At 36.8% G+C, this 122,435-nt stretch overlaps 5 protein-coding genes across 13 annotated transcripts in view; 2 read left to right on the top strand and 3 right to left on the bottom strand.

The window, feature by feature from the left end:
- Positions 1–33,172: 33,172 nt before the first annotated feature.
- On the top strand, positions 33,173–34,874 carry LOC128855534 (cysteine and histidine-rich domain-containing protein morgana). Its single transcript, XM_054090509.1, has 5 exons — positions 33,173–33,395; positions 33,480–33,825; positions 33,889–34,105; positions 34,189–34,383; positions 34,439–34,874. The coding sequence occupies exons 1-5, from the start codon at positions 33,335–33,337 to the stop codon at positions 34,706–34,708; spliced, it is 1,089 nt and encodes a 362-aa protein (XP_053946484.1). The 5' UTR covers positions 33,173–33,334; the 3' UTR covers positions 34,709–34,874.
- On the bottom strand, positions 34,845–35,858 carry LOC128855535 (RWD domain-containing protein 1). The gene is made up of 2 exons (XM_054090510.1): positions 35,665–35,858; positions 34,845–35,599 (listed from the first exon to the last, which is right to left on the bottom strand). The coding sequence occupies exons 1-2, from the start codon at positions 35,738–35,740 to the stop codon at positions 34,938–34,940; spliced, it is 738 nt and encodes a 245-aa protein (XP_053946485.1). The 5' UTR covers positions 35,741–35,858; the 3' UTR covers positions 34,845–34,937.
- A 2,264-nt stretch (positions 35,859–38,122) lies between these two features.
- Positions 38,123–39,662, bottom strand: LOC128859894 (cytochrome c oxidase assembly protein COX20, mitochondrial). The gene is made up of 3 exons (XM_054097035.1): positions 39,525–39,662; positions 39,276–39,463; positions 38,123–39,206 (listed from the first exon to the last, which is right to left on the bottom strand). The coding sequence occupies exons 1-3, from the start codon at positions 39,567–39,569 to the stop codon at positions 39,095–39,097; spliced, it is 345 nt and encodes a 114-aa protein (XP_053953010.1). The 5' UTR covers positions 39,570–39,662; the 3' UTR covers positions 38,123–39,094.
- A 6,336-nt stretch (positions 39,663–45,998) lies between these two features.
- LOC128855533 (uncharacterized) lies at positions 45,999–102,394 on the bottom strand. Of its 9 annotated transcripts, none has more exons than XR_008453743.1 (8): positions 102,118–102,394; positions 87,103–88,366; positions 73,430–73,582; positions 69,644–69,784; positions 69,459–69,573; positions 63,501–63,697; positions 53,725–54,130; positions 48,342–48,428 (listed from the first exon to the last, which is right to left on the bottom strand). XR_008453743.1 is itself a non-coding variant. In XM_054090507.1 (7 exons), exons 2-7 carry the CDS (start codon positions 88,259–88,261, stop codon positions 48,178–48,180), a joined length of 2,007 nt encoding a protein of 668 aa, XP_053946482.1. In that variant the 5' UTR covers positions 88,262–88,366; positions 102,118–102,391; the 3' UTR covers positions 45,999–48,177. The 9 variants fall into 9 exon arrangements, 3 of the variants coding, with proteins under 3 accessions (XP_053946482.1, XP_053946481.1, XP_053946483.1); XR_008453747.1 differs by having other exon boundaries at positions 53,725–54,127; XR_008453748.1 differs by having other exon boundaries at positions 63,510–63,697.
- A 13,992-nt stretch (positions 102,395–116,386) lies between these two features.
- LOC128859883 (putative defense protein 3) overlaps positions 116,387–122,435 on the top strand; it is a 20,755-nt gene continuing 14,706 nt past the window's right edge. Inside the window, exon 1 of the mRNA XM_054097024.1 lies at positions 116,387–116,763. Coding sequence (XP_053952999.1) covers positions 116,556–116,763 — 208 coding nt within the window. The 5' untranslated portion in view covers positions 116,387–116,555. The remainder of the gene's footprint in view (positions 116,764–122,435) is intronic.

Below are 122,435 nucleotides of genomic sequence, written 5' to 3'. Positions count from 1 at the left end.
ACCCCGGAGTAGCCGTTCTGAGGACCTATCGCCGGAAGTTTTGGCTAAAGTGATGGAAAATGCCATAAAAAGGCCTCAAATGGCAATCAACTGTGGTGGCGGCTGTTTACATGGCATATTCTTGACTTGATGTAAAAAAAAATTAAAAGACCAAATAAAAATAATCCACAAGAAGAATCAAAGTTTTTCATTTTTTTTTAAATTACAGCCAAAAAACATCGCAAGGCTACTTTTGCGCCACCTTGTATATACGTATATATAATTGCACGTAAAGCATAACTACGTGTTCACCATTTTTTGTTCACTAACACTGTTCAACCTTACGGGCAAAATGATAAAACTTTAACACTCCGCGAAAAAAAGAAAATCCGACCCTCTGTACTAGTACTGTCTTCGGCAAAGTTGGTCTAGCAGGCATCTTTTTCGTATTTAGCGTTTCGTCGAGCTTAATGAAATTTTTGTAAAGTGACTTTGCAGTTACACAGGAAATACTCCTTCAAAGAAATTTGGGCTCCACTTGTTTTAAGGTAAGGTAAATGGACATTTTTCTTTTTAAGGAATAGGCGTTGGGTGCAGGACCATAGAAGGTATTTACTTTATTACTATAGAGTCTCTATCTTCGATTTTATAATTCTTAAAAATAAATGTAGATCCCTCCATTTATGGAAAAACATCAAGAGAATTATATAAATATTACATTAGATATAATTTTCGACCTATTTCTATGTTGTCTGTTATGTCGAAACTCTTTGAGTGTATCATTAATGATAAAGCGTTACTTGGAGTCTTTGAGCGAAAGATTCTGTGAAACATTTTTGGATCTTTGCCACCAGCTGTTGGTAGCAGGAAAAGAAGAAGGCCTCCTCTATGTTGGAAAGATCAGGTGGAGAAGGACTTGGCTTCACTTAGTGTGTCCAATTGGCACCGGTTAGCACGAGAAAAAAACGACTGGCGCGCTTTGTTAAACCCCTCAAAAATCGCGTAAGCGGTGAACGAGGCAATAAAAAAGAAGAAGAAATGTAAAATTAATAAAACTTATTATATAAAAAAAATTTATTTTATAGGATACAGTTATATTATTCTTTTTCTGTTGATTTTTTTTAATATTTGGCTGAAATTACATACACAGGTGGTGCAAAATTAATTCCCCCATCGGCAGATTTATAACTCTTGCAAATGGAAGGTTTATAATTTCTACGTCAATCTTCTGAACCTGTGAACTAAACAGCTGCAACTAGCACAAACAGACAAGCAATAGAGCGCGTGAAGGTAAAAATATAAGACTTCCGTCACTCAAAATCTTTTTTTATTTAACAACAAAGTAATTCGTATTAAAATTTGATGGAAAATATTGCGCCACATTTGCACCACCAAATTTCAATGATCCAATCAATCCAATGAATTTTATGCTCATACTTTTCAGCGTTTGGTCCCACAGTGCGCTGATTTTTGAAAATTCTACAGTGGTGTTGCCCCTTAATAGATATATACACACTCAAACCGCCAGTTGTTATCAAATTGATTAACTTAACTTGATTATTCGACATTTCCCCTTTTACTCGCCATCCCTCGGCAATCATTTATTCCTACCATCAAACCAAATGCGAAAATGTAAATAAATAAGTGCAACTTCCATAAATGGCCAGCAAATTGCACTGCGGATAGTAGGAGCAACAGCAGAAGTACTCGCACGTTTATAAATATCGTCGAATGGCGGTAAAGAAAATTGCCGGCCATAAACATACAAATAAAGAAAAAATTGCTATTGACCAGAAAATGGCATGAAATTGCACACTTTTACCATATTTTGGCAAGACCAATGAAGCAAAAGTGGCTGCAGTTAGTTAGTAGCGTGCACACTTACATTCATACTTATATTATATTTAACAGCTGCTGATGACGCGGCTATAATGAACGCACGATGATCATGCGCGCGCGCACACAGCTTCGACAGTGAGCGGAGTGAGGGTGTCTCCCCCGCATCACGTGAACGCCGCGGCCGGCTGAGCTGAAGGTAAGCCACTGGAGTAGCCGGTAGCGGTGTGAATAAGTTAGATGTAGCGCTTAAACAAGCCATACTGTGACTATGCGAAAAATGTTGCGCGACGCAAAAGCGCATATGCAACAACTGTCACGCACACATGCCTACAAGTTGAACGCTATGCATGCGAAGCGCCAGTGCGCGCAGCGAGTGCTGTCATGTCGATATCACATTGCATTACGAGGCATGGAAATGAAGAGCAAACAAAGGCAGGAAAACAAGTAAGGAAGGCTAAATTCGGTCCAGACCGAACTTTGTATACCAGCGCACATTTTAGGAAAATTTAATTTAGGCTGGCTGTTAGTTTTTGGAAACAAAATGAGAGTTATAACTTATAACATCAGAGAGATAAACACAAATTTGGTCTTAGCATATAAAGAGTGGATATGGCATTAATGTACATTTTGGATCTAAATGTGGTGGAGATCAATACTTGTACGTATCTCGAGCCGTTTTCGAGATACACGCATTTTTCAAAAATTTAATTATATTTTTCGGACTTAACATTTGTACCAATGTGAGTAATTTTGTTTCGTTTGTAACAGAATTTTTTAATTACGATGCCGTTAACGTAGAGATCATAGCACCTGCACACAACGCAATAAAAAGAAACCCTAATTGGATTATACATCCAAGCAAGTAAATTAAAAAAACAACAAATCTGCTGGCCCGGACGATCTACCAGCCGAACTGTTTAAGTAATTGGCGCGATATCACAGCACTTCCTACAGTACAAAAAGTTTTAGCGTTCATCATATTGAAAAGAATATTGCCCATCCTCAACGCATAATCGCGTGAAGAACAAAATAGTTTCAAGCCAAGTCGTTCCTGCGTATATCAAAAATTTTTTTTTTCTTTTTGGTACAGTAACCGTCGTTACTACGTGTGAAGGGAAATATTTAATATAATGTATATTGCATTGAAAAAAAAGGTTTAAGGTGTGGCGATCTCGCACCCTGTCACTAAAAAGAAAACTTGAAATCTTCAATATCAGCATAAAATCAGCCCTCCTGGTCTCAGGCTTATGTTTGATCACATAAGTCGATGTCTTCAAACGTTTATCAACAAATGCCTCAGAATTATATGCCGTATCTTTTTGCACAGAACAATCTCCAATATGGACCTTCCTCTGCTTACTAAAAGCTGCCCAATTAGTTCTGAAATAAAAGACAAAAATGTATTTGGACTGGACATACTGCTATGCTGCCAAAATGGCTTTTAAATGGAATCTGCAAGTTTCATGGTAATATATTGGTTTTACTCCAGTTATCATGCGCACGGACAAACACAGGCTAAAGCCACTGATCTCCTAATTCTGAGAATTTTGGTTTATATGCCTACATCTATCTCGATTCCTTTCTACTGCGAACAAAATTATAATACCTTTGCGTACAAATGCGCGGGTATAAAAAACAAGACAACAGAAAAGATGTATTGGCAGAAGAAAAAAATAAAAAAAATAGATTCTGTGAAATTTTTCCATTTTCCGACAACTAAACATGGCTCTGTGCGAGATAGGGTACGTGTGAATTTTTTAAGTAAATGCAAAGAAAAAAAATCACACAAACAATAGTGTAGAATGTCAAGCTGTGGTAAGCAGATTGGTTAAGAGCGTTGGCACTACAGGGAATGCACAATTAGTTGAAAAATAGTACAAAAAAAATGAAAAGTTTGAAGTTGTTTGAAAGTGAAAAAAATGGCTCAAAACGCTTAAGTATTATTCACGCCGAATCTGTAGCCTTGCTATTTACTTTTATAATTAAAAATAATTTTGATAATAAAGCTTTGAATTTCCATTGCATTTTTAATAAGCGCAGCGGCAGTTTTTACCTTCACCCTTATTTCTGCAAAGTACCAGAAAGATTAAGTTCAAGTAGAAAATTAGTAGCAAAATTTAGTACAGATCAACTATTAGAGCAACTTTGCATGCCTGAAGCTTACGAATTTGGGCTTTCAAATCAATTCAACAGTGAAAACTTCAATAGGCGAACACTGACGGTCGTCTATTTCTTGTTCGTATTTGAGAGACTTCAGCGTATGGGAATGATATAAAAAATAATATTAAAATTCATATTAGAAACTGGGCATTTGAGTAAGTGAAATGTCGTATAACCCATTTTTCAAACCACCCAAAACAAGTGTAGAATTATCTTTGTTCGAACAGAGTGAAACTTTATATGTCCAGTTCCCGTTTAGGGGGCCATAAAGAGTTCACATGGGGTTGTCAGAATAACTCATGATCTATCTTTATATTAAAATATTGAAATGGTAACCTGTCTTATAGTAAAAGCGAAACGTCCCTAGAGACCCAAAAAGTAGGCAAATACCTAGATATTGCAATTGACTGCGCGATTACTTTCTGGGCCCAGATACGGCATACGGAACTAAGCAGCAAAGGTCACGGAAATGTTAAGCAGATTTATGGCAAACATCGGTGGGCCAACACAGAGGTAAAGAAGGCTAATAATAGCGGTCACAAACTCAATTCTCCTATACGGCAGTAAAATATAGAGAGATGCGCTAAACTGCAAAGCCAAGAACGAAGCACTGGAGGCTGTGCAACGAACAACGGCACTCAGAGTTGCCTCAGCCTACCGCACTGTAACTGGCGCTGCAGTCTTTGCGATCAGTGGGGAGATACCCGTCGACCTCGTGGCCCCGGATTAAATGGATGTGTGGCACTCTAAAAAGAAACACCTCATCATTAGCATCGCGGAAAGAAGATGTCAAACCATGATGCAGTGGCAAAGGCAATGGGACACTGAACAGACTGACAATTGGACAGCGAAACTCATTTCATCAACGTGCAAATGGGTCCAAAGGAAATTCGAGGAAGTAAATTACTCCTTAATTCAGTTCCTTTCGGGCTACGGCTACTTCCGGAAATACCTATACGGCATGGACAAGGTAAGCGATCCCAAGTACATATACTGCGAAACGCCAAGCGTTAACGCTGAACACATGTTTTTCAGTTGTGACATATGGCTCGCGGAAAGAGATTCTCTGAGGAAGCAGATTGGCGACATCATGCCGAGGACAGCTGGAACCCGATAAAGAGATTTATGGAGGACGTACTACGAAAAAAAAGGATAGACCTCGACACAGTGAAACAAAGCGAAGCCTCACAGATAGAGACACAAGAAGACGAGCTTATAGCATGAAAGCTGGCTGGACCCAGAGACGTGGATGAATAGAATTGGTCCTTCGTACATGTCATTCTGGGCTCTCCCGAAGTAGAGAAAGGAAAATTTTAGTGGCCAAACCACATGACGCAGCAGGCGATGGTCGCTGCAAGTACGAAAGCATTTTGAACCCCACCTCACCCACCAAAAAAAACAATAGTAAGAGCGACAACAAACGAATACACTGCTTCCCATTGAGGGCTTAAAATTTGTATTCAACTTACTGCTTTCTCTTAGAAACCGACATAACTTCATGAATTTCTCTGCCTATTTTGATATGCAATTAAGAGCCCTTATAAAGTACATAAATTTAAGCCTAATCCAACTCGACTCCGTACTTTCAAAGACACGTTGTGCCAATAGAGTTAAGGGGACAGATACCTGTAAACGACCCTATTTTCCCTGATTTTCATTAAAATTATTTAAAATGAATAAGTCAATATATTTTTTTCGAAATTGGCATACAGTTAATGTATACATTAAAATAATATAATTTTTTTTTTTTTTGAAGTGAAAACTTCTTTAGAATCGTTGGGAGTGATTTGAGACTCGATGAAACGAAAAAGCGACACTAAAAAGAGACATACATATAGATCTTAGAGTATATAGCCTGCGAGAGAATGAAATAGAACACAGTTATACAGCGTTCCCTATTCTCCGTCTCCTCTTTGTGCGGTGCTTCGTAGCCACCCCACTCTTGGCTACGAAGCGTTATATGTTGATATACGTATATGTGTGTGGCTGCGTACTGCTGAGCCATGCTAGTATAGTGAGTATTGTAGTATGTATACTACACTGCCTATTACTTGCTTTGGTGTTTAGTTCAAGCGTCATACGTATGCATGTTTGTATGTATGCTAGTGAGCGAGAAGGCATTATGTATACCTATACTACGCTACCTAATACTTGCTTAGACCAAGCGTCCTACGAATGTTTGTGTGTATGTTAGTACGTCTGTGTAATATACGCGTTACGACGCTTATAATAGCAACCGCGTGTGCTGTATTGCGTCCGTATTTTTATATTCGTAAATATTTTCATTTTTAAATATTTACCGCAATTATGCCGAAAAATAATGCAGAAAAGTGTCGTGAATATCGACAGAAAAAAAAAACAAAAAGAAAATAAAGCTAAAATAAAGTATACACCAGAAGTATCGCGGATACTTAGAAAAGATTACGATAAAGTTCCAATGATTTTAAGTGGCGATTTTAACGTAAATTTTGCATTGGACACAGCGGTTCCTTTAATCGAATTTCTCAATACAACATTCAATTTAAAAATGTGTAACAATCGCACTGAATCGACAACACGATCAAAAACCACAATTGACGCGGTATTTCAAAGATATGTTGACAACATGGAAGCCAAAGCATTTGTATCATATTTTAGCTATCATAAGCCACTCGTATCATTTGTTGAAATTGAAAACATTGAGGATGAATAATAATAAAATGAAGAAAACAAAATATGAACTTTATAGCAATATTATAATGAACCTATAATTATCCCGCTCCTAATGCTGCTTCTGTCTCATTCTTTCTCAGTTTGTTTTACGGAAGGTTTCACTTCTATCGCGTCTAACCGTTTGACTGGTATTTTTATTTTAATAATTTAAAATGGCGTATGTACACTCACTTCTTCCAGGAAGGTCGCAGCGGGGCTTCTCAATTGACAGGCATTGTAGCATCGGCGTCAGTAGTGACCTGAATACAAAACAGCAAACTTATTTTTGTTTATTAATGTCATAATTCCTATATGAATTAAAAAAATGGGAAAAAAAATTCAAGGAATAAAAACCTTAAAAAAATGAATTTTGGGGAGAATTTGCCTCCTATTTTTGCTTCGAAAAAATTATTTTCGGAAACTTGTATTCACATAGAAAGTAATACATATTATAAACAAGATGTGTGCAAAATTTCAGGGAGATCGGTCAATAACTTTTCGAGTTATGGTGTACGCCAATTCGGAAAATATAGTTTGGAGAAAAACGCGTCTAAAGTCGGCAACGTAACTATACCTCTCCCAGCGCTCGAACGCAAAGAATAGAGTCGTCGCGGTTAACGATCTATAATATAAGAAATACTTAAATTTACATTTGTAAAATTTTTTTTTCGATATTTTACAGGTATCTGTCCCCTTACATGCCTTGGATTATGAAAATAAATTCATCAATAAGCATTCCTTTCCTTTATCTCACAGTCATGCCTGTCATTAATTGAGAGTTCGCGTTCACATGTAATTGTCAATGGTCATTGATTCAGCGGCCATTTGGCTTGGTCGATACAATTAGCCAGCCAGCCAGTCAGCTAGCGGACCTCACAACAAATTACTCACACAATCAAAATTCTAATTGTTGCATATGAATCAATACCGCACTGAAATTTACAAACACCAAAAACAAGAACAACAGATTAGAATTAAAGTAGCGCCATTAGGTTATAAAAAAAAACGAACTCAATCGCCGCACCATTCAAAAATGTGATTTACGACACTTTGGGTGTCCGAGTCAGTCAATAAGCAATCCCTACAGTTAACTAGGAGTAACAGCCGAAAAAGTGAGGGGTGCACTTTTAATGGCTGCAATGCGCTTCTGGGTAATGCAACGAGTTGCTGGCGTTAGACACAATAAAGAGAAAAAAACATTTTGTAGCAATAATAGTAATTTGTGGTAGCAACAACAAACACCGCAACAATTGTTAAATCGACAGTTTAGAACAGTTTAATGCGAGAGGGCGGCCATGACGGCGCTGTGTTGGTTGAGTGATTACTGAGTTTTTTTTTTGTTGCTGGCAGTGGCAATAATATATTACCAAAATAATTTGAAATGAAGTGATTTGTGCTTGTGCTTATGCTTGATGTTAGGCTTTGTTTTTGTTTCGCTTCCGTGTACATTTTAATAATAAAAGAATAAGACTAAAGAAAATGCTAAATAATTTTAGTTGAGAATGCTTGGAGGACATGGATGAAAAGAGATTTTAAAAAATTCACATGTGCCTATTTATTTGTACACTAAACAAAGATAAATGCTGGATTAATATTATATTATAAAAACTCAATAATTTTTTTTAATGTATTTAATCGGAATTTTCGATTTTTTTTCATCTAATACTTTGAATAAATATAAATAATATCTGATAAATAATAAAAAAAATTCGATCTTTATTCGACACGCATTATATGTTATAGTACAATATGAATTTATGCTTAAAAAATTCCACCAAGTAGCCTCACCTTACTTTTACTTTTAGACAACAGACATAAACTTTGGTAAACATTTTTAATCTCAACAATTCTAGTCGGTATACACCAGATATTGACAATATGGAAAGTCTTAGAAAAAACCAATGAAGGGAGAATCGACACACGCCATTTTTTCGTCGACACGCACGATCTTAAAACCGCATTCAGCACTCAGCCCGAAAAGCAGTTGCCTATAAGCCGCGAGATCTGAGTTTCATATATACGCAAAACTAATACGGCTATGCAAGATGACTTTGATCAATACCAGTAACGCTATCAGTATTAGGAAAAACCTCTCCGAGCCCTTTGATACAAAACAAGATGTCAGTCAAAGTGATTCGCTATCGTGGGACTTCTTTAACCTGATACTGAAAAAGATCGTGCGAGCCGCAGAACTTAATTGCTCAGGCAGAAGAATTGCTGACGTATGCCGACGATATTGACTTCATTCGTCTTAACAGCCATGCTGCTAGTTCTGCCTTTTTTAAGTTGGATAAAGAAGCAAAACGAATGGACCTGATAGTGAACGAGGCAAGACGAAGTACTCTTACCATCAAACAGACAGTCGATGTACTCGCGTATCGCCACCCGCGTCGCTGTTGATAGTTATGATTTCGAGGTTGTAAAAGACTTTATTTATCTGAGAACCAGCATTAACACCAACAATAATATCAGTCTAGTAGTCCAACTGAGAATCTCTCTTGCCAACAAGCGCTACTTTGAAGTAGTAAGGTCCTCGACGAGCAAACGGCTCTCATCATGCCCGTCCTAACGTATAGCTCAAAAGCTTAGACGATGACAACATCCGTTGAGGCGCCCTTTGGAGTATTTGAGAGAAAGATTTAGAACTTTGCGTCATAGACATAGTGCATCGAATAAATACGTATCTATCGGCTCCACTGACTCGGCCATATCATTCAAATGTATATAAACGGTCCGGTTCTGAAAGAATTCAATTAGTTACCATGAAGTGGCAGCAGAGAAAGAGAAAGTCCTCCTCTGCGTTGGAAAGACCAGGTGGAGAAGAACTTGACTTGGTGTGTTGAGCTAATACCAGTTGGGATGAAAAAGAAATGGCTGGCACACTTTGTTGAGCTCGGCGAAAATCGCTTAATCGGTTAGCGCGCCATTCAAAAAAAGAAGAAAACTTTGGGAGTTATGTATCTGACAGGTCAAAATTGGTTCTGAGTTTTTTCAACTAAAGCCGCTGCTATCTATAAAGCATTGCACTATTACCTTTTTTAGATTATTTATCAATGGCAATTTTGTTCTTTATGTTTAAGTTGAAAATATACAGCTTGTTTTTCCAGACTTTATCAAACAAGGGAAATGTTTTTTGTCAACGACTTAACACCAGGTTGTCGTCGCACTGTTCATATCTCAGACTGCGGCATATGGTCCACTGGCTCCAGTCGTTTTTGTGACCAATCCCAGGAGCACATTGTCCTTGAATACAGCGCTATAACATGAATAATGTTGAGACATCTCGGCCATTTCCAGCTAGAAGAAAGGCATATACGCTCGGTCCAACCCAACTCTATCTTAAGTTTAATAAGAGAACTGGGTCCGAACGAGATACTGTGATGAGTAGAGGACACGAAAGGCCTTGAAGTCGAAGTGCAAACCACCAATAAATTTAAACCACATAGCGCTGCATGCCATGAATGCGACAAAACGCTTGAAGTTGTGAAGGAAAATATTTACGTTTGGGTCGAATCATGTCGGGAGTTAATCAATTGGCTATTATACACAAAATATGATATCTTTAGATCGACGTGAAAACCTCCCATTGTCCTATTCTATCATGTTTGATTATTTTCTCTGGTCCTACATCAATTCTGTACTCTACGCTAGCAAGACAACCACTAAAATGAGCTTCAGGGCAACATTTACGACGCTATTGCCGGAATAATGGTGGATTTATTAGGCCAAGACATCAAAAATTAGATCGGCAGTTCGAAGTCATACCAACGAAACCGGGTGATATGTTTTTCCATACTTTATGATACGAGGTAAAGTATAATCTCAATAGATCAGTGTTGTTGGAGTCGTGTTAAACCTAGTTCGCGATATATGTCTTGGCGAGCTATAATAAACAGTTTAAACTTTTGTCAGCAATATATCTTTCTTCTTTGCATAAGATACACGCGGCGTTCTGAAACAATTCAATTTTAGCGAGTGAGAAAATTACCCATCAGTACTCCAACCAATATTTTACATTCCTTCTTGTAAGTAATAAAATAGTCAGTTGTTTTCGTGTTGCAAGTTCACAGCATTATTTTGGCAATCCTGTGGGAAGTCGGGTCTTCCCATATAAACTGTACTTCCAGACTTAGTTCCTTGTCTAGCTGCGCCATCAAAACTACCTTGGCTAGCTCTTAAACTCTCTCATTTCACTCTATTCCCTTGTGCCTTGGCACCCAATAAATTGTGGCCTGTCTATTCTCGCAGAGCTCATCCATTTTGGATTTACGGTGTTGCACGCGTTCCGAGCTAGGCATTAAAGCTATTACTGCTTTCAGGGGTTAGGGGTAGTCAGAATTTTCAAAAAATCGATTTTTTTTTTTGCATTTTCTTAAAGTATAATGTTTTAAAAATATTGTGTAAAAATTTGAAGTGAATCCGACAAATACTTTTCAAGTTATTCAACAATTAACAAAGGGCGCTCGGCCGCTCCGGAGCCGATAGCAAAACTTTAAATGCGTTTTTCTCAAAACTATGTTTTTCAAACTGGTGAAGACTGTAACTTAAAAACCCCTACGTAGATTTCAATAAAATTTATACAGCTTTTGAAAAACATAAAAAACTTGTGCCTGATCGAAGGATTTTTTTTTTTTTCAAAAATTTCGATTTTTTTTTAACAATTAACTGTTGGTTTTTCCCCGAAAATCTGAAAAATATTTCCTGAGGCCGCCATTTTGTTCATTTTGAAAAAAAAAAAACAAGCTTCGATCCGGCTCGAGATTATCTATCAATAAAAATAATTTTTCTCATCCGATTGGTTTTAGATGAATCTGCAAGGACTTGTGATGTTCACCGCAAGGGACTTCTGGAGAAACGGGCTTCACACAAACAGCGATAACTTTTGCAATTATTAATTTTTTTTTTTGAAATTTTGGTGAAGTCAAGTTAAAACATGATGTTTTTATGCTATGTTTTTATTTTTGTTAAATAAATTAATTAAGTAGCAAAAAAAAATTCGTGAAAATCATCATTTTTTCGGGCCTCTGACTACCCCTAACCCCTTAATAGCAGCTTGACTATCGATGAAGACCGCTTGCCAAAGTTTACTTGTGGGATAACGTAATCTGACCTTCCGTGTATGTGTATGATATGAAGGTAGTTTCAGAATGATTTCAAACTCAATTTCATATCTTGTTTGCTTGCTGTTTCATTTAAATTTACTTTCAAGATATGCATAACCTACATCCTTTATTGGTTGTTTGCCCGAGTTCGTCCACCAATTCTTAATGTGCGTTTTGGTGTTGCTGTACAAAAAGAGTGCCCCTATAATTTTTTTCCAGAAATACACTCGGAGATTTGAAAGTGAAAAAATAACGGAATTTTTTAAAAAATTATATATATATATTTCTTTTTTGTCGGAACAACTAGCAAATGCAGCACTCAGACCACATTAAGTCCATTGTACTGCACTCAGGTGCCCTTTTTAATTTTCTTTAAATCCACCCGAGCTCCGAAGAACTCTGAGTTGATCTTGTGGTGCCAAGGAGCCAAGGTGGTCATTTCTTAATATATCAGTGTCAAAGACCTCAAGCCTGAATCGGGCGAAGGCCGGGAAGACGCACAGATAGTGATGTTGGGCAGAGTCCACTGTCTGTGATGCCTACCGGTTCCATGTGCTTCGTCTATAGAAGGTGGCCCGTCATTACTCAAACCAGCTGTCTACAGCTCTCTGCTTAATGACAAGAGGATCTACGACAGTCGGTCGGACATGACAGGTAATATCAGTTTTGTCCAACTGGAGCCACTCTCAGCTTTCCAAGCTCGCTTGTGGGTTGAAGCAAGCCGTTTGCCAACCGTGGCTTTGATGGCTGCAGAAGAAAGTGGTAGAACGGGCTCCGGGGCAAAGAAGTCACCCTCAGAGCCCATCCTAGCTAAAGAGTTAGAGGTCTCGTTACCCGCGATACCCACGTGTCCCAAGATCCATGTTATCATCAGGATATTATGTCTACCGACAGATGTATGCAGCTTAGCCTGGATTTGAAGGACTCAACTATCCTTGAAGTGGTTGGAGGACTGTCTAAGGCCATGAGCGCAACTTTGCTGTCGCTGCAAACACATACAGATATGCCTCTCCACCTGTTTTTCACAACAAAATTCAACAACAACACCCCCTCTTGAAACACAGGTGCGTACATTACAAGAGCAAAGTGTAGCTTTGTCCCGCTGGTTTCCACGTAGCCACCAGAGCCGGAACCGTGCTCGGTCTTGGAGCCATCCGTGAAAAAGCGTAAGGAGTGTTTGCCGGAATCATTTTCAGCGCATGACCACAATTGAGCCTCTGGCAGCACCACACTGTATCTCTTTTCAAGTACGACTCCTGATGGCATGAAGTCAAGGAGCATGGAGAGAATTGTTGGATCGAAGTCCATCCTTTCAATATTGTCCAATGCCGGACAGGAGCCGTACCAATAAGCATTCTGTCAGCGTGCAAATAGCCTTCAAGGCCTCTCCTTGGATGAAAACAACAAGTGGTGGTAAACTAACCGGAGCATCTAGTGCCGGGCCTGAAGTAATCGGAAAAAGTCCGGTGCAACATAGTACGTTGTGGTCTCGATAAGGTCCTCCTGACTCCTACAAGAGAGAATCTACTCCACTAATGCATAGGTGATAGTAGGTCTTATCATAGATCCATGGGATCTTGCTAGGAGAAAGACCCAACGTTTCCCCAAAAGACACCCTTGCACATCCAGAAGGCTGTCAGTGCTTTGGATGTCTTTGTTTCAACGTGTGACTTCCAAAGGAGTTTACTTTCGAGGATTACTCCAATATATTTGATTTCTTTGGCTAGCTGGATTGTGACTCCTTTAAGCTTAGGCAGAACGAGTCCTCCAAGCTGCTTCTTCTGTCAAAGAGGTCTTGGTAGGTTTTGCCGATAGCCCATTAGAATAGCACCAAGTGTCAATCATATTCAAAGCTTTCTGCACTTTTCTACAAATGTTCATAAGCGAAGAGCCTCTTAACGGACAGGCAACGTACTCCACATATACTTGTGCGTAGACTGCAGCATCATTTAAGGTGGTAAGTATGTAGAGGATCGATCACCATGTACCAGAGCAATGGAGAGAGCAGACCACCTTGAGGGCAGCCTCTATTAACCCCAGATGACACCAGCAGATCTTCTTCTGCTCGCACCGTGGCGATTCTTTGGACTTGCATCGAACAGATCCAATTCACTAGTAATACAAAAAAGTAGGTATATGCTTTTATCTGGTTTACTTTTTCTATTTCAAATCTAAAGTCTTACAGATGTAAATTCGAACGCAAAAATCAACTTTGATTTTGGCGCAACAAAGGACTTTAGCTTTCGCACTTTTATCTTGCTACCATTTAATCTGCACCAAATATGCCACCGCTCGCAAGTTCTGATTCTAACTCACTTCACATTTCTCAGCCCCAATGTGGTTTTTTGTGATCAGTTTGCGGTCAACGAGGTTATCTTTGCAATACAGATTGCAAATACTTTTCGAAATTGTGTAATAAGCAATTGTTTACCGCTTAATGTCACTTTTATTCACTCATTATTCTTTTTATTTGTGGTGGTTGTTGCTTAATTTGCCTCGCAGTCATTTTGACAATTTCGCATTGTCATTACTGTTTTTACGTTTTGCCTCCTTTACCTGCTATACAAATTCAAATTTAAACAAATTATGACATGATCTACAAGTACAACAGAAAACCGTTCAATTTGTTGCGATTGTGGGTTTGTCAGTGTCAGCAAGTTGCTACTGTAGGTGTATTAGTGCTGTTATAAGGTTTTTTGAGCTACTTTTTTTTTGCGATTTTGCAATGTGGGCTTTAGCAGCGTGCGCTCCTGGTAGTTTTTGGCAGTAATGCATTTTTATTATTATAAAATTTTACAAATATTCATTTGGAGCCAAATGCAAGTGAGTGATTCATCTTCTTTTTTTACTCACGCGTATTGTATGACCCATTCTATGCACTACAGCCAGCCAACGCTGCCTGTTGCCCACTTGATTACTTCTAAAACATTCAATTTCAGCCATGACCTTTAAACGGGATTAGCTTCACACTTTTTAATTCGAAGCTTATAATCGAAAATCTTATTTTAGGTTGCTGTTTGCATTGAAAGAGGAAACAGCTACTTCACCATTTCCCCCCGCTACTCTACTTTTCTTTGTCTTACTTTTGTACTTTTTTGCCATTTGGATTGTCTTTTCTATTACCGGCTAGCATTGCCCTTGAAATAAACTATTTTATGGTAAGTGCTTTTGTGCGAACGAAAGAAAGAAATAATAATAAAAAAACAAATTGAGCCAATAAAAAACTAAAATGAAATCAAAAGTTCACACAGTGATTCCGGTTTGTTTCGTTTGGCGATTATTCACTGATCTTAAACCTTCTGTGTGTGCAGGTGAGTGTTTGTGTTTAAATGAATTTGCGTTTGCTCGCACGAATTCCCGCTCAAAGTTCAGAGACCTGAGTGATTGTACAAAAGGAAATACTTAAATTTGTGTAAAAAAAACAGCAACAAAACAAGTAAAACCGAAATGAAATAAAAAAATTGAACCATTCAATTCGTTGAACCATCAAAAAAGCGGAAGGTGGCAAATATGTAAAAGAGATTAAATATATTTAGCCCATGCGTGCGTGTGTACACAGTAATAATAATTACCGTTTAAAATACAAAATTAAACAGCTGGGGGCAAGCCCTTAATATTCAAAAATCAATTATTGCGTACATACGATAACTGGCCCACAAATTTTAGAGAATGTAAAGTCTTATGGGAAAAATTAGAAACAATTAAGTAGCAAAGAAGAATGTATGTACATTTCATTTGTATTTATGTATTGCATGATATAAACCTAATTATTTGAAGCATATCTAATTTTCCAATCTTTATAGGTTAATACATTATATTATCTTTATACCACCTTGAACAAAATGTTCCCGGAGCAATTGCCAGGTGACGCTCAAATTCAACTGATTTGAGTTCTGTTTTTTATGTTAAGTTGCCCACCAAAATTGTATCGCTATTACAATAGATTCGATTCGATTTGTGAGCGTTGGACAAGACCAAGCGCCCAATCCGGAAGACCATTGTAGACAAAGTATGGCTGGTAAGACGGATTTGGTTTGATTCATTGATGAATCTTACGAGATTCGCAAGAGATTCAACAGCCTAAGCCTGGTTGAAGAAAACACCGGACAGTTATGCAGAAAATGATCTGTAGTGTCTTCATTCTCAAGACAGAATAGACATATTGGGTCGCCAATGATTCCCATGGTAGCCATATGCTGACCACAGGCATTATGCCCTGCGATTACACCCGCCAATACTCTCAGGTCCTTCCTACGAGGTTTTAGGAGAAAGGTCGCTAATTTACTGCTTGGTTCTTTCACAAAGCTCTTGGCTACTGTGCAGGAGTACCTCACGAAGTAGGCCTCACGAAGTCATCAATCCATAGTTGAATCGATGTAGAATTGACACCTTGAAAGGGTTCAGGGCCTAGTGGTGCGCTTGCAGAGCCTTCCTTAGCGATTTATCGCCATTGCTTGATATTTGCAAAAGTTACGCCGTCTTGAGAACATCTAGCTCTGCACGTATTATTGATTTTTTACAGTTTAAAAATGGATTTGAATTTGCAACAACGAGTTTGTATTAAATTTCGCGTTAAAAATGATTCGATAGGGCAAAAACCTTAAAAATATTGGAAAGCTATTTCGGTAATAATATTCTAAAGAAAATAACCATTTAAGAGTGGCTTGAATGCTTCAGAAGAGATAGTAAGTCCATTGAGGATGACGAACGCGGTGGCAGACTGTCGACATTGAAAACAAATGAAAACTTCAACAAAGTGCAAGAAAAGTTGATCAATAACCACAAATTAACCATCAGAAAACTGACAGAGGACTTGAACATTGCTTATGGAGCCGTTCAGGACATTGTAGCTGATAATGTGGGCTTACGTCGTTTTTCTGCAAAGTTGGTTTCAAAGCACCTGAATGTCATGCAAAAAAGGGGCTGCGTTGATATCGCCAAAGACATGATTTGCAAGGCTGAATCCGACCCCCAACATTCATCAAACGCATCATTACTGGAGACAAGACGTAAGTTTATGAGTACGACAAGCAATCCAGACATCAGGTGAGTGAGCTTCCCACATCCGAATGACGCAAGACCAAAAAAAAAACCAAGTCGGTTTTTGTTAACAGAGCAAGTGTCGTCCTCAATTTCAAGGTATTGTATACCATAGATTTTCGCCAAAAGGTCAGACAGTTCATAAGGACTTTTATTTGAGTGCGCTTAGACGTGAATTTGTACCCAAGAACGAAACGAGTACCCTCGAATAGCCATCGAATTCACCCGATATGTTTTCCTGAGAATTTTTAATGTTTGTTCGAGTCAAAAAGCCACTACGAGGAACGCGTTTTAACAGCCGAAAGGAAGTAATGGAACAATCGAAGACGGCTCTGATGACTATATTAAAAATTGACTTCCAGAAATATTTCGTGAGCTGGATCAAACGCCGGCATAAGTTCGTTGCTGCTGATGGGGAGCACTTTGAAGATGATAATAACACTTTTGAGGAATAAACTTATACATATATTGAGTTTTCTGAATATACTCGTACTCCCGAACATATATGGTACACCCACGTCACTGTTGACAGTTATGATTTCGAGGTTGTAAGAGACTTCCTTTATTTAGAACCTGCATTAACACCGATAACAATGCCAGCCTGGAAATCCAATGGAGCATCTCTCTTGTCAATAAGCGCTACTCTGGATTAAGTAAACAATTGAGTAGTACAATTTTCTCTCGGCGAACAAAATTATCACTTTATTATCATGATTGGTGCGATTACCGCTTAAGCGACTTTTTCCGAGTTTAACAAAGCGCACCAGTCCTTTCTTTCTCGTGCTAACCGGTATCAGTTGGAAAAACCAAGTGACACCAAGTCCTCCTCCGCTGGATCTTTATTTACTGCACTATGTCTATGTCGCCGTAAAGCTCATATGGCTCATTGTTCCATCGCCTGCGATACTCGCCGTCGCCAAGGTGTAGAGTTCCAAAAATCTTACGCAGAATCTTTCTCTCAAACACTCTTAGATACACCTCATCGCATATTTGTCATCCTCTAAGCGTCTGCGGCATACCATAGTACGGGTATGATGAGGGATTTATAAAGTGTTAGTTTTGTTCGTCGAGGGAGAACTTTACTACGCAATCGCCTGCTTTGTCCAAAGTAACACTTGTTATTGAGGGGGGTTCCATATGTAGAAGTCCACGCAAATTGAGAAAATACCTGATTGCCATTCACAACTTCGCCCAATATCTTCTGGGTAGCTCCCAAACACCCGTTTGAGAGCAGACTAATGGGAGAAGGCGAATCCACTCAGAATATCTGGTTGCGTGCTGGGTTTGGGACCCGCCACATAAAAATCCTTCCCCAATGAAAAAACACACAGAGCCTCTGATGAGAGCATCAAATATTATTCTAGGGAAAGGCCCAAGTCTTTAAGTTCTTCAACGCACTGCAGGGGAGAGCCAGCAATACAATAAAAAGAATGCAAATGAAGGGAATAATAGTATTATGCCGTCTCCGAACAGCAGATGTTTTTTTATGAAACGTTTTTTTATAGCAGATATTCACTCGAAGGTTTGCCATTTCCTTCCGAGGGGCGACCGTCCGACTTTTTCTATTATTTTCGGCTACGGCGGCTATTCATATAAGATCTCCGAAATATCAGCCCCTCAGCAGCTTTGCCCACAAATTTATGAGGAACGTTGTATTCACAATGTTGCAACAACAAAAACAGAATGCAACGTGAGTTTAAAATTGTATGACACTGGTCGCCTTGAGACCTACTCTGATTAATTCGTAGTAGTGTACATTTTATAAGAACGATTTTCTACTAACCGGCAAGAATGCAATTTAATTATAGCATACTTTTATTGCTGAAAATAATATACTATTAAAACCATGGTCCATTATAGATTCCATTGCCAAAAGGCTGTCTCATCACATTGACCAACGTAATTGTCGATCAAAGTATACATTTTCGTGCATATATTAATAGCATATTATTTAAAACAATTAATACCGTTATGAGACTATTATTAAGTTATTAAGCAGCTTCAGAAGCTACTAAGCAATATTTTCGAACACAAAAAGATATCCAGAAAAGCTGCCAAATGTATAGATAAATGAAAAATTAGTTATTAGTTTTTATGCGCATAAATTTTTATGTCGATTTTTTTATGAAACTAAATTTATATAATATTTCTCTTAAAAGGCAGCTATTAAATATCAGCGCATTCTTCAATACAAATTGCAATCCGGCAGCATTTAAAAGACATACTATACAAATATAGCCCCTATGATTAGCAACTCGGCTAAATCCAACTCATATTCATTCTACTCGTACCGGTATTTATGGCCGCTTCGAAGGCAGCAAAACAGAAAACTGTAAAGAAAAAAGATATAATGATTGTCTTAAAAATGAGCCGTAGATATCACTCAAATACACTTTACAATTCTACCCCCAACACAAAGCCACATGCGCCTCATAAGTACGCGTCCGCTGACCAAAGTGCCTTCGCTGTAGAGATGCGCTAGCCACTGCCTTCGTTGTTATTTTATTTTCATTGACTTTGTCTACTGAAATTATATGCAAATACAGTATCCACTCAGTTATAAGAACACTGGCTGGATTATGGAAAAAAAATCACTTGATGTTTTAAAGAGTGAAAAGGCAGAATTGTATTGAATTTTCTGAATTTGTTCTTACCCGGAATAAGTAGAGCAAATTCTGTTGCATATCAGTTAGTCCGCCCTGGAAATAGTAAATGTTGCTCAACGGCTAACGCCAGGGATTTCCAAATTTTGTGTGCTGTTACTTCCTTACGGAATTCATAACGAAATAAACTATCACCTCAGTTTTGGGCTCATTTCACAAGAAAGTTCTAACATTGCTTTTTCTCGATTATTGAGAGTTCAGAAGGGGATGGATTTGACAAACACAATAGAGTTTTTGAAAAAACTTAGATATATAAATGAAGCTTAAACAAAATTATCATTTTCATAAAGTATAATATCTTAAAAATATTGTGTGAAAATTTGAAGTGAATTTAAAAAAATACTTTTCGAGTTATTCAACAATTAACTAAGGGCGCTCGGACGTTCCGGTAATCGATAGCAAAACTTTAAATGAGTTTTTCTCAAAACTATGTTTTTTGAACTGGTGATCACTTTAACTTAAAAACCGCTTGGTAGATTTCAATTAAATGTATACTGCTTTTCAAAAACTTAAAAAACTCGTGCCTGATCGAAGGATTTTTTTTAAGAATTAATTATCGGTTTTTTTCTCGAAAATCTGAAAAATATTTCCTGAGACCGCCATATTGTTAATTTCGAAAAAAAGCTTAGATCAGGCACAAGATTATCTATTAATAAAACTAATTTCTCTTTCCCGATTGATTTTGGATGAATCTCCAAAGTCTTGTGATGATCACCGCAAGGGACTTCTGGAGAAACGTGCTCCACACAATCAGCGACAACTTTTACAATTATTAATTTTATTTTTTATTTTTGTTTTTGAAATTTTGCTAAAGTCAAGTCGAAACATGATGTATTAATGCTATGTTTTTTTTTGTAAAATAAAGCAATTGGCTAGGAAAGAAAAATTATTGAAAATCATAATTTTTTCGGTCTCTGACTACCCCTAACCCCTTAAAGCCCAACTGTACGTATAATTAAAATGCTGCCCGTTAAAGGTGAACTTATTAAAGATCAATCAGTAAGTCCTTCCATTTCTAGAGAGGTTTGCAGGTTTTAGAGGAAAAACATTTCCTTTCTCAATAATTATAAAAACTTAGCCTTCTCTTTATAAAAAGTTGCAGGGTTCAGTCCGAACACTTTTTTGTGAAAAATAATGAAAGTTGTCGAATAATCGGTTGTATGGAACTTGTAAACAAAAATCGAAAGTAGTAAAACTAAATACAGTAAATATTCAACTTTACTTAACACTTCTAATTTCTACATGGAAACAAACAATTTAAGCTTACATTTTTTTTTTTAACTACTAATTAAAAACAAATTATTCCGTTACTTATACTTATACTTATACTTATACTTATACTTATACTTATACTTATACTTATACTTATACTTATACTTATACTTATACTTATACTTATACTTATACTTATACTTATACTTATACTTATACTTATACTTATACTTATACTTATACTTATACTTATACTTATACTTATACTTATACTTATACTTATACTTATACTTATACTTATACTTATACTTATACTTATACTTATACTTATACTTATACTTATACTTATACTTATACTTATACTTATACTTATACTTATACTTATTCATTATTTGCTAATTTTTTCTGGTAAATTTCTGATTTAACAAAAAAAAATTTAACGATTCATCAAGTTGATAATATTCTCAAGAATATCTTACCGAAATTCGTTAACACACCAGCTGATTTGTGCTATACATTTCAAGTCCTTATTGACCTTTAGGCCACTAGCAAATGTCTACTTGATATACACTCAGCTGCATTGATTATCAAATATTTTTAGATTTTGGAATTCTATATTTTTTCAATATATTCATTAATAAATGAAACACCAAAGAGACGCAATTATTCCTTTTGCGAATTAGTCGATGTACAATAATAATTTTCATTTTAACGAGAATGAGGATTGCAAAAGGGCGCTTACACTTAGAAAAGTTTACGGATTTTCCGAATAACGAATACACGTTTAACGAATTCTGTTTGAAATCCCCTTATATTTTTTTAGAAAGAATAATTTTACGACTATTTCATGACTCCAATAAATGTACTTCCCGTTACCTTACTGTTAAGGTTGTTCTCTTATTATTCTCGTTGGACAAAATCAGTTTGTCATTTGAGAGGTCTAAAAGAAAGATATACAAGGGAGCAGACAGACTTATTGGAGACTTTAATAAAAAATTCTTCAGATTCCGAAAACTCCTTTTTTACATCTAGTGACAAGCTGTATTTGGATGTCGAACTGTTTGAGCTACTCAGAAACCGCCTTTCCGGTTAAAGCAATAGATGGCACCTACCGCATTCGCTTCTTCAGAGGCAAATCGTTTTATCAAAGCCCAATGGATTAGATCGATTGGCAAGTACTGAGCATGCCGATAGAGCGAAATGCTAGGAAAGCTCTTATTTTACACCGATTGGAGGAAGAAAAAGAGGGCGCCCACGAAAGAGATGGTTAGATAACGTCGAATCAGATTAAGGAAATGAACGTACACAACTGGAGAGATGAAGCCAAGGGTAGAGGAAAGTGGTAAAATATTGAAATGAAGCTATGGTCCACCACGGATTGTGAAGCTAAGAAGAAGAAGAAACCTACTTTAACCAGAACTAAATTATAATACAGAAGAGCCTGTTATGTTCTTTTTTGTTTTTTGTTAACTGATTCGCAACAAAACGAAGCATTCAGTCAAAAAAGCCGAAAGGGCATAACTCACTTTGCTGACGTATAAAAATGCTTTGGACAAAGGGAAATAAAAATCCTGGTATTAGGGAAAGTAAACATTTCTATCTGCAATAAGCAATTTTTTCACATGATTATGACTTTTTTAAAGCCTTTAAATACAAAGTTACAATAATTTATGGAAAATTATTTTTCCCCCTATGTTCGTTGAAAAACTATTAAACAACAAAGGTTGCATAAATATTGAACTGTAAATGTGTGGTCCGTTTGGGCCATAAAATATTGGGCCCAAAAAGGTTTTCCGACAAAAACGCTCGAATTATTTACACCTCGAAGAATATGCAAATGAATCAGATGTCTTTAGTTTACATAAGCGAGTGGATACAGTAACTAAAATGTGCTTGTGTATATAGTAGATATATTTTAATATTTATCTAATTGTATTCGCTATTGTGCGAGTCCGTGGCGGTGAGTTCGCTCAAGATCTCTCACGGCTTCAAGGCGGTCACGTAGACCAACTAACCAACCAAGCGACCATCGCAACACAGCGTCACTGCACACATGACTGACCGCTTGACCGTTTGGTTGGTGGTCGGGAGACGTTAGAAGCGGTTGACGGGTAACCGTCCAATTGCCACTGCATTGCGGTAGCAACGGTCCATTAGCCAACTCAATAAGACTAATACTGCGTGCTGGTAATTGTTAGCCATGCGCGTGGTTACAAGAATTCGAAATTGTACGTATGTATGTGTGTATGTGTATTTGTGTGTAAATGCATACATATTTATGTATATGCAGTCTGTGAAATGTAAATTTTATTATAGGAATTAATTGTTGATAATTGCATTTTAAGTCGTAAGGTTAACAATGGGTCGTTGGAATTATTATAGTTTACATATGGATATTAAAATAAAATAAACGAATCAGTATGCACACACACACATAGCCATAATATACATAACTTGTTATAAACTCATGCGGTGCTTCTTGGCGTTATTAACTTTTCCGTTTAACCCGGGAAATATCGGGGAGATCCACAAGTATCAGCGTACCAGGGAGAAATTAAGTTGCGGTTACTTAAACCAAAATTGCATTGGAGTTGTCGACCTCTCATTCATTTGCGTCTACTTTTCCTTAGAATAGTAGGATGACTCAAACAGATATCGCCTTAGAATATGCAGAAGCGCGCTTGTACCCCTACGATGCCCATATCGGATTCTGCGTGAAGTAAGACGAAAAATCGTTGTTTTCTTTTCTAGCCATCTGTAATTTCAGCCGAATCATATGCTATGAGAATTGGATGAATCGATAAAATTATAGCTGTTTCAAACACCTCAGATATATTCTAGTATAAGGTAGTTAATGATGCAAAAACTTCACATTCAATTGAACTCAAAGGGATCGAGCCAAGCGTCGTATTAACAAAATCGGCACAGTTCTCTGCACATCAAATTATCAAAAAAACACCAACTCGTACACTTTTAACATCTGGAGTAACATACCTCACTTTTTTGTCACACAGTAGAAGGAATAATTGGTTTACAACGGGTCATGCATTGCGATTGGGAAAAGGTGAGGGTAAACGGTAAGTCAAAAGACAATCAGATTTAGGTACTACCAGAAAACTCGACAGCATCCAGATGAGTTCAAGACATGAATAAATTCTCCTAAAAACACTTGAGGATTTCGCGAATTTTGTTTAGAGCGCACCTAAGCTTTGTACGTGCATATCATTTCCCGAATCCGACGCTACATTTCCGGATAAAAGAGTATTCTTTATTTTACTTATGAAATAAAAACAACAAACGCATAAAATCCATCGGACTACTCGGTCTCACCAAGCAATGGCTAAACGTCGAGAACATTCCTTCCATGAAAAAGTTTCCCAAAAAAACACTCTCTGCCGTTCGGAGTCGCCCTGAAAAAATGGGTCTGGTGAAAACTCAGCGCAAACTAAGTTAGTGCAAAAACATGCATACGTTCTGCCAAAAAAATATCGGAAATTGTTCATTTAAAAAGCGCGCGTTACGCAAATGTCTAATTTTTTTTTGTTGGAATGTGGGTACAATTTTCCCCTATAGTGTCGCAGAGTTTGAGCGTGATGTGTCAATTAGTTTGTTTTTGGCATTTAATTATATCAGTCGACCGCAGGTGTGCTCTGCAATTTTCATTATGGATAAAAATATCGAACAAAGAATTTGTCTTTAATTTTTGTGTTTGAACGTGATTTCGTGTGCCGCATCATTGAAAATGTTGCAGAAAGCCTATGGCGAGTGTACTTTATCTAAAACACGGGTCTACGAGTGGTAAAAGGCTTTTGCAGAGGGCCGAGAAGTCGTAAAAGATTTGTCCCGATCTTGTCGCCCATCAACATCTTCAACGGATGAAAACGTTGTCAAAGTCAAGGAAATGGTGCTGGAGTGCTGGAAAACGATCATTTAAGTTTGAGAGAGATAGCATGTGACCTTAGCGTGTCTCACGAATCCATTCGCAACATTTTACACCATCAATTGGGCCTGAGACGCGGGGCTGCTCGACTCGTTCCAAGAGAGTTGAATTTCTTTCAAAAAATTCATCAGAAGAAGGTGGTTGAAGGCATGCTTGAGCAAATGGATTCGGACCCAACGTTTATCCAGCGCATCATAACAGGTGATGAGACGTGGGTATATGAGTTTGACATCCAACCAGTCAACAGGCGGCTGAATGGCGCTATCCCCATTGGCCGAAGCCCAAAGAACCATGTCAAAGTTGGGCAAAAGTGAAAGTCATACTACTCGTTTTATTTGATTATCATGGATTAGTGCACTCGGAATTCGATCCAAATGGTTCTACGGTAAATATTATTTGTAAGTTATGCGGCATTTGAGAGAGAATATGTGTAGCAAACTGCCCAATTTGTGGAAATAAAACTCATGGATCTTGCTCCATGATAACGCACCGTCTCACAAAGCTCATATTGTTAACACTTTTTTGACCGAAAACTCGACAAATATCATCGAACAACTACCGTATTCACCGGACTTAGCCCCCCGTGACTTTTTCTTTTTCCCAGAACTTAAATTGTAACTCCGCGGACGCCGCTTTGAGTCGATAGAGGCCATTAAGGAGAATTTGCTCATCCGCCGGAATAGCGTTCAATTCGGCTGTTACAGTTTCTTGTATCGCCTCGATGGAGTCGAAACGCCTCCCCTTCAGCTCTTTTTTCAGGCGCGGGAACAAGAAGAAGTCCGGAGGGGACAGGTCTGGGCTGTAGGGAGGGTGAGGAAGCACCGGAACCTCCATCTTGGCCAATGCAGAGGTGCAGAGGTCCAATTGTCCTCCCGGCCTTCCTTGAACGACTTGTGCCACCGTTTTACCTGGGCACTGGACAGAGATTGGTCCTAGTAAGTCTCCTGGAGTAGCCCAAAGGTTTCGGTACTCGTTTTGTTTTGCTTTACGCAAAATTTGATCGAGCAACGTTGCTCCAACGATCGCTGCATTTTCGCCACTGCAAAATCCTAACACACTTTTAAAACAGTTTTCACGCTCGGAACGATGTTGACTGCACCGCTATTGCGAGCGAACTGGGACCGGTTTCTAATGGAAGGAGAAGGTCCAACGATAATTTTCTCCCACCAGCCGATTCGGTTGATCGCTTGGCAGACGATCCGCACGGGAAGGCTCATAACTTTTTAATCAAACCCTGTATACAACCTTTACATTTAAAGTTCAATGAAAACAAAAGAGTTTATGCATACTTTTTACATTTCAAAGCCGGTTCCGACAGGGTGCGAGGAGATCATTAATTTATAAACTTCGACAGATGGGATTATCCAACAAAATAACAAATCTGATTGAAATTATCATATACTATACATATATTCGAATACGACAACAGCAGTTTGGACAGGAAAGGAAGTATCAGATTACTTTGAAACCGGTACAGGGGTGAAACAAGGTTGTCCGTTATCACCTTTGCTATTCACATTATAGCTGAATGATCTACATGACTGTTTGGTGGTCTACTGATTGATGGAATAACGCCGTCTTCTATATGCTGATGATATTGTTTTCTTGGCGGATAAACCTAATGTCATGCAATCTACGATTAAACAACTAGAAATATGTATATTGCGCTGAGTGGAACATGGAAGTAAGTTTAATGAAATCTGAGATGATGGTCTTTAGAAAAGGTGGTCAAGTAGCCAAGGCAGAAAAATGGCGGTACAAAGGCGAAGAAATAAAAGTGGTAGCAGAATATAAATATCTTGGTGTCATTCTGACATCCAAAACCTGTGCAAGCCAGAAATAATTCAGCAAAAGCTGGCACTAATTGTACATGAAGTAATTTCTTAGCTAAGCCATACATCTCATACAAAGCTAAATGGAAGCTGTTTCAAGCTGTTTGCAGAGCCCTACAAGCATACGCCACTCAAACCTGGGTTGTACGCTGTTCGAAGAAGTAAATTACCTGACTTCACCCCGAACTATGCAATAACGCTAGAAACTAACGTAGAAGATAGCTACTTATATTCGCTAGAACTGCACATGAAATACATTTGGAAAACTATCTATGAATACAACAGCATTAGACTTCCACACAACCTTTCATAGTGCATATTATGGTGACTTAGGTACGGAGTTCGGCCTAAAGCTTGGAGAAAATAAGGAGAATCCTACTTTAGAGAAGATATGCGGCTAGCGGACATAACAACAATATTTAAAGCAAGATGTGGTTTGTTAAAACTGAATGCAATAGCCTATGGAAAAGTGGTAAAAACTTACACACTATGCAACTCTTACGAAGAAGGAGATATGTATAATTTCTTAGGAAGGTGCCCTGTACTGAAGGAAATCAGACTGAGATACTTAAATGCAGAGAAGCTACACGACACTAAATGGCCAAAATTGGAAAACACTAACTGGTCTCATTGGTTAGGGAGAATGATATAAACATTTATACAGATGGCTCAAAACTAGATAACAGAGTCGGTGGAGGGGTTGACTCCGATAAACTCGGATTCAGCCAATCATTTCGCCTACCTGATCATTGCAGTGTATTTCAGGTAGAAGTCACTGCCATAAAATAGGGACTTACTTATAAAAACGAGAGTACAGGGTTTGATTGAAAAGTAATGAGCCTTCCCGTGCGGAGCGTCTGCCAAGCGATCAACCGAATCGGCTGGTGGGGGAACATGATCGTTGGACCTTCCCCTTCCACTAGAAACCGGTCCTAGTTCGCTGGCAACAGCGGTGCAGTCAACATTGCTCCGCACGTGAAAGCTGTTTTAAAAGTGTGTTAGGATTTTGCAGTGGCGAAAATGCAGCGACACGACAATACGCCGGCGCATACCGCCTTCCTCTGCACCTTTGTATTGGTCAAGATGGGGGTTCCGGTGCTTCCCCACCCTCTCTACAGCCCTGACCTGTCCCCTCCGGACTTCTTCTTGTTCTCGCGCCTGAAAAGAAAGCTGAAGGGGAGGCGTTTCGACTCCATCGAGGCGATACAAGAAACTGTGACAGCCGAATTGAACGCTATTCCGGCGGATGAGTTTAAAAAATGTTTCCTGCAGTAGAAGGACCGCTACCAGCGGTGTATTGACGCTCAAGGGTCCTATTTTGAAGAATATTAGTTGTATGAGCCAAAAGGTTTAATAAAACTGTTTAAAAAAATAAGGCTCATTACTTTTCAATCAAGCCCTGTATTTTATCCACCGTTGAGTAGTTTCTTCTAAAGCCAGCATTAAATTCAAGGAGCATGCTGATGTTTTCTATCCAGTTTGTCAGTCTTGCATTAATCAATCCCTTTTGCGATACAGTTCATAAAGGATATTCCCCAATAATTACTTGCTATATTTGCATTTCTTTTTTTAAAGATTGGGAAAACTGTTTTTTTAAATAGTGCAGCACACTATTAGAAATTAAAAACGAGGCGAAATGCTTAAATTTTACTTACCTAATTTGATTGTTTATACACACTTTTCAGTCTTCAACACATAATTTTAAATAATAATTTTTTCCGCTAATAATAATGCTTCGTTTATTACTTGACGCGTGCCGTTAGAAGTACCGCTAGAAGAGTGCATTGTATGCCTGTTCTTACTTGCCAAAAACTTATGATGGAATATAGTTGGCTTGGGCACTCCTATTATTTTGAACACGACTGTATGTATGTATGTACATATTTCTATATTTTATTTTACCAGAAATGTCTCGTTACGTGTCGTACGTACGTGTCCTAATATTTAAATGATTATTTTTACATTTTCATTTTATGCTTTATTAACAGAAAATCATTGCCAAGGTAAATCAAGGCGAAGTCATGCTTGGTTGCTGCAAATCAATGGCGAGCAATTTGCCTGCAACGAAAGCTTATAATGGTGCATTAACTAAATGGTGTTGAAATATGATTAGTTGCGCGTACTTTAAAAAATGTGCACCAAATGTGTGTATATACATACAGACATACACATATGTATGTATCGGCAAGCATTTATTCAAAAGTGGGTCATATTCGTGAATGCCATGAATTCTGTGTTACATAAAAGTCTGATATCTTTGTAAGCTGTTCGTAAATAATTATTTTAAGCGTTGCGCACTGTTATGAGTAAATGTTGCAACAGCATGTTGAGTGCAATTTGTGAACTTCAAACTATGACAAATTTTAGGGGCAAATTATATAAAGGGTTTTTTAATAGCAGATGTTATTTTGATATTCAAAGGAAAATACTATTTTTTAATATAAATGATCGGATGTTTATTTCATTATAAAGAGGAAGGCAAATGACAACGACGACCATGCTTACAGGACAGTACCCTTTTCATGAAATTTTCCATAATCAAATTGCAAAGTGGCTGCCCTATGTCCGCGATAGCCTCACGAATTCCATCTTTGAGGTCTTGAATTAACTCTGGGCTGTTGGCGTAGACCTTCTCTTTCACGTGGCCCCAAAAAAACAGTCACAAGGTGTTAAATCTCAAGATCTCGGCGGCTAATAGTGAAATTTTTGAAAATAAGCGTTGTCCAGATCAATACTATCCAATTCCGGCCATAAAAAATCGTTAAGCAACTCTCGATAGCGCAATCCATTCACCTGTAACACCTGTTATTGGAAAACCCATAGTAAAATTCCGAAGTGGATAGAAGTGAGAAACTTTCAATTGATTTGACAGGTTCTTTTAGTAAAGTCAAAGGGTACGAGGGTTGCCTTTTGTATTTTGGGCCTTTGTAACACTACGTGTAGTGAGCTTTAATCCAATATTTTAATCGGATATTATATTTTTAACTCTTAGTATAAACTTACAAAAATTATTTTTTTCAGTGAGCTGAAAGATGGAATTTACCCGCAAAAATACGAGCGTCGTTTTAACAGATCTTGAAAAAATAAAAACTACTCGAGGGGTTAGGAGTAGTCAGTATTTTCAAAAAAAATTTTTTTTTTCTTAAAGTATATCTTAAAAATATTGCGTGCAAATTAGAAGGGAATCCGACTCTTCGATGCTTTTCGAGTTATTCAACAATTAACAAATGGCCGGCGCGTAGAGGTAGAATGCTACGTAGACAACAGCAAATCGATATTTTGAAAGCTACTATGACGGCTGAAGAACTATAATATGGCCCAGGAGTAAATGACACAGTGTAAGTAATTAAATAATTCGTATTATTCTACATAAATCGATAGCAAAACTTTAAATGCGTTTTTCTCAAAACTATGTTTTTTAAATGGTGATCACTGTAAGTGATGGTAGATTTCAAAAAAGTGTATACTGCTTTTGAAAAACATAATAAACTCGTGCCTGATCGAGAGATTTTTTTTCAAAAATTTCGATTTTTTTAAACAATTTATTGTCGGTTTTTTTCTCGAAAATCTGGAAAATATGTCCTGAGGCCGCCATATTGTTAATTTTGGAAAAAAAGTTCAATCAGGCTCAAGATTATCTATTAATAAAACTAATTTCTCTTGTCCGATTGATTTTGGATGAATTTCCAAGGACTTGTGATGGTCACCACAAGGGACTTCTGATCAGATAAACAGCGACAACTTTTATAATTATAATTTTTTTTGAAATTTTGCTAAAGTCAAGTCGAAACATGATGTATTAATTGAATGTTTTTATTTTTTTTAAATAAAGCAATTGAATAGCAAAGAAAAATTATTGAAAATCAGTATCTGACTACCCCTAACTCCTTAATTGTTTGGGTAAAACTTTTTTATTATTTTTCGACATACTCTCCTTTTAGCCTTGAACACTTCGTCCAACTCTGTTCTTATTTGCTGATCCACGCCGCATAACAGGATTTGACCAAGTCTGAAAAAGATCCATTCATTTCTGCAATCACCTCCTCGTTTGAATAAAATAATTTTTTCGCCAACCATTTCTTCATTTCATTGTTCAATTGGGGAACAAATAGTAGTCCGAGGTATCCGAGGGAGCCAAGTTTGTAAAATAGAGAGGATGTGAAATGACTTCGAACCCTATTTCCAATAGTTTTGCCACCACACCTGCTGAGGCGTAAGCTGATGCGTTGTCGTAATGGAGAAGGAAAATTACTCGACTTCCTCGATTCAAACAAATGCCAAACACACAGAAATATCCCGATCTTCCCGAGACTTGGTGTGTCTTCTTCCAAGATATGCTTCTAACTAAACATAATCTCGATACGCGCTAGTAGTGCTATCTATCTGACTTTGCACGGGCTTTTCAAACGACCCTCGAATTCATGCGATGACTTATTACGATTTTCGACGTGGATTATCGATACAGGGCTGCCATTGATCAACTTACATCGACTTTGGGCATTAAAGCAGGACACTTGCCACTCAGGATTTTGAGACCACAATGCATTCAATATTGCATGAACATTTGGTTGTCAAGAATATTTCTTCTCGTTAGTTACCGCATAATTTGACGATTGCCCAAAAGAGGGCTCATGTTGATTGGTGTAAAGAAATGTGGCTCAAAGCACTTCTATGACATCGTAACAGATGACGAATCTTGGATCTATGCATATGAGGCGGAAAAAAAAAGCAATCGACAGAGTGGGTGTTCCGAGGCGAGCTTAATCCAACAAAAGTTGCACGCGGAAAAAACACCTCAAAGCAAATGGTCCCCTGTGTTTTCGGAAAATCTGGTCATGGAGAGAATTTTAGATCAGTCAATTCTGACTGGTGCATTACCTTTTGTTTGACAGAAGTTTTCGAAAAATTTCTTTTTCTCCCGAACAGCAAAAATAAAATGCGAGAAGCTGTTGAAGCCTTTAAACAGCTCGTTTATACCTCCAAAACTTCTGAGTGACAAAAGTGCTTTAAAAATTGGTTCAGAGGATTGTAAGAGTGTATTGACTGCCAAAGAGAATATTTTGAAAAATCATAAAACCAATTTCATTATTATTTTACAATTTTTTCTACATTGAGCGCTAAATATGTATAAAAGGCAACCCTCGAATTGAAGGTAATCATTGTACCGCGCATAAACTTTTGTATAACTTTTGGGTAAAGGTTTGTGCAACAGAACACAGAAATAAAATGCCTAGTTTACGTAGATTCAGTAGGAAATGGCATTGCATCCCGCTAATTTTCAATGAAAATTTACACCGTTGCCAGTGAAAGGCCAATAATAAAATAGAATACAATTTTGCAACAGTGCAACAAAGCGAAGCCGCACAGATAGAGGCACAAGAAGACGAGCCTATAGTATGAAAGCTGGCTACAAATATGGTGGAGCCAGACGTGGGTGAATAGAATTGGTCCTTTATGGATGCCGATCTGAGCCCTCCCGAAGTAATATAGAAAGTAGTAGTTTTTATTGTAAACAAAAATTCCTGATATTTCCGAGCTCTAGACCACCGGTACCCCTTAAGCCAATTTAGCGAAATAAATCATGCCTTCTTGGTTTCAAAAGCAGACTCATATATTTTGCACTCTCGAAATTGTAGAAGTCAAAAGCAGGTTAGCTGAACTATGCAATAAGCTTGAAATGTCTACTTTTAATGAGAACGAAATTGAATATTTGGAAAAATATGTACGATTAATGCAACCTAACCTAAGAGAAAAATATGTTCTTTGGTAATTTTAATCTGCTTTGGTGTCCATAAAAATAAAAATGCGACTTTTAGCTTCTGGAAACGTAAATTTTATATATATATAAATTATATAATTGGCGCTTAGCCCCTTTTTGGGTGTTTGGTCGAGCTCCTCCTCCTATTTGTGGCATACGTCTTGATATTGTTTCATTACAATTTTAAGCCGACTCCGAAGGGCAGGTATTTTTTATGAGGAGCTTTTTCATGGCAGAAATGCACTCGGAGGTTTGCCATTGCCTGCCGAGGGGCGACCACTATTAGAAAAAACGTTGTCTTCATTTTGATGTTTTACGGAAATTCGAACCTATGTTCTACGAATTCCAAATGGTAACCATCCACCAATCCATTCGGCTACGGCGGTAGCCGTAAAAGTATTCAGTAAATATTAATTCCAAATAAAAAAATGTATTTAACTTTGTGCAAATATTATTAAAGAAACATTCAAATACACAACTATTCGTTCACTTTTTATACAATATTTAATTTGACAAAGATGCCAACCTCTATGAATGTGATTAAATAGAAGCAGCTATCTTGTTGTTGTTGTACCAGCATAAGCATTCCCTATAAATACAAGTATTTATATATGGGGAATGCTGCTGAAGTGGCAGTCCTTGGCCGAATATAAATCCGGGTCGTTCCTTTAACGTAGAACCGACTGTCATGAGAACGAAGCCGCTGTCTTCTTAAGTGTTAGTTAACATAAGTTTGTGAATAGCGAAATCGTTAGTGAAAACGGCAAGTACTGTAGACAAAAACAACACTTGTCGAATCGTTAAAAATTAGAGAATCGCACTACCGATGTCTGAATTTATAAATATCGACTTAATATAAGATACTATCGAAAGCTGTCGTTGATTATCGATAACTTCAATCAACAGTAAAAGGCACAGTTGTTAATGTGGCAACGCCACAGTTGAACCAATTGACCAAATCAAGATTCGCCTTGATATATCCAACTGACATTTCGGAACTTCAAAATTGTGCATTTTAGCTTTTGGAATAGTGGCCATACAAAAACGTGCATAAAAACGTTTTTTATTTATAAAATCGCTGCACAAATCAATAAAAATTTATTCAGAGAACAGAGAAAATGGAACAGTGTTACAACCGCGGCTGTGGGCAAACCTTTGACCCAGAAAAAAATACTGACGGTAAATATTTAGCAAGAACATTCTGGAATACTATATGAAGCATAAGGTTTTTAAGTATATGTGCACATATTTATATACTCATAGAATCCTGCTGTCATCATCCTGGAGCGCCTTACTTTCATGACGCCTACAAAGGTTGGTCGTGTTGCAAAAAGAAATCTGTAGATTTTACCGAATTTTTGAGCATGAAAGGTTGCACGCTGTCAAAACATTCAAACATCAAACCACCCGAGCCAGAAAAGCCTCAAAAGAGCGATAAAAACGAGGTGATAGAAGTACGACCACCTATTAGGGAATCAATGCAACGCCCGCCAATTGAAACGCCAATGATTCCTGTGCAACCAACTGTCGCGCAGGCGGTGTTAGATGCAATAGATTCAATTCAAATACAACGCGATCGTTCTAGTGAAGACATTGCCTTAGCCAGTGGGTATGACATTACAACCACAAATTGTATGTTTCATGTTCATGTTGGTATGTTATATTTATTTAGCGCCATCCCAGTGGGCACTGCCTGTAAGAATAAAGGCTGCACGTACTCATATGACGGTACAACTGCCGACAATGGAGAGTGCGTTTACCATCCGGGTGTGCCAATCTTCCACGAAGGCATGAAGTACTGGTCCTGCTGCCAACGAAAAACTTCCGACTTTTCTGCATTTATGGCACAAAAGGGCTGTGCATGCGGTGAGCACAAATGGTTCAAAGAGGTAAACAGCTGCTAATAATATATAATAAATACACATAGGTATATACAAAACTTGGTTAAACTTTTTTGGTTTCAATTTTTCAGGAGGACGACAAGCAAGCAGTAAATTGTCGTTACGACTGGCATCAAACAGCCACCACCGTCAATGTGTCTATATATGCCAAAAAGTACCATTATAAATTAAGCAAGATTGAAGTGAGTCCAATACGCCTGCATGTGAATCTGGTATTTCCGGAACAGCAGGATGCACAATTCGATTTGGAATTAGAGTTACGTGGCGTAAGTTTATCATCACATATTTTGTGTGCCCTAACTCACAAACGCTAACTTGCAGATAATTGATGTGAGTAAAACTACGGCTCATATGTTTGGCACAAAAGTGGAGATAATTATGCCAAAGGCTGAACCTGGGTCATGGCCGAAACTAGATTTCCCACGCGAAAAGTTGCCACCCGTGCGCAAGCCAAATGAATCTAAAATTATTACTTCAAACCAGCGAAAAACATCCGATTCCGATGACGGTTTTAATCTGGATGACATTGAAACAGTAAACATGGGCGTTAGACTCGCCGAAATTAGTGACAATAAAAACAATTTGGACTAAAAGTCTTGCATGACTACAGGAATAGTTATAAAGTTTCTGAAAATCATGTTTATCAGACCAAGCTTTTGCTCTACTCATGTTGATCAACACGTTTTCCCAAAGTACTTTTTGCCACCCATTCAGACACCATTAACCATTTAATAAATGTATAAGCCAATGTATTTAACTCAACTGTTTAACTAAAATTATACAGAAAACACGACCATAAGGCATATCTCTCAGTTCTAAACTAATCATCATCGCCATCAGGCACCCAGTCTTCATCGTTGGAGTCGTCGTCATCATCTATCTCTAAATCGCCAATATCTTGAAATAGGGTCTCATCGATTTTGACATTCTCAATTGAATCGCCAGCTTCGAGCAAGAATTTGATATCGGACTCGTTCAGTGTAGTGTCACGAATGAACAATTCTTTGCCGGTTAATTTTTTGCAGTCATTATTTTTCTCGCGCTTCGCCGCTATGCCTGTGCTCTCCTCGAATTCTGACCGCCATTTTAGGAAGGACTCGACCGTTACACGTGTGCCCTCGAATTTTTTTCGCTCCATCTCTTCTGCTTCCAAAATTTTGCGAGCACGTTCTTCTTGCTCATGCAACTTATAATCATCCCAACGTTCATTCAACCATTCTTGTGTGCTGCTTACTAATGAGAATATCATTTCCATGCCAATATTTTCTTCAATACTTTTTTTGAGGTGCTCCAATAGTTTTTCTTCGTAAAGTTTTTCCACATTCTCAGTCTCTTCTATTGACACTTCAGGCGCTTCATCGGGATAAGTAGGTGTGTATGCAAATACCAGTTTGCACGCCATACCACTCGATTCCTCTTCGGCATTATATTCTTCTGTAGCAATGGTTATGCTGAATTTGTGAAAAGGTTCTGTCTCTAGCACTACAAAATAAAGCAATTTTCATGGTTAGCAATTACACCGCTCATCAGTACATGCAGCTACGAACCTTCCATTTCACTGTAGTATATAGATTCCAGCGCCTCGATTTCGTTCATTTGATCTTCTTTATAATTTCTGCTCATTTTGATGCTTTAAAGTATTTTTCGATAAAGGTATTAAATCTTAAATTAAATGCTTCACAAACAAAATTAAAAATATCTATACTGACGTTGCAACCATGGATAGCGCTATAGCTGTCAGCTGAGTATTTTGAGGTTAGATTCAAGGCGAATTTGTAGAAGGTGACTTTAGAAGAGCAACAAAGAGCATTTTTTAAGTCTTTGAAAAGTCAATGCGCTCTTTTGATATCTTTACGGTGTCAGTTAACTCCCACAACTTCACTTTTCAGCCATTCAAAACGATTTTGTGGATTTTTTGAGGTTTTCTGGTGCTACCGCCTCATTTGGACGACCACTGGGATGTGCATCATTGGTGACTCTACGACCACGCTTGAAGTCAACACACGCTTGAACACTTTTTTTCATCAAGAAAGAGTATAAAATTAAAACACGAAATTCTATTCGAATATCATGAAATTATAACAGCTGCCTTTTTAAGGTTAGTACCTACTTGAAAAGAGGTAAATGCAATAAAACTAGTGACATGTATCCGTTAGGCCCGGAACTTTTCGGCCGAAGTGTCATTTATTTGGTAAAATTGTCAAACTTAGTTAATAGGGGCCATAAGCAATTAAGTGCATTGCTCTTGTTGTTATTGCTCTACTGCTGCTACCTGTTCAATGAGCTTTGTATATATATATTATAAATATCACAACAGAAATCTATTTTTTAATTTGTTTTTTAAGTGAAGCAATGCATTTAAAAAAGTAAGGAAATGAAATTAATTTAACTTTTAAAAATGTTCACTGTGCTGAAATCGGGCGCAACTTCTGAATTTGATATAAAAAAACGCATCAAAAAGGTTACTAAGAATTTTCGCCTGTTTAACTTAAGGTGGACTCATTCAAACCTACCAGACTAGAATAATGATGCCAGATTATGATAAGCTCCCCTTGAGAATGATGGAATAAGAATAAAGAAGTACGAATTCATCGTGTCGTAAGCGACAATCCACAGCTTCAGCATAAAAACGCAAACACTCATTTCCTTCTATTCCTTTATGTCCTGGTATTCAATAAATAGTGACCGCTAGTTCATCCATTTTGAATCTGTACTGTTGAAAACATTCTGAGTAGAGACATAATTGCTTCAATAGCCGCTTGGCTCTCCATGGAAATGTTTGTCCGAGTATTAAGAGGAGTTAATTCAGCTGCTTTTGTTGTGGCATAGATTTCAGCTTGAAATATACTACAGTAATTAGGGAGCCTGAAAGACTATTTGAGATCAAATTGCGGACAAAAAACAGCCGCCATTTTGGGCACATCTGTAAGGAAAATGTTGGAACTCGTTGCACTAGCGTTTCATAGTGGCGAAGTGTTAGTCAATACACCCCTGTCTCGATAGTCTACGTCGAAACTCGGAATGAATAATCACACGAAAATATTTGTGAGTTTATTTCCTTTTTTGAGAGAGATACAATTTTTCAACTCACTGAAAAAAGATTAAATTAAGACTGTAAGTAAAAAAAATGTATACCTAATTCTCTTTTTACGCAATAGATACGTTCCCAAAAAATTCGTGTTAAAAGAGAATTAGGTGAAAACAATATGAAAAAATTCTTTTTAGAATGCACTTAAGAATTTATTTCGTGCTTACACATTTTGATTTATTGAATAAATTCTAAGAAATATTAAAAAATTATTAAACGGTGAGAGGAACAGCTACCGACTCTATGAGACTTTTCCTGGGACTAATTTAAACGCTTAGTGCATGCGCCGAAAAACCACACTCCATTTGCTCTATGAAATTCAAGAAAAATTCATAAAATATTGAACATCGTGTTAAAACAAAATAATTCGTGTAGAAAAAAATTATTTCGTATTGTTGTTGTTGTAGCAGCATAAACATTCCCCATACATGAACGAGGAATGCTGCTGGAGTGCCAGTCCTTGGCCAGATATAAATCCGGGTCGTTCCGGTAACGTAGAAATTAAAATAACCAAACCTTTCCCATATCACATTGTCATGTTGTAAAAGCGCAAAATATAAAAGACAACCCTCGTACTTGAACCAAAATGTTAAATAAGAGCTCCCAACCTCAGATACTTTTACTTAATGGAGAAAAAGTATGTTTATATATGATTTTACAAGATTTTATTATTCTCCGTAATTTTCCACTTGATAAATCTAATCCTGTATTAATAGTATCCGTAAAAAATGTAAATTAAAAATTAGAATTTTAAAATTTAATTTATATCTTAAGCAACAAGATTCTTTTATAAACGGATAATATTTATAATTTAATACATTAAAAAATAATAAATCATTATCGAGATTAATAAACAAACATTAATTATTATTATAACTTTTTTTTTTTTTTTGGTTTTTTGTTATTATATTATAAACCCTGATACGCAACGTGCAACAAATGAAATTTTCTTATAAATATAAATAACATTTTTTTAAGATGTTTCACAAATCTTTCACAATACATAATCAACTATTATTGAATTTATTAATTATAATAAAAACTACTAAAAAGCATTAAATCTACATGCATTATAAATTTGCATACCAAAGGCATCGCCCGGTAAATCGACATTAAGACAATCCTCTCTACCCGAGCGGTATGAACGATGCATTGTCTTCCAGAAACGAAAATACATGAAAAAAGCTAGCTAACCCTGAACCCTGATAATTGTCATCATAAACTGCGGCGCCAACTTTTTTATTTACTCATCAGCACTTTCTTGGGCTCCTAATCATATTGATGAACCCAGGTTGCATCAAAGGTCTCAGTGCAGTTACAAATTTCATACAAATTACTCTAGCACAACTCCAAAAAATTTTTATGCAAATGTTTTTGTAAAATCTTTCCAATTCGCTTTAGTGGATTTCATTTATTATTATAATATTAATAATTTGTTATTTTATTATTCTATATTCATATTATTTTATTTAGTAATCTATAGTTCTGCCAGCTATAACAATTTGATTCTTCAGCCGGTACTGATTTTTCGGTTTTTTTATACATTAAATTTAACTAGTTTCCTCTAAATATTCCAAAAATTAATTTTGGTCTCAATAGGCACCCTTCGCAAAGTAGATTTACATACGAAGAATTTTGTGTGTCGCCGTTGCATGTTTCAATGCCAAAAATCATCGTTTCTAAAAATTTGTAACCGAACTTTTTCATGTGCCTAATATTAATAGAGGAAATAAAGCAAGGCTCTCTTTTTTTATAACTAAAACTTTAGTTTGGCTTAATCACCTATTTAAAAAACTTGTCACAATTAATAAGCAACAATTTGTTTGTAAATATTATATACATATTCGTTCATAGTCAACTATATTGTAAAAATTAAGTAACACGTTAAGTTAGGCCTCTTCCAGAATTTTACGCTCAAGATCAGTGCCCTCGTGTAGGCCTTGGAGCAGCATGGCTTCCTTTAATTGTTGATATTCAAAGCGCCTCTTAGACCATTGATATCTTGAAGATAAATAAAAGTTAGGGAACTCATGTTGAAATATAATTACAAAATGTATATTAAATGCATACCTGCAAACCAACCAATAGCCAAGTGTGCCAATAAAGAAGCTGCTAAAACCAACATGTGTCGATAGTCGAGTTCGAGATGTACCTAGGAAAGTGCCTAGACCTACCGCTATTCCGCCGCTAATCCCGTACAGAAAGCTGTTACGAAAGCATGGAATCTGTGAAACGTCGCGTCCAAACACGTTCAGTTGCTGTAAATGATCATGGGAACTGAGTGAAGTCAATGTTTACGTACTACCTAGACATGCTTACTCTGCGCGGAACTTCCTCCTCTGCATCGAACTTTGATTCGTCCATATTTTCTGTTAAACTTGAACTGAAAATGTATATTTATAACTTCACAAATAAACGTAATTTACCACAAACAGCTGTTTTGCAACACCGGCCCAAAACAGCTGTGCAGACTCTACAGAACGCATTCCACTCATTTGTGTTGGAGAGTTTAGTGCTACTTAAGTGCTGCCACCTGATAGGTACTTATTCAAGTGCAATGCAATGTGTTATTGTTTTATCGTCTTGCACGAGATATAAAGCATGTGAACACTACATGAGAGAATAATATTTTGAGTATTATTTTTTGTTTAAATTGAATAAGAATATTATTTTGTAGTGGTATTTTACTACTGCACTTTTAGAGACGGATTCGAAAGCCACAATCCGCGTATAATATTATACGTTCATATGGTAGCACTTACACCACATTTCTAGTGGACAATTCAGAAGTATGAAAATTGTCGTTGAAATTTACTTCCGGATATATTAAAATATTGAATTTAACATAATATGTGAGTGAAGCACTCTTGAATATAAAGCCAGTTGTTTCCATGGCCGTTTTGTCTACAGCCTATTGTTGTTGGTGTTATATTAGCAGCATACATATTCCTCATACATAAGCGGGGCATACTCCAGTCCTTGGCCGGATACAAATTCAAGTCTTTCCGGTAACGTATAAAACCGCCAGGCGTGGGAATGGGGTCAAGCCCGTCAATCCATCAGCATTCCCCAAACATTAAGGGGGAACGTTTATGCTCTTAGTTTTTTGTTTTGTTTTTGAAGTTTTGTCAAATATAGGCGTAACAACAAAAGCAGCATTAAAGCAATACCGAAAATGCTTTGGCCATAGAATGCGAGTTTGAAAATTTTGTGGACCACTTCGTGACTTTGGCAATAAAGATCCGTAAATTATACGCAATAACGAGTAAATAAACCATATGTCAAGCTGTTAAAGCGTCTTCGTCAAGTTCCAATTTAGAATTATTACAGAGCTCCGATTTTCAAAATTTGAATGTACATTTATTTCCGTACTTAGCTTTTTAGGGTTAACGGCATAAGACAATTTGCACAGAACAATATATTCTGAGAAATGCTGGTTCTAATATATCTGTGTGTTAATTAATATGTTAAATTGCGGCAAGAGTTAGGTTATATTGTGCTTACAGGAAATTAGCAAAAGTAACGGGATAAAATTCTTCTCCACCCGAAAATATTGAATATCGAAGTGAAAAGTAAAGAAAAGGTGCATGAGAGAAATCGTTAAACACGTTTCGCAAAAAGAGAGACTTCCAAGTAAGACAGTATTTGTTTAATACATACAAGCATTAATGACACAACAATAAAACTTAACCGTCTACGATGGGCTGGTGACAATACTATATAAGAGCAAACGAAGCATACCCACCGATAAAAATCCTACTTGATACATGCAGAGAAATAGAGTAAAAGGAAGGTCAAAACTCAGATGTTGGATGGCTTAAATCGGTACTCTGAGTTATTTAGTATACGTTGTTGGAGAACTCAAGCGAGGGATAAATCGAACTGGAAACAAATGTTACAGCAAGCCCAGACCCGGACCGGGTTGTTGAGCTAACAATAATGATGACAGTTGTTAAAATTTCATGATATTCTATTCATTAGTTCGTAAGTTATTGTATAAAAGTGACGCTAGTTTTAATATTTTCAAAACAATTGATTCAAAATACATCAAACTTTACGCTGTTTCTTGATGGGAAAAAATACCGTTCAAGCGAAGCAATGACTTGAAAAGTGTTGTTAGATTTCGCTGCATCAGAAACAACAATAAAACAATGTTTGCTAATTTAAAACGTGGTCGCTCTTGGCTTTATATTGCATTTGCATGTGACTATGAGAAAGCTCTGTTCAAAGAAAGTGCCGCGTTTGCGCACCGTTGACCAAAAACAATAACGTGTTGATGATGGCAAAAGTAAAAGAATTGAACTTCGAATTGCTCCCACATCCACCGATTTGCCTCCTGTTGTTGTTGTAACTTTGGCTCCTAGCGACTATTAACTGTTCCCAGACCTAAAAAAATTATAGCCGGTTAGAAATCTCGCTCGAATGAAGAGGTTATTGCTAAAGCTGAGGCCTATTTTGAGGCAAAAGGTAAAATTTTCTACAAAAGTGGTATTGAAATGTTAGCGCGGCGCTAGGACATTTACGTTGTTTTTGTAGGAAATAACGTTGATAAATTTTTTGTTAGGCCCGGGACTGTCCAGCCCATGTATTATGCACTATATATACAAAATAAACAAGACTGGCGTCATAAAAATGTTTTTGATGGCGCCATCTTTTTAATGAGTTAGTGCGTTGGAATTTGCATCCCTAGTTTTCAGTGAAAGCTTGGTGGCATTCGGTTCAGTGGAAGCGAGGTTATTGCCTCTAAAGTGTCAGAATGTTTGTGTCATCGGTACAAAAATGAGTTTCAAACAAAGAGCTAATATCAAATTTTGTTTTAAAATCGGTAAAACGTTTACCAAAACATTTGAATTGAAAAGTTTATGGCGATGATTGTCTATCACCCGATTTACACACGGAGACATCTGGAAGGGAGACACTAGAAATTCTCTTTTCATGTCTCATTCGCGGCCACACGGGCAAAATTGTTTTCGGCAACATTTTGACATTTAATGCTTTAGCATCGTCTGGTTCGGATGTATTCTCGCACGCGCTTACATGTAAAGCGGAAAACGTTCGTCAACAATTTTTTAAATATATGAATGAAAAATGCAAACTGGTTAAATAATAAATAATTTGTTGTTTTTTTATTTAAATATATTTATAAATTGTTGTACTTGAATAAAAAAAATTAAATTAAAAATACTTCATACATAAATAATTAACTTAAAATTAACTTGAGTATGTAGAAATACGGGGAAAATTAGAATTAAACATAAACATGCTCCATAATATATTTTAAATTATACCTGCTTTACTAGCAAAAATAATCGTGCATTTCCCAAGCAGTGTTCGGATGTTTGTCATCTTTGTTATCTTCCGTTTGCTTGAAAACCAACACATAACTCAGAACCTTCTCCCACAAAAGAAGAAAACAAATGAAGCAACTGTAAAAAATTGCTTTAAGATTGGAAAGACGAATAAGAAGAGCAAAGCGTGTCGCCAGTACAGGAGACAAATTCCGCTCTCTTCTGCGGCCGTCCTTCACCCCCGAACAAAATGTTTCCCTTCCAGATGTCTCCTCGTGTAAATGGGCACAATCTCGTCTCATAGTTCATGTGTGGTTTACACGTTTGAGAGATGGTTGTGAGGACATAAATGACAATGAACATACGGGCCGCTCAAAATCAGTAATCACCGAAAACTCCATCGAAATGGTTCGTAAATTTATCAAAAATGAACCGAAATAATCGTTGAAATTCATGGAATCAGAGTTGAATATCTCAAAAACACTGATTTATCGCATTTTAACTGATCATTTGGGCTTACGAAAGATCTGTGCACGTTTTGTTCCGCACAAGTTAGCTGAGGACCAAAAATTGCTCAGAATTCAACATTTGAAAGACTCCATTAAAGAGGCGAGAACTTCCTTTACAACATGCTAACCTGTGATGAAACGTGGTGTTTCCAACACGAACCGTCAAAGTACCGAATGGAAGGTCCCAGATGAGCCACCACCCAAAAAATCGCGTTTGGAGAAGTCAAAAATCAAGTCGATGCTCATTTGTTTTTACGATTCCAAGGGAATTGTCCACAAGGAGTTCGTGCCGATTGGCCAAACCGTCAATGCAATTCTCTATCTTGGCATTTTGAGGCGTTTGTTGCATTGCATTCGTCGAATTCGCCCTGAATACCGCGAAGGAGGAAGATGGCGCTTATTGCATGATAAAGCACCATCTCATCGATCCACTCTTGTGACTGATTTTTTTACTAGAAATCGCATTTTAACCATCAATCTCTCACTGAATTCGTCTGATATGGCTCCCTGTGACTTCTACCTATTCGGAAAATTGCATTTGGCCATGAAAGGAAAACGTTTTGCGCCCATAGAGGACATCCAAAAGGCTTGAACCGACATACTGAAGGACATTCCGGGTTCCGGTCAATGACCTGAAACACTCTTTCGAAAAGCTTTTAGATCGTGCAAAACAGTGTATAAACTCGAAGTTATCAGAACAAAACTCCTGCCGTTTCTAGTTTAGCTCAGTCTTGTTTACTTTGGACTTCACCTTGTATACTTATTACTAAATTTTACTTACATTTCCATCCGCGCTAAGGTAAACACAATATTCTTTTCCTCAGTAATGGCAATATATTTTAATAAAATTGCTTAAATATAAAGTGTTTAAGGTTCCAACTATTTATTTTGTGTGTTTCTTGCTTTTTTCTTCTGTTGATGCTATTATATGCTTTTTCAGAAAGTGACCGATTTCCAATTTGTTGTTCTCACGCAAATACAAATATGTATCACAAGGGAAATTGCTCATAATGAGAATATGTATGTATGTAGTGGGGCTGTAGAGCATACGAAGTGTCTGTATATAGGAATTTTAAATGAAAAATCAATTCAATAAATGTAAATGTATTTGAGAAACTAATTAAAAAAAAAAAAACACAAATTATTGCAGTGGTTTGCATTCTCGTGCTTAGACGATTTATTTTCCAACTTTGCATGAGTTCATAAACAAATGAAAATCAGAGAAATTGTGCAGTTGTAGAAATTATTTCAATGTGTTATATTTTTTTATATTAATATATATGTATTACATAATTATTTATAATGTGTGTATGTTTGTAGTTATGTGATATAGTATGTACTAGAAATACATTTATAAGCATGTAAGTTTATATTTTTTTGTTTTCGTGTAAGTTTATGTTCAACAGAACAACAATAAAGTGTTTAAGTATTTTAAAATTAAATTGATTGTAATACATTGTTAGAGATTGTGATGCGGTATCGGTTGTCATAAATAAGTATTAATATTTTTGCATAGCTGCATTTTGTTTTTAATTCAAGTAAGTAAATGTACACACATACATTTGTATTGTATCGTACGCGTGTTAACATACTTTAAGTATGTTTGTATTAGGCGTTAAGTATGCGATGTATGAGACATACATATTTATGCTATCTATAATTTGATTATGTATGCGTGTAGCACTTTGTGTGTGAACATATGTACATGTACACATGTATGCAAGTATGTACATATATAACATATGTATATATATGGGTGTGTGTGTGTAAGTAGTTATGAAAATATGTTCGTTCACTTTCTGCAAGGCGCCACAAGAGTGGAGGGAACTTATATATGTTGCGTACATAAATTTGTATGTATGCTGGTGTAAGGATCATAAATAAATTCTTTGTAAACGATACTAATGTTAGCTACTGATTTGTTCTTTTTGCATTGTTAATATTGGAAAACTTTTTTTGTATCAATCATTAGTTTCTAGACGCTTTCGTATAAAGATTAAAAATGGATAGATTTTAATTTTTTCATTTTTCCTTTTGGTGTTTTTTTTAAAGTTTTTTTTTTGTTTTTTGTTATACAAAGTGTAGAGTGTGCTTACAATAATGTCAAATATGTTGTATATAGTTAATTACTATATATGAATATATGTATGTATGTAGTAATTAGTAATGTACATCGTACATTAGTGTACATATGTACACCGTTAGGTACATGCTTAAAGTAAATAAAGCATTTTGTCACGAGTAATATCTGTTAAGTGTACGAAATTAATATATATGTGTGTGTATAGGTAATGTATGTATGTGTTGTTTCTTTTTTTATCACTTTTCTGTAAACGCTTTTTTCTAGGTGTATAAGTTTTGTCTGCTTAGATAAAGAGATCATGTTTTATGTTATAACAGAACAAACTTTTCGTTCGATATTTGCGTTAAAAGCTATCGATTTTTGAACTACTTTAAAAACGTCTAGGCAATCGCAAATATTAGTGTTTTTATAGTTTTTTTATATAATAATTTTTTTTTTTGTTTGTTTTTTTATATTATTTTATTTAATTTTTTTTTCATTTTATACAGTAATGTCTTGTACATCATTGTAGTGTTTTGTGCGTTTCTACTAAAAACAAAGCAATTTTGAAATTCTTCCCCAAATTTCAAAACCAGAATTGTTTTTATTCACGCTTTACGCATACTAATCGCGAGAATGAAATTTTCATTGAGATTTCGTTGCGTATTTACAATTTTTTTTAGTGTTTTTTTAGTTTTTTTTTTGTGTTATTGATAATATTTATAGAAAAAAAAGTTGCATATCTTAACATTTAAGAGACGTATTCGAGTTCGATAAGTGATTATATGTAAAGGCATCGTAAATATGCATGCTGACATGTATGGCTACATGCACATGTTTGTATGTATGTATATATATTTATACTCACATAAGTATATGTAAGTTACGCAGTTGTGATGTTTTGAAATTAAAAAAACTATAAATTTAAGTGAGGTAAAAGCATTAAGCGGTTTTTTTTTTTGTTTTTGAAATGTTGCAATTTGGAGGTTAGGATTTTAAATTTTTATATAAATTACATTAAATTGAGCAAGAATTTAGTTAGAAAAGGTGTTTGAGACATGATTGGAATTACTCGAATTGGAAAAATCCACTTTAACGTTCAAGTAAAAAATCTTCCCCAATTTTTCACTGGAAAGTTAAAGAATATTTTAGAAATTTCACAAGAATGCCTCCAAAAGTATATCTAATCGATGAATATTTCTATAATAATTTGTAATAAATACAAATGGCGGCAATATTAAAATAATGATCATTTTTTAAGCTATTCAAATAAAAGGATTTGTGTTTGAATGATTGTGAAATGTTTTTCTGTTAGCAGATCTAGCAACCACAAGTCACAATTTGCATAATTTAATCGAAACGCTTTGTTTTTATGCTATTGCAAACTACTTGAAAATATGACAATATTTCTTAAGAGTCCATGTTTTTTTAAATTAGTTGAATTATTGAATTTAATTTGAATTATTGCATTAAAAAAAAAACGCATGCCATTTGAAACCAAAGATTCAAAGAGATCAGTGGAATTTTAAATATTTTCTTATACGTAGTCCCTAAATGTTGAAAAAGTGTGTATGTTGCACGCGATTATTTATTAATAAAGTTTTGGAAAGTGCACAATCGGCGCTTGCATAGTTTTTTTCGTTTTTTTTTTTGTTTTTATTTTAAAATTTTTTTTTATATATATAGGTATACATATATGTAACATTTATATAATCTTAAATCAAACCTGTTTGCGGAAAAGACGTGTAAGAAAAAATAGCATATTTGTAAATTGTTTTTGTTTTTGTTCTCCTTTCTTTTTTTTGGTATTTTATCTTTGTTTTGTAAAATATTGTTCCGAAGAGTTGACTATTTTTTGCTACGAGTACATTTTTAATTTGAAACTGTTTGTCTATGCTGTTTAATTTGAGGGTGTACTAAGAGTTTTATGGTTTGTTTTTGTTAATATTGTTACGTCTATTTGATAATCTATCGATCACTATGCATTGTATTTTGTTTTTTATTTATTGATTTATTTATTTTTTTGTTCAATTACTACCGCGTGTTTTTTTTTTTGTATTGCATTTCGCGTCGGCTGTTAAGGTACATATATGCATTAGTATATGTTTTAAAATTTGTATAGTTTTAAGTTTTTTTATTTATAGAAAATTTGGCGTGAACGATAGCTCTGCAAGAGTGCGCGTGTGTTGTTGTGTTTGCTTACATTGTAATATCACTAGGATAGGAAGATGAATGTCAGCGAAAGATTCATAATTTTTAACGCGATTGTACGAATTTTTGTTTATTCGCAGAAATTTCTACTAGATTTAATATATAAATACGTTTTTTTTTGTTTTGCTATAAATGTAATATTTGTTTGTGTTTGTTTTTGCTGTTCGACATTAAAGCTAAACACTTCGTTATATTTAAGTTGACTGCGCACTAAAATTGCTTTCGTTTTGTTTTTGTTTTTTATGTAATTTTTTTAAATTGCAGTTTTAATTGTTTTTTTTTCTTTCTTTACGGTGCTTTTTTACTACTACCTGTGCATATACATATGTATGTGCGTACATATGTTTATATATTTACGATTCTTACATATTACCATACAAATATTTGCTAAATAGTTCACTATTACTAGACTTATTCTTTTGTGATAAAAGCTGTACTAATAATTTGCGTTTTTTTTTTGAAGAAGAAGAAATAAAAAGATGAATTTGTTATGCAAGTTTTTTTCGTTTCTAACCAAGCATTGTTTTGTGTGTTATTGCGTTAATTTATTTGAAGTATGCCGTTATTTGCTGCTAAAATATAGTATAATTAATTATCTTTAATACATATTAAATTTTTCACTTTTATTTTTTTATGAGATTTTTTTTTAACTATTTTTCTTTAGCTTCTGTTGTGCATAGTTATTTGTATATGATTTTATGTTTTATTTATTTTTTTTTTTCATTTTTACATTATTCTCATTTCTTGTTTACATTAAATGTTCTTGCAGCTTCGACTTACATAATTTGATTTGTCTTCTTTTACTTTTTCGTACATACCTACATATGTAGGTACCTACACATGTATGTGTATATTTTTTTTATTTCGTTTTCGCATTCATACATTTTTGTGTTTGCAATTATTCATTTTTCCGGCACTATAATCTCGACCGCAACACTTTCAGCTGCTGGATTAGCAGTGATATTGGTGATAAGCGGCATTTGCTGTTGTTGGTGTTGGTGTTGTTGTTGTTGATGCTGATTGTGATGTTGTGAGCCCTTCCTTTCCAATTGACTGCTATTAGCTACATGACCTGGTGCCACCGAATTACTACGCGTCGAACGTATAGACGTGGCTGACGCGTTGCTCGCGCTCGCGCTGCCCGAATGTGACCCTGCTCGTATGTAGATAAAGAATTTTGGTTGAATAAATCGCATGGTTACAAGTTAGTTTTAATTAAATAAGGAAATTAGCATACGATTTGTGTGGTTACACTTTCTACTACATACATATAATACAAACATTCACACATTTATAATTTACAATATTAAATGTTGGAGATTAGTTATTTTACAAGACAAATACATACATATGTAGATATGTCAAATAATCTATTGGTACGTTACATAAAATATTTACAGTTTAATCTGTTATTAAAATTATACTCAAAATCGGCAAATTTCACTTATCCACGTCATTGGTGAATTTCTCCATGCTTTGCTTGAATTTGAGTATAACTTTATACATCGAAGCACATCTAAAGCTTTAAATAAATTAGAGAAAAATGCTGTTGTGAATGCAACTCAACTCCAATAAAAACAAAAAAACAATGCAAGAGTTCATAAGCTTTGAATGAACGCAATAAAAGGATTACCAGCCCTTTTGGCATCGAAATAAAACTCCTTTCATCACACATCACTAATTGGTATTGTAGTCGGGTTGAACACTTATAAATAGCTACATTACATGTTTGTATGTATGTATGTCGTATACATAAAAGGGTTCATAATACATTCTTTATTAGTATATTTCATGCAATTACTAGCGCACTTACGCAAGAACATACATACATAAGTACCATTCAATACATACTTGAAAACCTTCAATGGCTGTGGTTCATTGTTCTATTTGTATTTGTATGATACGTCGTTTGTTTGTTAGAAGAGCGACATAACCCAAAATGGTAACTAAGTATGTGGAAATGACAACCAGCTTTTCTTTAATGCTGTGTGAGAATTCATGGTGATGTGTATGTATGTATGTATTAATGGTATCTCATTATATGAAAATATTCCTTTACTTTTACTTAGGAAGGCATAAGACGTCTTCGATTCGCCACTTCTCTGCTTGAAAGTGAAAGCAGCAACAAAGTTATCGAGCAAGATTCGCCGCTAGCGAGCACGGTTTTAAATCATAAAACTGCTAGAACTCACTATTTTCACAAACAAAGCAATTTTTGGCAGCCCTTGTCCAGCACTACTAAGACTTGTTTATTTATACCAATCGCTTCATCTATTCGCCACTTGCTAACGGTTGGCGTAAAATGGACAACTTTGAAACTGTTTTTCTCGTATTTCTAATTTTTTGAGCTATGACATTCTTCCAACAAATGCGCGATATGTATGTCTACATGTATTTAAGTTTTTTGGTATTCAAAAATGTGTTTCTAAATAAACGAAAATTTTTCATGACGGCGTGTAAGTGTTTTCAGCCAAGCTTGTTTGTGATTGTGTTATACTGGGAAACCAAAATGCAGGTTCGAGGCTTATGAGGCTACAAATTTGGCGTTTCGAATTTTACTCTGTACGAGATTCGGTCAATAAGTTCTTGAAAACTTAAATAAAGAACTCCCCCATTCGATGAAAAAAAAAGAAATCAATTTTTAATATAGTCTTCTTTTAGCTCGTCACACTTTATCCAACGCTGGCCCACCAATAATAATATAATATCTTTGGGTTTCCAAAAAACGACGTTAGCTTCATTCAAGGCCTCTTTCCTAGATGTAATTTCTAGAAGTATACTAAGCTCAAGCAGTTTTGCGAATTTGTTTGCTGTTTTACGTGAAAACGAATTTTTTTCCTCGTTTTTAGGTTAAAAAGGCTTTTAGGTGGAATCGATGTCGAGGTCATCCAACAGCTCTGCATACTATGTGCCGGTGATTGTTTTACCCCTTGCAAGGTAATCGATGTGAATAATGTCGCGTACATTAACCTTGGTATTCTTGAGTTTCAACTTGCTACGGAAAATCCACTGCCTTCATTGTTCGTTTGTGTCTGGTGCATTGTGACGAATCCATGTTTCGTTAACTCTTACGAAAGGGCGAAAAACCTGTTTGGGTTGTGAGTAAACCTCTACAAATACTTCTTTAAAGCTATCAGCCGATTGATTTCTTATCAAATGTGAGCAAAGACGACGTTCATTTCGCCCATGAGAGATTGATTGTTTTGGAACTCCATTTGGAGATCTCATTGATTATGATGTAGTTAGAGGAGCGCGGCCACCATAGCCGAATGGGTTGGTACGTGCCGATAGTGCCCGGGTTCGAGTGTTCGGGCATTAAACACTAAATTATGAAAAAAAAGTTTTTTCTATTAGCGGTCGCTCCTCGGCCGGACACCGAATAAGGGGCGTAGGCGCTAATTATATACAGTGAGGGACTTAAGTATACAATTAGGTATACAATAATTAAAAAAACTGTTAATATAGTTTACAAAAATTAAATTGTTTCACTTGTTTTATAACAAAAAAATTAACAACAAAAAAGCGGTATGAGAAAACTCCGTATACATCCACCTACTTTGTAAAAATAGCTGTAAAGTACCGTTTTTCAAAAATGACATTTTAAAGGAAATCGACCAAAATCTGAGAAATAATGCTCGGAAATTGGTCAAACATATCGTCGAGACATCCAGAAAAAGTGTTCATTCAAAGACTATTAAGAGAAAGTATCTTAATAATAACGGATATTTAAGAAGGACACCATATATTTGGTCTAAACTTTGGTCTTTTATTTACTAACAAATGGAAGTTCAATATATTTGTAACTGATACCCGGGCTAAAATATGAAAGAGAAGAAATGCAGATATGGAAATGAAAAATTGATTACCTACTGTCAACTCTTATTGAAGGTGCTATGGACCAATATAAATACAAAAACATTTTGAAATAACATTTGAAGCCATCAGTAGAATGCAAGATTGGGAAAGGTTGAGTTTTCTAACAAGATAACCCTAAGCATACTGCACTAACTGTCAAAGAATGGCTCTTACATTACTCACCCAGACAACTAAATACACCGCCGCAGAGTCTGAGTTTAAATCCGATAGAGCATATTTGGGAGCTTTTAGAGAAAAAAATTCGACGAAGTATAGTAACTGAAGCAAAGAGTTGATAGAGGCATGGAACCAAATAACGCAGGAAAAGCTTACCCAACTAGTTGAATTAATGCCACGACGTCTTCAAGCAGTGATTGGTAACGGTAGTGGATCTACTAAATACTAAAAGTATTCAAAAAAGCTAGTTTTGAAAGAAATAAAACTTTTTTTAAGCTAATTGAACTGAACATTTTTCCCCCACCGCTTTTTTGTTGCTTTGTTAATTTTTTTGCTGTGAAGTGAAAATACTTCAATTTTTGTATTGTAAATTTATGAAGTGCTAATCAGTTTGTCTACAATAAATCTCCTAGGGAAAAACGTGGCCTCGGCGTTTAGACTCAAAAGTATGGCGCTATGGAAAGAACGGTGGTTTGGTCACGCCTGTATTTTGCACGCTCTGAACAGTCACAAACAAGAAATAGACTATTCTATTCCTAAACTTACCTTCGACAAGCTCTTCAAGACAAGTATACCGTAAAAAAGGCAGTGGCAGACACCAAGGCCATGGAGAAGAGGGGAATTCAATTTGTATACAGATGGTTCTAAGCTAGACGATAAAGTTGGCTATGGAGTATTTTCGAAAGAATTAGGACTGGAACTATCCGTTCGACTACCAGACTACTGCAGCGTTTATCAGGCAGAGGCCATAAAAGAAGTGAGTACATACCTAAATACGCATGCCTTAACAAAAACGACTATAAATATATTCTTGGATAGCCAGGCGGCCATCAAATCAATTAATGCGGCTATATTAAGATCGAAGGTTGCACATGAATGCCGGGCAGCCCTAAATGATATTAGTGCCGTATTCAAGGTCAGCTTTATTTGGGTTCCGGGACACAGAGATATTGAGGGAAACTGTAGAACTGATGAGCTAGCCAGTACCATTGGAATACCTTTGGATACGAGTAAACTAATAATAAATAACAACATTACCCAAGAGGCCAATAGGTCACAGAAAGATGAAGATACATGCGTAACGGCTAGGCTACTATGGCCGCAAATGGACGAGAAAAGGACAAAGGAATTGCTTAGCCTCTCAAGAGAAGATATCTCGTGGCTTGTGTCACCGCTCACTGGCTATTTGGCAGGTAGTCCTCAAGACTAGGAGTATTTTTCCATGAATATTGTAGAAGTTGTAGGTATGAGGAAGAGGAAGAAACAGTTGAGCACTTCCTTTGCAATTGTCCAGACTTAGGTAAAATCAGAGCGGTTTGTCTTTTTCAATTCTCTTACAGAGCTATCTGGCGCGGGGATTAGACCAATCTTGCGCTTTATAAGAGCTTCAAACTGGTTTCATGAAAATAAATAAAGAAGGTTTCCGGGTCGTACAGTCGTAAAACAACGGACCTGTAATGTCTAAGTGAGCTGGTCATACGGACCGATTACCACCATAAGCTAACCTAACTTAGATTTATGAATAAACATGAATTCCGAAAAAAACTACGTCAACAGTTTTTTTTTTTTAATTATTGTATACCTTCTGGGAAATAGCTTGTGTATGTAGACTTAAGTCCTTCACTGTATGTACTAGAAATATCGACTGATAGAAATAGTTCTTCTTAATAACGGTAGCCTCCAAGTATTGGCAAACTTCCAAGACGACATGAAACTGTAGGTGCCTCCATCGGCTTATTACACGTCAAGCTAATGAATCCTCTATTAAAATTTTAGATCCTTGTATAGTTATGAATTACAATACATAAAAGAGAATATCTCTAATCATCATCTATTAATCGGCAGAGGATTTAAAGTTCAGGCTGAAAATTTTATAAAAAAATTTTCGTGAATGCTGCTGTAATTGGTTGCGATTTTCATTAGCTCCAGCAGCGCAGGCCTGCCTAATGAAGGAACCTTTTTGCTTTTAATATTCGACATTGCAAAATGCGTTTTTGTTTTAATTTTTCCCAAGCATATTTAAATATCCTCGTACATAAATCAGTAGGTGTAGGTAAATTTACCATAAATACTATTTTGTGGTTTCGTGTTTTTGTATGGGATTGCAGATGTGTTATTTCGAGTAAATTGGGCATGGAACAGCTACTACTACTTGCTTACAATGGTACATATATACTAAGTATATGTACATAAATATGAAATATTATAAGTGTACGAGTAGTATTTAACTAAAAGAATTCTACGATTACAACTACGTGGTGGTGTTGTTGTTATGCGCCTACATACATACCCACATAGCAAGGTATGCACATACATATGTATGTAGGCTGTTAGTAGCTTGGTGTGTTTTTGGAGGAAATAGAGCATTTCTATATATTTAGATCTATCTATACGAAAAGAACGCAAATTTCACGCACCATGCACATTATTCGATATGTCAATTACTCGCATTTGGGATACCGCGAACAGCGATGGAATGATGCGCCTATTGCGATCATTGAGAAGGCAGTTTGGAACGAATCTTTCAGAATTTATTCGCCTTAATGGCAACCGCTGGCGGTGTTGTCAAGCACATAGCCGCTTCCATGTCGGTATCCGAATTCGCATTGTCGATGGCAGTTGCGGTGGTTAGTGGCGGTAGTGAATGTGGTGATGTTTGCAGATTCGTGATGTGTGTTGTCGTCGTGTACGGCGCAAATGTGTGTGGTGCGTGCGTGGTGGTGTTGGTGTTGGAGTGGTCGAGCAGACGCGAACAATTCGAGACGTCACTAACGCGGGAATCACTCGATCTGGTATTGCTCTTTGAGCGCGTCATACGCCCTGCTGTGTGATATGTTTTAATTGAATTAGCCAATAGGATCCATCAAAACAATTGCCGTTGATGGTGCGAGTAGAAGTCATTCAACAGTTAATGAGGTGATAATATTCGTTAGTAAATGAAAAATGAAATGAAAAAACAATAATTGTTGGTCTATCATTGCAGTATGCATTGGTTTTAAATGAAGCAAATTTTTTAAATTATTGTCACTCAAATTAAATATAAGTTTTTTATTGGTAAACATTTTTGTATGAATATCGCATAAAGTACTATTTCAAATACAAAAAAATGCGAATGAGAAACACTCATATTTGAAAAATTCACTGAAGAAGATTTTGCACTATTCCCGCCGAGATTAGCAGAAAACGGCTACTGGATGACTTATACACTATCGCATATGAACAAATTTGTTGTTGCTGTTGTTTTTGTACTGTTTTTTTTCTAAAATCATTCAAAAGCCTGCTCCTATTAGTTCTAATACCTTCTGCTCAAATATGAACGAGACGTTATCAATAAAACGGTCCGCGGATGACATATGGCAAAAATAAATTTTTTGTTTTTTGGTAGGACTGTTATAAGCTTACATGGCAAATTTCAGTGTGATATGTCACATAATTTGTTTTCTGTGCTATTTTAAACAAGTCAAGCTCGAGTGTGTTCTTCGAATTCTCTTTTATGACTTCAATTGCCTCAAAATGTTTTCCACGGAGCGGCAACTTGAGCTTGGGAAACAGGAAAAAGTCACATGGAGCCATATCAGGCGAATACGGTGCTTGCGGAACGATATTAACATTATTTTTGTTCAAATAATCGCGAACAAGACGTGATGTGTGAGCTGGTGCATTATCGTGATGCAAGAACCATGACTTGTTGTCCCACAATTCCTTCCTTTTAAGACGAATGTTCTCGCGCAAACGCTTTAAAACGTCTAAATAATATTCAGCGTTAACCGATTTTGCGATTTGTGCGATTTTCAAGCACAATTTCCTTTACTTTTCCGATGTTTTCGTCGTTTACTGATGTTGCTGGACGACGTTCTTGAGGCAAGTTTTCAACCGATGTACGGCCCTCTTTGAACGATTTGTACCACTGGAAAACACGCGCACGCAATAGAGCAGAGTCCCCATAGGTTGTCTGCAACATTTTTAAGGCGTCTGAAGCACAGAAAACAAACTATGTGTGTGAAATTTGCCATGTAAGCTTATAACAGTCCTACCAAAAAACCAAAAAATGTATTTTTGCCATATGTCATCCGCGGACCGTTTTATTGATAACGTTTTATTGAGAAAAATAATTGAACGTAGAGCTCTTCGGTGATTTTATTATATGAGGGCAGGGAGCTTGTTAATATATAAGGTGAAGTCCAAAATAAACAAGACTGAGCTAAACTAGAAACGACAGGAGCTTTGTTCTGAGAACTTCGAGTTTATTTATTCAAAATAATCCCCTCTGGCCGCGATACACTGTTTTGCGCGTTCTAAAAGCTTTTCGAAAGAGTGTTTCAGGTCATTGACCGGAATGTTCTTCAAGATGTCAGTACAAGCCTTTTGGATGGCCTCTACGGATGCAAAACGGTCTACTTTCATGCCCAAATGCAATTTTCCGAATAGGTAGAAGTCACAGAGAGCCATATCAGGCGAATTTAGTGAGTGATTGATGGTTAAAATGCGATTTCCAGTAAAAAAATTAGTGACAAGAGTGGATCGATGCAATAAGTGCCATCTTCCCCCTTCGTAGTATTCAGGGCGAATTCGACGAATGCGATGCAACAAACGCTTCAAAAGTCCAAGATAGAAAATTCCATTGACGGTTTTGCCCGTTGGCACGAAAGCCTTGTGGACCCTTTCGACTTCTCTAAACGCGATTTTTTGGGTGGGGGCTCGTCTGCGGCATTCCATTCGGCACTTTGACGTTTAGTTTCAGGTTCATGTTAGAAACACCACGTTTCATCACCAGTTACAAGTTCTCGTCTTTTCTCGCCTCTTTAATGAGGTCTGACGAATTTTGAATTCTGAGCAATTTTTGGTCCTCAGCTAACTTGTGCAGAATGAAACGAGCACAGACCTTTCTTAAGCCGAAATGATCAGTTAAAATGCGATAAATCGATTTTGAAGATATTAAACTCCGATTCCATGAATTGCAAAGATGATTTCAGTTCATTTTTGATAAATTTACGAACAATTCCCATGGAGTTTTCGGTGATTACTGGTTTTGGGCGGGCCGTATGTTCATTGTCATTTATGCCCTCACAACCATCTCTGAAACGCGTAAACCACTCATGAACTCAGGCACGAGATAGACAATCATCGCCATAAACTTTTTCCATCAATTCAAATGTTTCGGTAAAAGTTTTACCGATTTTAAAACAAAATTTGATATTAGCTCTTTGTTCGAAACTAATTTTTGTACCGACGCCATAACTTCGCTTCCACTCAACCGAATGTCACCAAGCTTTCACTGGAAGTCTGCTAGGGATGTAACTTCCAACGCACTAACTCATTAAAAAGAAAGGCGCTGTCAAAATCATTTTTATGACGCCAGTTTTGTTTATTTTGCACTTTACATTGTACAAAGTGGCACAAAATTATCACAATTATCATTTCGTTTTTGAATAATTTTTTTGCTAAATAAAAAAAATAAAATTTTGGCCGATGGAAATCTTTGTTTTGAGCTTTATCCGCTTCATTGCTCCATCCGCATGTAAACTGCAGCTCTTCACAGTTCACAAGTGTCAAATATGATTGACGTATGACGGCATTTGCACAAATTATAAATCTTCCGATAGGGTGATTAATTTTGCACCACCTGGTATACACAACTTGGGAAAGCAAAAAACAATAGCTAATAAAATATTTTATTGCAACGAAAAAACCAATAGAAGCCGTTAATAATTAAAAAAAAATGCGAAAGATGGGCCGGACATACTATCTGACTTAGATTATATTAGATTTGATTTGAGGGGGGGTTGGTCAAGTCCAAGCTCAGAGTCGCCATTGTACTACATCCAATCTATCTATCTGGGTGATAGAGACAGGATAGATACTCTTACAATATGGATGGAAAAACGGGAAAATTACTTTTAAGGTCACCCTTCTGCCAATAAATCTTGTAGATTCATTAATGAATTTTAAGAGATCCGGAGGAGGAAGAGTATGAACCTTTTCCATACTCAGTTCATCGCAGCCCAAAGGCTTAAGTGTGATTCTAAAGAACGCCGGATAGCTACAGAGAAAATGCTCTGCCGTGTCCTCATTCCCAAGTCAGGATAGGCATATTGAGTTGCCAAGGATTCCCATATGCTGACCACAGGCACTGTGCTCTGTGATTATACCCGCCAGTACTCTTAGGTGTTTCCTACTAAGTTTTAACAGAAAGGTCGCTAATTTCCTTTTTAGTTGTTTCACAAAGCTCTTGACTACTCTGCAGGAGTTCAACTCAGACCAACGTCATGAAGTCGTCAATCCAAAGTTGAATCAATGCAGAATTGACACCTAGAAAGAATTCATGGCCTAGTGGTATGCTTTCAGAGCCTTTGTTAGCCATATCTGAGAGAGTATCTGACATATCTATTGATAATAGCATTTTTAGTCCAGTCCGTAATAAACGTGCTCGCTTTTTATCAAGTAGCGATGAATAGTTGCAAAATTGATATTTTTTCTTAATTTCAATTAGAATTTTTATATGTTTTGTATTTATGGATTGAATTTTCACTGTACAGCATTTTTTATTTTATGTTTTTTTTTTTGTAATAAATATTCATTGTTTTTGTTTTATAAAAACTCATTTAATATAGATTTCATTATTACTTCTCTTGCACGGTTTTTTTTATTCTACACGATTTTTTGAAGTTGTGGAACCTATCACTAAATTTACCACATGCCGCATGAATTTTACACGACTTTTTTTGACTCTGCAATAGTTTCCTGTCCTTATTGAAAACTTCCTGACTATGTAAGATACATACAGATATATAATTTACCTTAAGAATTAAAAATTCGTAAGCAAATCCCTGTATTTAATGATAATAATTAACTTCGACAATACCAAAAAATATCCATTTAAAATTAGCTTAAAAGTAGGATTACCAAAAATTAGCAAAATCAGCAATGAATCAAATGAATATTAATAAAAAAAAAGTTTTGCAACGCAATGATGATAATGAGATATAAAATAAAGGCTTATTCACAAAGTCTTGTCAGATGCTAATTTACTTGTAGAGGTTGGTATTAGAGGTGGCATAACCATAGGCACATAAATCTGTTGATCGAGCCGTCCTATGAGTATTGTAAAGAAATACAAGTAAAAACACTCTTTTTCTGTCTATTTTTTTGACAGGTACCCTAGGCGTGAGTTTGACAGACACGAGAGGTGTGATGGTGTGAGTGCTTGGTGTTTTCACTTGAGCGCACTGGCGGGTTTCCTATGCCAAATTACAATTTTTATGGTAACATAAAAAACAATAGAATATCGACCAAAAAAAACCATATCTTTGACTTGGAAAATTTACAATAACAAATATTTTTAAAATATTTCTTAGCTATAATAATGCTTTTTTATTCAGAAATATTTAAATTTGTATAACATTTTTGAAGTGAAAACTTCTTTAGAATCGTTGGGAGTGATTTGAGAAAAAGTGAAACGAAAAAAGCGACACTCTTGGCTACGAATATTACATATACACGTAGCGACGAACTAAATAACTTTTAGGCCAGCGTCGACAGCATGGCGCGATAGCCGAGCGGCTAGCAATGTGAGCTTCCGATCCAAAATCCTTGGTTCGAATCACAAGAAAAAAATTTTTTTTATACAGTTATTTAATTTTTTTATTTTATGATATGTTTATGAGGAGCTTTTTTTCATGGCAGAAATACACTCGGTGTTTTGCCATTGCCTGCTGAGGGGTGAGCGCTATTAGAAAAATAGTTTTCCTTAATTTTGGTGTTTTCACCGAGATTCGAACTGACGTTCTTTCTGTGAATTCTGAATAGTAGTCACGCACCAACCCATTCGGCTACGGCGTTTGTTTAATTTTACTAATGCAAAAATGAGGAAAAATATATGAATAAAGTTTGCTTACTGTTTACACATTTTCCAAAGGTGACGGAGAACCAAAAAAAAAGTCGATTTTCAAACAAATACGAGTGCATATGTGTAATTGTGTTAGAGTTTCGGTCACGCCCCAGCAAAACCTGCGTGCATATGTGTTTGTAACATTCAAAAAAATGTAATTGTGTTAGAGTTTCGGTCACGCAGGTTTTGCTGGGGACGCTCATAATAGCAACCGCGTGTGTATTTTTATATTCGTAAATATTTTCATTTTTAAATATTTACCGCAATTATGCCGAAAAATAATGCAGAAAAGTGTCGTGAATATCGACAGAAAAAAAAATCAATAAATAGCATCACGGAATTCATTCACGAAAATTTAATAAAGTATACACCAGAAGTATCGCGGATACTTAGAAAAGATTACAATAAAGTTCCAATGATTTTAAGTGGCGATTTTAAAGTAAATTTTGCATTGGACACAGCGGTTCCTTTAATTGACGTTCTCAATACAACATTCAATTTAAAAATGTGTAACAATCGCACTGAATCGACAACACGATCAAAAACAACCATTGACGCGGTATTTCAAAGACATGTTGACAACATCGGAACCAAAGCATTTGTGTCATATTTTAGCTATCATAAGCCACTCGTATCATTTGTTGAAATTGAAAACATTGAGGATGAATAATAATAAAATGAAGAAAATAAAATATGAACTTTATAGCAATATTATAATGAACCTATAATTATCTTGCTCCTAATGCTGCTTTCGTCTTATTCTCTCTCAGTTTGTTTTACGGAAGGTTTCACTTCTATCGCGTCTAACCGTTAGACTGGTGTTTTTTTATATTTTTTGCAACCATTTTACATAAAAGCGCGTTTTGGAAGCAGCTGGCCTCAGCTTTGGACATTTTTTGACAACCAGCTGAGAGTGTTTTTACTTGCGGATCTGTACAATTCCTAAGGGTAGATTGAGCAGATATGCCGTAATATCCGTAACCGTGCAGACCAATTGAGTTTTCGTTTTTCGCCGTAACCATAAACAGCTGATTTTTGATTTTCTGCATTGTGGTATATAATAATAATAATGAATGAATTACTAATTCGCTTGTCACTGCTCATGTTGTTATCTTTTCTTTAGTTTCTGCACCTTCGAAATGAACAAATGAATGATATTATCAGCTGGTATGTAAAGATCAGCTGCTTATGGCTATAACACCAATAATAGATGACAGTAAATGCCGTTACGGTTCAGATACGGTTAAGTTTATAACTGCAATTGTTGCTGCCATATCTTAGCCATAACCGTAGCCATAGCAATCAGGTGTTCTGATCAAACATATGGGCATTACTGTAAACGTTTATAGGAGCCGCACCATAGCGCCATAGCAATAACCGTAGCCGTATGTTTCTATTTTTTTTTTAATTTTGGTTTTTTCCCGTAACCGTAAGCAGCTGTGAAATACTTGGCACTTGTTTGCTTATTTGCGATAAAAATTTGAATATTAGAAACGAACGACGAAAAATTAATTGACTTAGTTGAAAACCAAACGAGGTTTCAGACAGGGTGACTCCCTGTCGTGTGACTTCTTTAACCTGATGTTGGAGAGCATCGTGCGAGCCGCAGAACTTAATCGCTCAGGCACAATTTTTTATAAGAGCGTACAATTGCTGGCGTATGCCGATGATATTGACATCATCGGCCTTAACAACCGCGCTGTTAGTTCTGCCTTCTCCAAACTGGATAAAGAGGCAAAGCGAATGGGTCTGGTGGTGAACGAGGACAAAACGAAGTACCTCCTGTCTTCAAACAAACAGTCGGCGCACTCGCGTATCGGCACCCACGTCACTGTTGACAGTTATAATTTTGAGGTTGTAAAAGACTTCGTCTATTTAGGAACCAGCATTAACACCGATAACAATGTCAGCCTTGAAATCCAACGTAGAATCTCTCTTGCCAACAAGTGCTACTTTGGACTAAGTAGGCAACTGAGCAGTAAAGTCCTCTCTCGACGAACAAAACTAACACTCTACAAGACTCTCATCATGCCCGTCCTAACGTATGGCGCAGAAGCTTGGACGATGACAACATCCGATGAAGCGACGCTTGGAGTGTTCGAGAGAAAGATTCTGCGTAAGATTTTTGGACCTTTGCACGTTGGCAACGGCGAATATCGCAGACGATGGAACGATGAGCTGTATGAGCTTTACGACGACATAGACATAGCGCAGCGAATAAAGATCCAGCGGCTACGTTGGCTGGGTCATGTCGTCCGAATGGATACAAACGCTCCGGCTTTGAAAGTATTCGATGCGGTACCAGCTGGTGGTAGCAGAGGAAGAGGGCGGCCTCCTCTGCGTTGGAAAGATCAGGTGGAGAAGGACTTGGCTTCACTTGGTGTGTCCAACTGGCGCCGGTTAGCACGAGAAAGAAACGACTGGCGCGCTTTGTTAAACTCGGCCAAAATCGCGTAAGCGGTTATAGCGCCAATTAAGAAGAAGAAGAAGTTGAAAATTATCCCTGTTTTTATTACAAAATGAAATTGTTGTCATTCATTTTACTTCAACATCAGCTGTTATGATTATGACATGACTAACTGACACATGCTGTACTTACGGCTATGGTTATGGTGCAGCTATGGCGTTATAGCTGCGGCATCAAACGGTAGCTTATGGCGTTATATTATGGCACCTCTAATTAAACGTAAATAGTGGCATGTTGAAGTATAAACACAAAGTACTCAATATTTCCGTTTTTAGGCATTGAAGAAGCTATTTGCATCTGCTTTCATTGTGTGATTAGTGATGGCAAATATCGAGTACTTTTGAAAATTGAGTACTTTGGTATAAATTTGTTTAAGAATCGGCTATTTTTAAAAGTATCGGATCCATTATTTTCAATTCCTCTATATGTTATACAGTCAAACTTCCATAACTCAAACTAATAAAACTAGAATTTTCTATAACGGGAAAAAGAATTTTGGCACCTGCTTCTTTAAGTCGAATTATTTAGGGGAAATCCCGAATTATGTCTTTGTTTAGTTTCTTTTTTTAGTGTATACGGAGAAGTACTTATGTATTTGTAAAGCGAATGTTTTTAATTTTTTAAGGTTTGCTAATTAGTTTTAATAGCAGGTTTTCCCACGGACGACCACAATATTTCCACCATAGCAGTAGATTCGGTTTGAGCGGAAAGGAAATTGATAATGAGGACTCCAGTGGAGGAAATTATTTATATTTGCAAACGAATGACACTACCACTGACGGTCCCTATTGAGCTTTGAACAAATTAGAATATTTTTTTAATGAAAACTCCAGAAGGAAATTGGATGTTCAGCCATTAATTTCTGATTATTTTAATACCTTGTAACTCTTACTTATGTTTGCAGTTAAACAAAAAACAAACACAACATAATAAAATTCTATAACTCGAAGTCCCCATAAGTCGAACAGTTTCATGGGATAATGGTGACTCGGGTTATAGAAGTATGACTGTCTTTTAAAACGAGTTTATTTTCAATGATTATACGACCTTCAATTTGGAAAGCAAAGAACTCAAAAATTAATGAATTAAGCATTATCGAGTAGCATTACTCTCGCTTTAATACTTAGACACTTACAGTATTGGCTTCTTATGAGTGCTGTAAGTAATCACTGAAGACAATCAGCCCATTTTGTTTTCGAATTACTTTTTTACTAAAACAAAAAAATATTTTGAGTGATGGAAATCTTTATTTTGACCTTTACACCGCTCAATTGTTTTTCTGTTTGTAAACTGTAGGGTCTACTTTTTTTTCTTTCGCCGTGTCCATGTGACTGTCTGCTCAGAATGAAACAAGGCGAATTCATTATTCGTTTTCTAGTTTCTCAATACTTTGCTTTGATAAGGAAACGTACAAAACAGTGTTGTTGGGCTAGTGCCCCCATCTTTAATGAATGCGCCTTGTTAATATTGATACTTTTAAAAATCATGCACTGTTTTGTTTTTATACTCAAAGTGCTTTTTTATTGTTCCCCTTCAAGTATACTCGTCAAACAGACTCACAAGCACAGCACAAGACTTTGTGAATATCCTGGAAATTGGTCTTGTATTTATAACATTTTCTTAAGAAGATACATACAAAGTATACATAAACATATACATATGCACGTAGTTTAAATTTTTAAGAGTTTTAATTGTCGTTCATTACAAAAACAAACAAAAAAAAAAAAAAAGATATTAGGGAAAGACGTTTAATTAAATATTGATTTAAAGTAACCATTTTGATTTAGATTTCGATTTTATTGTTATTGGTATGTTTCACTTTTATTTTGGATACAAACCTGTCTTACCTAACGACGGATTCGGCGAATGCGGACGTAGCGAAGCCATGCTCGGCTGGCGCGACGGTGCTCGCACCGACATTCGCGAGCCGCGTCGCTCCTGGCCGTGCAAGAGTTTGCTATCACGCAAAAGCGATACATTCATGAGACGTGGATTTGGTGTGTTGAAAATAGTCCGGTTTTCACGCCAACGTGCCCTGAGTAAATTTTAGTTATTGGCGTATTTTGTGTAATTAATAACAACAACAACAAGTGTTGGTAACGATGACAACGGAACGTGGGGGTGTTGAAATGGAGCGGCGTAATAATACAAATATAAAAAAGAGAACGAACAAAAGAAATAGAAACAAAAAGGAGCTCGATCAACGAAATTCAAGCAAATAATATTATGAGTGTGGTTTATTAACACAATTTACATACACACATTTTTAATAGAAATAAATTCAAAGCAATTGCGTTTATATAATAATGAATAAATCGTTCGCTTTGTTAGCTTTGTGTCCAAATAAAAATTTGCGATGATTTGTGTTCACAAACTATTTATGCAATTCGCACAATACCTACATATTTACTTTAAAATTGTTATTGTAGGACCTTAAACAACTAGTTTATATGGGCGTAGACGAAATTAGATTTTAAAAATGCTCTGATTAGAGCTTGAATTGAAGTATAGGAAAATAGGTCGTAAGTGAATAATTATAGGTCCAATTATTTCAAAGATAAATCAAAAGTGCATTCAAAAACCGAAATAAGTATAAGAAATTTAGTTTTTTTAGATGCTTATTTGACTTGCCCTTGATTTAATCTTTTTTCACTTTGTTTTTTTTTTTGTTTTTTTTTTTGATTTTTCTTTGCAATCAAAAAGTTCTACCTTGAAATTGAAAAATATATAATTTTTAAAACGAAAAATCAATTATTTCAAAAATTGAGAAATAATTCCGAACACTTTTGTTTGTGCAAGCTGACTGACTCTAAAACTATGCCAATATTTTGTGCTGTATCCGACTATACACAAAGGCAGCTTAGGTAAGGTTAGCCAGGTTGTTTGTTTAAGGGGAGGTTCCAGTCTAAATCGACCAAAAAAAATTTTTTTTTTGTAATGCTATGATGAAAATATAAGGGTCTTAAAAGTGTGTAGGCAAAACGATATTTCTCTATCTAACTACAATAGTAAAAGTTATAGCGTATAGACTAGAGAGCGCGTCGGCCGAAAAACCGGTAAAAGCGCGCGCTCGGAGCCTTTAAACGCGTTTTTCTCGAAACACCTGTTTTTGGGCGCGGGGCATGATTCCGCTTCAACAACTACACCGATTTCGACGTTTGGCAGCTCAAATTAAAGCTTATTGAATTTAGGTGGTCTATTAGGAAGCGTTTTTTGTCAAAGAAAAATTTTTAGTATTGTTTTTTTAACGTTAAAACAAATAAAAAGAGGCAAAAAGGGGGTTTTTTCAAAGGGTACCCATTTTTATTAAAAAGGGTTTTGTAAAAATCGGAAATTCATAAGGCCTCCCATGAATCTACTTTAAGATTTTTTTTTGATTTCGTATTATTTTTACTCGAAAATTTTTTGTAAACTTTTTAAAATGTAGACAAATAAATGCCACAAAAGTTATTTAAAAAAATACGTATGTTCTCTCAAAAAAAAAGGAAAAAAATGAAATTACGCACATTTTTGGGGCTTTAGACTAGAACCTCCCCTTAAGACAAGACACTCGCACACGCAACCATCTTCGATTGAGGCATTGGACAGTATTGCTAAAGTGAGTCACGAGCTACGGTCGAATGACGGCGCAGTTACGGCCAACATTTGAAAGGATTATTGGTTCTACACAAAAATAATAAAGATTGGCCAATCAATTTGACTTTTCGTTGTTTAGGTAGATAGGTGAAATGGTTGAAGTGCACCTGGCACTCCTTAAGTAGCACTAAAGCGCCGCAGATATCTACAGCCAACCAGAGCTGTTGATATAATGGAGATGATTGATTGGATGTACGTTGGCGCACTGCCCCAGGCTGTCGAAGAAAGCGTTGTTTTTTCAATTTAAAATCCGATGCATCTAAATTGATCACCCTTTATAAAAGGTGTTTATTAGTGTGGCTACTGGCAGATCCATAGAAATTTTCAAAAAATTTGAACAAAAGTATAAAAAAATCTAAAATTTAAAATCTCTGCTCTGCTCCGTTATTGACTTTTTTTTTGTTTTTTTTTTTTAAATCACAATTTTCTCTATTACTTTAATAATTGTTAATTTAGTAGATACGATGTAACAAACACTTATGACAATAAGAAGCTCCACCAAAAGCAAAAAACAATACTGATTCATTAATAATGCATTTACGGCGTCCGAGACATACAAATGAGGGAATTTACGGAAGCTTATTCTTGGAGTAGTCCCTGAAAACCGACAAAAGACGAAGGCTAACTAATTTTTTAGTAATGGCTGAATCCTTGTACAAATCGAAAAACTAGAAATCTTCTGTCTCTTTCTAATCACAGATACAAAAGCATGGCTGCTGACTGTAATTGACATGAGAAGAGCGGTCGGCTATAGCCTAATTTACTTGTATTAAACAACTGATTGCTTGCTTATATGCAGTTTTTATTGAATTTCAATAGAGCAGCTCTTCAAATTAAAACGCAAAATTAAAAGTATTCGGGAGATATTAAAGTTTGAAAAGCGTTGAGGATTTAAATGCCACATTTTTAGTGCATAGGTATTTTAATAGTCTAAGCCTTTGGAATAAAGTCTAAATTACATGAATAGTATAATTTAACAAATTTAAATGCTAAGCCTAATATTCGAAACAATTTCAAACTAATTGATGCAGTTAAGGACCTGAAAAATTAAGTTTTTGTATAAAGGGTCTTTCAAAACGGGCGTTCGAAACTTTTTGAACATTTTTAAAAGCATGTCGCTGGAATATCGGGCAAATTGTTACAGAAGATTGATCAACCTGTGCAATTATTAAATTTTATTTTAAAGAAACTATTCGATAAATTCAAGGTAAGGTGAAAATAATTAAGAAGGTGTGGCCAATAACAGACCGTTATCCAGCTCTCAGCGAACTTGACAGAATCCGTTGAGGGGCTGACGTAAATGGGGCATGAAGCAGTTTATTTACGAAAAAACTGAGATCGTGTTAGTGATATACGAAAAAAATTAACACAATGTCACTTCTTTGCCGTTTGCCATCCTTGATGGAAACCCTTATGCAATGTATTACGTAGTATTCACAAAAATTTGGCATCTCTGTTGCTTCAATTTCGAGAATATTGCTTTAGAACTTCTTCTTAAGGTTTGATCTTGAAGTGGCTGTTGTTGTTATTATTGTAATAAATATCCTACATAAAGGGTTTCCCAATAACAGGGGCTACAGGTGAATGGATTGCGCTATCGAGAGATGATTAACGATTTTTTATGGCCGGAATTGGATGATATTGATCTGGACAACGTTCACTTTCAACAAGAAAATGGAAAATTTCTTGAAAAGGATATTGTGCTGTAAGCGTGATCGTCATTGTCTTTATAATGAAATAAACATCCGATCATTTATATTAAAAAATAGTACAATATTATTCTTTGAATATCAAAATAGCACCTCTTTTTAAAAAAACTCTTTATTGACGGGAGTGGCATTCCTTGGCCGGATATAAATTCGGGTCGTGAAATCGATTTTTTTGTTCTTAAATCAATTCTTTTTTTTTCAACAAATTAATATGTTTTACAGCTGTTTTTTCAATTCGAATGCGTATTCATTCTTTAACTTTCTATAACTTTTTTTTCCAAAAACTACATTTTTGAAAATGACACGCAAATTTGCTCAAAAGCAAATGATCCAATTTTTTCTTTTAATTTTTAAAGTACGAGGTTCATTTAAAAATTTCGTGCAAAAGTAAAAACTACTTAATTATTTGGCGTAAAACTTTTATATTTTTCGACATAGTCTTCTTTTAGACTTATAAACTTCATCCAACTCTGTTCTAATTTGTTCATCCCTTCCGAATAATGGGATTTGTTCAAATATGAAAAATAGCCATTAGTTTCTGCAATCACCACCTCGTTTGAATGAAATCTTTTTCCCGCCAGCCATTCCTTCAATAGTAGGCTGAGTAATACGAGTGAGCCTAGTCTGGAGAATAGGAGGGATGTGAAACGAGTTGGAGCCCTATGTTCAATAATTTTGCAACCGTAACAGCTGAGGCGTGAGATGGTGCGTTGTTGTGATGAAAATGGAAAAACAGTCGACTTCCTCGATTCAGGGGAATGCCAAACACAAAGAAATAGACCAATCTGGCTGAAACTTGATGTGTGTTCTTCCAAGATATGCTACTAACGAAACATAAGTTCGATGTGCGTCATTAGTGCCATCTCTCAGACTTTGCGCGGACTTTTCGAACGACCCTCACCCCTATACTTAGGGCTTCTATAGTTTCAGCCCAGACTATTTAGATTCGTAGTGGTTTTTTTTAATTAGGAATGCAAAAAAAATTGCGCATTCATCTTTAAAAATCCGCTTGTATTGAAACATTCCATATTTGCACTTATTTCTACTGCCGACGGAAGCCACAAGCCTATCTATAGATCCGCTTCCTTTATATTTCGAGTTGGCTCATATTTGGTAGATGCTATTATTTGTAAGGATTTTTGAAAAGTTAACAAGATATATTACAAAGAATACCAATGTTTCTGTTTATGCAGGTAATCACAAACAGATTGCCTAGAAAGCGTAAAAAACAGCCGTCACTAAGACGATCCGCTCGTCTTCCCACGACAGTCGTTCTATGTACATTACCGGAACAATCCGGATTTATATCCCGCCGAAGACTGTCAGTGTAGCAGCACTCCCCAAATCTTCATGGAGAATGTTATGATATTACAACAAAAACAACAACAGGTATATTTGATTAAGCCACACGAAACCGGTACCCTCAAAGTAAATACCGCGAACGCCAATCAGCAAATTCCAGCTGAACTCATGCAACAAAGTCAACCGAAATCGGACTCTTTGAATACATGTCAAAAGGTAAGACTGCGGTGGGTATTTGAATAAATGTACGAGTAGGTATATTCTAGACTCGATAAAATGATTACTTTTTTTACTTAAAATTATTGAGTAGTCATAAAATCTCACACATAACTTTTTTTTAGCAAACCAAGCGTCTCTATTGAAATACCCTATATAGGAGTTTAGGACTTTTATACAAAAGTAGAAAAAAAGAATGAAGAGAATTGCGAAAGCTCTATTGCTACCACAAATATGTGCACGACTTTATTCGGCTGGATTGTAATTATTTCCAATAACAAAGCGGAATGCATTCAAATTGATTTTTGTATTCTTGCTTCTTTTGTTGTTTAGACTACCCAGCTATATAAAAAGTCATTATTGTAAATTTCTGGAGTTCCAGTGTGGAACATAAGGCCTATCCAATATAATTGGATACCTGTAGGGAGGATCAGCTGCCAGCCTCAGCATCGGAATCGGGTGCGATAGGCCAATCACTTATTCACCTTAAATTTTTTTTAGATTAACGAATATAAAAATTAACCCTTATTTTATAATTTCATTATAAGCATTTATGTCACGCCTACGTCTTATGAAGCTTTCCTCAGCAATTGGTGCTAAACGGATAATAAACAAACTGCTATTGCCACTACCGCAACTCCTAATTCGTTGAATTTTCTGCAGTGGTGCCTGTTTTTTTTCTCTCTCTTCCTTTCTTTTTTCTGTTTTTTATGTTTTTTTGTTTGTAAGGTGTACATACATACATCTAACAAAAGTTTTAACATTTATGCTTCCAACCGGAAAATTGGCATAATCGCTCTCGGTGCTGGTGATTGGTATTGCAATAAGCAAAACAAATAAAATTATATTATTAACAACGCCAAAAATTCTTTTTAAAAAAAGGACATTAATTCAAAAGTTGTTAAGATATTGAAAATGGCAAATATTACTCACTGGCTAAATAATCGAAGGACGACACAAATTATAATAAACATCAATGCCATTCCTACCAGTACGCCAATCATTGCTGGATCGATGTAAGTTTCCGGTCCACGTTTATCTCCACGCCCTAGTTTTTTGGAAGAAATATGAATTAAATACGCAATTAAGCTGATTCACATATTCATTGGAGTAGTTACCTTTGCACTCTACTGTACCATCTTTACCCCAAAAGGGTGTCATTTCATAACGGCAAGCACATCGGCCATCACGACATTCGGTCTGATAATGTCTCACCTCGCATTGTTCATTGAAGAAACAGGTCTCATTCACAGCAGCCTCTAAAATGGAATACGTTTGTATTTGTGAGAAGAGTAGTTGGTGAGTGGCAATTTCAGGGTATTGAGATATTTGTATTTCCGCTGAACACAGATCCATAAGCTATTGGCTGTTCTTACTTCACAAGAGCTTAATCAATACTAAAGCTATTTCATGCTTGGAAGTTTTTTTTAGAGACAAGTTAAGTTGCCATTTCGAGAAAATTCGTGATCAGCAATTTTTTTGTAGTCCATTTATTTATTGCAATCTGGTTTCTAACATTCAGCATTATTTGTATATTACCTAAAACTAACAAATTTTATTGGACATGAGTGGGGAGCACCCAGTGGTGCACCCATTCCTAAAATTTTTGCTTATTAGCATAATAAGTCCATTGCTGACTTCCTCTTCACTCTGTTAAAGGAGATGGGATTGAGAGTCACTCCTGCGGCTAAATGGTTTGTGTGTGATTGAAGTCTTTTATTGAGAGATGTGGCAGGCTTATTTATTTCTTCTGCTATTCTGAGAAATTTGAGATCACGACGTGCGTTTGTAATTTTTCTTAGATCTTTTGATTGGCAATCTTTGGAATATTTAGATATTAGAGTTAGTGCAGTGCCTCAGACTTGTATGCCATAAGTCCACATTGGTTTTAAGATAGCTCTGAGTAGAGTAAAAGACCAGCAATAATGCATCTGTTAAACGACTTTTCCTGGTATGGAACTCCACCCTATTGCAAAATTCTATCAAATTGCAAGTATTGTCTTCGGCGGCCACCGTAGCCGAATGAGTTGGTGCGTGACTACCATTCAGAATTCACAGAGAGAACGTAGGTTCGAATCTCATTGAAACAACAAAAATTAAGAAAAACATTTTTCTAATAGCGGTCGCCTCTCGGCAAGCAATGGCAAACCTCCGAGTGTATTTCTGCCATGAAAAAGCTCCTCATAAAAATATCTGCCGTTCGGAGTCGGCTTGAAACTGTAGGTCCCTCCATTTGTGGAACAACATCAAGACGCACACCACAAATAGGAGGAGGAGCTCGGCCAAACACCTAACAGAAGTGTACGCGCCAATTATTTATTATTTATTATCCTGATCACTGCATGGGCAGTACCAGGTATATCCAGCGCTTAAGCTCGCGAGTAAAGCAGCTTGTGCTTGTGATCGGCAGACTTTAAGTGATCAGACTTCAGTGATCAGACTTGAAGTGAGCAGGTGCTATACGTCAATCACAAATCAGTGTACAGTACATTATAAAATGTTTAATAAGTATTAGGAGGATGACATTTTATTTACGCAAAATAATATTAGAGAAGGAAAAGTACCAAACAGGTGGAAAAAGGAGAAAGACGCTTTGGATAAAAGGTTAGCGACCAACAGTGGCTAATTACGTTCGTATAACCGCTTTAAGCTAATGATGAATTTCATCAGATGTGTGATATTTAAAGAGAGCCCAGATTTGTAAATCTTTGCCCAGTGAGAGCAGGGCAGCTATGAAGAAGGTGTTGAGGTGATTCCCCCTCATCCTCCAAAAAGCGTCTGCAAAAAGGATTTGAAGCAATCCTAATTCTCACCGCATGGACGCCTAACAGACAAAGGCCGGAAGGGATACCTATCAAATTCGACAGCAGCGGCTTTGTTACCATTAGAAGTTCTCTCGAGCACACCCGTTCTACCTGTGAAAAGAAGGATGTCGCAACATTGTACGTTTGCGTACTACTCCAGCACACGCTGAGTTTGCACGAGGCCTATTTCTTCAGGAGTATACTAACAGTTATCACGGGAAGCCCAATCCTCTCATTTCGCGGGGAAACCGTCTCCAGAGTCCTCTGCCTGGCCAGTTCAGCAGTTTCACTCTATACCGCTGTGACCAGAAATTCAAATGAGCTTAATATCGAAGTATTCGGATGCAATCGAGAGAAAATCAGGCATTCTCCGATTAATTTCGCACGCACCAACAACAAGCTTAAAGCCTTAATTGGCTGTCAGATAAAATATTTAGGTCATTTACAGTAATTGCAGAAGTAAGAAAAAAATTCCCTGCTTCCTTAATTGCGGCAACCTCCGCTTGAAAAACACTACAGTAGTCCGGAAGCCTAATTTGTGTTTTAGGAATACTCAGAATACTCCCTCACCAACTCTTCCGCCTAACTTCTGCAAACATGTTTGCCATGCTTTACAATTGCATATATAATATTTGTCCAAACCAGCTCAGTGCAAAGTCCTATTCTCTCGCAAATTTTGGTATTTCATACAAGGTGTCGCGAAATTAATCGTCCGGTTTTGTTTGGCAATAACTTTTTTACTAAATAAAAAATTATTTTAAGTGATAGAAATCTTTATTTGGGCCTTTATGCACTTCATTGCTTTTCTGTTTGCATACCACAGCTGTCTATTTCACAAGTGCCAAATATTGGATTGGCAACTAAGTAATGGCGAATTCCACTCATAGATGGCTACAGTTGAATTTTTAGGTTTGCAGACGTAGTATAAATGTAAAACACATTTTGTTATTTGATAGTTGGCAATTCAGCTGTCAATCATTAAAAACAGTTTTTTGATCGGTTGCGTAGTTTTCGTTTGGCGTTCGTTGAAAAATGGAGAACCAAAATAAATATTTTCGTCATGTTTTGTTTTTTTATTTCCGCAAAGGGGAAAAACGGGTATCGCAAGCTCATTAAAAGTTATGTGCTGTTTATGGTGACGAAGCCTTAAAAGAACGGCAGTGTCAAAATTGGTTTGCCAAATTTCGTTTTGGTGATTTTTCACTCAAAGATGAAAAACACTCTGGTCATCCAGTTGAAGTTGATGACGCCTTAATCAAAGCAATAATCGACTGGGATCTTCACAGTACTTCACGTGAGATTGCAGAGAAGCTTCAAGCATCACATTCATGCATTGAAAATCACTTAAAACAACCTGGCTATGTTCAAAAGCTCGATACATGGGTGGTTCCTCACGACTTATAACTGGCGATGAAAAATGAGTTGTTTATAACAATATCAAGCGGAAAAGGTCGTGGAACATACCAGGTGAACCAACACAAACAACATCAAAAGCTGGTATTCATCAAAAGAAGGTTTTGTTATCAGTTTGGTGGGACTACAAAGGAATTGTCTACTTTGAACTCTTACCACCCAACCGAACGATTAATTCTGATGTCTACACTGAACAACTAATGAAATTAATGCAGTTGAAGAAAAGCGGCCCGAATTGACAAACCGAAAAAGTATTGTATTCCATCATGACAGACATACATTTCTGCCATGAAAAAGCTCCTCATAAAAAATATCTGCCGATCGGAGTCGGCTTGAAACTGTAGGTCCCTCCATTTGTGAAACAACGTCAAGACGCACACCACAAATAGGAGAAGGAGCTCGGCCAAATACCCAAAAAGGGTGTACGCTCCAATTATATGTATATATTATATATATAATACTAAGGATTGACGTACGACATCATTTGCAAAAATTATAAAACTTCCGATAGAGTGTACTGTACGTATTCTTTTCACTGGTTTTACATTTGTAATCTGCTTATGCATGTACTATGTACTCATATTGTCAAGCACTGGAAATGTAAGCAATGGTTACTGTATTTGATATTAAATAAATAAACGCAAACAAATAAGCAAACAGAAGCGTAATAAATCATGATGCACAAACCTTTTCCGCATTTGTCGATGTGATTTGTCACTGGCAAATCCTCTGTGCATTGGCAGGACTTCTTTTTTGCATCGCAAATCGAACCTGGGAATCCACATTCCAATGTACCCTCGCATTTGTCACCAAACTTTTTTTGTCCTCGACTGGCATAATCTATGAAAAAAATGCAGATTAAAGTAATAATAATGCAAGAAAGCAATGCAAGAATAACGGTACAAATATACAATATAAAAAAATATACGAAAATACAAGAGGCTCAAGTAAGAGTTGGTTGGAATTTCTATTTTTAGCCGAGTTTTCGCAATATAGTATTTACTTATATTTGAACAGCAGCACACAGACATGCGTACATACAGGCATATATGTATACTAAATTTAGTTCAATTTCACGAACATATCTATAAATACACATTCAAACGAATGTGACCATTTATACTTAGCTATGCACGATTTATATTTAGATATGCATGCAAGCATTAAGGCGTGTCGACCGAGTTAGTGCATTTAGGTACACCGTGAAGTATGAGTAACATTGCTGATGTTTGACCTTACCTACTTACAAAACACAAAACATGATACGCCACCATAGACAATCCAATCCCCTTATCTGATATATAGCGTGTATATATACTCATACATTGTTTGAAACTTTTAATTTTTTTTTTCTTTTTTTTTTACTTGCTTAATTCCCCCCTCGAGGGTCATGCAAATGTGCATTCATGCATGCAAATATATGCGCTTGATTTGTATTGTTCTTAGCATGCGTTTGTTGTTGTGACCAACGACGGATGATGACATTTTTGTGGGCTGCATGCAGGTCGCTTGGGCAAACACTGGCGTAAATTTTATAAACAGGCACAGCATCAGCTATTCCGAGAATGCCAAAAGCAGTAACAATGGTGTCATAGTCAGCAGCAAATATGATATGGCACATCCACACTTACATACATATACTAAATATACATATGTGTGGGTAAACTCTGCACTGTAGAGAAAGCCTTAGCTAAATAGAGAAAGAAAGGTTTGTGCTTTGTATCTTACAGACAAACCAGATACTGACTGGTAACCTGCTTAAATTAAGATTCAAAGTGACTCTAATATTACAAAACAATTTTTGATTTTTTAGAAAAAATTTCATACGTATTAGTGCACTATACTCTACGCCGACAGTCAAGCGGCAATCATAGCTCTGAACTCGATGACAGTGCACTCGCAACTGTTTGGAGAATGCCTGACTTCTCTTGCGTTTGCATCCGAGTTCTTCGATATAGGACTCATCTGGGTAGCTGGTCATAGCGACATTGCGGGAAACTTTGAGGCAGACCCCTAACTGGGTAGACAGGGTACCTTTGAGATAGTTACCTCGCTTACCTCGCGAAACGAGTGAATTTGGATCCCGTTGACTAACAGCGGTCGGCTCCTGGAGAGGTGGGCTTCGTGTCAACTCAGCTAACGCTGGGCAAGTACACAAACTTGTAAGGTCTCTAAATCTTTCTGGTCTCGAGTGGATCGGAGGCGCGTGATTTCCTGAGGTTAACAAAATCTCAGCTCTCAAATTTCGTGAGTGCCCTTACAGGACATTGGCCGCGAGGTATACATGCTTTGAGGCTCGGCATTACTTCGAGTCCTTTTTGCATCAGTTGCACGGAGGATGAGGTGGAATCATCTCAGCACTTTCTCCTTACGAGTAACTGCCACGATTGTCTTCACCAAATAGAAATCCCCTCTCCTCCTCCTTGCTTTCTCCCAGCCTTTCTATCTCCTTGACAATGGTATCACAAAGGGCGAATTTTCGATTTTCGCACAACTGTGCCCTCTCTATGAGCAGCCATTTCAAACGTAATCTGGTGCGCTGTATACAGAACTTTACTTGGCGCAAAATTAATCATCCAATTTTTGTTTGAATAACTTTTTCATTAAATGCAAAAAGTGATTTGAGTAATGGAAATCTTTATTTTTACCCCTGCGCGCTCCGCTGCTTGTTTGTTGGAAAATAGATGATAGTTTGATAGGGTGATTTATTTTGCGCCACCTTTTCAATAGATACGTGTGTGACTTGTGCGTATCTGCTCCAAAAAAAGTGATGCAACTGGGGTCAATTAATCTTTTGTAAGTCATACGATTTTTTTATTATTATTATTTTTTTCCTGATGGCGCTTTTGAGTAGCATAGGGCTTCTACAAGGCTTCTCCAGCGTACGCGGTTAGATGCTGTTATCTTAGTATTGCCCCTGCTTGCGTTTATGAAAGATAAATTATCTTTTCCAGGTGTTCTTTGGTCGGCCACTGCTCCTTCTCTTAGGAAAAAATGAAAAATGATGGATATGACGCTGTGGGTCGATTTTCTAAGAGCGTGGCCTACCCAACTCCATTTTCTGCATGTTGCTGACGTAAGATCTCGTTCGTTTGTCTCCAGAGCTTTCCGTTACTTATTATGTTCGGCCAGAATATTCTGCATATTATCTCAAGCATTTATTGGTAAAGCACTGAAGTTTCTGCGCGATGGTTTTCGCAACAAGCCACGCGAATTTGCCCAAATGTTCCATAAGCGCTCGAATTTGTTGTTGACGTCTTCACTTCCTCGGCCATCCGCTGCTATAGTGCATCCCTAGTAGCAGAAGCTATCAACGAACTTCAGTTCTTTGACATCCATCATTGCGGGGTTATTGTTGGAGTGATGAGTGATTCTCAATGCCTTGGTTTTTGCGGCGTTTACTTCCAGCCCGACTTTGTGTGGGAGCATTGCTAGTTTGTCCGCCTTCACTCGCCTATTGGTCAACTTGTGCGATAGCAGACAAGTATCGGCAACAAACTCCAAATTCTCCAGTTACCTGGGGAGAAGCCTTATCTAACTCCAGCGTTGATTGAGACTGCGTCACTTATGGTACCATTGTCAGACTGGCTTTTTCATTTTTAGCGTATTTTTGAATTGAAATTAACATATTTCTATTATAACTAACAACTTGAGCTTCCAGTTAGCTTCCTAAAACTTAGTTTTCTAACGATTTATAGACATAACTTTTTAAAAGGTTCCTCGAACAGAACGAAAAAAAGACTAGACCAGGGGGCCCAACCGAAGGTTTTAAAAAAAGTATCCAAAGGAGGGCTAATGGCGTCGAATGTCTGTTTGAAGTTCGACGAGCTCCATTTGGCCGATTGCTCGACAATGACGCGGAGCGTGTCATACATATATACATACATAGATATAAAGGGTGGTTGAATTTCAAGGGCCGATGTTGAATGTGAACCACACCTAAACGTCAAGCTTTTTCTGCACTTCATTTGATGTTTTTCAATTTCAGATTAACTCAATTTGAACCATGGAAAGATACACAATCGAGCAACGCGTTAAAGTTTTTCAGGCTTATTATGAAAACGGGCGTTCAAATCAAAATTCATATCGCGCACTTCGTGATTCAGTGATGAGGCACATTTTCACCTCAGTGGATTCGTCAATAAGCAGAATTGCCACATTTGGGCGAATGATAATCCAAGAGTGATTGCCGAAAAACCAATGCACCCACAAAGAGTGACTGTTTGGTGTGGTTTATGGGCCGGCGGCATCATTGGGCCGTATTCTTTCCAAAATGAGGCCGGTCAGGCAGTTATTTTCGATAGTGTTCGCTATCGTGAAATGATAACGAACTTTTTATGGCCCGAATTGGAAGATATGAATGTGGACGATATCTGGTTTCAACAGGACGGTGCCATTTGTCACACAGCTAACGAAACAATCTTTTGCGCGAAAAATTTGAGGCCGAATAACCTCACGTCGCGGCGATGCTAATTGACCGCCAAGATCATGTGATTTGACTCCGTTGGACCTCTTTATTTGGGGATATTTGAAAAAAAAGGTGTACGAAGATAAGCCATCAACAATTCAAGAGCTAAAGGATGAGATAATTCGGCACACGAACGGCATAGAACCTCAATTATGCCTCAGCGTCATAGAAAATTCGGACCATCGGATAGAGGTGTGCCTCCGAGGCCGCGGCGGTCATTTGGCCGATATTTTGTTACATACGTAATTGAGCCATACCAATATTGTCATAATAAAGAGAAATAATAATAATTTCCTAAAAAAATTGTATTTTATTTAAAATCAACATCGGCCCTTAAAACTTAACCACTCTTTATAATTTCCACCAAATTTTTGAGGTACGTTTAGATGTCGACATACATAATTGAAGATTCTACAGTTAATGACACCCAATGATAGATGGTTTTTATAAAAGGTTTTTCACAGCATAAACTAATTACGCTAGAACATTTTCATTACCTGCCGAGAGGTGATCGCTTTGAATAAAAACTTTCTATCATTTTATGTTTGTGGATATAAAATCTTCGGTTGACATAGTCGTTTAAATTTCACCAAAGAGTAATTTTTTTTCAAGACTTAAATACATTTCATTCTATTACACCGAGTTTACACTCATTACATTAATATATACCAGGTAGACAGCTGACAGAAGTTTACCAACCGTTAGAATTTCTGGAACATCATTTGTTTTTTTTTCCTTTATGTCTCCGGCATTGCTCATCTGGATTGGCAAGTTGCCGAGTCTCCGGGTTGGTATGTGTTTTGAGCCAATCGGTATGAACTGCAGCGAAATGTTTAACAACTTCTGATACTGATGATATCCTAACGTCATGATGTAAATCAGAACTCCACCTTGGTGCGTTTACTGCGCTTTTTATGAACCTGTTTTGAAATCGTTGAATTTTCTCAGGATGAGTTTATTGGGCACAGCTCCACAGTTTTATGCCATGAGTTCACACAGGTTTAAGTACTTGGATATCAATCAAAAGTTTGTTTTGTATGGAAAGAGGGGAACTTCTTCCAGTAAGCCAGTTTAGTTTTTTGCATTTTGAGGTTTAATTCCGCACGTTTTATTTTACCCTGCTCTTTCCAACAGAGTTTGGCATCAAACACTAGCAAGCACTTGTAAGTACCAATGGGTAATTTTAAAAAGCGATAGAAAGTGATTAATAAAGCGTCCGCAGCTGCACACAGTACAGTATGCACAGAAGCAAATGCATTCCTGTAAGAAAATCCGCTCCTTCCCAGCTAGAAGTGCAATAGCTGGGAAGGCGCGGATTTTCTTACAGGGATGCCTTTGCTTCTGTGCATACTCGCACAAGTAAGGAGGTTAGCTTAATTTTATTGTCTTACGACATATTGGCACTGCATATTTTATTGTGTATCTACACTTATGAATTATACATACATATATACGAAAATGTGCCTGTGTATAGCCTGCGGTAGCCTACTTATTTTCCTGCTGAAATTAAAATGCGCATTAAAATTCAGTTTAGTAGTATTTGCTTGGGGGCAGCGGAGATAAAAATCTGTTAATACATACATATACAAGTACTTGCTCTACATACAGTGCTACAGTGCCTGCATATAATATTTTTTTTGTTTTTGTGTTTTTGATTCATCAAAGCGGCTTTACAGATAGTTTTGTTTTTTTTTTCAGGGTCAATTTAGTTTTAACAACTAATTAGTTTTTTAACAATTAATCCTCTAGCATCGTTCATTTTATCTCACAAATCAGTTGTTATTAAGTCCTTTCCACACATTTGCCATTTTCAACTAAAGTTTTGAAGTTTATCTTCCATTTTGGTATGCGTTTCTTATAAAATGTTTATTCGTTTCTACGTCACTTTGAGCAAAAACTCCAAGTTAATTCGAATACAAATAAGGCAGATATTTGCAGTTCAACTTGAAAATTGACAAACAAATGTTACTACATTTCAAATTGTAAACTAACCAACTACGTTGCCGAGCCGTTCCGGTAACGTAGACGTAACCGACTATCGCTAATTTGCCGTCTGGCGCACTTTGGGGTACTTTTTGTGGCGATATGTTAAGTCATTGGTGCATACTGATAAACCAGCTCGATTAACGCCCTGGGAGCCAAAATTCATTTTTATTGGCAAGATAAGATCTTCATAAAACGCAGTCGAAGTAGCTGCGTGCTGAAAATTATATCCAACCACTAAATTTCATGAGCTAATAATACAGATGTATTGTTACTGAGTTGATAGCCAGGCCGATAGCATTTTCTAGCAATGGCTTGTATTGTGTAAATAATCGTAATAATTATATATTATGTAAATAAATAAACACAGATGTAGTCATATAATTTGCAAGTGCAAGTTTCACGGGATTACGTCACGCAATAAGTTTTAAGGATACGCTTATTGAATAATCTGTGATTTTTTAAGCTTTATCTACATTACTGGAATATATTGTTCTCACTTGTATCCAATGAGCCAAGGGTTGTTATGCTATTTATATTTTCCTGTAGTTAATTAGGTAGAACAAAGATCCCCGATAAACAAGTTAAAATTGTATTCATTTACAGTCAGAATTTTCAAAAAATCGATTTAAAAAAAAATTTTTTTTCTTAATTTAATTAATAGAAGATTTTATCTCACCGATAAATATTTTTTTTATAAACATTTTAAAGCCTAAATTTTTGTCAAAAATCGATTTTTTTTGGCAACCACCATTTTGTCAAAAAAATTTAGTTTGCTTATTCCTTCGATTAATTATTAGATTTAACATTACTTTAAACGAAATCTGTTTGGTTTTTTAATTTCAGAGGATCCAGTTCAGAGATATAATGGCCACCGCAAAACGTCTGCTCCGAAGATCAGCTGTAGCTCCTTTCCAATTAAATATTTTTACTAATACTAAGCCTTAAAAAAGACGGCCGTCATAGCCGAATGGGTTGGTGTGTGACTACTATTCGGAATTCACTGAGAGAACGTACTATATGTTTATTTTTCTAATAGCGGTCGCCCCTCGGCAGGCAATGGCAAACCTCCGAGTGTATTTCTACCATGAAAAAGCTCCTCATAAAAATATCAGGCGTTCGGAGTCGGCTTGAAACTGTACGTCTTCCCACACAAGATGTACACCACAAATAGGAGAAGGAGCTCGGCCAAACACCCAAAAAGGGTGTAAAGCTAAAAAGGCGCCAGGACCAGATAATATGAATCCAGAACTTCTCAAGACTCTCCAGAGATGAGTGCACGTTATCTACTCCCCTACTAGAGAATATTTGGAACTCAGAAAAAATACCCAGTGAGCTAAAGGAAAGTGTTGTCTCGCTTTTACCGAAAAACGGCAATCTATCTAAATGCAAAAATTGAATCAACAGACTATCAGACGCCCTGCTGTGTGGCCTAAGGGAATAACAAGCCGGATTTCTGTTATGTCGCTCTTGCGTCACCTTAAGAGTGATCGTAGAGTAGTCTGTTGAGTTCATGGGTTTCATCGACTTTGAAAAGGTTTTGAGACTCTCAATGATGCGATCTGGAGAGCTCTTGTCTGTAGAGGAGTACCTGAAAAAATCATCAACCTCATACAAGAATGGTACATAGATGCCATTTGCAGAATGAGATATGCAAACATCCTGAGCGGAGGCATTCAAGGCAGACAGGACTAAGACAGGATTGCGTGCTCTTATTCAACCTGGCTAACAGAGATATATTGGGAAATCTGGGCGGCTACTTTGAAGATCTTGACTACGTCGACGTCATATGGCTGCTATCGCACAAATACTCACATATACAGTCAAAAATCGCAGTGGTAAGCGAATGTACACCAAAAATGAGTTTGGAAATCAACATTGCGAAGGCAAAGATGTTATGCGTCAACATTACGGGCTGGCAAACCTTTCAGATAAACGGCACTAAACTCGAAATGGGAGTAAAGTTCTGCCATCCCGGAAGCGTCATCAACAAAAATGGCGGCTCAGGAGCCGACATCGTTGTCGCATATCGAGGGGTCGCGCTGTGTTTGGTCTTTTGGACAAAGTGTGAAGATCAACACATACATCTTGGAATCTTTGTAATGCAAAGTCTGTATGGGTATGAGACATGGAACACAACAATGCATGAGATACAAGCACTCCAATCGCAGTCTCTGCAAAATTGTACGCGTTTTCTGGCCTGATACCATCACTAACACCGACCACTGGACATTAATGAAGCAGATACTCGTTCATGTTGAAATCCGACGGTAAAAGTGGGAATGGATCGGTCACTCACTGCGAAAACGGCTTGAAAAAAACCTTAGGATGGAGCCCGCAAAATAGTCGGAGGCCATCTAGCACGTGGATATATTTATTAATTAATTTATTAATAAACAACACAAAAACCCTTGCGACTAGTGGATGCAGCGATGCCACTTAGACCACGAAACGGATCAGTTGTGAGCCGCAGCGGCTGAGCTACATTTCCCCTTCCAAATTGTGCCATCCTGAGTTTTGGTCAGAGCTTAATAGGTGGTTGATACCTAAAGTGTATTATCTATATTCATTAAGAAGTAGTATCTTAAATATCGGTTCCTGCTTCTGGCTAGAGCCGGGCATGTGCAAAAAAAGTGTTGAATTGTTTCCAACTCCTCCTCATTCCTGCAGCTACGACAGAAATCATGCATGTAAACGCCTAAACTCCTTGCATGATTTCCTATGAGACCATGTCCTGTGAGGGCCCCTACTAAGGTCCTGATTTGAAGTCTACTCAATTTTATAATACTCTTGGAACGACGTAGATTTAGCCTTGGCCATGTTTGCCTAGCGATTTCACAGGTGTTAACGCTTTGATTTGCAGAGCTGATTAGTGCGTCCTTAATAAGAAGATTGCAAGTTGCGAGAGGTACCGCGATAAAATTACTTATGTTTGGCATACAGACATCTTCTCTTGAAAGGTGGTCAGCATTACAGTTCCCTGGTATATCTCTGTGGCCTGCAACCCAGCATAAGATTATACGATATTATTTGGCCATCTCATTGAGAGATTGGCGACAATGTAAGACACTCCTTGATGTTATTTGGAATGCATCCAGTGCCCGTAGGGCAGCTTGGCTGTCTGATAGAATGCAGATATCTGTTGATGATATTCTGTTTATCTCTAACTATTTTAAGGTTTCGTGAATAGCGTTTATTTCCTCTTGAAAAACACTATAGTGATCCGGTAGTTTAGAGAATTCACTGATAAAAAGCTCTCCGAAATATAACCCTGATCCTACACCGGTGTCCATTTTAGATGCGTCCGTGTAGAATCTTAAAGGGTGTGTTGGGTGATGGATCTTCTTCAAGCCATTCCAGGTTAGATGGGATTTTCGTTAAGAAATTCCTTTCGAAGCAGAGAATGCGAGGGTGATAATCACAATCACTGGGTATATCCATATAGGAGTCTAAGATGGTTGAATGCCCATGTGTGACAGTCTTCCATTGTGAGCTCGCTCTGGGCAGTAAATCGAAACAGACCGCTCAGTATTTGCAGAAGAGTTCAAGGAGTGGCAGATGTAATATGCTATCCAAAGCCATGAACGGCGTGGTTTTCCTGACGGCACATATTGCTAATTACACTCATCTCTGCACCTTATTCAATAAATGAGAATAGGTTTTTTTCTGCATAGCACACCACCAGACAACATTTCCATAATCAGTATAAAGTTAATGAGCAACCTTAAGTTTAATTCCCCAGGTCTTACCTAAGGCTCTCTTACAGGTATAAAAAGCTATGTTCGCTTTACTAACTCTTTCCCAGTCCATTTCCTATCTATGTTTCTGTCTATCTGTCTCCAGTACTTGGTTTCTTCCGAAATCACAAGATCTTCCGCATAATTGGACTTAGCTGAGGGACTCTGACTAAAGCATTGACAAAAGTTACTGCTCAGAATTTTAAATTAATTTAAAAAAAAGTATATCATATAGGATTTTATCACACTAAAAAGCACTGTGGTGCATATGTATGTGTCATATATGTACTCAGAAAAATAGCAAACCCCTTCCCAGGTGAGCTGGTTGCTGTTCGGCTTTGAACTCATATGAATGGGTTCAAGTTGGTTCGACTGTGTAGATGTGCCACGTATCATGCCAAAATGTGAAAAGCTTCTTAAAATACTGTACTCACAACCACAACCCTAACCACACTCCTCAAAAAATACTTCAGTAGTCGTATTACAACTTAATCTTTTGTTCTATAAAAGCAAATAACTAACCGCTCTCCTTTCTTTGTGGCACAGCAGTTTTCGTTACATACCTACATACATACGTACATACATACATGCATACATACATATATTCACAGTATGGTGGCATTGTTGTTAGTTATTATAATTATACTAATTAACCTTTTTCTTTGAGCTTTGCTAACTAACTATGGAAAAATATGGCTTCTGTTAAACTCTTATCGCATCGTGCGATTTAAAGCATTCACCACGTAAAAGAAAATTGGTGGTTTATATTTATTTTAGAGCTTGAGACTACTAATTATGAATTTGATCGACTGTAGGAAGCAAGAGGAAAACTACCGCTCTCCAAAAGTTCTGAGAGTGCTGAATTTGAATCCTATAATTTTCAAATAAAATAAAAAAACCGGAGTTATTCTCTGCTGATTTTACAAAAGGTATTTACCGAATAGAATTTTTTTTGCCACTTTACATGAGTTCATTGTACAAGGTGAAGTCCAAAATAATCAGTTAAAGTGCGATATATCGATGTTTCGGAGATTCAACTCCGATTCCATGAATTTCAACAATGATTTCAGTTAATTTTTGATAAAATTACCAACAATTTCGATGGAGTTTTCGGTGATTACTGATTTTTTCATTGTCATTTATGTCCTCACAACCATCTCTGAAACGTGTAAACCACTCATGAACTCTGGCACGAGATGAGCAATCATCGCCATAAAATTGTTTCATCAATTCAAATGCTTCGGTAAAAGTTTTACCGAATTTAAAACAAAATTTCATATTAGCTCTTTGTTCGAAACTCATTTTTGTACCGATGACACAAACATACTGACACTTTAGACGCAATAACTTCCACACTGTCACCAAGCTTTCACTGGAAGTCAGCTAGCGATGAAACTTCCAACGCACTAACTCATTAAAAAGATGGCGCCATCAAAAACATTTTTATGACGCCAGTCTTGTTTATTTTGGACTTCACCTTGTAAATTCAGCAGACGATATCTCAGAGACAAACTAGAATTTTGTTTACACCGAAATGGGCTTAGTAGATGGAAAGTTGTATTTTAAAACACTGTTACGGCATTTTTTTAAGCATTTGTTTATATTTGGCGTTCTGTCTATATTTGGGATTCATTGAAGACATTTGACAAATATTTGTATTCATTTAAAGAGTCACACTGATCCATATCCTTTCTAGTCAAATTTTACATTTTATAGGTAGTTCTGAGACGATCCTTTTCAATACTAAAAAGACGCGCAACGGTGACATGGGAGTAGAGGCCAGTTCATTTGTGTGGGATTGAAAGCGATCTCGGTATTTGCCGATCAATTTTTTAATATATTTCCTCTTTTATTAAAGGAATTTGTATGTCCCGATGAATTTAGGCATTCGTCACGTATCACGGAGTGTTTACTAGAGTGCGTAAGGTATTGGACGGGAAAAGTTGCAGAATTTCCCGATTTGAATTTGATGCTGTGCCCCACAGTTGAATTTCATAAGTCTAGACTGGTTTAAGCACAAATTTGTAAAGGACACAAGCTTCTTATCCATTGAGATGGGGGATTTACGGTTTAACAACCACTACATATTTCGAAATACAGCGTCCGGCACTCGAAGTGGAACCAATTATACAGGCCATACATTTAGTTTGGAAAATTACTTTTATTCAACTCAAAGTAAAAACTGTGTGAAAGTAATACAAAATTAAGAATCAATTTACTTTTGCTCGATTAGACCAACTTTTGTCTTGACTATGGCCTTGATACGGTCCAGAAACGAGTCGCAAGCTGCCCGAATGTGACTTGCAGGTATTTTGGACCACTCGCAGACAATGGCTTTTTTCAGCGCCTCAAGACTGGTGAATCTTTCAGTTCGGACTTTGCTCTCCAAAATAGCTCAAAGGGAATAATCCATCGGATTCGAGTCTGGTGACTTTGAGAGCCATTGTGCGAACGTTATGAAGTTCGGAATGTTGTTTTTTAGCCATTCTTGGTTCACTTGAGCTTTGTGAGACAGTGCCGAGTTCTGTTGAAACGTCCATGGTATGCCACTGAAATGTTTGTCTGCCCACGGCTTCAAAGCAACCTCCCGAATACTTTCCCGATAATATTTCGCAATTTACCTTTGACGCCAGGCTCGATGATAACGATTGGAGAGCGCCCATTTGCAGTAACAGCGGCTCAAGCCATTAGCTGTGGCGGGTGCTGCCACTTGGTGGCCAATCGATGACTCAAATTCTCGTATGAACGGTCAGTCAAATAAACCCTGTAGTTTTGGGAGTTTACGAATTGCTCAATTTGAAAAATTTTCTCGTCAGAAAACACACAATGTTCCACAGCTGTTATGCCTTCATCATTTGATGAAAAACGCTTTCTACGCATGAATGTTTTTAGATCTGGAAGGAGATGAAAATCTCCAGGGCTCGAATCTGGTCAAAATTTTTTCACAAAATTTTTTCTTCGAGTATTCTAAAAGATTACAGCAATATTCAGAATTTATAGTTTTCAGTTTGCAAGTAATTCACACAAGAAATTTCTTTCACATCCCAAAAAAAAACTGAAGCTAACGCCTTCTTGGCCGATTTCTGGACACGAACTTGTTTCGGAGCCGAAGAACCAGATTCACACCACTCTTTAGCCTCTTGTTTTGATTTAGGATCATGGTGAAAACGACGCACAAAATCCACAACGCTCTAAATGTTGCTGAGAAAGTCGCACTCGAATGTATTTTTGTTCCCTCGTTAGTGAATGCTACACCCATTGCGCACACAGCTTTCTGCAACCCAGTACTTCAGTTGAAATATTGCTTACATTGCCGAATGATATGCCTAGGACGTCTTAGTAGACTCTCTTTCAGTCACTCGACGATTTTCCAATACGATATCCTGTATTTTTCCTACGATTTCTGGTGTTGTGGTTTTGTTTTGCAATAACTTTTTTACTAAATACAAAAAATATTTTAAGGGATGGAAATCTTTATTTTGAGCTTTACGCGCTCCATTGCTCCATCTGCTTGTAAACTGCAGCTGTCTAGTTCACAAGTGTCAAATGTGATTGACTTACGGCGCCATTTGTAAAAATTATAGATCTAGCAATAGGCTGGCTAATTTTGCGCTACCTTGTATAAAATCTCTCTGATAGCTTGTTTTACCAAGAAAACACAAGTAAGTTAAAAAAATTTACTAACGAACACAAATGATTAATTGATAAAAACGGCACTGAAAATTGTTCAAAGCGCTCATCTCTAGCCCCGCACAGCACTGAAGAAAAAATTTGTGTACAACATTCTCCTTTTCACTTTAATAAAATTCACACTCGTAAATTTGATACGTTTGGATATCAAGGTTTTCACAATAATTAGGCGGACATAAAAGCTTATTTATGTGGCGTAGATACTTCAAAGGTTCTTAAAAACTGACAAGCACGTTTTAAGTGAAAGGTAGAAATAATGTAAAAATACAGATGCGAGTAGCTATCACGAATGGATAAATTTTACGAAGATGATGCCGATAATAGAATATTGATTTTTGCATTATCAAAGGCATGCCTGGAGGGCTTTTAACTTACTTATGTGAGTATGCATATGTATGTGTAAGTGCATACATGTGCACGTAGAACTAATTAAATCTGAGCACAAGTGCAAGCACGGATTTTCGGGTGGCACAGTTACTTACCAAATTCAGGCGTAGTAGTTTCCGGACTCATACTAAACGTGTTCACCGAGAAGAAATTATCGCCATCATCACTGTGAACAGTCGGCAAGAGAAAGAGAATGAAGGCAGCATACATCACATATGAAATTGTAAAAGGTAAACGTGGATTCATGGCAAAAATAATCTGCGAGACTGGCCTTGTGCTCAAGCAGGCAACCAGCGATGTACTGGGCGCAGCCGAAGATAAAGGTTGCGCTGGAGGCAGCGATTTGCGTGGTGGCAGCCGTTGCCAAACTATTGACGGCACCGCTGGTGTACTCCCAGAAGGTCTCACATTTTGCTGATTGTTATTACAATTGCTGCTCAAGCCACACAATACCAGCGAATCCTGTATACGGAGCATTTTCACAGCAAACGATTGAATGTTAAGTAAAGAAGTTGCGAAACCACTGATTGACAACCAGAAAACCGTTAGAAATGGTAATGTTAGGAATGCATTGTAATTAGTATTGGACCTAGTTGTCGGGGGCACACTTTTATTAGAATCGATGTCGTCTCGATTGGACCAATGGGAGCTTTTGAAAATCGAATTCATTATGTTAACGTTACTGGCTATTTCACATTTACGACGAGTATCCTTAAAATCGGTGTTTTCGTTATTTTGTGTTAAAGCTTTTGTAGTGTAAGTTATATTTTCGTTAATTGTACAAACTACACATTTATAATTTTCTATAATGTTTTTCTTTTCGCGTTTTATAGCATTGCGATTGTTTTGATTTCTCATCAGCTCATAACAATTGCGTGCATTGTATTTATTTTCGTTTCTATTTGTGTACGTTTTTAAGTAGTTGCTGTTGTATTTACGATGCTCTTCGCTACGGTTCTCTTCGATAATACTCTTGCTGGACCACAGTGCAACAATGGCTGTTCGATCCTCAACAGTGGCAACATTTGCGGCAGCATCAACGATCACAAAAGCATCAGCGCAAGCGGCAGTTGTGAAGAGAGCGGCGGCAACAGTGATAATTTTAAGCGATAACAATATTTGACATGGACGTTGTTGGTCCTCACACCATTTGCTAGCATTTGAATTGCGTTTTTTAGCGTCTTTACTACGACTGCCGGCAGCAGTGGAGACGAAAGCTTTATTCTGGGGCTTTACAGCCCCATCTGATCTCATATTACGTCGTCGTCGTGGTCCTCATCCATTCTGTTGGATTTTGATAACGAAAAAATTTCTAGAGGCCCGTCTTCAGATTTGCAGTTGGTGTACGCACATGAAAATCTACAAAGTGATTAAAATAGAAAATAAAAGTTGAAATGAATTGAGCGTTCAAATATACGGGCCTATAAATAACATAAAGTAAATAATAAGATTGTTTTAGTATAAAGATTCGATAGAGCGTTCATGGCTAGTAAAATATGACATTTTCAATAATGAACATAGTTGGGCCCAGTGCACTAAATTTAAAGTACCCAGAGCATTTCACTATCGCTATTAATTTACAATCTCTCTATCAGTTCACCATTTCTCTATAATTTGCAAGGATTTACGGCGATCGCATGCCTTATTTAAAAAAAAATATACCACCACGATCTTAACTGAAATCTTCATCACAACTTGCATTCTTACAAAAGCACAAACCAACTTAATTTAGTTATAAACTTTAACCATTTTGCTTTAAGCGCAAAGCTATTGATCTGACAGATCCTTCCTCCTCCTCATTCCTGCAGTTTCTACAATAGTTAAAATTAGGTATGTTCAATCTTTCATCATGTCAACCCTGGGGACGTTTTTCCTTAACCGATTAAGTAGCGCCTTTGAGCATCTGACGTTCTATTTTAGCAAAGTTCTTTTTGTAACGTTACATGTTAACTTGTCAACCCCTCTCGTGCTAGCTGAAGTGACAATGCTATTTGGAGCACGCAGTTTGTAGGTGGTGATATGCATACCTTGAACCTCCATATCAAGATGTAGGATCTTCTATAATTCGTCTGCCTTACAATGCCCTTGTTTTATGTCTGTCTTTATGCCCTGGCGCCCATATTTAGTAGACGCGAAAATATCCAGCCATCTCGTTAAGAGATGCTCGGCATTTGCGAGCAATGATTGAATTAGTGACAACTCCAACAAGAGATTTAATTGCAGGTTCACTATCAGAATAAATATAGATTTCTCTAATGGCAGTCATTTTTTTTCACATAGCTCAATAATGGCTACAATTTCAACCTGAAATACGCTACAGTGATTAGGAAGACTCCAAAACCAACTTCATCGTCAAGCTTTGAGTCATCAGTAAAGAACCGTAAGTAGTTTTGTCAATAATTGTAGTACTAAATGACTTATTAAAATATGGTTCCTCCAAACAATAGTCAGCAGGATTAGTTGGACCAAGATCGAGTGTTATGGCTGGCTCTCCGACTTTTCGACAAATCGCCCAATTGATTAGTTGCGGCAAGCCGATCAGCACTTTTACCTGAATTCTGTAGTCTAGGCGAGGTAAGAAGAGAAGAGTATTCAGAGCATCAGAAGGTGTGGTTCTAAGACCGCCACTAATACATATAAGCGCCATATGTGGAACTTTCTGAAGCCTGTTTCTAACCGCAATGTTGTCGAGAGCCGTCTACCAGACTATAATCCCGTAAAGGAGGATAGATCTGATAACAGCCAGTCAGTGAGTGTTCAAGCTGAAAGGTACCTTTATATTTGGTTTGCACTTTTTCGGGCTTATTATAACCCGATGTGTCGTAAAATGATTACAAAGGCTCGCTGTAAAATAAATACAGTACAATCCGGGTAGAGTGAACTAATTCATGCCAGGCTTGTACACTCAACCAAGATTGTTCGAAGAACTTAAGCCAGGAATTTGAATACCTTTTGAGTTAATTCACTCATTAAATATACACATTTTATTATTTTTTTTTAAATATGAAATCATATTCAATTGAAATATTTGTATACAGCTATTTAAAATTATTGTTTTTCAAAAAAGGTTTTAATTTTGATGTATCTCAATTCCCCTTCATAGTATTCCTTTACAACTGCGTCTAAAAAATGTTGAAGGGCAAGTATATCAAGAGAATTTGTGTTTTCACAGTCGATAGCCTCCCCAAAAGCTTCTGTTTTGATGCATATTTTTTCTTCAATTCTTAATGTTTGGTCACTCTACTCAGTACAAAGGAAATGTGAGTTCTCTCTGCAGAGTACTCAATGAAAGAAATTTCATGATCACTTGATTGGGAAGTTCAGTTAAGCTGGAGTTCATCCAACCCCGATTGTAACATGGCTTCATTTTTCTAGAAGTGACAATATACAGTAATTCTCACGAATAAATACGGGTCGTTCCGTTACCGTAGAACCGACAGTCGTGGGAACGATGAAACGTGTGGTGTTTCTATTTACTGCTTAGAATATTTCTTTGCCCAATATCCGGATCGGAAAGTGTATGTTATCGGTTGTCAGTTCCAGCTGAAAGATAATGCATGGGGAATTTGTGCTGATTTCCACAAAACCAAAGTTGACTTTTAAAAAAATTTAGAAAATCCCTAAGAATATGCTTTTGAGTATACACCATTGGATACCCAATTTCTGGTCCATTTGCATGCCTTTCAGATGCAAGAAACTTGCGGCTTGCTGCCAAAGATTTAGCGAATCACGCTTAAATAGCGCCACAAGCATATTAATGCGCACATACTGGGCGACTAAATGAGTAAATAAGTAATTTATACGTATAAATAAACGCCTCTTTTTAGTTTCTTACAACCGCATTACAATTTAAATATCTAATTCAACTTAGCCCCACCCCACGCAAATGCCCTTATTATAATAAATTTAAGAATTGGCCTATAGTCAACAGGCGTGAGGAAATTAAAGGAGGACGCACAAGCACAGTACACCCACCCTCTGTTTTTCTGGCTTTTGTTTTTTTTTTCTTTCGGTTTCTGTTTTGTTTTGGCTACTACTAATTTTTCATTGGTGCCAAAAAGACTGAAAAATATATGACTTTAAGATTATGGAGAAGTACAGTTTTTATTTTTTCCCCATGGCTTTAAAAACAACTGGAAAATGTTCCACTTAATTAGAACTTATTAAAATTATCTAGGTAATCTATATACTTTCGGGTTTTGCGTTGCCCAAACAAATAAACAAATAATTAAGGTTGGTCTACCAACTTTAGGAAATTAAATACGACCAAATTGACTTAGGTAAATCTGATATCCAGAGCAGCAAACGGAAATTACAAGTTAGCGCACACAAACAAACACCGCGTTTTTCCCCTAAAAAACAAACAGTACCCTGCTATTCCTGCGCATCAACATACCTACATTTTACGCAGCTAGAAGCTGTTTAGATATGTCAGTGTAGTATACAGTACCTGCGAACCAATATCGAACCATTCCAAATAAACATAAAATTAAATGAAGTGAGCTCATTATCTATTTTTTCTACGGGCTTTAAAATCTTTTGTGTAAATTGAATTAAAATTAATTTTTTTTTTTTTTAAATTAGCACAATTGTAAAATTTAAAAAAAGTTATTGATGTAAAATTGAAAAAACGTAAATAAATTGAGTATGAACATTTTTTTGTTTGAGATTGCGTTTAGTTGAGTTTGGATGCTAAATGTGCGAAGAAAGTAAAAATATCTAAGATATTTAAAATTATGAACAAACTTTCCTGAGATTTTATGGACAACATTGTACTCATGTTTAAGAATAAATGGCAAGTAGCTCAAAGTAATGAAAAAAGGCAAGTAGCTCAAAAGAAGGCAATTAGTCCAAGAGTCAGAGTCCAAAAGCGAAAAATTTCAAGAAAACAAATCAGAGGAAGCGGAAAACTTTTAACCGATGCGGACGCACGTCTCATAATATTATTGATAGGCTAGCGCGCACTGCGCCCAAAAGAGATATATTGTGCACCCTAGCACGGAAACATCAAGGTGATGTACAGGGTTTGATTAAAAAGTAATGAACCTTATTTTTTTTAAGCAGTTTTATTAAACCTTTTGGCTTATACAACTAATATTCTTCAAAATAGGACCCTTGAGCGTCAACACACCGCTGGTAGCGGTCCTTCCACTGCAGGAAACATTTTTTAAACTTATCCGTCGGAATCGCGTTCAGTTTTTTTGATCGCCTCGATGTAGTCGAAACGCCTCCCCTTCAGCTTTCTTTTCAGGCGCAGAGGGGACAGGTCTGGGCTGTAGAGAGGGTGGGGAAGCACCGGAACCCCCACCTTGGCCAATGCAGAGGTGCAGAGGAAGGTGGTGTGCGCCGGCGCATTGTCCTAATGAAGGGTCCAATTGTTGACGAGGTCGGACCGAACCCGGGCGACGTGGTTTTTCAGCCGAAGGATCACTTCTTTGAAAAATGCTGCGTTTACAGTGCTTCCTGGAGGTACAAACTTCTTGTGGACGATGCTTCGAGTAACGTTGCTCCAACGATCGCTGCATTTTCGCCACTGCAAAATCCTAACACACTTTTAAAAGAACTTTCACGCGCGGAGCGATGTTGACCGGTTTCTAGTGGAAGGGGAAGGTCCAACGATCATTTCCCCCCACCAGCCGATTCGGTTGATCGCTTGGCAGACGCTCCGCGCGTTAAGGCTCATTATTTTTCAATCAAACCCTGTAGTCTTTTTCTGCCTAGTACAGGACATTCAAAAAGAATTTATTCTGAATTTTCAGTGTCCATTTCACAGAATCGACAAATCCAAGAGACTCAGAGTGACCAATTTTGTTTAATGGATATCCCAGGCTATAGGGGCCTGTAAAGTAACCAGTTGAAAGTCTTTAGTCTACTGTGCTGAACGAAAGTAGCTTATCAAAAAATCCTCAGTCCGGCGTTAGGAATTGTTTCGCTTGTAGCTGCCCGCTAGAATTTCGCCAGTGTTCAACGAATTTATTCTCATAATAACTCAAAGTGAAGAAATAAGTGTTAAATGCCTAAGTATATTTTTATAACAATAAATAAGCTGATTGGACAAGAAGAGACCCCTAAATCTCAACTGTAAAAAATTACACAAAAATCTGCATTTTCATTAAAAAACGTTAAGGATCGGCTGAAATAGGCTGAAGTATGCCGGATAACACCAAAATTGGACAGTAGACGATTGCAAATGTGAAATCTGGTTCGATCAATCAAAATCCAATCGCGTTTAATCCGCTGGGAAAACGAAACAATGTTACCGCGTTGAAGAAACAGTAAATCACAGTGACGGAAACGCCACGGTGTGGGGTTGATTCATATGATGGCATGCAAAGCATCGTTGGAATCTTCTTCTTCATTATTTGCTATTCGTAATCGAGTGTAAGCTTCTTCTTCCTTTTATTTTATTATAGGCTTTGCCTGTTTTTCTTTACACAACATTTAGGATGCATACATATTTATAGATTAAGTTGACATATATACATTGATACATAAATATATATTTAGGGATATTACACATACATAAATTGTTGTACATTCCTGTACAATATAATGCATATATTTCATATCATTGCTGTGGTTGATTTTCTTCTGAGGTAGATATTCAACTTTCTGCCCATCGTTTTGGTGGTCTTCCTGGTCGTCTTCTTCCTTCGGATATCCCATCTCGAGCTATTTTTATCAACCGATGGCTAGGGGCTCGTGTTCGTTCCATGCTCGTCTTCTGGCTCTGATGAATTTCGGTCACCCCTGTCTGTGTTCTTATCTCCTCGTTTCTTATATGGTCTAGTTTAGTTTTCCCAGCTATGACCCTAAGGGCATGCATTTCAGTAGTCCGCAGCAGTTGTTTCGTTTTCATGTTTTCTGCACGAGCTGCTGCTCCATGAGTCAATATCGGCCTTACAATTGTTTTATAGATTCGTGTTTTATTTCCCATGTTCATGTACTTGTTCTTCCTACTTACTTGTTCTATCATATGACGGTCAATCTCCAACTTGCATCTTTGAGGTTCTTTTGATATTACTAAGATTTCGTTTTTTCATTTGAAACTTCCATATTGTATTTTTTGCAAGTTATAACAAAGCGATGCAAAAGCCTTTAAAGATTATCTTCATAATCAGCTATCAAAACAGCGTCATCTGCGTAACAGACTTCGTGCCCTTACCTCTGCGATAGTTTTATCCATAAGAAGATTGAAAAGTTGAGTTGAGAGACTTAAGGAGTCACCTTGCCGCATTCCGGTAGCGCAATTTATACTTTTAGTATATTTTTGTCATTTACCATTATTTATGTTGAGTTCGTGGTATTGAGATCGCTGATGACTTGTAGGATTCGTCGAGGCGCCTTTCTTTCTTTCGAAATTTGCTGTACACCATCAAGTTTGACGCGATCAAACGCATTTTTAAGATCAACAAAACACATAAAACCAGGATTATCGAACTCGATTGACTTTTCCATAATTTGTTGTAAAATAAATACACAATACTTGTGGACCTGTTTTGACGAAAGATTTGCTGTTCCTCTTGTTCTTGTAGGTAAGAGCGGAGGTGCGACAACAAAATCTTATTGAAAAGCTTTTGAACTGAGCTTAGCAGGGTTATACCGCGATAATTCTGTGGATCATGTTTCTTGCTTGTTTCTTGTTTTTTTAAAATTGGCATGAATGTAAGCGATTATAAAATTTAAAAGAAATACAATTTTTTTATAATTTTTTGTTTTATAATAGGACTATGAATAAGTTCGTGCGGTTTTTTTCGAAATTTGAAACTTTATTGACGTAAAATGGTTACAAATTTAATATTCAAAATATTGTCCATCGCTTACTACTACTTTTTCCCATCTTTCTGGCAATTCACGGATTCCCTTTGTGAAAAATTCGGTCGGTTTTGCCGCAATCCACGAATCGATCCATTTTTTGACTTCATCGTAATTACGGAAGTGCTGGTCAGCCAGGCCATGTTGCATCGATCGGAAGAGATAGTAATCGGATGGCGCAAGGTCTGGACTATACGGCGGGTGGGGTAGGACATCCCATTTGAGCGTTTCTAAGTATGTTTTGACCACTTGTGCAACATGTGGCCGAGTATTGTCATGTTGCAAAATAACTTTGTCGTGTCTATCGGCGTATTGCGGCCGTTTTTCTCGCAGTGCTCGGCTCAAACGCATCAATTGTCGTCGGTAGACATCCCCCGTAATCGTTTCATTCGGTTTCAGTAGCTCATAATACACAACACCCAGCTGGTCCCACCAGATACACAGCATAACCTTCAGGCCATGAATATTCTGCGCCGACGTCGATGTTGAAGCATGGCCAGGGTATCCATACGTTGCCCGACGTTTTGGATTGTCGTAATGGACCCACTTTTCATCGCCAGTCACAATTCGATGCAAAAAACCCTTTCTTTTGTGCCGTTGAAGCAGTTGTTCGCATGCCATAAAACGGCGTTCAACGTCTCTTGGCTTCAATTCATACGGCACCCAATGGCCTACCTTTCGGATCATTCCCATGGCTTTTAAACGTTTGGAAATGGTTGATTGATCAACTCCCAAAGTTTTTGCAACCTCTTCTTGCGTTTGAGCCGGATCTTGATCGAGCAATTCCTCCAATTCGGTATCCATGAACTTTGGCGGCGCACCCTCGCGTTCTTCGTCTTCCAAGCCAAAATCACCACTTTTAAAGCGTGCAAACCACTTCTGGCACGTTCGCTCAGATAGAGCATGCTCACCATAAACTTCCACCAAGATACGATGACTTTCGGCTGCTTTTTTCTTCATATTAAAATAATGAAGAAGAATTCCCCGCAAAAACACATTATTTGGCACGAAATTCGACATTTTCAAGTGTGGTAAAAATATTGTTGTTTACGCTTCAAATAAAAAACTTATACTGACGTTTGTGCCTTACGACAGTAGCTCTCCAATGAATGTTTGGAAATGTGGATCGATGGAATAATAATCAAGTTACGCCATCTGTTGTAAAACCGCACGAACTTATAAATAGACCTATTACAAATTTTTAATTATATTTGAAAATAATTCGCGGTCTCTAGCTGCTGAGGGGGCCCACACGTTGTATACCGGTCCACTGCCTTATGTTCCTCAACCAAGAAAACTATTTACGCCCGTTACCTCTTCTTCGCATCCTTGGAATAAAAACGAAAAACAACTATCTGCCTGCATATTTTCAAGACCGGCTACGCAATTTTTTAGATAAAAGGTCTATCCTGAAGAAGATATGTATAATATTTCAACAGAATGACGACCCTAATCAAATGTGCCAAAGCGTCAAGAAATGGTTGAACTGGCAAAACCTTCATGTTCAAGTACTATATCGAAGTGCTCCAAGTAGGTGCGATGAAATAGTATCTGGGTGGCGAACAAAGCTCACTTTTCGGGAAGCTAGGAGGATAAGACGAACCGTGAGGAGGGCGTTTAAGTCCTTCCTAGCTTATGCAGCCTTTTTAAATGGTGGATGCGGCTACGAGTGGACATCTATCTTAAAAAAATTGGCTCCACTTATAAATGTGTCTGCTTCTAGAAACTGGATTCAGCTCTTGGGTACCAATGAAAGTGCCCAAAAATACTGTATAAGAAGTTCTCCAAATCTTAGCAACCTCCTGAACAAAAAGGGTTTTTTTTCAACAGTTGCATATCCTCAAAAAATGTATGGCTGTTATCACCACAGTGCAGGAAATGCAATGAACTAGGCATGGCAGCAAAAAATAAGCGGCATTGGTCTCGGCGCAAACGGACAAACGATTACATAGCCATGTAGAGAGAGCGCATAGATCAGAAATACCTGTGCATTCTCTCTTATGAATAGTGCCTTTAACCTTTAACGGCCGAAAGGCCCCGCTACGAGGACATAGTATGATACTTATGCGATAGAAAACGAAAGACCCCAATACGGGTACTAAAAAAGAATTCAGTTTTCATTTCATTTATTTATCATCGCTGTAGTTCTCTTTAACAAATATTGCAACTTTGTACATCCCTGGTTGGTGGGTCATATAAAATTATAAATCAAGTAAATATATTGAATTAATATCTAAATAAAACAGTTTAAATGTTTAGTTCAGGTTTCCATCCTTATAAACGTTTTAGAATTTCACCTAATTCTCCGTCGTCTTATAGGCGATTATTACAAAAAAACTCTCGGCGGTAAATGGGTTAAATAAAAGGACATTGACAAGACCATTCATATTGTGATTTTAGCGAATAGGCAATGCAATTTCTGACTGTGACAAAGTAAGAAAAGCTGTAAGGAAGTTCAACAATTTCAATACTGCAAGAACAGATGTAATAATGAGTTTCCTGTTGAGTCATTCTTAAATTCATTGTTGAGGATCTTTGAAAGTGGTTGAATATATTTCTATACGGAATACTACAGAACTAACTATAAGTAGTTACTATCATATTATCATATATAATTTTGTATAGTATAAATCGTGTGCAAGATGGAAACGTACCCTCAATAGATTAATTGGGCCACATAAGTATGGGTTTTAAAGAATATTTGGCAAAATGTCAGTGAGCAAAACTCCAAAACTAATAAGTAACTCTGTGATCCTTTTTGATGTCAGAGAGGTTTTAGACAGCGGAATTTGTGTCATGAGATTTCTTTAATGTCATGATGGAAAGAATAAAGAGATGGCGCTGTCGTGGAAAGTTACTTTGCTCTCAGCAAATTTGACAATGAATGACGTCGTATTAGCACCAGTATAACCAGATTACCATTTTCGTAACTTGATTTAGCAGTTTTTTGTTTTTTGTTATTTAGTCTCTGAGTTATAGTTCTTTCTTCATGACATTGTTCTAGCCTGTTCTTATTAAAATGTAATGTTTACAAAGTTTATAAAATACAGATTTAAAAAAAAATAGTTCAATAATTACTCAGTTTTATTTAGCTTTATTTTTTTTTAAATCTGGTCGCATTGCCCGCGATTGCGGTTATTGTTGGTGTTCTTTTCCTTTCAGCAGTCAGTTCGCTACTGCAGTGCTGCCTAGCTTTGGATATAAAAACGCACTAAAATGCCCATTTAAAGAAAATAAATCACCAAATTTTTATTGAATTACTCAAAGAACTTTGTATGCATGACAAGTTCTCTTTAAAATGTGGATTTTTTAAATAAATGTTTTATGGTTATGTACAATTTAATTTATGCGTTTTTTGTTAAGATAAACTCTTTTGTTAAGAGAACGACTTTTTGCCATATTTCAGGTTAAGTAACAAGATAAGATACTCTTTTTGTAAAAATGTCGTTATGTTTTCTTCAGTATTTTCTGGTATTTTGTTGCTTATTTTTACTATGAATACACCTCTTGATGCCCTATGTGGCACAAAGGATTTAGGATCGGATGAAACGATTACACCTCTATGGTTTTAATTCGCATTCAGTAAATTCAAACGCTTTCTAAAATGTGTAAAAAGGTTAATGTTAACCCTTCCGTGATAACCTCGGGACACTTGTGCCTCGGCAAAAGTGACCCATAGTTGTATCTTGTGCAGGGGAAAGGAAGCCCGTCCGAAATATATCGATGAGTATGTGAATTCCAGTTCTTTACCAGCAGCCGTGAGTGATAGTTCAATATTTGAAAAGGCACGAGTGACCCGAGAAATCCGTGAACGTGTACAAAAAAAGTAAGGTAAGAATTTTTTTTTTGTTTTTTTGCTTTATTTGTAATGAAAAAAATGTTTGTACAAAAAAACTTTTAAGTAAGAACAGTATAGCGTTTAATAATTTTTTTTCAAATATAAACACGTGTTTACGAAATTTGAGTGTTTGAACGTAATGGGGGAAAAAACCGCAAAATTAACTAAAGAAACATGCACCTAGAATTGGATGAACAGTTATATTTAAAAATTCTGAAAATTTGCTGTTTTAGTGAAATTTTTTTACATTTGGACAGTGTGAAATAACCTATTTTTTATGCTCAAAACTTAAGCATTCAATTTATTAATACGGCCAATTGATTTTACCCCCTTTTTTACAAGTCTTAAGCTTTAATTTGAAGCTTGAATTATTAAAAAATATTCATTCAGAGTGACCTTTTTTAACATTCTTTTGTTTAATAATACAATAATAACTTACTTTCAATTAAAAAAAAAAAGAAACAAACACTAAACTTAAAAATGCTCGCATTTTGGGTATAAAAAAGCACAAAATTCATTGCGAAGAGCAAATGTTTGGCAACAATGCACAACTTAGCTAATGCGACGTCACGTACTCTCTGATAGGCGGACTCTTCTTTCCATCATTCTTGCTTTAATGTCATCTTCAAGAAAATATGCAATTTAAATTGTAGAACTAAATTGCCCTGATATCAGCGCACAAGAGCTCAAAATTGTTGGCCATTATTAATTATATGCACAACATTGGCCTCAGTAATTGCTTTCTTCATTCTACCTTCTCTAACTTATACAAAAGAGGGTGAGAAGGGTAGTAAACAAAAGCATATAATGAAAAAATTACTGGATTTCACAACGACAAAAATATTTGTCTTAAAAATATAAAGAAGCACACTCTGTTTTTAGTTAATCACCTTCCTCCCTCCCTCCGCGAACTAAACAACACAATTAGATACGGCACCTGGCGCTAGTGGTTGAGGAAACCTGTTCCGTGCTGATTTCGGTTTTTTTTTTTTTTGGCATTGTGGAGCACGAGAAAGAGGAAACGAATAGCTGAATAGTTTAATAGTTGAATTCAGCTAAAAGTACTCAGGTTCTTATATTGGCAATCAAAACTAAAGAAATTTCCACTTTGGTTTTCCCCGGCTATACATACATCCTGCCATGCCGATTACTTTTCGTTGTCATGGCATGATTTTGTGTACTTTTAACACGCACGAGACCCTTGTGTCGTGACGCTATGCTTCATTATGGAGTCAAAGGAATAAATATTTAGTCCTTTGTGCCAATTTGACCACAGCTTCGTTCAATTTGTGTGGAAATTATGAAGCACAATAAATATTTTTTTTTATTCTGTACTCATTTCTCAATTCATTTCGATTTCTTTTCCATAAATATATGTACAGACTTCTCTTATATTTCCGTGCTTTGTAGCTGAAAATTATTTTTTTTTACGTTAAAACAAATTGGCATTTTTTCCAGGGTCTACTGCTGCGTGTTAAGGAAGGGCCTGAATGCTATTCAAATCGTTCAGAAATTCCTTCGTACCAAGTGGAAAATCGGCTTAACCGCTGACATTTCCTGTTTAAAGCAACAATGTTGAGGACTTTGGTGAAGAATGTAAGAAGTGCGCTAGAGTACGCAGCTGCTACTCAAACCACTAAAATTGCGAATAAACTCATAAAATTTCCCCGCACATTCGATTTGATTTGCAGTGAAATATTATAATATAGCAGTGCCGTTAGAATCATGGCGCCTTCTATTAGTGCATTAACATCTGAATCACGCTGCTTTCAATAATCATTTCAGCTTTGTTTTGCCTTATGAGTAGTTCATTGAGTCAAGTGGCCCAAGCCATTACAGTTAGCTGACCGATTATACAGAAATATTTACATATTTGCGATGTGGAAATATTAGAATAACAAAGAGAACTTTCTTGCACAAGTGTACGCACGCATACACATGTGTTGGTGCTATGTATGAAGTTGTATATGTATATTTGGTTGCATTATTATTCATAAATTCGCTAAATAAGCGCTACACAACGCCAACAGCAACAGCAACAAAAGCAACAATACAATCCCATAGAGGAACAAGAGTGGTGGCCACTCTTCATTTATAGCAAGCCAAATTTCATTGTTCAAATGCACGCACTGACATACACACACACACACCCGAACGCATACATGTGTACGTAAATACAAATTTATATGGCAACTGAGCGAGTGAATTCTCTCCTCTGGAAGCGTCGTTAAACCGAATCGATACGAAATGTTCACGCATGTCACCATTGCTGCTGTCACTGCTTCGCATAAAAATGTCCTGCCTCACGGTTTTATGTCACGCTCATGCATTTGACTTCGAAAAAATACCTGTATGTGAACGATACTCGTATTATAATGCAAGTAGGAATAAAGCGGTGGTACAGTAAATTTAATATTTATACAAACACACACACACACACAAATTTATTTCCGTTTGCAACAAAATTGCCCTTATTCTGCTGCCCTAAAGTGGCTACGTACGATAGTTCCTGTCGGCATTCTAAAGGCAATAAAAACAAATATATGCGAGTGGCCTTCAGCCTCCAACTACGCCCAATTTTATTATTGTACTCATCTCGTGAGTGCAAAAAGAACTTTACGCTACGGTTTCCATAAAAAAAAATATTTTCTCACTATTTTTTTACCATATTTTCCAATTTTTGATACTGTCCGTAAGGAAAACTAGATTTCCTACTTACACTCCCGTTGGTATTCTTATTACTTTGTCGTATTTGTATTTATTTGGAATAAAATTTTCATCAACTCATTGCAATAATGCGATTTTGTATGATTTTATGTTTGTTATATTCTGGTTTTCTTTTCTTTTTCTTTATTATGTTTTTTTTTGTCAAATTATTGATTAATTTTCCGTTTATTAGTCACCACTACACATTATAGTATCAATAGCGAATAGTCATGTGGCTGCAACTACGCAACAACAAACACTCACAAAGAAACAGTCACAATCCCAAAGTACTACCACGTTTTATAAACTGCAATTGATCTTTATAAGCCAGACGAAATCGGTTGAGTGAAATATTCCTATGCACACATACATATGTATATGCATTACATACCGACGTATTTATTGAGGCACAGTCGACCGCTGAAAAGAAGAGATCCCTTATACAAACACACATACATGTGTACATGGAAAATATGTGACCTAAATATTAATCACATTTTATTTCAGGCTTTGGTCCAAAATTTCGCTAATTTTCTGTACTCAACGTTCTTCGGCACAATTGCAGTACTTCCATGCATTTATTTGATTTTTATAAATATTTTTTCGAGCATCTTTCAAATATAGAAAATTTCAAAATCCTTTTCATAATTGAACATACATTTTTGAATGAATTTCTTCGCTCATTTAAATATATTACTTTAGAATCCAGTAGAGAATTATTAATTTATTTCACAAGACGTGCGTGTTTTACCTTATTATTGTTGCTGCAATTTGCACAATATTCACGCAGCGATCGAATTGATTTTTGCTTTATTTTTTTATTAATATCTCACAATTTTCTTAATTTTTTTTATTTGTGTGTTTTCTTTGTTGCTGCTCTATATTCTACTTTGTTATTTTTCTCATTCTATTTTTGTTTTTGTGAATGAACTATAAACATCCGCTACACTTTCGCGACAAGTTGAATCTCCTTGGCTATGCAATGCGGTCTGATTTGATTTCTTTGTCGGTTTGAAATATTCGCCAGCTCCTTCGAATTCATGTTCTACTTTGGACTCTCAAAGCGATGCTTTTGAATAATATATGCATTGGAATTCCAACACGTACAGAGCGTATGGAGAACACTGCACAGTACACTGTGCCTAGTGTTGTAAATCCCGGTAGCAGTTGGTGAAAAGCACACAGAGAAGTAACAAAAAATGCCTTGCATGAAAAGCCACGTCTATAAACAGGCAAAAAGAAAATACAAGGTGGCGCAAAATTAATCACCCTATCGCAAGATGTGTAATTTTTGCAAGTGTCGTATATGTCAATCATAACACATCGGTCAATAAGTCCCGGGTCTGACCTCTGGATGGCGCCACTAATAGCATATCGAATTTTTTATTTAATAGGCTAACCTCTAAAGGTATACTGTCAAAATTTCAAGACATTCGGTTTAATATTTACCAAGTTACATTGCTTTAAGGGATACTAATAGGTCTATTTATAAGTTCGTGCGGTTTTACAACAGATGGCGTAACTTGATTATTATTCCATCGATCCACATTTCCAAACATTCATTGGAGAGCTACTGTCGTAAGGCACAAACGTCAGTATAAGTTTTTTATTTGAAGCGTAAACAACAATATTTTTACCACACTTGAAAATGTCGAATTTCGTGCCAAATAATGTGTTTTTGCGGGGAATTCTTCTTCATTATTTTAATATGAAGAAAAAAGCAGCCGAAAGTCATCGTATCTTGGTGGAAGTTTATGGTGAGCATGCTCTATCTGAGCGAACGTGCCAGAAGTGGTTTGCACGCTTTAAAAGTGGTGATTTTGGCTTGGAAGACGAAGAACGCGAGGGTGCGCCGCCAAAGTTCATGGATACCGAATTGGAGGAATTGCTCGATCAAGATCCGGCTCAAACGCAAGAAGAGGTTGCAAAAACTTTGGGAGTTGATCAATCAACCATTTCCAAACGTTTAAAAGCCATGGGAATGATCCGAAAGGTAGGCCATTGGGTGCCGTATGAATTGAAGCCAAGAGACGTTGAACGCCGTTTTATGGCATGCGAACAACTGCTTCAACGGCACAAAAGAAAGGGTTTTTTGCATCGAATTGTGACTGGCGATGAAAAGTGGGTCCATTACGACAATCCAAAACGTCGGGCAACGTATGGATACCCTGGCCATGCTTCAACATCAACGTCGGCGCAGAATATTCATGGCCTGAAGGTTATGCTGTGTATCTGGTGGGACCAGCTGGGTGTTGTGTATTATGAGCTACTGAAACCGAATGAAACGATTACGGGGGATGTCTACCGACGACAATTGATGCGTTTGAGCCGAGCACTGCGAGAAAAACGGCCGCAATACGCCGATAGACACGACAAAGTTATTTTGCAACATGACAATGCTCGGCCACATGTTGCACAAGTGGTCAAAACATACTTAGAAACGCTCAAATGGGATGTCCTACCCCACCCGCTGTATAGTCCAGACCTTGCGCCATCCGATTACTATCTCTTCCGATCGATGCAACATGGCCTGGCTGACCAGCACTTCCGTAATTACGATGAAGTCAAAAAATGGATCGATTCGTGGATTGCGGCAAAACCGACCGAATTTTTCACAAAGGGAATCCGTGAATTGCCAGAAAGATGGGAAAAAGTAGTAGTAAGCGATGGACAATATTTTGAATATTAAATTTGTAACCATTTTACGTCAATAAAGTTTCAAATTTCGAAAAAAAACCGCACGAACTTATTCATAGTCCTATTACTTTTTCTATTTTTAAAAACAATGAATTCAAAGCAATTTTGTGTGTTGATTTATCATTGTTTACTTATGAAAAAAAATACCATTGAAGCAAAGCAATGGCTCGATAAACGTTATCCGAACTCTGCTCCATCGGAAACAAGCATCAAACGATGATATGCTGACTTTAAACTTGGCCGTACAGACACCGATGATGCTGAACGTCCTGGTCGTCCAAATCAGACAGTTACTACAGAAAATATTGAAAACCCCCTCAAAATCATCAGACAGCTGACATCCTGAAGATATCAAAAGGCAGTGCGTTCACTGTTTTGCACGAACATTTGGGTATGAAAAAGTTGTTGTTAAAATGGGTGCCGCGTTCGCTCACGCCGGAAAAAAAACAAAACGAATTGATGATTCAAATCGCTGATGGACATTATTAAGCGGAATAAGTCTGAGTTTTTGCATCGATATGCAACAATGGATGAAACATGGATTCACCACTACACAGAGTCGAAACGGCAGTCATCTGAGTGGACTGAACCCGGTGAAAGCCGTCCAAAGCGACCAAAGACGCAACAGTCAGCCAACAATAACCGAATAAACAGAATGTCTTGAAATTTTGACAGTATACCTTTAGAGATTAGCCTATTAAATAAAAAAATCGATATGCTATTAGTGACGCCATCTAGAGTCCAGGCCCGGGACTTATTGACTGATGTGTTATTTGGCATTTGAGAGCCACACAGCTGCAGCATACAAACAGAAAAGCAATGGAGCGCGTAAAAGTCAAAATCAAGATTTCCATCACTCAAAATCATTTTTTTAGTAAAAAGTTGTTCAAAAACAAAATTAAATGATTAATTTTGCGTCATCTTGTATATACTAGTTTTGGAAAAAAGAAATGCATTATTTTTGCGTTTATAGGGTTAGGGGTAATCAGTATTTTCAAAAAATTGGAGTTTTTTTAAGTATAATATCTTAAAAATATTTTGTGAAAATTTGAAGTGAATCCAATAAATACTTTTCGAGTTATTCAATAATAAACTAAGGGCGCTCGAACGCTCCGGTAATCGATAGCAAAATTTTAAAGGTCTTTTTCTCAAAACTATGTTTTTTGAACTGGTGATCACTGTAACTTAAAAACCGGCAGATTTCAATCAAATTTATACTGCTTTTGAAAAACATAAAACACTCGTGCCTGATCGAAGTATTTTTTTTTCAAAAATTTCTGTTTTTTTAAACAATTAATTGTCGGTTTTTTTCTCGAAAATCTGAAAAGTATTTCCTGAGGTCGCCATATTGTCAATTTTGAAAAAAAGCTGCGATCAGGCATAAGATTATCAATTAATAAAACTAATTTCTCCTGTCCGATTGATTTTAGATGAATCTCCAAGGAAGTGTGATGATCACCACTAGGGACTTCTGGAGAAACGGGCTCCACTCAAACAGCGATAACCTTTACAATTATTAGTTTTTGGTTTTGAAATTTTGCTAAAGTTTTTTGCTAAAGTTTTTTTTATGTTTGTAAAATAATGTAACTAATTAGCAAAAAAAAAAATTATGGAAAATCATAATTTTTTCGGACCTCTGACTACCCCTAACCCCTTATGGTCGATCTTTAGCGCCTGGGTGATGCTACGACTACTAACATGCCAGTCAGCTTCGATTATTTCTGTAATCTTATCGACATTTTCGACATTGCCAACATTTTCTTTAATATCAAAAAAGTCTGAACAGAATCGACTAAACCAAATTTGCTCGTAATTAGCAGTTACAGTATCGGCACCACAAACACCACCCAAAATTTCAGCGGTCTGGCTTGCATTTTTGGCTTTCTCAAAGAAAAACTGAAAATGTACTGAATTTTCTCTTAGTTGACTTCCATTCTTAACACCCTGTAACTCACAACTGAATGGAACAAACAAAAAACCATGAACGAATATTTTAGTAGGAAATGTCAGCTTGACTTAAACTTAAACTTTAAGTTGTTTGATCGATACTTTACCAGATATCGATCACAACAGCCATCTACCGAGAAAATATTTCGAAAGCCAGAGAAACTCGACTTAAGTGACCACACAGCTCTGAAATTTGAAAACTTTCAATTTTTGTTGTTGTTGTTGTTTTTATGTGCTTAATGAATAATCTCGGTGCTAAACACACTATGTAGTGGGGGTTTTGTTGGAGCGTCTCGCGTCGGAAAACATTTCTTTCAAACCGAGTAAACAGATAACTTGAACGCTTAAAAATTTTAAATTTTGTAGTTACTATTACCCTCAAATTACTTTCTACTAGGAAATTCGTAATCATTTTATTACTAAATCTAAACTTTTCACAACAAATTAATAAGTAATTTTTATTGAGTGATTTCTTACATAAATATTCTTAGTACAGTCACTTGAATTAAAAATACTTTGGTATCGCTCTTTGTCAGCAAATTTTTCCGAAAAGGCAAATACATTTAAATAATTAAATTATTTTTTTAAGTTCTGAACGCAAATATTTTTGCCTGCGCTATTTGGACAAGAGTGTTAAGAAAAAAGTTCGCACTTGAAAATTTCGAATTTCGGTTTTTTAGATATTTTGAAAGTGCAATATATTGGTAATATACTGTACAAATTTTAGACCGAAATTCTAAATATAGACGAAATTATAGCACATACCTACATGAGAGCGGCTCGTACTTGCGCGCACTAAGCCGTTAAAACTTTAAACGCATTTTTCTCAAAACAACGTTTTTCCGGATGGCCGTCGTGAAAACAAATTTTCTATCTAACGGATTGAGCTGAAATTTAGATATGTTTTTCTACACATCAATAGCTCTGGCGGGTAGTAGATTTAATTTATTTCGTCCCTAACTTTCCATTTTTTAGTCCGATTTCCACTTTAAAAAAAGGCAATTTTCTTACGAAGTCCGCCATTTTGTTATTTTTTGTCAAAATCATTTGATCATGACGAAATCACGCCGGCCAGCCACTGTACCTATTTTTTTTGCCGCTTACAAAAATAGTATCAAAACATTAAAAAAAAAAAAAAATTTTTTTTGTACACCTTCTGATACCTTTAATAACATATCAGAAAATCAAACCGATTGAATTTTATTTTCCCTTCCAAAAAATGTCCCAAACATGGCCTCCAAAAACGTGTAAGTTACCAGACTACTACCATCACAAGCAATCAAAACAATATATTGCGTTTTATGCGGTGAATACGATCTAAAGAAAAGCGCATATAAAAAATTCGTATAAAAAAGGTCTCACTTGCCTTGAAAAAGTAGTGAGGTAAAACGAGGTAAAATTAACTTAAAACTGTATATAATGTTTGGAGATATGAAAAGAAATAGGCTGCTTAATAAATTACTTCGAATGTCTCAAAGAAGTTCAGAAATTCTAAAATACAATAAAAAATATAAGTAAAATTATTGTGCGCTTATAATAATGCAATGGGGTGTATAGGAGTAAGCTTGAAAATGCGATGATTCGTCAACAGCTGATTGCCAAATAGTTCGCAAACTTCAGAAGTATCTCTGTGAAATAATATTTGAAAAACATTTTTATGTTGTGATACAGGTGTACCGGATCAATAAGTTGTCAAAAATCACTAGCAGCCACGAGAGGTATGCAAAAAGTTACGCAAATCGCAGTACCACTACTCGGCGCTCAAAGAATTTAACAGAATCAACTCTTGAACTGATGAAATTTTAGAGTTTCAATTTTCTTGTTTAAAAAAATCTTTACCTTCCTTTTTTACTTTCTGTATTCTCACTTTCTTACCTTAACCAAGACTAACATTTAATTTTTTGCCAAGGGCTGAATATCTGGACACTCTCTTCTTAATTCTCTGATACATCACATCTACAATAACATCCCGGCAAATTTACGCTCATTTTTTATGGCAATCTGCATAATCTTTAATTTCATCATTCTGACTAGCACCTGCGACAGCATACAATAGCATTCTGAAATTTTTTTTCATTTGAAGAGTTATGATTATTGCATTTACCCAGTGCAGACATTACTATTAACTTGTTTAATGGTGAATATCGCATTCTTATAAATCTGGAGCCAGAAGATATTCAGTCGTGTTTAGCTTTTCCTTTAATAAACTTTAAATTTGCACAAACGGCTTATCAGTGCACAAGTCGCCCATATTGGCTTCACCCGCACCTCAGTGGTTTCAACTGAGGGTAATCTCATACTTAAATGCTTATAAAATATAATACAGTACACTCGGAATAAAATCACTAGCTATGTACTCTTAGTTTAGCGATAAACCAAATTGCCTTTTGTACAGCCCCACATTAAACCTACCTTATTAAATTATAAACAAAATTTCTCGTAGAAAGTTGAGCTTTATTAAGCTTAGATTGTAAAAAATTTTCGCAGCTGAGTTCACCTAATTTCAAATGTAGAGTAAGGCATGTGAGTGATAAGAAACTACTGGAATAGCCAATGACAAATCCTATGTATAAGTATACGGGGTATGTTAAAAAAATAAGGTGAATTTTTATTCTTCTCAAAAAATATTTATTTATTCATGAATTTCCATTTAATATCCTTCAAAGTTGTCCCCCTCAGATATGTATAATACACTTGTGCCAGTTTTTTCCTAGAAGCAGTTCTAATATGCACTTTTTGGTATAGCCTTGAGCTCCTCAGCGATGCGGTTTTTATCTGCGCAAAACGCCGACCTTTCTTGGGTATCTTCAATGTTCGGAACAGGAAAAAGTGGCAGGGGGCCAAGTCAGGTGAATACGGTGGCTGAGGTGAGCAGGTGAATTATGCATGCAAAAGCCATGCATTTTTTTCCACAATTCCGGCCGTTTTTTCGGGTATCTTCAATGTTCGGAACAGGAAAAAGTGGCAGGGGGCCAAGTCAGGTGAATACGGTGGCTGAGGTGAGCAGGTGGATTATGCATGCAAAAGCCATGCATTTTTTTCCACAATTCCGGCCGTTTTTTCGTATTGCTGCACGCAAACGGCCCATAACTTCAAAGCAATACTCCTTATTTGTCGTACGGCCTTGTGGTAAGAACTCTTGATGCACTACGCTATGGTATTCGAAGAAAACAGTGAGCAAAACCATGACGTGCTTGCTTTTCTGGTCTTGGCTCTCCTGGACTCGTCCATTGGGACGATTGGGCTTTGGTTTCGATGTCACAACCATATACCCATGATTCGTCACCAGTTATGACCCTTTTGAGCAAATCTGGATCATCGTTGACGTAATTCAACAATTCCTGAGCGATACTCATGCGACGTTGTTTTTGGTAAAAATTCAACAATTTTGCTGGGAAAAGATATGACGACATCCTCAACAACTTCTTTAATTGTGATTCGACGATTGTCCATAACAATTTTCTTCACTTTCTCAACATTTTCATCGGTTATTGACCTGCTGGGCCGTGCAGAGCGAGCGTTTGCTTATACCACTTGCACACATTTTTTTGACACGCAAACACTTGGCTTATTTATGCCTCTCACAAACAAACTAAATATGCTTTATTTGCTAAAACCGTAAACATATCTTCGAGACGAGTGTACCAACTGAAAGAAAATAATAATCAAAAGTCGAATGTACATTTCAAAAGTCACCTTATTTTTTGAACACACCTCGTATACATATGTTTATATATATCTATTGCATATATACAGGCAAAAAGTTTTATGGAAAAAATGATTATTAAAGCAAACGTATTTCATCTAGTACCTAATCCAAGGGTTTCTGATGATTCAAGTGAAGACTGTAACTCGCTCGAAAATAAACATGCATCAAAATATTCTTCAGTAAAACTTCAGCAGTTTTAATATTGTGCTTGATTTATTGATTTACTTGAATAGAGGCGCTCGTTAGCCTACATTAATTGCGCATTAAAGCTGTGTCGTTGTTTTAACCATTAATTGTGTTTGGTCGAAAACTTCTCAGCTCTAATAAAATGGCAAATCAGAGGGGTTTAACATATCGCGAAAAAGGGCAAATCGATATCTTGACCTCAAAGGACTTTCAAATCCCCAAATTACCAAAGAGATTGGTCGAAATCCAAACGTTGTGGATCTTTACGTCACCCTTCTAACAGCAAAAATTAAAGAAATGAGAAATGTTGCAGCCAGCACATCTGCCGTTCTAAAATCGGCGCATCTGAAGCATAAAAATTACAAAACACCACCATTGATTAAATTTCGCAAAGAACGTCGCCTCGATTTTGCAAGGGACCACATGGCTTGGAGTTTTTTTACAAATAACGATCCCGGTGAATGGAAAAAGTAGTATTAATTGACGAAAAGTAGTGCAATCGGGCTGAGCCGGATGTATGCATATGGAATTTCCATGACTTAAGAAAGGAGGATACGTGCTTGAGTTGGCTTCACAGCCGTGAAGGTGCTGTTATAGTATGGGAAGGCGCGCTTGAATTGTAGATCTGCCTAAACCGGGTAATGGAGCAAAAGTAGCAGTTAAAAAAACTTTTCCTGAATGGTATTATGGCAACTATTATATTATATTATATATTATATTATAGGAGAAAATTTGCAAGTTTCGGCTGTTCTAATCATTTCCACTCTCGAATAAATTATTAAGGAACACAAAACTTTGACGACCGCCATATTGTAAGCAAACACCAGCTGACGGCAGTGACGCCATCCAAGCTTCACATTTTTGGTTTTGTAATTTTTGTTTTTACGGATAGCCGAATCTTATCAAGATTCCAAGTGGGAAGAAAGAATCTTGTGCGCCTTGCATTTGTTATTACAATAAAAAAGTCCCAGAACTAACTTTAAATGTGATTGGATTGAGCTTGGAAAATTCATGGCAGCTATGTGTAGTTTGCACCAGACTTAGAACTATGGATACATTTTTTCACAAAGTCGGAAATGTTTTTCCGCTTGTATTAAAAATAATCCCTTTTCGTAACTAGTCCTATTTTTTAAAATTGGCCAAACTTTTTAAACTCTCTTTCGGGAGTCGTAGCACAATTTTCTAGTTGTTACTTTTGGACCAAAACAGAAATATGTTGGCTATAAAAGCAGTAAGGCGTAACTTAACGAAGAGCGAATACGACTTACAAGGCATGCGCATTCGTCATACGAGTAGAGGTCCTCTGAGTTTGTTGCTCTCAATACGTTTGGCATAATTTTGCTTGAAACAGCATGAATTAATATGAATAAGGCACACTTCGTTAAACTTAAATGCACTAGGGCGGCTGTTTTATGGGACATTTGCCAATCAAGGGATTTTGGGATTATAAATTAAGGGTTTTTAATAAAGCACATGCACGCTCGATTGCCACCCAAATATAATTCGATAGTAAAGGTAATTTCAGAAAAGTAACCAACACACTCAAGGAATTCAGGTGGCAATAACTAAAATTTTTGAGGATTTTTGAGTAGATTGTGAAAGACTTCGGACTGTTCTATAAATGGCTGGAACATTTTATGGCCTACGATAGGGTACCCTCCCCTCTTTTATTTAGGAAGTAGCAGCAAGACAAGAAAGTTCTTATTGGGGCACACTACCGGGTTTATCGTAATCAAAATTAATGAAAGTTGGCTTCAACCTAAACCGCTTTAAGGACTGTATGGAATTACATAGGAATAATATTAGAATCATCACAAGAATTCTAAAGATTCTAGCAGGGCATTGCAGACTGAATTATAATCTTACTAGCTTGGAGATACACTCCGATGGAACTTGCATGTTCTGTAGAGAGGAAGATGAAACTGCAAAACATGTGCTAGACTCGTGCCCAGCGCTGATGCATGAGCGGGACAAATACCTGGGTAACAGTGGCGGCTGCCGTAGCCGAATAGTTTGGTGTGTGACTACCATTCGGAATTCAGAGAGAACATAGGTTCGAATCTCGATGAAACACCAAAATGAAGAAAAAGTTGTTTTCAAATAGCGGTCAACCCTCGGCAGGCAATGGCAAACCTCCGAATGTATTTCTGTCATGAAAAAGCTCCTCATAAAAAGACATCTGCGGCCTCCGAATCGTCTTAAAAAGGTCGTGCCATTTGCGGAACAACATCAAAACACATGCCAAAAGTAGGAGGAAGAGCTCGGCCAATTGCGAAAGCTGGGCTCAGAGAAATACTTTGAATCCATGTAGGGGTGGCAATAGATTTGAAATATATTTCACACTTGTGAACTAGACGGCTGCAGTATACAAACAGACGAGCCTTCGGACATCTATTAAGTAGAGAACAAAATGAAGATTTTCGTCACTCAAAGTAACTTTTTTTTCAGAAAAGTTATTCAAAAACAAATTAATTGATTAATTTTGATCCACCTGTTATTAGGTTTTTTTTGCTATTTTATTTTTTTTAATGCAATCTGTCATAAAGTAGCATTCAGTATTACATCTAATTAGAATTTTCAAAATATGCCAAAGAACTCAAACACTCTCAAACCAAAGTGACCGTCGTCAAGTCGTGTGGCCACTAAAACAATCCCTCCTCCTCTTCTGGGGAGACTCTCTTCCTGGGACTACCCCAGTTCTATTCGCACACGTCTGGGTCCATCATGCTTGTAGCTTCAGCTTCATGCTATAGGCTCGTCTTCTCATTTCTCTGTCTGAGAGGCTTCGCTTTGTTGTATTGCGTTGAGGTCTATCTTTTTTATCTATAATACAAGGGGAAGTCTGAAATAAACAAGACTGAGCCAAAATAGAAACGACAGGAGTTTTGTTCTGATAACTTCAGGTTTTTCTATTCAAAATGATCTCATCTGGCCTCGATACACAGTTTTGCGCGATCTAAAAGCTTTTCGAAAGAGTACGGTACAAGCCTTTTGGATGACCTTTACGGACGCAAAACGTTTTCCTTTCATGGCCAAATGCAATTTTCTCAACAGGTAGAAGTTACAGGGAGCCATATAACGCGAATACAGTGAGTGATTGATGCTTAAAATGTAATTTCTAGTCAAAAAATCAGTCACAACAGGGGATCGATGAGATGGTGCATTATCATGCAGTAAGCGCCGGCTTCCTCCTTCGCGGTATTCAGGGCGAATTCGAAGAATGCAATGCAACAAACGCTTCAAAAAGCCAAGATAGAAAATTGCATTGACGGTTTGGCCCATCGGCACGAACTCCTTGTGGACAATTCCCTTGGAATCGTAAAAACAAATGAGCATCGACTTGATTTTTGACTTCTTCAAATGCGATTATTTGGGTGGTGGCTCATTTGGGGCCTTCCATTCGGCACTTTGACGTCTAGTTTTAGGTTCATGTTGGAAACACCACGTTTAATCACCAGTTACAATGTTATAAAAGAAGTGTAAGTGGAGTTTTCGGTGATTGCTGATTTTGGGCGCCCATATGTTTATTGTCATTTATGTCCTCACAACCACTCGTCAACTCTGGCACGTCATAGACAATCATCTCCATAAACTTTTAAAACAAAATTTCATATTAGCTCTTTGTTCGAAATTCATTTTTGTACCGATGACACAAACAAACTGACACTTTAGTCGCAATAACTTGGCTTCCACTGAACCGAATGTCAACCAAGCTTTCATTGGAAGTCAGCTAGGATGTAAGTCTTATTTATTTTGCACTTCATCGTGGACTTGTACGCCTTCAACGTATCTTGTAACCGCATTCCAGTTATCCTCGCGTTCAAGCATCTGGCCGAGCACATTGGTTGGCGCCTCAGAGCACCTCTTTACACGAACCAGCTGTCGCAATTAAGGAACGTGTGTTCGGAGTCATCGCTTGGTATTTCGCAGTATATGCATCTGGGGTCGCTTACCTTACCCATGCGGTATAGGTATTTCCGGAAGAAGCCATAGCCAGAGAGGAACTGAGTCATGAAATAGCCTACTTCCCCGAAGTTCCTTTGGGATTGCCTATTGTAGGAATCAGCTTCGACGTCCATCTGCCAATCGATTCGGTGTCCCATCAGCTTTGCCACTGCTGCATGGTTTGGCATCTCCATTCCGCGGTGTTAATAGTGGCGTGTTTTTTCCTGGAATCCTATGTATTCAATCGTTTCCGGGCCATGAGACCCATAGGTATCTTCCAGTTGATCACAAAAACTGAGACAGCTGAGTGACGCTGTTCAGTAGACATAAACTTTTTAAGTCTACGTGGGATGTTGGTTTGGTGTGGTGTGTTCGACTCCCGAGGATTTGGATGGTTAGCAAGCCGGTTGTTATGTCTGATGTTGCCAATGATGAACTTTCTTCTACTATCGAATTATTTTTTAGTGGCAAACGAGCGTGTAAGTGCTTGGAGTCGATCCAACGATCCTCAGCCCATTGACCCCATGCCGTCCAGAGTCGTGCTTGACAAGAGATACAGTGTGGAGCTGCCAGAGGCTCAACTGCGGTAAAACTCAGAAAATGAGCCCGGCAAACACTGTTTTCGCAATTTCACAGACGGATCCAGGACCGAGCATAGCTCCGGCTCTGGGGTCTACGTGGAATCCAGCAGGACAAAACTGCACTTTGCTCTTAAAATGCATACATCTATGTTTCAAGCGGAGGAGTATGCTGTTCAAAAAGCAATGAACTTTCTTGTGAAAAACAGGTGGAGAGGCGTATCTGTATGTGTCTGCAGCGACAGTCAGGCTGCGCTCATGGCCTTAGACAGGTCCCAACCACATCAGGCGTAGTCGTGCCCTGTAAATCGTAATCGCGAGTAACAAGCTCTCTGACTCTTTAGCCAGAATGGGCTCTGAGGCCAACTTTCTTGGCCCGGAGGCCGTTCTGCTACTCCCTTCTACAGCCATTAAAGCCACTGATGTGGCACCCATCTTGGTTCCTTAGCACTACAAGATCTACTCAGATTTCTTCGGAGGTCGAGAAGATTTAAAGAAAATTAAAGAGGGAATCCAAGTGCAGTACAATGGATTTAATTGTGTCTGAGTGCTGTACTTGCTAGTATGTCCCGACAAAAAAAGTGCTTTATTGAAAACCCCTTAATTTACAATGCTAAATTTCTTTGAGAAATTTCCCATGAAAGAGCGCCCAGCAGTGCTAAATCTACATTATTTAATAATAATAATAGGAGATATATCATACATACCCTAAGGTCAAAATGTACCGGGAATGTTTAACTTAAACGAACCACGCACGTGGAAACCAGTCCATATTTTTTTCATGTTGGTAGGATTGTAAGACACACATTTGTCACTCTTTTTTTTAGCGCCATCGGATCATTGTACGGCCGGAAATGTGGGCAAACAATTCTTGGATTTTGCATGATGATAACGCGCCATCGCACCGTGCCCAAATTGTTGCTGGATTATTTGACCAAATACCAAGTAAACACCATCGTGCAAGCACCGTATTCACCTGATATGGCCCCGTGTGACTTCTTTTTGTTTCCCAAGTTGAAGTTACCACTTGGTGGAAGGAGATTTCAGTCAATAGAGGAGATCAAAGAGAATGCGACGAAGGAGCTGAAGGCCATACCTTCGTCGGCCTACCAGGGGTGCATGGAGGACTGGGTTAAACGTTGGCATATGAGTGTAGCTTCTGACGCGTCATATTTTGAAGGAATTAAATAAATTTGCCTGAAATTGAACTCTGTTTTGTTTTATTTAAACATTTTCTCAAACGACGTACGATGCTTTTTGTTCAATATTGACTGCCGCGGCTGCGGACATTTTACGAATCCGAGAACTTGTCTCTGTGACTTCAGCATATATTCGGCACACAGCTCTCAGATTTCCAACTGGGCTTATCAAATAGTTTGTTTATGTTGGAGAGTGCACTTTAATTAGAGCAAACCTTTGAGTATTTAATTTTTTATTTTTTTTTTTTTATGTTATATGATATGAGTAAGCAATTACAGGCTCTTTTCAATCATGGTTTTGCAATCGTCGCGCATACATCTAATGGTTTAAGTTGCAAAAACCTCTACGCTCTCTGCAAATTACAAACATATTTACCTAGCGAAACGCGCAAAATAAACAATTGTGTGTAATACCTTTGCATTATCGTTTCATACTTCAATTGGCCATTTTCAGAGGAAGAAAAAAATTAAGTAGCTTTTCGAAAAAACTTGGACTGCGCTTTTCCTGGCCCGGCTACTTCATTCAACAAACAAGCTTAGGTATGTTCGGAGCGTCGATCTCTATTTCAGCCGTTCCCACGCAAGCTTTGTCCACATACATACTCACTTTTTCATATCTATTGAACCACGCGGCATATGTTGAGGCTTAAAAAGCGCCAGGCTTGCGGCCACTATTCAGATACACATCAGATGCGGTTTAACGCTGAACGGAAAGCAATCAAGCGCTTAATAACTTGAGAAAACAAATTATTAAATTGCTGTTGGCATACATACATACATAATTAATAAATAAATACTAGGAATTTGAATTTAAATTAATTTAAATTATAAATATAATATTAAAAAATTAAATTTAAATTAAAAAAAAAAATATCAAAAAATAATTACTTTAGTTAAAAGAAAAATTCAGTGCATTCTAGTGATCGATATGCGTGTATTGTGCAGTGTTCTTTGCCTTGCAATGGCTCTCGTTGGCTTAACAAATGCTTTTCCTGACGGTGCTCCTGCTGATACTTGCGTCAAACAGCGTGCCAATCAACCGAATCACGGAAAAGCGCGTACTCAGCCAGGTCATACAAATCCCTATGAAGTCGTCGCCAATTCGGAAACTTTTCATCCTGGACAAGAGATTTCAGGTGATCTAAAATATTTTCAAATTACATACAGACATACGAGCATACTCAGATAATCTACTAGATATGCAAAGTCTATTGGGTTGGGATCTAAAATCTGCCTTGAATGTGTGGATGGGTGCAGCGGAATGGTATTAAAAAGCTGGTATTACTTTCCTTTGCACTGAATTTTTAAAACTCTCAGAGAATGATGATAATAAAGTGTTTATACAAAGTGGCGCAAAATTAGTCATCAATTTTGATTTTGAATAATTTTTTATTAAATTTAAAAACATTTTTTTGAGTGGTCGGAATCTTTACTTTGATTTACGCGCTCCATTGCTTGCCTGTTTGCATACTGCAGCTGTCCCGTTCACAAGTGTCAAATATGATGGGCCTATAAGGCCATTTGCAAAAACTACAAACCTTCCCATAGGGTGATTAATTTTGTGCCAGTCTCTACATTGTCTAGTGGCAATATTTGATGAATGAGAGATGAAGTTAACCCTTTACTGCATGAATTGATAAAGCGATGAAAAAAATTGTTTCTCGCTGGAAATAGCTTTATTTAGTTATCAAAAACATGTACTAAAAGAAAAATATTGAACAGGTTTTATTGAAAATTTTATTTTTTTTTACGGAGCTATAAATAAAACTAGTTGTAAAGTATAGAAAACAGTTGAAAAGCGGAAAAATTAGTATCCGTCGAGAAAGACGAGTATATGAATGATTCAAACGGTTTGCTAATAAAAGGTTTGCTCACTTGGGATATTAGAATTTTGACACTCCCTTACAAAAGGTGGCATTTAAGAAGGGTGCAGAAAGGGGAGCAAATTAAATCCCTTTTGATGGTAATGGTAGCAAAAAAGTACTTTTATACTTAAGAGGTTAGGGGTACTCAGAGGCCCGAAAAAATTATGATTTTTCAATATTTTTTTGTTTTCCTAGTCGATTGCTTTATTTTACAAAAATAAAAACATAGCATTAATACATCATGTTTCGACTTGACTTTAGTTAAATTTCAAAAAAAAAAAAAAAAAAATTATTCTAAAAGTTTTCGGTGTTTGGGTGGAGCCCGTTTCTCCAGAAGTTCCTTGCGGTGATCATCACAAGTCATTGGAGATTCATCTAAAATCAATCGGACAAGAGATTTTGTTTTTACAAAATTAACAATATGGCGACCTCAGGAAGTATTTTTCAGATTTTTTTTAATAAAAACGGCCAATGAATTGTTAAAAAAAAAATCGAAATTAAGAAAAACACTTCGATCAGGCACGGGTTTTTAATGTTTTTCAATGTGTTTCAAAAACAGTATAAATTTTTTTGAAATCTACCAAGCGGTTTTTAAGTTACAGTGATCACCAGATCAAAAAACATAATATAGTTTTCAGAAAAAATGTTGCTACTTGCTCTCGAACGCTCTGGAACGCCCGAGCGCCCTTTATTAATTGTTGAATAACTCGAAAAGTATTTGTCGGATTCACTTCAAATTTTCACACAATATTTTTTAAATATTATACATATTATACTTCAAGAAAATGCAAAATAAAATCCAGTAACCCCTTAAATGGAAACAAACTGGGAACGGTTTAAAACATAATTTAAAAGTAATATTCGAATGTAAATAAATTATTTTAAAATTCATTGTTCATGGACAATGTAAATCTATTTCATATACATACATATGTGACTGTGTAAGTAAATAATAGTATTATACAAATAGTACAAATAGGAGTTATAGCAGAAATTGTCTAGTGAGAAAAAATGGTTTAAATTAATCCAATAACCAGATTTTGTGAACTAATTTTTGCATTGAAAACAGATCGCGAAGTTGCGACATTTCGCCAATATGAAGCTCGCATGTTACCTAAGCAAAAAGTGTTCCGGTTGTGGTAGTTGTGAGAGCATTAACATTACCCATAAATGTTGAGAAATGTTGCTGGAGTGACAGTCTTTGGCATATAACTGCGGGTTGTTCCGGTTCAATAGGTTCAAAATGAATTACTTCATAGGATTCATTTATTTCAGATTCATCACAAATTAGTTACAACACTTAATCAGCTTTTTTACTTTTCTAGCACCCAAGTAATGACTATAAACATTGCACTCAAATTACACAACAACCGGAGCAAAATTTGTGTTGACCATAAAATATTTAAACTAAAATGAACTCCATAAATAACGTTCAATAACCCAGCGTAGACAAATAATATGCAGCTGTTGCTTTACAATATTTGTTGGCAGTTATTTGTTTCTGCTTGATTTATTGATTAACACGTAACTATTTGTATCATCATTCATTTACTAAAGCTAATTTTAACATTAAATAAAAATTAAATAATTATATAAAATAAAACTATATAACTTTTAAGCTAAAAAAACAAACTAATACAATATTCGCGACACAAAAAAAAAATAACACAGAATTTATATACGAGAGCGGGTCAATAAGTCCGTGACTTTTTGTATTTCTGACCTCTTTACTGAAAAAGAAATACTGCTCCTGTCAACAGGCATCTGTCAGTTGACTCCTGTCAAAATTTGAACGTGCTGCGTCAGTTAGTTTGTGTTTTACAGCTACCTTTATCAGACTACCCAGTAATTTGAGGAGAAAATGGAAAAAACTGAATTTCGTGTGCTTATTAAGCCGATTCACCCTTAGAAACCCACTGTCTCGACTGTTGTTTGGTCTCTGGTGTGTGGTGATGGATCCATGTTTCGTCCACGGTTACAAAACGGTGCAAAAACTCCTCCATATTGCGATTAAACTACGCCAAACCTTCCTGTGAAGTTGTTACACGATTGCGTTTGTGGTCGACTGTGAATTACTGGGTAGTCTGATAAAGGTAGCTGTAAAACACAAAGTAACTGACGCAGCACGTTCAAGTTTTGACAGAAGTCAACTGACAGATGCCTGTTGACAGGAGCAGTATTTCTTTTTCAGTAAAGTGGTCAGAAATACAAAAAAGTCACGGACTTATTGACCCGCCCTTGTATATTCTATCAAAAAAATATCGGGAATTGTTCAATTAAAAAAGGGCGCGTTACACAAATGTTTAAATTTTTTTTGCTGAAAAATTGGCACAGCTGTCGTCTATAGTGTCCCAGAGTTTGAGCGTGATCTATCAATAATCTTGTTTTTAGCGTTTAATTATATCAGTCAACCGCAGGTGTGCTCTGCGATATTCACTATGGATAAAAATATCGAACAAAGAAATTTAAAATTTAAATTTTGTGTTTTTAACGGAATTGCGCGTGCCGAATCGTTGAAAATGTTGCAGAAAGCCTCTGGCGAGTGTGCTTCATCAAAAACACGGGTCTTCGAGTGGTATAAGGCTTTTGCAGAGGGCCGAGAAGTCGTGGAACATTTGCTCCGATCTGGTCGCCCATTAACGACTTCTACGGATAAAAACGTCAACAAAGTCAAAGAAATGGTTCTCATTTAAGTTTGAAGGAGACAGCTCGAGACCTTAGCGTGTCTCACGAATCAATGCGCAACATTTTACAGCTTCAATTGGGCATGAGACGCGTGGCTGCTCGACTCATTCCAAGAGAGTTCAATTTCTTTCAAAAAGTTCATCGAAAGAAGGTTGCTGAAGACATGCTTGAGCAAGTGAATTCGGACTCAACGTTTATCCAGCGCATCATAACAGGTGATAAGACGTGGTCCAGGTAACAGGCGGCTGAATGGTACTATCCACATCAGCCGAACGTCAAAGTCGGTCAGAAGTGGAAGTCATGCTACTCGTTTTCTTTGATTATCATGGTGTTGTGCACTCGGAATTCATTCCAAATGGTTTTATGGTAAATAAAGAATATTACTTAGAAGTTATGCGACATTTGAGAAATAATGTGCGTAGAAAACAGCCCAATTCGTGGAAAGAAAACTTATGGATCTTGCACCATGATAACGCACCGTCTCACAAGGCTCATATTGTGAACACTTTTTTGACCAAAAACTCGACAAATATCATCGAACAACCACCGGATTAAGCCTCCTGTAACTTTTTCATTTCCCCAAAACTTAAATTCCCACTCTGCGGATGCCGCTTTGAGTCGATGGAGGCCACTAAGGAGAATTCGCTGAAGGAGATCTCTTTAAACGCATTTAGAAGGTGCTTTGATGGCTGGACTAATCGTTGGCATTTGTGTATTGCTTCGAATGGGGCATATTTTGAAGGCGAAAAAAGGAATTTTGATGATTAAACAATTACTTAGCGTTTTATTGAACAATTCGCTGTACTTTTTTGACAGAATGTATTATACTTATATATACCAATTAATAATTGGGCTGTAAAATACGATTGGCGCTGTAGTTTGCAAGTTAAAAACCCGAAGGTTCACTTGTTTAATAGTAACACAGTTCGTTGGACACTGGTTTGAAATTACGTGTTTATGTCTGTATGACGCATTTGCGAAGGAAGTGTCGCCACACTGGGCTGGAAAAGGTTGAAATCAGCACGGAAATAATCTAGTCAATGTAAGATTATAATTTATTTATGAAATATTGTAATTCGAATTCACTAAAATACACACTCAAATTCACGAATTCAGAAATTCAAATGTCAGCGAATATGAAAAAATTAAAAACAATCAAATAGCAATGATGCAGGGCGAATTTACATTACAGGTGGTGTTGGTAAATCAGCGGATTGGATTTTTTCTTTCGCTGTGTCCATGTAGTTGTCAGCACAGAATAAAACAAGGAGAATTAAATTTCTGTTTTCTACTTTTCCAATACTTTGCTTTGACAATCAAACGTACAAAACATTGTTGTTCGTCTAATGCCACCACCTACAATAAATACACCTTGCAATGGTGTCAACGGATATGTTTGTTCTACAAATTTTATTCTCCTCCAACACAGTTTCTTGCTAAGGAAGCCGATTTGTCAAGGGGAATGAAAAAGCTGCTTCCTGAGCAAACCTTTAGCAGTTGAATAATGGAGTATTACGCCTTCATGAAAATATATTTTTTTTTGTAAAAAAGTATTTACGTTTTACTCTGTTATCGTTTTTCGAAAATGACTTACTCGCACTCATCAGATGGAGGCAGAACTCATCAAGAAGAGGACAAAATCATAAGGTGCAAAGCCAGTCCAGGCAGCCACACGATTCGAATAGTTTTCCACAAATAATGCGAGTGACTTTTTCTTGCCATAATTTTGTTACTTTATTTAATTTTTAATAATTATATTTGGACTACCTTAAGCCGGACTAAATTACGGAGAGCCCCTAATCTGGAGTACTTTAAATTATTGTATTAAGACTATTTTTGTGAAATTCGTTTTACGCGTGCTTTCGGTGATTCGTCTTTTTCCGCTAACTTTTTAAGTAAACTACTGAGCTACTCATATAGACACTTTTTCCTAAACAGCGTTTAGGTGCCATTTTCGATTGTATCACCAACTTATCTGGAACATCCGATCATAGGTGCACAAATTTATTCTTGGCCCATTCACCAAATCTATTGTTCTCCCTCTCTTTTATTGTGTTCAAATGTTTTCTGCCTTACAAGTTTAGCGATTTCGCTACCTAACTAATTAAAACTAAACCAAATGTATCCGCCCTTTCTTCGAGTTCATCCCGCCAAGCCACTGCTCTAAACCGCTCATAGTCGAGATGGCAGACAAAGGGGATAACAGACAAGAGCCCAGACAAGAAAAATGGCCGGACCTTAGATTAAAGTACCGAGCT

Source organism: Anastrepha ludens, chromosome 2 (genome assembly GCF_028408465.1).
Source record: "Anastrepha ludens isolate Willacy chromosome 2, idAnaLude1.1, whole genome shotgun sequence".
Taxonomy (NCBI): Eukaryota; Metazoa; Arthropoda; class Insecta; order Diptera; family Tephritidae; genus Anastrepha; species Anastrepha ludens.
Note: the sequence above shows the minus strand (reverse complement) of the source record. Positions and strands in the feature narration are given on the sequence as shown.

Coding starts and splice junctions, on each gene's coding strand:
- LOC128855534 (XM_054090509.1), top strand. CDS start 33,335: ATGGAACAGTGTTACAACCGCGGCTGTGGGCAAACCTTTGACCCAGAA. Junction 33,826..33,888: donor GACATTGCCTTAGCCAGTGG/GTATGACATTAC, acceptor ATATTTATTTAG/CGCCATCCCAGTGGGCACTG. Junction 34,384..34,438: donor TGGAATTAGAGTTACGTGGC/GTAAGTTTATCA, acceptor GCTAACTTGCAG/ATAATTGATGTGAGTAAAAC.
- LOC128855535 (XM_054090510.1), bottom strand. CDS start 35,740: ATGAGCAGAAATTATAAAGAAGATCAAATGAACGAAATCGAGGCGCTG. Junction 35,600..35,664: donor ATACTACAGTGAAATGGAAG/GTTCGTAGCTGC, acceptor TTTATTTTGTAG/TGCTAGAGACAGAACCTTTT.
- LOC128859894 (XM_054097035.1), bottom strand. CDS start 39,569: ATGGACGAATCAAAGTTCGATGCAGAGGAGGAAGTTCCGCGCAGA. Junction 39,464..39,524: donor AGGAGGAAGTTCCGCGCAGA/GTAAGCATGTCT, acceptor GATCATTTACAG/CAACTGAACGTGTTTGGACG. Junction 39,207..39,275: donor GGCTATTGGTTGGTTTGCAG/GTATGCATTTAA, acceptor TTTATCTTCAAG/ATATCAATGGTCTAAGAGGC.
- LOC128855533 (XM_054090506.1), bottom strand. CDS start 88,261: ATGAGATCAGATGGGGCTGTAAAGCCCCAGAATAAAGCTTTCGTCTCC. Junction 69,785..73,429: donor CATCGACAAATGCGGAAAAG/GTTTGTGCATCA, acceptor ATTCCATTTTAG/AGGCTGCTGTGAATGAGACC. Junction 69,574..69,643: donor TGGTACAGTAGAGTGCAAAG/GTAACTACTCCA, acceptor CCAAAAAACTAG/GGCGTGGAGATAAACGTGGA.